Genomic DNA, 120364 nt, shown 5'->3' with positions numbered 1-120364 from the left:
CACACAGATCTAGATAGTGGTTAAACTTTGTGGGGCCAGGAGTGACAATTTGCAGGTATTATTTTATAATGGTACCCCAGCTCAAAACTCTGATTACATTTCGCCAGCCACTCGAGACACTCAGACACTGGGCAGTAGATTGCTAAAACATGGTTGTCCCTACCACTACCACTCAGAGACAAGCGTGTTGCAGGTATTTCTGAAGCAGTATTGTTTGTACTGAAGGGATGAGAATACATTGCTTTGGAGCTTTCTGCTGCTTTACAATATGGTGCCAGGAAGCGTGAAGTAGTGATCTTGGGATAATTTTTAAGTATTCTGCTGACAGCATCTCTAGCACGATCGCCATGTTATTGATATCATGTCATTAATGTTCTCCAGGAAACCAGAAGACTTGTTTGAAGTGCAGTCAACAGGTAAGCATCTTATCCCACCTCCCTCCTTGCTGCTTATTATTCCAAGCAATACCAGAAAGTCCAAAGACAGCCCTGGTTTTAATAAGGTAAATCTTTGCAAAGAGTTAGTGCCTTAATGTAACTGGCTATAAAGTGTATTGTTATACCTGATAAAACAGTCTCAGAAAGACTGGGTTGGAGTCCTGGCTGAGGTCAGCAGCAGTGATGTGAGCCAGACAATGCACCAGCAGCAGAATGAAGCTGCCCACACAACCCAAATACTCTCTTAAAATGAATAATTTGTTCTCGGACATCTGAGAAGGAAAAAAGATATCCAGAGCAGAGACAATGAGACAGCATTAGAAATGTGAGGTGATGTTTACAGTGGCTGGGCTGCTACTTTTATGGACATTGGACAGACTATTTAAAGTCCATTGGGGATAAACATATACACAACTGCCAGAAAATGCAACTATTAAAGGTTTTATACAGGACAGGCTGGGGCGTACCATTACATTTTTCTCTCATGAGAAAACAAACTTTCAGATTAATTTAGAGGATGTGAAGATTTCTAGGGTATTTCCTCTCCCCCAACTATACAATGATACAAAAACCTCATCTTTTCCCTCAGAATCCTTATGTCGAAATAAGTAATAGTTACAGGTCAGATTCTGCCACCCTTACTCATAGCACTCTTACTCTACTGAGTTCAATTAGGGATATTCACAGAGTAAGGTGCTACTCAGTGTGTGAGTAAGGGTGGCAGAATTTGGATTGAAAAGATTTCTCTGGTAAACTGAAGCTGATTGTTGCTAGATATACAGAAATTTTACCAGCCATCTCAAGCTATGAGTATGACCCATCTATGGCACACGGCCCTATGACCGCTATTTTAGAGAGCTCAATTAGATTTACATCCAACACTAACTGTGACATATTAATATCACTGGCAGATGAGAGGTGGTTCTTTCACAGTGATGTTTTTTGTTTCTTTGTTAAGCAATCTTTTCCTAGAAGGAATCAAGTGTGCTGTGATTTGATAAATATGAAATGTATTTGCATTTCACTCCTTAAGCCAAGAACTTAATAGATCTGAAAATATTGAGGATGCTGGCAAGGTTCTAAGATGACATACCTGATAAAAGAAAGAGTTTTGGAAGGCATTGCCTGTAGTGTTACTGAGAGGTATGCTGGAGGCAACACACAGGTTAATTTCTGGAGCCTAAAGGGAAAAATAATTGTTTCTGTAAAAATTTGTATGTACTTCATCTCTGCAAAGTCAGATGGGATTAGTGGGATATAAATTAATTTAAATGTCAACTTTGATTTTCAGTGGAAACAGAGCCAACAAATACCACATGAAAATGGAGTGTATAAAGTTCTCAGCATATCACTGGAGTTTATCTTGCCAATTTTCTAATTAAATAAATCAAAGTGTATTCAAGCCTAGTGGCTCCGGTGGTTAGTACTCCATTATTATTATTTATTTACTGTATTACAGTAGCTTCTAGAAGCATCAACCAAGATCAGGGCCCCACTGTGCTAGTGCTAGTGTTGTACAAACACAGATTTTAAGGTATGTCTACACTACAAATACTACAGCGGCACAGCTGCAGCTATACTTCTGTTGTGCTGTCATGTAGACACTTAGTATAGTGATGGAAGGGATTTTTCTGTCAGTATAGTAAATCCACTCCCTCAAGAGACAGTAGCTGTACATACAGTAGGGTTGATCTAACTTTGCTGCACAGTGAAATTTTTCACAGTCCTGAGCTAATTCAACCTAAGTTTTAGGTGTAGACCAGGCCTAAGAGATTCCCTGTACCAAAAAGTTTAAATACCAAATAGACAAAGGAAGTATTATGACCATTTTACAGTGGAACGGAGGCGCAAAGAGGTCAAATGACTTGACCAAGCTCCCACAAAGAGTCTGTGTCAAATCCAGGAATTGAACATAGATCTCCTGAGACCCAGTCCAGTACCATAGCTATAAGACCATCCTTCCATGATATTGTAGCTGAAGTATGGCTTTGACCCCTTTGAATCTCTTACTCACAGAGCATTCTCTATCCACCCTTCACCTATAATAGATGGATTTCCTGCAGACTGTTGTTCAGTTGCTAGGTTTTATTGGTGCTTTTCTACAAATGCATGCTTCCTTCTGAGAGTGGAAATACTTTCTTGTAATATCAGTATGTGAAACTTACATTGATATGAGGTCTGAGAAACTGGAGAATGGAGATGCCATATTGATATATTACAAACTCTCTCGCAGAAAGTGTTGGGGGATGAACTGGTATTAGTTCCCCTTTATGAGTCATCAGAGCATCCAATATATCCTGAAAAGAACTTCCTGTGTCTGCAGAGAACAACAGTATTTCAACAGATTCATTTGTTTTCATTTTACTTTTGTATTTTGCACCAATGTACATTTTTTTATCATGAAATATTAAAGGACAAGAAGAATGGATAGGTGGAGTTTACTGGGCAAGACTGATTTCATTGCAAACACTTTTAAGTGACAGATTTTATGACTACTTATACATTTAGTAATAAATATGACAAAGACAACAACAAAACACCCTCTCAAACAAGACAACTCCACCGCATACTCTTCTCTCCCAGGGAGAGGATGAAAGAAAATAGTATGTGACCGATGTTAGTCATGTCCTTCAATGCATTACTGGAAGGCACTCAGATACTATGGTGGTGGGCATGGCATAAGAACTTGTACAGAATAGATTGGAATACACATTTGTCTATTATCTATTTATTATTGTCATCTTCTTTAATTCTGGGGCTGTTATATTTGCACACTCAGACTCTGCATTATACATTGTGATTGTTTAAACCTAATCAGTGGAATCCTTCTGTACCTGTTAGAGAGAAATGAAGTAAATTGAATTGAAAAAATGAGAGTCATTGTTAAAAGGTATATAATAAGAGCACTTTATGCATGTAACCTGTGTCACAAAGAGAAGATGGCTAGATCTGCAGCAAAGCCCTCAGCTTTAGTTAAAACATGAATAGACTTTACCCCTGTATTAAAATAAAACCCGAGTCTTGTTAAGTACATAATTGGTCGGTGAATAATCTACTAAACTCCTCTGAATGTTTATAACATCACTATTTAAAAGGAAATAAAGCCACTCTGATGTATCATGCCTTTTCATGCAAGGATCTCAAAGTGCAAAACAACTTTACAACTAACTAAATTTCATCCCATTCAGTAAAACTGGTGTTATTATACAACCAAGGCATAGAGAGGGTAAATTACTTGCCCCAGGTCAGTTATTGGCAGGTAAGTAATTGGCAGAGGCAGGAATTGAACCCCCCTATATTTACCATTAATCCATACTTCTACCACAGAAAGATCATAAGGACATCTGCGCTGCGGAAGATGAATTAATCCCAGTACATATGAGTAGTGGCCAACTCTAAGCCTAGACAGAACGAGATCTCCCAATGTTTACTAAGGCTACGGCTACACTGACGGCTGCAAAGTCACTGCCGTCAGATTGATTTCTCTGGATCAACTGAGCGGTCAGTGAAGACCCGCTCAGTTGATCCAGAAATCGATGTACTAAGACCACCTTCACAAGTGACGTAGCGCTGCGTCGACGGGAACGCGGTTCCTGTCGGCGCAGTGCAGTGAAGACGGTGCACAGAAGAGGAGCAGAGGAGTCAACGGGAGTTACGTAAGTTTTTTGTGTAGCTTGCGTAACTCCCGTCGACTGCTGCCAAATCTCGGAGGTAAGTGTAGACAGGGTCTAAGAGTGCAAAAAATATACATTAAAAACAGAAGGGAAGGGAAGCTTACCTTTTTCCTGCGGATGGCTTTCCAGAAGCCCAGCTGCCATTGCGTGAGCTTGGAGCTGGTCATTCACATCTTTCAGAAGAGTGAAAAGTGGAGAAGATTTGATACATTTGGCTTTATCATCATCTACACAAAAGAATATAAAAATGTCAGAAACAACTGTCTCTTACAGTGTGTGCATGAGGCAAATAGGAAACTCATAGCTTGGAATAAAACAATTTACTGGTGCAATGAAGGTGATATTTTGAGCAACCCTTTAAATGGTTTGCCCAAATCTAAATGCTGATTACTAGAGATTTTAACAACACTTGAGAAGAGTTCTCTTCTCTGCAGTGTTTGTTATGAATAAAATGGGTAAAATAAACACTTCTTATTTCCACAACTCTTGCTTGGACTGCTTTGAAAATCCTGGCAATTCTAAGCAGCTTTTTATTAAAGGCATTCTGTTTGTCAATAATACATTTTGGCTGATGAAAAAATAAAATACAATACATTTTATTTAAATTTTTAAAAATATATTAAAAGTGATTTTCTAAGGAGAACCAAATTCTGTTTCGTATCATAGTTATTGGGAGTTTTGATGGATTAAGGAATGCAAAATTTAGCTTCAGTTGTTCAAAACAGAACATCTAACATGGCATGTTGTCTACACCATTGCTACTGTGTGCAGGTAGGGAAGCATCATGCAAAGGTCATATAATGCTAGTTTGATAGAAAACAATGCAGCATGGATGAAATCATATTGAAGGAAGTGAGTCTCTCAGGGGGTCATATTATTCAGAGCCACTGACTTCATTGTAATCTACTGTATAAAGGGCTTACCACACAGAAGAGGTGATCTGAACTGGGGATTCAGGAGAATAATTCTTGATGTCAACAACTGTTCAGTTTGCTTCAGTATCTTGACATCTATTAGGCCAACATACATGAGTTAGTGAAATTCTCAGCAAAGAATTGTTGAGATGCTGCTCATACTTGCTTCACATAATTCTTTCTTCTCTTATTCCATAATATAACTATTATTTTTCTACAGTATTTATAATCTAGGGTCACTTTATTAGTAACTAGTTTTAAGATAACCAAAGTTTGATTTGTAGACTGGGTTCTCTCACTTGGGAAGACTGAAAATACAGGAGTGGGTCAGGGTCTATCAGGAGACCTGGGTGGCAATATCCTTTTGTGAAGCTTTGATGGTTGGTAGATCCTGGTCCATGCCTGGAAAGTGCATGAGGTTCCTGACAGAGCTGACACGAGTGCACTGAGGCCAGTTTGACAGAACGGTGCACTCCAAATTCTGATTTGTTAGCTGAATCTGCATATGCTGCTGCACTCAGGGACCTTTGTGCCCTGCAATTGTTTCCTATTTACTTATAGCCCAGACAGTAAGTGACATACAGAAAAAGAGTTTATATCTTCTGGAACATTTCTTTATACTTACGGGTTTATGGTAACTCCTGCCCCATGGAATTGATGAATGAATAAACACGATTGGATTCTTTTTTAAAGAAGGAAAAAAGAGAAGACAGGAAAGACCTAAAGCATTGCCTACTGGCCCCTGGAACCATATTCAATTGATCTTGTGTGATTCATTGCCCTGATCCTAGTGAATGAACACTGCTCATTGCTCCAAGGAAGGTAAACCTTATACCCCTCAAGTCCCTACTGACATCTCCTGTGGCAGGTGAGAAGGAAACCTTTCTAACCATAAATCTGATGATTTACTTCAACTCTGTGGAGGTGAGTGAAACTCATCCTGGTTAAATATTTAATTTATTCGTATACTGGCTACTGCTGGCATCCAACCAACTGTCCATTCCCACACCTAAATCTCAGTAATACAGATTCTGTCGGTATCTCAAAGGGCAGAAAATTGATCACCCCCTGAGCAGAAAATTGATCACCCCTTGAGCAGAAAACCCCATACGTATCTTTCAATCCAAACTCTTGTTTAGTTTTTAATTTCCAGGAATGCCAGATAGAGATGTACAAAGATTACATATTTCAAGATTTCCCAGGATTAAAACATCCTAATTAGGGAGAATAGGCCTGAACCTCAAAGGTATTTAGGCTCATAACTCCCATTGATTTCAAAAATCTTGTATAGTCCAAGTAACCAAACCCACTTTCAGGCCTGAGTAAAGATGCAAGAAATCAAGTTTTCTGTCACTATCCTCCTAATCTTGTTCTCTTGCAAAAAACATGGAAGAGGAAACTACCATCCCCCTGGAAGTTAACACAATCTGCTGACCATTATGATGAAGTCTCAGATTAATTCATAGGATATGATATGATGAATATAAATTATTATTCTCAGAAATCTGCAGTTTCACCTTCCTTTATCAGTAGAGACTGACAAATCTAAGATAAGATGTAGAGCTTATTTTTCCTTTGCATTTTAACTGACAGAGTTTTGATTCTGACTACCTGGCCTATAACAAGAAAATTGTTCTAATGAAAACTGACATTTTGCTTCTGGCAATTTCCAGAGAGGTGGGAAAAAAGAGTGTACACACAATGCATGTCAATTTCTGAATAGTCTGTAAAATTCAGATAATCTTTTATTAAACTTTTACAAATGATTTTTATGGTTGCAAAGTCAGGCTCTGATCCTGGAAACAGTTTACACATATGCTTAATTTTACACATGTGAGTAGTACCCTTGACTCATGGGACTCGTCATGTGTGAAGTAAGCAGATGCTTAACTTCCTGCTGCAGGAATGGAGCTTCAGTTTGTAGCACGTCAGAATTTATTCACTCTGGCAACAGTTTTTGAGTTGGAATAAAATGAAATAATTGACCATACCTTTATCTGATTGCAGAATCAGTGTCTCAGGAGACATACCACTCCTTTTGTTTTCCTCCAGTAGATGAACCAGAGACTTCAGCAGTGGAATCAGTTTTCGATGGACGATTCCCCACGTGTCGTGGTGGACATCAGCAATACCATAAAATCTGGTCCCTTGGTAGTTTTCAAAGCATTGTGATGTCCCAGAGAAAAGAGCCTGAAATAGCACAGATCAGACACAGACAAATACTTGTTTTTCATATGTGAATCATTAATATCACTGGAAATGCAGCCTGTCCCTATTAATATTTCCATGAAAATCTTGTGCTTGCAAATCAGTTTATAACTGGGCTGTGAGTTGCGCACTGTGCAACAAGTTTGCCTAATCACAAATACTTTAAAAGCTTTTGGGGTTCCTAATGAGTGTGTGGTGGGGTGATAATGGGTTCACAGCTCCCATCTATTTGAACTATCCACATCGAAGCTGGGGTAAAGTGTTTTAAGACAAAAAAAATAAATTTTATTTCATGTATTTAATGTCCCCAGTTTATGTGGGATGCATTTGCACATACACTCTCCCACTCCAACACTGCGGTATAATAACCTTATTTCATTTAGAGTAATATGCTGAAGGTGAGCCATAGATACAGATGACATGTCTCAGCTTCTTTTCACTCCCCATGAGTCTAAGGGGAAGGGGAACTTCAGGACCAGAGAGCATAAGGAATTTTGAAGAAAGGGAAAGAGAAGAAGGGAGGTGTCCAGGCATAACTACCTCCCTGATAACTCCAGTGATCACACGTTTTACCGAAGTAGCCTAAAATAGATGGACTATGAAAACTGGCCACTCAAAAGGACAGAAAGCCTGATCCAAAACCCCTTGAAATCAATGCAAAGATTCCTACTTTGCATTTCCCAAATAGGGTTTGAATCAGGTTCTAAATTTCTCTTGAGGCAGCTCTTGAGATATAGACACGGTGGGTGGGATTTTCAAAAGCACCTTTGTGATTTAGGATCACAAGTTTCATTAAAAGTCAATGGGATTTGTGTTCCTAAGTCATACAGGGTATGTCTAGACCGCAACAAAACACCTGCAGCTGGCCCATGTCAGCTGACTCAGTCTTGCCGGGCTTAGGCTGCTGGGCTATAAAATTGCAATGTAAACATCTGGGCTCTGTATGGACTCTTCCAACTTGTGGGTTTCTAGCAGGTACTGTCATGCTTTATGAAGTACTGTTAGAAGGAGGATGTTCACCTTTTAAAAAAGTCCGTACCTTTGCCTGCAGAGCCTGGATGTCCAACAAGTCCCTGAGATATTCCAGTCTGCTGTATGCAGACTCCACATCGGCCTGTTCTTTCATTATCTGTTCCTGAAATTCAGCAACAAGATGTAGTATGACCTAGAAAAAATGGTATGAAATATTAGCAAATGAGCAAGCAAGCTGCCTAAACCCAGGATTCCATTTTTCTTATGATAAAAATAGAACATTAATAGAGCATATAAAGCTTGTGGGACTGAATTGAGAATAGTGCATTCAATTCTGGTCATCTCATCACCAAAGCAATCAACAAACAACTACAAAGAGTTCAGGGATAAAATGGTTAAGGGGCTTAAATAAATAAATATGGCACCTTGGCCAAGCAGTGACAGGGGAACATGATAAAAGCCTGCAAGAATCTGAAAGGTGTAAACATCAAGGAGGTTTGCTTTGGACAGAGTAAGAAGGGATAACAGGATAAAATTAAAAGGAAAAGCTTCCAGACAATGAAATCTGATAGGTGCTGGATTAAGGCCTGATGAACACACCCATACAAGTCAATACGAAGAGTAGTCACTGGACTGGGCTATGGATATCGGTTGGAGCTTCATCTCTAGAAATGTGTAACATTTGATTAGGAAAGCCTTTGAAAATCATTCCCCAGTGGATGGCCCTTCATGATCTGACTGGTCTTTTCCAGCTCTAATGTCTATGATGCCATGTAGTAGATTTCATGGTTTTTTGAATCACTAACATGAAGGGGTTCTGTACCAGTCAGAAACACAGGAGAAAACATCATATTTGACAATTCCTCTTTCTAACTCCTAATTTCAGTCTGGCCAGTTTGACTCTTAATCCTATCCAGTACTGTTTCACAATCAAACTGGATTTTCTGTCTCAAAGATAGCAGCATCATGCTATATTTTTCTGTACAAGTCTAGAATTGATTATCTGAGTGGCAACTATTTAGGGTGACTGACTTTTGTTGAGTATCATTCTCCTCACTTTCTTTCTCAGCCTAGTCCGTGGATAAGGGAGGAAAAGGCCCTGTATAAAATGGATGGTGTTTGGGGAGTTAAAACTGACTTAATAATAGTTTCATTTTAAAATGTACTTCAAAGGGAGACTATAATTTTCTGCAGAATTAGGTTAGTGATATTTAACTCAACCTAACAATGACCTCACCTTTCTCGGCTTAAATCTGGTTGCTGTCTCTGTGTTAAAGTTCTTGCTCCTTTGCCATTCTCTCTCTTTCATCTGCCTTTGTAATTGGCATTCCTCCAGCTGCATCCTTTTAATAAACTGCATCAGTTTTTCCAGTGCCTTCCTGCTCACCAGTATAACTCGTGCTTCTTGCTCTTTTTCATTTCTCTCAACTGTAGGTACAGAATGTAAGCAATTACTCTCAGCTTGGAAACGGAGTCTGAATGAGTGGTTATATGGGGGAAGCTACAGAATTTCTGAGCTAGATGAAGGGCGTGGATTAAATGCCCTAACAGGAATTTTCCAGTTCTAATTCGGATGATTCTGTGAAATGCTGCACAATAATTATTTGTCTGTCAAGTCTGTTCACCTGCTTTAATCTTTTAGGACAGCCCACGAGAACTTGCTATAGATTTATTCAGAGTGAGTTCTACCAGTCACAGTGCAGTATACAGAAAACCAATCTCAGCGAGCACGTTGCATGACAAGTCTGACATACGGAACCATTGCAGAACGTGTGTGGGATTTCCTGGGGCAACTGGCAGGACTCTGAGATGCCAGCAGGACTGAAGAGACGCTGTGAGTGAGATTTCGGAGAGGAGTGAAAACCACCCCCGTGCGGACAGTCCGCACAAGGTCGAGGCGTAACGTGGGGGAGCGGTCCCGCTACTGGGGGGAACTCTCCTGGATTCTGCACTACCCCGGTGGGATCAGATGGCGGAAGGATCCGAGTCCCTGCGCCAACTCCCTGTACCCAGATGCCTGCCTGACCTCTCCCAGTGCTGGGCCTTCGCCGCCCAGAGCCCCCCTCGCCCTCCCCTGCCGCAGCTGGGGTCACGGCCGACGCCCGCGGCCCAGCTCTGGCCCTGCAGCTCCCCGCTCTGGCACAGCCCTGGTTCCCCAGCTCCCTCTGAGCTCCTACAGCTCTCCTCAGCCCTCAGCCTCTCCCCTTAGCTCTGCCTCAGGTAGCTCCAGCTCACACGGAGGACGGGCCCTCAGGCTCCTGACTCCCTCATTGGCCTTCCTGCCCTGTCAATCGGGCTGACCTGGAGCTCTGGCCTCTCCCCATTGGCCCTGGGGACTGTCACTCTGAGGATCTTGACTTCCCATTGGCCCTCCCCCTTTCTGTGTGTGTTGGGAGGGGGCCAACCAAGAAACCCCACTAAAGTTCACAGTAAGGGGTCAAGAGTCCCCTGACACATGCATCATTTCAGACCCATTTCAGCCCTATTTTGAGTGGGTATGTGGGACTTAAGTATTGCACAGGCCTTGCTCTGGCTCTGGCTCTCGGCACAGGGGTGATTTTCACACAATACGTACAAAAGGGCCTCGCTTTCTTCCTTTTAAAGTCTGCTTCCTACCTCTAGACAACAAAGGTAGTTCAGAGCCCAACAGGCTGCTCAGATCCCTAGCAGTTCTTCTCTGAGCTTCCTGAAGGGAGGATTCCTCAAGGATGTGACAGATTTCCTCAATGTCTTTTAATTTATCCTTGTACTTTATCTATAAGAAGCAGGACAGAAAATATGAAACAACATTACAGCCTCACCAATTGTTCCCATTATCACTGATATCTCCTGTGATAGGGAAACCTAAAAAACACACATATCCTAAAAAGTTCTTATAGATCAACAGATAATAGGTACAACTGTGATGGCCATAAATACATAATTAGAAAGAATAAGGCTTTAATCTATGCTTTCTTTTCCTCCTAAACTCCTTTAGCTAACAGAGGATACACACTGTGTCCTAACATCTGTCATTCTTCCTGTCTGTTCTTCCTTTCCCCATTCCTTTTTTCTTTCTTCGATTGCATATAGGTTGATTGAGCCAAAGCTCACTGAAATTACTGGGAATCTTTCCATTGATTTCAGTGAGCCTTAAAACAGGTCCATTCTGAGTTTTTACTGGAGATTACTTTGCTACTGTGAGGCAACAGCTACTAAAACAATAGCGACTCCAGGAGCGGGCTTGTCTACATTGGGGATTTTTGCACAGCCATAAAACACTAATGTAGCTGCACCAGTGCAAATACCAAGTGTAGATAGTGTGTTGGTGTAAAAAAGTGACTTGGATTGGCAATTTGCACTAGCGCAGCATCAGGGTAGGCACATTGTTGGAAAAATTCAAATGTTGATGAGCCCACACAAAAAACACGTGTTGAGTGAAAAAGAGAAGCAACTATATTTCGAGGCATCAGCTTGAAAATTTGGCACATATTGGATTCCCGTAAGTACTTGAGAAAAAATATCCACTGAAGAATTAGTTGAAGCCAGTTACAAAGAGGACCCATTGCACCTTCTGTGTCTTTCCTTCCTTTACAGCATCAAGGACATCCAGAAATACGAAGTTGAACTCTTTAAGAAGCTCTTCTTCACTTTCTCTTTGGCGGCACCAGTACATTTGTCTTGAATTTATCTCATTTTCCAGAATTCTCAGCTGAAAAACAACACCAAAAGTAGAAGCTCAGGTTTTCAGGGTTCTGAAGGAAGATCAGAAACCTGTGCATCTTGTGTGATTCTCTGTGCCAGCGAGGAAATCCTTGTTCCATGATTTCTACAAATTTTCCAGCCTGACAGTATAGGCATCTGACCATTTTTAAGTATCAAGTGTTATAAAATATTTAAATTAACTTTTACTGAACTATGGGAAAATATAAACTGGGAAACAGACTTTATAGTTTCCTGCTCCAGAACTCAATACTGCCTGCCACAGAATTGATCCTTAAGATGCCACAGAAGTCTGTCTATCCTGATAACACCTATTCAAAAATGAAAATATTAAAACTAGGAGACCTCTAATGCTCTCTTTAGAGAACTATCCATCCCACCGCCCAATGTCACTCAATGCCCCCAAATCACATAAAACCATCCCAAACCACTCTCAGAAACGGTTGGTAACCAAATTCCTTATAAGCAGGCAACCAACTTGTTAAAAAAAAAAAACCCTAAATTTCAGTAATGTCTGGATTTTCTGCTATATTAATTCCAATTTGAACAACAGCCTGTTCTGGGAGCTCACTCTTGTACATACAGTACAGTACAATAAATAAATGTGTATATACTCTGGTAGTGACAAACACACATCCACTAACAGAAAAAAAATTGTGGTCTGTTTAGTTAGGACGCTGAAGCAAGTAAAATTGTCTCCCCATAATCAGAAAGCATAAGCGGGGAATTTTTAAAATTGTCAAATGTGAAAATAATTCTGATTTGTTGGGGCTCTAATTACCAGATCTGGGTCTGCTGCTCCTCTTGGTAAAGCTCCTAGGGACTGAACAATAGGAATTACAATGTTTGTCCAAGGATCGGTTTGAGCACCTATAACTGGGCCAGTCTCACCTGTGACAGGATCTATGGTTCTGGCACCAACTGTGATAGGGACAAGACCTGCAGATAAACAAAATAAATAAATATTTTTTTTTTTAGAATTCAAAAGGATGAGGATAGTGAGCCATTTAGTTTTTGTGCATCTAGTTCAGTGATTGACATTTATTAAAACATAAAAGGAAGTGACTGTGATTTTAAAGAGCCTGTTGATAAAAACAAACCTTCTCTGAGCTAGCCCTGCGGCACTGAGCTGCCATGTATATGGCTGAGTTCAGGTCCTAAGCAAACGTCTTTGGTTCCTGAACTGCCATGGACTGGAAGCACTGTGGAGGCAGTGCCCCCAGCTTTTGGGGCTGTATCTCTAGTTATCCCCTCTGGCCAATCCAAGGAGTTAGAGGCTAAAATGGGGCCCTTTAGATCACCGACTGAGACTAAAGAAGTATTAAAAATGCTCCCCATGTACAGGGATGTGCAAACAGAGTATGTTTCCAGAGGTGAAATGCCACTGCAGTACCCAATGTCATTCCTAACTCTCTTTCACCATTAAGCTGGAGCTGACAGTTGCATACAGATACACACCACGCCAATCAGCATTTCACATTCAAGTTTGTATGAACTCATTAACTTTTTCTTTGTCAATGCATATTACTGATTCTGAAACACAGACATTGCTGCCAGTCCTGCCACTGCCTCCCTATGGCTTTATGTTATGTTGTGTGGTCCGGTTTCTTGCTCCACCTTTTCCATCTGCATCTTCCATGGTTCCTGCTAGTGGGGTTGCGTGCCCAGTGTTCCAATCACATTCTACTCCCAGGATGGGCACCATCAAATCAGACCCACCAGGATCTGGGATTTTCATTCCAAACACTGCAGGAATCCACATCTCTGTACCAGGATATTTGATAATCCCTAATTAATTTTAAAAAGAAGAGAGGAAGATATCAATACATGCTGCTAAGATGAATTGGAATTGTTTCTTGATAGACATAGCCAATTAACTTTTAGAGGCTGATGAATGCACAATGAATCTGGTCAGTTTGTCTACAGTATCCAAATGAGACCTGGCTGAGCTCATACTGTACAGATTCACTAAAGACAGCAGGTGTTTGGCACATGTTTCTCATCCCACTGTAGTACTAATATGTCACAGAATGCTCATGCTATTTCAGGCCAGATTCTCTGTTGGTGTGATTAGATATAGCTCCATTGACTTCAAAGGAATTTCATCCATTTACATCAGAGAGAATCTGCCTCTAAATCATTAAAACAGGCTGAGATATTCTAAGCGATTGTTTTTCAGTAGGTTTTGTGCAAAATACGTACCCAATTTGCCACCATTACTTTTTAGGCTTGAAGCTATTTCGTGTTGTTTCTCCAAACTTCGCATCCAATGCATTGCATGGTGGAGCCTAATTGACAATGACTTTTTCAGGTCTTCTACTGCAGCCTTCAGGACTTCCTGCTTCTCTGCTGCTATGGACATATCTTTACAAATTGAGTCTTTATACTGCCTCAGGGCTTTAACCACATGGCTCTGGGCTACAAGAGTGTTAGCTTCTAACAGCGCCTGGTAACCTCCTGCATGGGGCAGCACCTTTTCTTGCTTAAGGCAAGCTCCATGTATCCGAGCAGTCTTCCTACTCAGAGGTTCAGAGAAGGAATCTCCAAGAAGTGATAGGCTTCCCAAGGGTCCCATCAGCCCCCCAACTGGGACCACATCTCCTGCAGTCAAGGAACAGTGAAAAGAAATCAGAAACTTACCCAGACTTTATGGACCTGATCCTGTTCCATTAAAATCAATTGCAAAAAATTTATCTACTGCAGTGGGAAGAGGATCAGGTCCTCAGTGAGCATGTAAAATAAACTGAAATGCTGACTGTAAATGTCCATTGTTTACAATGGTTTGTAACTTTAAAATACTTTAAATGTGTCTGTTACTTTGACTCTAGAAAATTGTGTTGCATTTGCAAAATTAGAATATTAACAATAAAGTTGAATAATAATACCTAGCTCTAATATAGTGCTTTTCCTCTGTAGATCTTGAAGTTCTTCACACAGGAGGTAAGTATCATTATTAGAGCTGGGCAGGAAACGGTTTTCCTCTCCTATGAATATTTTTGAGAGTTAAAATTTTTACTGTCCTGAATCAGAAAAAGTCAAAATCTCAAAAATATTTGTGAATTGAAAAAAACAACAACTTTTTTGGTTCAGGTCAATCAAAATGTTTTGGTGATTTTGAAATGTTTCTTTTTGATTTTTATCTTTTCTTTAAAAAAAAAAACCAACAACATTTTTCAGTTTAGCTAGGTTATATTTCAAAACAAAAAGTTGTTTGGAACCAGAAAAGTGGAGTTTCTCATTTAAAAATGTCAAAATGAAACATTTCAACAATTTTGAACCTTTTTTCAATATTTTTTCTAGTCTGTTTCACAAACAGTTTTGGTTTCAATGCACAGGCATTTTTTTTTGATGAAAAACAATTTTCAAAAAATTCCTAACCAGCTCCAATTATTATACCCACTTTATAGCTGGGGAAACTGAGGCACAGATGTGCCGTGACTTTTCAAAGGTCACCCAGCAGGCCAGTGGCAGTGCTGCAAATTTATTGCACTTTCCAGGACCTCTCTCATTCAGCAAAATGTCTGACAGTATAGTAATATGATATGAGCCAACAAGGCCTGTGCTTTGCATAGGCTGATTCCTTGGAAACAGAATAAGGAAAACATGTAATTGTGGCTTTGCTATTTCATATATTTCTGGCATTTCTATGCATCTTGTTCAGTGATAACTGCTGTAGAGTGATATTCCCAGCAGAGCCTATGGAATATGTAATGTTCTAAGTAACCATTAAAGTGCATTAGTGTTGAACTTTTAAGAACTGACTTTCTAAGTGAACAGTCAATCAAGAGAATAACCTCCCGCTCACTAAAAAGCTTTGTAGATGGGCTCTACTCATGGACCAGAACAGGCACTCTTAACTCCACTGTTATTAAACACAGCAGATATTAAACACAAACTCCCGTCTAGAGAGTGATTGGAGCTCTCTGGTCCTGCTGAAATTGCAAAGATTTTCACACATCTCTCTGAATCACAGAAACTCTTCCTGCTTCTTGGGTAAGGAAATGCAGACAGATTCTGACTATATATTTTTGCTTTCTTATCTAAAGGGCCAGATCCTCAGCAGGTGGGAATCAGCATAGCTTTATTGAAGCCAGTGAAGCTAAACCGATTTACACCAACTGAGAATCTGGCTCTAAATTATGTATACTGTACCTCTCTCCTTACTAAACACAGAAACAATTTCACTTTGGCGGCCTCATACCTTCAGTATGGGTACCACTTGTTTGCTCTGTTTTTTGAGTATGATATGTTTTCTAAAATTAGCTCTGAAGAACATAAGTGTGTGAAAAATGCTTTCTATAAATCTAGAGCTTTTCACCCCAAAGACCCTAAAGAATCGATTTAATGTTGCTTTTATTATATTAATAGTTCAATTGCTCTATCTCCAAGAGTCAGATCAACTTTAATTCTACAACAAAAACTAGTAATGAGTACAGCATCTCTTAGTCATCAGTCACAGCTTCTCTTTCTTTTTTTAGTCATTTTTACAAAAAGGGGGGCAGTTTATTGATTTTTTAGGACAATAATTTCTAAAATAATACTCTGGGAAAGTCTTCACTTTCTGACTGTGATACTTTGAATCCAACCTATGCAGCTATTCAGCTGCTTATGGTAGTGTCTAACTCATCAGGAGAAGCCAAATGTGGGGAGGTGAGGTTAAAGATTTGAATCTAATGCTGCTGCCATTTCTAGGATGAGTGAAGCTACGATAGGTTGCATCTGCACAATGTCACTTTGTGCTATGCATACATATACAGCAGAACTGTCAGTGATTCCCAGCTGACGTTGGGGCGTTTTACATAATTTTTGGGGTCTTAGCTGAGCCCCCATGGTTTCTCTGTCCTCTTTTAAGTGTTTGACTATTCATCTGTAGTTCCAGTGGGAATTACAAGTTCTATAGACCTATTAGATGGGACATCTTCCTCCTCAATAAAGGTTTTGCAAACATCCACCCAGTGACTAGCTATACGGGGAGGAGGAGGAGAAGGGAAGGAAGAAACAATCGCACTCTGGATTTCCATCCCAAGAAACATGAAGAGCATTTACCTGTGTTATTGTCCAAACTGACTCCAAGTATTGGGACAATCTTTCCTCCCTCTGGCTCAATCATAGGCCCTCCAATTTCAAGAGGTGTCACTGTTCCTGTAAGGGGATTCATGTATGTCCCACCCAAGGACAGTTTTTGCCCTGTTTGGGGTTGGATTGTAACTCCGAGTACTGGCACTTCTATTTCTGTAGCTGGATCTAGCATGAGTCCTCCCAGTTTAAACACTCTGTCAGGTTGGAAGCGAGGCAGGTTAGTCTTCACTGGTAAGCCAGTCCTCGGACAGATAGGGTACGGAACATAGGGGAATATGGGTACTTCAGACTTACAAAGCTCACCTAAATATTGAAACAGAAGAGATTTCACACTGTTATAAACTGTTACACTCTTCAGTGGTTAAAGGAACTAATCCCCACACCAATTCCAAGTCTCTCCATTAGAGCTGGGAAAGGGCATATTGGGGATTTCTAAGGATGACCATTTTACAAACTTTCTTCATCTGAAGAATTAATGAAGAGAGTGAATTCCCTTTTTGTGGTTGATATACTTTTCCAACTTTATTTCTGCTTTTGCCACTTACTTAACATAAAAAGTTCTTTAGCATATAATATTTCGTACAATTTAATGAACAGAAAGGAGAGAAAAACACAAACAGAAACAGGAAATATTTAAACATTTTGCTCTATATAAACCTGGCATACTCAGTAAATCCTGTCCATGGCAAGGCCCATTTCAAGGTGAACAAAATCTCCTTCCAGTGTCCATTACCTGAAGCAGAGTCAACAGCAGGGACCAGTTTAGAGCTGACTGGATCATATCCAACATTACCAGCCACAGGAAGCACCTTTCCAGTGTCAGGGTGCAGGAACTGATCACTAGACACAGGCAGGGGGCAGTGATTGGCCAACAGCATGACACAATCTGGGTTGGGAGTTAAGAGTCCAGTTATAGGATCCATGTAGACAGCATCAAGTGCCCTCACACAGCCATCTGAACCTGAGAGCAACAAGTGACAGAGGTGAAAAACAAATGAAAAACACCATCAGATCCTCCAACTAACCCTTAATTCTTTTCTCCCATCAATACCTATGCATGATTCCCATGAGGCAAAAGGGACTTATGCAACCATATTGCAGCTAACAAGCTCAGATTTCTGCACATAGATTGAAGTTGCCCTAATCTGCAGCATATATGCAAATGACCAGGATAGGTTTTAATATTATTTCTGAATATTTAAATAATAGCAAAAAATGCCTACACTAGATCTCTAGGCATCATAATATTTAATTAATTTTACTCCAGTAAAAACCCACACCCAACAACATTAAAAAAACCCAAACATTCAAACAGAAGCAAATTAGCGCAGCTACGAAATAGTTCCTTTCCACCTCCACTGATATAGAATCAGTGACACAGAATGTACCGTTATACACACATTTCTAGCAGTGTTTATCAAAAGCCTGAGGAAGAACAATGAAAATCTGGCAATTATCAGAAGAAATGTTTTTTTTCTGAAGAAATTCTATAGCTGGCCATGCTTGCACTTCACTTCGAAAAAGCACAGGCTCCCACCACTTGAGCTACAGGAGCAACTGCGTTAGCCAGCAACAGTGGTAGGCTGTTGTCCTATAATATGGACCAGCCACAAGAAGAGGGCACTGAACCAGTGGATTACATCCACCCAACTGCACATTTAAAGTGACAGTAGCCTTCTTTGAATATATACTAACTAGTTTCCAGAGTTTGTAGTTACCCAGTAGCTCCTCCTTGGTGAAGAGTCTGGTTTTATTTTTGTTAATGAGGTGAGCTCCTGTTCCTTCTCCCAGCACACCACATGCCTTGAGTCTGTGGCTCTCCTTTATTACTGCACTTGACATTCTGTTGCTTGCGGCGTCTATCTGGGTTAACAACCTGAAACTCACAAGATAAAGATGACATCAATACTTCCAGACACATGCTGATGCTGGTCACAAACCAACTCACTGACTTAGCACTATACAACTGCTTTGTCTGGCTGGAGAAAAATTAATTTAATGCAGAGTTCTAAAGCAAATTACTTACCGTTGGGAGTCTGGTGTAGACCACATGGTACTGTCCTCTACATAAGCCATCTTCTCTGTCAGCACCTCCACCAATCTCATCCCCTCTCTCAGGGCAGAATTGAACAGGACATAATGCTCTTCTTGGCATTTCAGATCATGGCGTAATAAGTGAAGTTGTTTATTCACAATCTCTTCATATTCAGCAGCCAGCTGCTTTCTGTTCAGCATTTCCTCTTCTGCCTAATTGTAACGTAAATGCAGACACCTCTGTTTCTCAAGACATGAACTGAGACTGCAGCTGCTCTGTACTTTACTAAAAAGGTAACAACTGGAGGGAAAAAAGTCAATTTTAGGTATCTGCCCCCCACTTGAGCATTCATAGGCCAAGAGCTCAAGTAAGTTGGGTAATAATTATCCAGAAGGTAAGTGTCCTTCGTGTACCCTCACCTAAATGGTCTAATAATTCAAAATATTGGTCCAAACCTACCATCTAGAACTTTTAACATGCACCTTAAGGGATCAAGTTAATTTTGCTTCTGTAGCTTTGAACTATGTTTGTACATATATGCATCTGTGTGTGTGAGAGAATGAGAAAGTGTGAGTGTTTCTATTTATAAACTGCAAAATCATTCCATTTCCCTTACAGATTTCCTTCACAATATCTGTGAAGAAGATGGAAGAAGAAGCTGCAACAAAACATACATCTATATACACACACACGGATGACATTTCCAAAACTGAAACCTTGATCACTGCAAGGGAGAAGATACGGTCTTCCACGAGTGGGGATAAAGTAGCATCAGGCATTGAGTAAAAAAAAGCACACACCAAAAAAGTGAGTAACCTTCAGAAATGTGTCTCTGTATTAACATTAAATTGTGCCAACAATTTTAAGTGTTTAAATGGTCAAGCAGATCAGTCCCAGACATCGTAGAGATATTATTTGCATGGTAGCCTATGAAAATATGATGTCATTACACAACAACAGAAATGAAAGAATCCACATGACCATACCTAATATTATGAAAACATATGTAGCCAATTTGAGATTTTCAGTGTCGGTCTCTATGTATAAACAATTCTAAGAAAAACTGAGCTTTACCTGATGTTTTGCTCTCACATAGTTCCCCATCATTATGCTGTCATAAGACTCTGCCTTCTCTGGGATACACAGCCTCATTATCCAAAGCTCTCTGAGTGCAGATGTTTCTTTCATAAGTTTGTGATACAAGATTTTCAGCTGAGAAGGAAACAAAATGAAAAATAAACAAATGAGGGTTGTAGCTGTTGTTCTGGGCCCTTCTTAATGTTCAAAGGCCACTGAATCCCTAGCACAAACACAAATACTTCTTTGAATGATTGCACTCCATATAGGCATCTTATTTTTCTTTTAAAATATCAGCGCTAGAGGACTTCACTTTGATTGGAAACCCTTGCTGCCTATTCAAAACCCTCTCCATAACAATTGTACAGTAAGGCAATCATTCCGCTACTTGGTTTGGGGAGACTGTAAGCTATTTGGAGCAAAGACTGTCTTTTTGTTCGGTGTGTGTGGGAGAATGGGGTCGTGATGCATGAGTGGGACTCCCAGGTGCTACTGCAGGATAAATAAATAATAGTCAGGACCTCACCATTCTTTGGATAAAATTCCTGAAAGTAACCTTCATGAAATGGTTGTCCTTAGACAGACATTGCAGTATTAGACATGCTGACTGGTTCACACTATGCCATTCCTGGCAAGACCGTCTTCAAGAAATGGTGTCAGAGCAAAGGTCTTCTTGGGGTCTCTCTTCTCAGGCATTTATATAATTTGGGACACAATTTTTCAGTGTCTATCCTCTTTATTTGCCTTTCTTCTCACTAGATCTTTTCACTATGTATCATATGATTTGGTAAATATTTTAGTATTCCCCACTCTTTAGTGCACCTAATGCGGCCTTTAAATCAAAATGAACCCTATGCATTAAGATGTATCTACAGGTAGGGTAGCATGCAAACATTTGTCTTATACCATTCTTTCACACTACACAGTACACACAACAGACTGTAATGCTAGCTCCCCCTGCTGTTCTTAATCCATAAAGTTGCATGCTGTCGTACACTAATCAGGGCCTGAATCATCATCACATTCCCCCAGAATTACGTCTGTGTAACTCCACTGATTTCAACTGTGTTTCATTGGTATAAAACTGGAGTAACATAATGATGAATCAAGACCTACACCTGTCTGTCCACATCCATGTATCATTTTAATTCTCCTAAATTTTATCTATAGCTCTTAAGCGTTTTTCCAAAGAAAGATAAGAGTCGTTATCCCCATTTTTCAGATGGAAACTGAGGCCCTGGTGGTCTCAGGGCTCCGGGGTCCTCCCCTGCCTGTGGCTGGAGGCTGCGGGGTCCGCCAGCTGAGGCTGGAGGGTGTGGGGTCCCCACTGCCTGTGGCAGGTCTGAGTTGTGGAGTCCCCCCCCAGTGGCTGGGAGTTGTGGGGACTGACCGCCCATGGCAGCTGAGGACTCTGGGGTCCCCCCATTGCCCATGGTGGCTGATGGCTGTGGGGTACCCCCACCACGGTTGGGGGTTTCAGAGCCACCCACGATGGCTGGGAGCTGCAGGGTCCCTGCCACCGCTGGGTCTCTGTTACCCACAGCAGCTGGGCAATTCCAGGGTCCTCCTGCTGCCTGTGATGGCTGACAGCTGCAGGGACCTTGGCCACCCCTGCCACCCCCAGTGGCTGGGAGCTGCAGGAACCAACCACCCATGTTGGCTGGGGACTCGCAGCCTTATTTATGCTTCATAAATACAGCTTGTGTGAATGATGTGCATACATATAGCGGCTTCATGGTATAGAAGATAGAACTTGGAATGAAGTACTTTCCTTGCAGTCAAACCCTAATATAGCAGTACTGCTACAGGTAATACTGCATATGGTTGCCAGGATCATCTGTACATACATGTGAGTATGATAAAAAACAAATAAACCTGTTACCTCTTCTTTAAATTGACTCAGTTTGGCTGTGACTGACAGAGACTGCGTGAGCAGAATTTCATAGAAGACATTGGTATTGAATGAGTCCAGGTCCACCTGTTCTTCAGACTCCCAGATTTCACCTGTTTCCAGGAAGAAAGCTGAAATGAATGTCTTTATTATTACTCTTAAAAGAGGATCTGAAATAGAAAATTAAATGATCACAAAATCTCTCAAGTTATCTTTAGTAATTCAGAGGAGGGGAGGAGGCAAATCAGAATATATTAGCCAATGCACATAATTAGAAACAGGATTCTGTCACAAAGGCTTCAAATACATTAGCTTCAGCTCTTTGCCTGAATAACTGTTTATTATGTCCTTGGTGTTTTTTTGTTTTTTATTTAAATTATCTGACCTTCTGTCTCATCAGCGTTGCCAGAGTTTTTATCCAAGCTGCCTTTGGTCTTCAGCCTGGGATGACATTTTTTAACTGAAATTACTACGGATCCTTTGGAGGAATATTTGTCAAGATTGTATTTCAGCTGCAGCCTTCGAAACTGGGGGCAAGTAGTTGCTTTTTTGGACCAACGCAGGTCTTGACAAAGAAGCTACAAAACACAGCAAAACCGAATGAACAAGTTGCTCTGACTATTACATATTCTATTTTTACATGGCTTCCCACTCAAACAAGAGGATGCATTATCACATGTAGAACCAGATCCTTAGCTGGTGTAAATCAGCCTAGGCCCACTGAAGTCAAAGGAGTTATGCTGGCTTACACCAGCTGAATATCTGCCCCCCAAATTCTAATGTAAAGCATTTGAATGATCTCTTCTAAACAAACAAATGACTAGTCTTAATAGATACCACATAAATCAAGGGGCAGGAATTGCAGTCATCAACAGATTGAGCCTGCTGACATCTGAGTTAATAAATCATCTCCACTTGTCCAGTCTCATCAATTATGTATTTATTTATATACTGGTAGCAGCAACAAGCCCCAACCAGGATCAGGACCCTAATGTGTTAAGCACTGTCAGTATATGGAATATCCCTGCACTGAAGAGTTTACAATCTAAAAGACTATATCACCATTGTTGTTTTTTATTGTAACAATGGTCCTGATCCTGTATTTGTTACTGTCACTGGGAGTTTTGTCCTAAGGAACACAGAATTGGGCTCTGTGTGAACAGGCACTTGAAAGGCTTATTGATAAATAAAATAAATGAATGATAAATGAATGATAAACTGGGGTAAAGGGAGCAACTTATAAAAAAAATTCTCCCTGCGCCCTCCCCACAGTGGATGGATCACATGATTGTTCCCAATTTAACACAATCCTTGTAACAGAGAATGAGCATTAGGGTAGAGACTGAATCACATGTATCTTCTGGGACCATGAGTATGATTTATAACCCAAGGAACTCTCAATATCACCCACTTTTTCTCTCTCTCTCTGCTATATTGATAGCACCAGTAATTATAGTATCTAGGTCTTAGTCTAATGAACTAGGAAGCATGGGTGAAATTCACCCTTCTATTCAGATCTTAAATGCTACTTCAGCCCTCGCATTAGGGTTTAAGTGGTGAATGGGTCTGTGCTGGACCTGTGCGCAAGGATGAATTTCAACTTGGATCTACAACATTCAGTTTAACCCTAATTCCAAGATCTGGAAGTGATGCATAAGAAAAGCACTAAAGTGAGTTGTGGCTTTGTTGCACAAAAGTGTAATATCCAGCGGAAAGAGGTATTGTATAATTTTTACTTACAGTCAGCAACAGGCAGGTAATAAGGCAAATGAGAAGTCCTATTATTAATCCAACAATAGCTGGCCAGTCAGGTTTCAGAAGAAGGTTTGGGATTCTTGCAATGCCCACTTGTATGACATGTCTGGGAGTTGTTGGGAAGTACGGCCCTTCTTCATAACACTGTCCACCATGCGGCATGACTCTAATATTCTTCATGGAATGAGCATACATATGGAAAGAGCAGGTCAGACACATACAACTTTGGGTCTATCCATCTGAACACCAATAGGAGGTTTGTATTTTAAACAGAGGGCCAGATCTTCACTGACCCCCTACTTCTTTACACTCAAATATACTACATGAACACACACACACTCACAAACCTCTGTACTCAGACACGTCCACATATCTACACGCACCCCAACACGCATTGTACCAACTCAACAAAATGTATGTAAAACACAAAGAGATTCATTATAATTTTGAAGTTTCCTTTGATGGCAAACCATTGTGTGGAACTTGAGGCACTCTACTGAAAATAGCATCATACGAGCAAAAATAGAATTTCCTGAAGCAAACCATTTTTTTGTGCTGGTTACTACTTAGTCCTACGACATAGGTGCCAGGATGCTGGAATTGGTAAAGGAAGAGGAGGAAGTTGGTGGAGGCCAGTCTGATTTCCTCTGCCAGGATGCGGAATCCTCCCCAGTCAAATTCATTATTTGTGTTGTACAAGTTGTTTCTAGGACCAGAAACAAAAGTTGGCTCTTGACATCATCTGTTTGTAAAACACCCTGCAAATAATGTGTATAATTACTGCAGAACTTGCTCATTCACAATAATGACGGTGAGACCCCCTTGCAAATGGCTCGATCCCATGAACAGGTAAGTGTGGAGAATGAGGGAATTATATATAGTGCTTTTTAATAAATATCATGTGCCCCTAGGTTATCTGCCTTAATACCAGGCATTTAATCAAAGGAGGAAAGGGAGAAACCAACAGGAAATGAAACAATGACAAAGATAAGGCTCATTGGGCCATCAGTGGAAAGAAACTACCTGTCTGGCTCCATGCAGACTAGAATGGTTTACTCTTCACAAGGCCAAAGCCTGAGATGGAAGGGGATCCTAAGTCTCAAAGGGAGGGGATTTGGGGGTGAGCTAGTAGAGGCTTGTCCAGATAGTGTCAGTGAAAAGCTGGCCCGAGTTCAGTCTGCTTCTCCCTGCCAGAGATGGAGTTAGCAGGGTTGAGTGCTACTTCCAAAAACTGTCAAAGAAAGTTTAGGGTTTAAGTCAGACCCAGGCATATCAGCCTTCTATTGTTTTACCCTTTGCTCTATATGCTTTGTACCTTCAGGGAATGGGTCAATAATGCTTTGTTTTGAAGACACTGTCTTTGTCACTGTGAATTTATACTGTCACAGGCTCCCAAAGGGAAGCTTGTATAGGTGCTTAACCTGGATTTGTCCTATACCATTAACATGATTGAGAACCAGGGGTGGGTGGTGAGAGGAACTAAAAAAGGGTCTATAGTGCAGTCCACCTTGTATCATCCATGTGTAACAGGGCAGCCTGCCCATTTAAGAGTCAGGAGGCTTTGGGCCAGTCAGCACTGGTCAATTAGCCCTGTCCTGCCCTGTGCTGGCTGGAGTGGAGAGCACAAAGCAGGCATAGACCTGGGGAAGATTCCAGGTAGGAAGGCCTGAGAGTGACTGCTCAGGAAAGAGCAGGGAGCAACCAAAAGGAGCCCAGGAGCAGTTGAGGGAAGAGAAAGAAGGAAGCCTGGGAAGGGTGAAAGCTGAACCTGGTGGACAGAAGAGTGCTTGAATCAGAGAGAAGATGGACCCTTCTGGAAAGAGGAGCTGGGGCCCATTGGAGAGTGGGGCAAAGACTTTGTGTTTTGTTTTTTTTTGGACTTGCATATCCTGGAAGGGGTGGAGAGTTCTGTTTATGGCTTAGCCAGAGGGTCAAGTCAGTGCAGCAAGATTATTGTGGTAAAACTGAGGCAACTGGCTGCCATTTCAAATCTTGCTGTGAGGAGGCAGTCTGAAATGGTGAGTCTGGTAACACTGTAGACAGGATGACATTCATCCATGTGCAGAGGGCCAGCACAAAGCCAAAGCAGGGCTTAAATGAGACTGAGGTGGTGCATTGAACTTGTGTTGGCCCGCTGCACAGCAGTGATGTGAACAAAACACAACAATAAAAAAGCAAAGACTGCATCACAAAATGCACTTTGCTCACTTATTATGATAATTGTACTTTAGTTTTAATTACCTGTGAAGGTATTTCCTGAAGTACCAGTATATATACTGCAGCAAGTTTTGTAAAAATAAAGCAAATTTAATAATATATGATTCCACTCCAACTCACCTAGTTTTCTATTCTTAAATCTGCATTGAGAAATATGGAAAAACCAACCATGTTTTCTATGGATTAGATAAATGTGGATTAGCAAAACTTCCATTGGGTTTAGAATTGGTACTTACACATCATACACTGGATAATGTTCTTTGGAAACAATGAACATGATGATAATGTTAACATCGATGCATGTGGTGGGATTCAAGATGCCCGAAAATGTGATTTGCAGTGTAGCATTTGAAGGCCTCTGGCTTTGAGCCCAATAAAATTGAGGATCTTCCTTGCCAGACTTTCCTGTGAAAACACATATCTCAGTGGGCTAGGATCTTACTTTTCATGGCTTTCTGTATATAAAATAGCCCCAGGATATGATATGTCCTGCCTATTTTACAATAAAACTTTTATAGAGTCAAACCTGGTTTCCAGAATAAACCAAGTTTATAATCAGGGGAGCAGATAAATGTTGCTTCCCACTCTGTCTCTTGCCTGACTTTGTGAAACTGTGCACAGTCCTTTCATCCTTTTTAAAATTATTCTTCTAAAGGTGTGGCATTAGTTGCATGATTTCTAGATCCTATATCATTTCACTATGTAATGAAACTACACTCCTGCATTTTACTCCAATTGAGTCATCCACAGATTTGAGGATGTGTAAGCATGTGTAAAACTGACTGTGGGCATCCCTTTTGCAGGGATATAAGGCCCATGCAACTGCAAATGGAGTTTTGCGTAGTCAGAAAATAAGGCTTGATATGTTGGTGCCTAAATAAGGATTCAAAAGCCTAACTTTAGGCATCCAAGTTTGAAAATGTTGACCGTAATATTTTGAAAATAATAATAGTTCCAACTCATATAAAGAATCATTCTGCCAACAAAATCATTATTGGATTTATGAGCCAGAGATGCCTTTGTCAATTTTGCAAGGGGCTTGTGGAACCAATAAAGATGTTACTTGAAATAGTAACAGTTAAGATGAGAGAAAAGGAAGGCACAGATCAGAATTACTTCAGGGAACAAAGATCTGAGTATTCTGCATGGAGTGATGGTTGACCCTGGAGAGAACTGCTTGGCAATACCCCAGTGGACAGAGGGCATGATTCACAGCCCACTGAAGTCAATTAAAATCTTCTGGTTGACTTCAATAAGCTTTGAATCAGGCCTAGAATGAGGGAATATCTCAGGAGATGTGATGATGAACATAGCTATTAACTGTTCCCTTCAGACACAGTTCAGAATAGCAGGGAATTAATATTGGTAACCAAAGGGAAATCTTACAGAAACTACTTTTTCCAGCCTCACCTGGAGCTGCTGCTGCTGCTGCTGGTGGTACACTTTTGTAAGAAGATGAAATTTCGTTTTGCACAATGAGGTTGTGCAGCAGTTCAGGGTCAGGATTGTACACACCCAAAAACCCTTTTTCTGAAATGATATAAAAAAAAGCATCAGTCACCTCCACTTTTATCCTACCAGAATCCCAATTCCCCCCCCCCCCCCCCCCGGAGAGGATGAGTTTATATCATCTCAAAAATCAAGCTTACAACAATTGAAGTAGACCTGTATCCAGAGCACTGGGCCCTTTTAGGTGCTGTAATTTCATTCAGGGCCCGAGCTCTAAAACGCATGTGCCACATTCATGTGCTTCAGGTTCTCCTTGGCACTACAGGGCCAGATCTTCAGGTGGTAATTATTGCAACTCAGCTGAAGTCAATGGAGCCATGCTGATTTACACCAGTTGAGGATCTGGCCCAGATGGTCAAATGCACCAACCTGTGCAAATGGGCATAATTCTATTAATGCCAATGGAGCTTCATTTGGTTACACAAGTAATGCCTTTGGCACACAGGTTTTATTTCAGAGTAATAGAAAAATGTACACGTATATGTACATTTAAATCTACTTGCTAAATGCACATTAAAACATGAGGCATAAGCATCCCCCAAGCAGAATCGATAGAGACGAAGGATCTGTGAAAGGGATCCTCTGAAATGTAAACCTAGTGTTCTTCATACTTTGTGTATCACACTCTAGGAAAGCAGAAGGTTTAAACAAGGTCTGTTCTTACATGGAATTTAAGAAGTGCATAGGTCTGGGTTGGGACCTCTGCATAGGGGTGGATTTCATCTAGAGTGCTGACACTTCGAATTAAACTTTTGTTTCTGAGATTGCCATTCTATCTTTAAGAGATATTTTGATGAGTATCTTGTTGTTTGCCATGTCCACTTGGTGTGGTGTTCTGTCCCACTTTGAAAGTGATTAGAGGCCCTGAGGATATGTCTACACTGCACCCTAAGGCCTGTGAGACCTGGGCTTGTGGACTTGGTGTTTCCAACCCCAAGATTGAGCATCCACACTGCACTGTAAACCCGGGTTTACAGTTGCTGGACCTGGGTCTCACAGCCACACTAATGTGTCCATACTGCACTATGCTGACCACCTGACTCGGCTCAGTGGCTTGACCTTCATCCACACTGAAAAATGACAGGGGTTGGATCTGAACTCAGTGGGACTTAGGCTCTGACCCACCCCCTTAGCAGAGTTCTAGGACCTGGGTGTTGAGTGCTTGTTGACCAGATTTGTGTATGGATGGAAAAGGGGCTTGGGCTTAGGCTCAAACCTGAGTCAGAGCCTGGAATTAAAGTGAAGTGTGAACATAACCATGGAGAATGACCAGCCTGCTACAGCCTGGGCTTACAGAGAGTGGTCTTTTAGCTCAGGCAGCACATGCTCATACATCGAGGTCCCAGGTTGAATCCCTATTGCCGACAACCCACCCTGGGGGTGTCAACATTATATTTATAGAGGCCATTCATTACCCATAGAATATTGTCAATTCTGTCATCCCCTTCCTTACCGCTTGTTTTCACCAAGTATACAGGATAGGAAGACTTGCTGTGCTCCATAGGGCAGGGGTTCTTAGCAGGGGAATGCTGCACTTGTAGAACTGCCTTTAATTCTTCCAAGAAAATGGCAATCTGAAAATAAAAGTTGCAGTTAACTTATATAGTATTTTAGCCATAGGCCGTTCCTCATAATACAATAAATAATTACAAACTGCAAATGGACACAAATCCAAATAACAGATACAAATTTTAAGAAACAAAATTAACCCTTCCCTAAAACCAGTTACACCTTTAAAATCACCACCCCTAAAATGATATATGAAAATAAGATTTAGAAAAATTAGGACTACCTTATTTCATTTAAGTCAAAGTAAGCCTCCCTCTCACATTTATGGCCTTCCAGGAAAATAGGGTGACAGCCCATATAACTGAAATATTTTCACTACGTAGCAAGTATTCTAATTTGTAAGGTGATGTGGTAAATGGCACCAGGGCAGGAAGGGAGATAACCATTTTTTTTTTACCAGGTGGCAGTACAGGTTACAAGTGTGTAAGTCTTCAACCTGACCAGACCCATATGGACAAAGACAGTTATGTCTCTCAGTACCAGCTTTCCTCCTTGCCAAATAGGCCATCTGCATAGATTGGAAATGGAGACCTACAGGCCCTCCCTATCATACTGTTCAAAATATCCAAGCATTGAAAAGTTTATAAGTTTGACTGACATGAATTTCACACAAGCTACAGCTGCAATATAGGCCAGATGCAAACATACATCAGACACCTAAAGTATAATTTACCTTTGTTTTGTTCCTACACTTTAAGACTTCACTCCTTAAAAAAGAAGGAGGCTCTTCAATTATAAGGCTGACTGGATATTAAATAAATAATATAAATAGATGCACTGGAAAAGTTACAAGAGCATCACATTTACCTGGCTCCTATTTCTGTAAGTGATAGAAAGTTGAGCATTTTTCCCATTACAGACAAATTGCAGAATGTCTTTCTGTTGTCTTCTACACTGAGAGTTACACACCCTGTCCAGACTGTCTGCTTGACAAATGCAGAGGCCAAGAACCTTGTCATAGCCTTGATAGTCTTCAGGGAGGGCACAAACCTGCAGAGAAATAAACAAAGAAGAAACTCTGCCATGAAAGACTGAAAACTATCTGAATCATGGGACTCTAAACAGGACCTCCTGGGAGAAACAGAAAAACGCAGAAGCAAATTGGGCAGTTGTTTTGCCATTATGAGGGAATCTGAACTTCTTATTTCAGGTTGGACAGGAGCAACATGCAGTGATTTTGAGCATGCTGTGAAAACTCCAGTGACACTTTGGTCATGCACACTCTGTACCCAGTGCAGGAACAATCAGAGGGCTATGGCCTACAGCTATAAACCAAGTTGTGTATGGTTGCAGGATTTAGCTAATATAAAAAGCACAGTACCTTCTTTGTACAGTAATGCATCCATTCTTTCTTATTCAAGCACTGTCCATCCTGGTTTCGGGAAGTTGTATCTCTACAAATGTCATACACTTGTCTTGCACAGTGTCTCATCCCATCCACTAAGGTCTTATAACCTGGAGCACATGGACAGTGAGCATCACTGAGCTGTAAGAAGCAAGATATTTATTCAGAATCCGCCATGGTCTTCCTGGAAAAACTGCTTCCATGAACTACTTACATCAGGATCTCACTTTATTGGACAGATGTAAACTGAATCTTCAGCTTTCAAATACATACTCTTTACCTTCTATCAGAGAAGGCAGAGCGATGCAGCCAAGAGAAACTCAGAAAAAATTCAGAGATCCAGAATGTGAAGTAGGGAGACAAGAGGACTGCATATCAGCAGTCAGATGTAGGGTTGACGGGTAGGTACAGCCAGCAAAGAAGGGGAATTACTGTGTTCAGTAGTACATACTAGGTATATTGGCAGGGGAATGTGAGAACCCAAGGCTGAAATAATAGGTGGTGATATGGACAGGATTGAATTGCATTGGTAGGTGTGTGTGAGCACTCAGGACTTAAACAACAGAGGTCCTGAAGTGCTTTGGCAGAGCTTTGTCTAGAAGTTTATACAGTGTCTGACCAATGCTTGGATCTTGCCCATACTGCCAGTTTCTCACTTTCATTGAGCTCTAAAATTCTACAGCTCAAAGCAACAAAAGAAAAACAAAAGAAAACCCCTTCATATTGCTTTTAAATTAAGTATTTCTTCAAGTGTTAGAGTGATTAAGCACAATATGGTCAAAATTCTCAATGTGATTTGATTAAAACAGGTTATTTGGAAATAATATTGAACCCAAACTGTTTTGAAGTATAAGCTTTTTGTGGACAGGGTTAGACTTTTGATTATTTGAGTTTACAGTGCAATAGCACATGGGAGCTTCAGTCTCTGACTGGGTCCTGCAAGTCATGCAGCAATTTGAATAAGTAGTAATGATGAATAATAATTTCATTATCAAAGAAAATGGTAGAATCTTTTATTAGAAATCCGACTACATTTCAATGCTTTCACTTTCAAACGTTCTTTCACAATCAGGAGGAGCTGGCCCTATACCTGAAATACACGGCCGTCCGCAAGGCAGAGACATGTTTCTTGACCTTCCTTAGGCTGCACAGCTTCTGAGCCACATGGGAGACACGCCACTTGGCCAGGTTTGGGATTAAAGAAATTCACTGGGCAGTTCAGGCAAGTGTGTGAAGTTAGAGCTCCTTCTGCAGAACGGAAGGTGCCAGCTGGGCAAGGGACTGGTAGAATGCTTCCTCCAGGACAGAAAAAACCTTTGGAAAAAAGCAAAGAATAAATCTTCATAATACAGGTACATTAATTGCAGTGTAGTTACAGTATAAATGTATTGTAATTACACTCTAGTTCTGATATCCCAATTCTTCAACTAAAAATGCTTGCCCATTGCATTTTAGGGTGTTAACAACTTTATGTTGCAAGGCAGTATGAAAACCTTCTCACAGGCAAATGCTATTATTACAGAAAAGTCAGGATGCTACACATTTATTATTTACACCTAATTATCCCTCAGATCACAGCTCACACCACTACTCCTTGAAACTATTTCTTACCCAAAAATTCCCATAGCATTCAAAAAATAAAAACCCCTTCATCCAGTGCTCCCAATGCACAAGTTATATGTAAAAGAGCATTTTGAAGAAGCCAAGAAAATCTAAAAGTATTTATTTTCTTTCAGGACTAGAAAAAACTTACACAACGGGACAAATCCTCAGCTGGCATAAATTGTCATATCTCCATTAAAGTCATTGGCTACATAAATTTACAACTACCATGTGGTCCTATTAAAGGCCAGAGAACAATGTATGCTCTTGTAATATCTTAAAAGTTGCACTCTCACCAATATATGGATAAGTCGAAGATCTGTGATTCTCCCACACAACAGGAAGATCCTTGATCCCCCTCAGTCTTGTAGGCCTCTTTCTCTATGCAAAAAACAAGCAAACAGCCACACCTGTCTGGCCCTTAATTTCTGATTCTAAAGTCTTGTGTATCCACAATACCCTGGATAGGCCACAAGGAATGGCTTTCTAATGAGATCAGAAACACAGAATATGACATAGAAAGCTTTATTTATTCTTGCAGTAGTCATGTTAAATCTTCCAGCCAATCATGGATTCTGTCTGTTATCTATTCATAGTGATAAAGATGCTATGTCAGAAGAATTTCACTCTTTTGAAGGATATTTTTTTTTTTAATTCAGGAAACAGGATTGTGAGAGCATTTAAGTAATTTCTAGCAAATGGATATTAGGCTATTTCAAAATACCTGCTGGACAGACTGACTGATTCCGTTCTCTTCTTGTACAGTGGATTCCACTTTCACAATTCTCCTTGTTTTGAAGTTGCAAATCCCCAGCACAGCAAGACAAGCTCAGGAATATGGATACAATAAAGATGAGACAGACCATCTTTCTGTGGCACAGAGCAGAGAAATGATCAGTTCTTCAAACCTTGGTTACTAACATGCATACACCTGGAAAGCTTTCGCTTCAGCCACTGAATATTTCATAGGGAGTGAAATTTAAGACACATGAACGTATTACAGTAGAACATAAGAGTTACAAACACCAGAGTAACAAACTGACCAGTCAACCACACACCTCATTTGGAACTGGAAGTACACAATCAGGCAGCAGCAAAGATGGAGGTTGTTCATAACTCTGAGGTTCTAATGTAATATAAAACATCCATGGAAGATACCTGATCTTACTGTGTTTCCCTAAGGGTCATATAACAGAAGCGGGATCCATATAACAGATAGCAAGTGAAATATGAATACTGGGCTGGGGACACATGCTTAGCTGATTTTAATGGCCATTCCTCAGCATTCTGGTCCAAGGATCTCATTCCTAGCCACTGAACTTTATGGCCGGAACCTGAACTTTCTGGGGATGATTGTATTGTCCCTCTTAGCCTTAATCTATGAATCTCCACTCTAAATAAGTCTGAACTCAAAACAAGCTATCAGAAATATAAGCATGAGATGAACTTTATATGTTTTGGTCTTGGGACAGGCTATATAGTTTATAGTAACAATTCATGATTACCTTACTTCCTTTTTTCTTCCCCTTCTACCTTGGCTAGGTGAGTCACCCAGAGTCATTGGCACAATAGAGGAGCCCTATCTCCCATGGGCGTGGACACTAATTTAACTTTGACCCCTTTTGGGGGGCACCCCAGATGGAGCTCACTCTTCCCTCTCCCCGCTCCAGCTCTGGTAGAAGTTCACTTTTCCCTCCCCTCTTCCCCCCAGCTCCAGCAGGAATTTGCTCTCCCCTACTCCTGCCACATTGTGGCCCTGGGGCTGGAGGAGTTCTGTGCCCCTAGTTGATTACTCAAGGGGCCCGTGCCCCTGCTTGTCCGCCCTTGTGCATGCCCCTGCGAGTGTCTCCCAATGCTTTGCTTATTTGCATCCTTTTACACGTTTTAAACAGTGCATGGAAAATTTTACAGGTCTAATTGTCCAGCAAAAACTGGATTTTCATCTACTAGTAGATATCCACAACAGGGGGCAGCATTGCTTCTTGTGTAGATTGGGAAAAGATCATCTGCACCACAATGAACTAAAGATTGAAGTGGCTGCACGTTTACTATAATTAGTGATAATTTAATTGCTTTAAACATTGCCAAAACAAAAAATAATGTGGATGATTCATCCTTATGTTTTATTTCTGTTGTTTATTGCAACAAGCAGAACTAGATTGGGGTTCTTTTCGCCTTGGTCATGATAAGTCCAAGGCTAAATTGGGTAAAGTCCCATATATATATATATATATATATATGAGGACTTGAGGTACAAAGAGATCAAAGTCCCAGTCAGCAAATATGGGTGTGCATGTAACTTTATGCACACAAATAGTCCTATTGACTTGGAAGGGGCGACTCAAGTGTATAAAGTTATGCACATGTTTGTAGGATTGTGGACAAATAACTAGCCAAGAAGTCTGTGATAGAGATAACTGAACTCAGACTTTCTGTCTCCTAACTGGATGCCTTAAATGCAAGACCATCCTTCCTTATTAGAGCTCCTTCAAATAATAGAATAGTGGAAGCTGGTTGTAGCATTGGAATACTTTTCCATGATTAAGTCTTATCAACAGTTGATGCTAGTTACCACTCTCTGTTACTAACAAACATACAATATCTCTTTTCTCCAGAATTGTCACAAGAGGCTGCAGTGCATGCCAATCAGTCATTTTTCTGGCTGTGTTTGGAGTCTGGAATCCCTTGCTTCTGCTGCGAATGCTGGAAAGAAAATACTTTAATGAGATGAGGGAAAGCACAGTTTTTTCTCTGAGATTGTTTCACATGACAGATCCTAATGGAGACTGATGCTGTTCTAGGGAGCACTTCCTCTGCTTGTTTTTATTCAGTTGTTTTATGTCCAAGTTCTCTTGAAAATACTATGGGGGAGGAAGAAGAGGAACAAAAACTAAATAGGAATTTTTGCAGCAGGAATGAATGCTTTGGCCTTAGACCAGCACCTGTCCGTTATCCTTCCTTCCTTATTGTTTCCAGTGTCCTGGACATCAAACCTGACATATTAATCTTGATTGCAAAACAAATAAACAAACCACACACATATCAAATCAGCAAACCCTCAAGAAACATATTTGCAGCGTTGAAAATCCCAAATGTTCAAAAATCAGGAGTCATGCTCTCCAGAATCATGAGATTGGCTTAAAAATCACATTTTTATTTGTTTGGTTTGTTTTTGTTTGTAAATTGAGGTTCTTTTTATTTGCCATCTGGTTTTTGAGCCTTTAGAGTACCCTGGGGTCACATTTTCAAACTTTTCTCTGAAACCATGAGTGCTAGAAACTCACTTTTTAAAATGCAAGCTGAAAGACTCACATAATCACATGATTCAAGGAGCTGGAGATTGAAGTAAAACATCAGACAGTGTGAGACTTGTGATAAAATTGTAAGAACAAGCAACACTACAGTTGCTCAGTTCACATAAGCATCTGCGAGCTCAGACTCTGATCCAAAACTCTTGGGACTCCTTTCCCCTCTGTGATCTCCCAATAGGCCCCTGGCTCCTTCCCTGCCTTCCCCCCCAGGCCTTCTGATTCCTACCCAAAGACTAGCTAGAGATACCCCAATACTCAGGGAGAGAGAGAGAACAGGCTAATGGATCTTTGAGATTGTAGCGGTAGCTTACTTGCCTTGTGTTGGGAGCAGACACTGCCTTAGTTTCTCCTTGCTCTTTGGGTAAAGTCCTGCAGCTAAATCACAGATTCTACCCCTTCTGGGGGAACCAACATTAAAAAAAAAAATCAGCAGTCCAAAATTTTCACCCCTTCTCTCGAAAGCTTATGCCTGAAAATATTAAAATTGTTAGTCTTTAAAGTGCCACATAACTCTCATTGTTTTTACTGTATACAGACTAACATGGCTACCCCTCTGGATATATTCTTATTGTATTTCTGGGAATTAGTGTTGAAGAATAATTTGTAATTCTAATTACATTATCCTCTGCATAACAAACTGCATGAGATGTCAGCATGTTTGTAATGGGTTATGGTTAATAGGGCAGTTCAAGCAGGTTGGTCTAGTTTCCTGTGTAAAATGTTAATTAGGGTTGCTAAATAAAGAAGAGAAAGTGTTGATAAAGCCACAGGTAAGGTAAAACCCTCTCCCAGACACTCATATCAGCCATATCTCTGAGTCACTTCTTTTGACATATGTTATCTCTTTTACTTGTAAATGTCATTTTCCAGATAATGTTTACAATAGCCTCTGGCTCTTGAAATACACTTGAAAACTGTTATCTTCAGTCTTCCTTTCTCCAAACTATACAAACACAATATTTTCAGTCTTGGGGGGGGGGTCTGTATGTTTCTTTTCCCCTCTTTATTCTTTCCCTAGCTGAGGGGTTACTGCTAGATGCTGCTCTGTTTGCATTACACAAGTTCACTGAGGGTGTATTTAAGAGAGGCTTAAATATTTCATAAACTTACCAGTTTAAGGGCTTGATTGTGACAACATACACAGCACTGAGCCAAGGATGATGTATAAATTTCACCACCCCAAGAGTAGCACTGGAAGGCATAATGACTCTGAGAATCACAATTTTCCCCCTCCATTTCTTCTACCCTCAGGAGGGAAGTTATTTGTCAATGGCCTATGGCAGCAGTAAATTACCATTCCCTCCCCTTTTCTGGCTCAGCTGTGCTGGCCATGGCATTGGGGGAGGTGGAGTCTACATTCCATGGACTCACTGCCCACCTACTTTGAAACAAGAGTAGGCAGGTGCATGGTCCCCTTTACTCCTGTGTGTTGGACCCAATATCTGGTTAGCTCATGTAGTGGTATAAAGGGAGTTCTTACTGGGGTATGCAGTCATACTCAAAATTTGGCCCTTATAAACTCCAATACAGTTTATGAGGAGTTCATTTATGGACACAAGATTGTTATTGCAATACATTGCTTTGCCATTGAATTTTATGCTACACTGCATCTGATAGTATCTGCAAACAAGGGAGAAATTCTTCTCAGCATAACAGCTCATACACATGGGAAGTGAAAGTCCAGTATCAGACGTATTCCATAGTTTATGTAAATATACTTGAGATGGACTTTAACTGTGTGTTTGTTTTCATACAGGAGACAATGTGTCTGGCTGAGAATTCTAAGAACTGCAGGGTTCCAGCGAAGCTGATTATCTGATGTTGGATCAGTGGAGGCAACGTCTTTATGGGTGAGTAATGATTCCAGTGAAATGGAAAGGTCACATTACCTGTGACTCAAACACGTACACCTGCAGGCATTAGAAAATGATTCCTCAGCTGTTGCCAAAGTACTTGCAAAATCCTTAGCGTGCATAGGTCTAATTACTACTGTTCATCTCAGGATCTGAGTTTTCTTGTGTCTTCCTAGCATGTGAGCAAAACAACTCATAGCCAGGTATTTCTTGCTTGAGTAAAATAGGACTTCATCAGAAACTGGTAACGGTATACAAATACTTTTATGCCCTCACTTCTAGTAAAGCATTACATAAAGGCCTTAGAGATCTGTAATGTCTTGAAATAAACAGGCTATGTTAAGGGAACTGTGGCAGATTTAACTCTGTTTCCATGTAATTGTGTATTAATGAAGTGTAAAAGCTATGGTTTAGTCTCAATATTTGTGATGCTCCAGAAATTTTCCAGCTTCATGTGGCTTGTTAAGGCCAGGTTGTAAACTGCTTGCTCCCACTGGTGTCCAGTTACTTGTGTGAGCAGCTGTTCACCAGTGTGTGTAAAGGCTCACACTCAGGCCATTAGTGAGCAGTAGTGGGACCTGGCTGGTTTCATAAAATACACATTCATAATGAATGGCACCTAAAATTAAAAACCTGCCACTAACTTTATATTAATTGATGATGCATACTTTCCTGCACTTAGTTCTCGGTCACTAGTGAATGTTTGGGTGTGGTCATACAGTAACCAGGAGACAATGGCATCTTGGTTCCCATTCTTTGGTTCTCATCACATGAAATGTGGAGGTTATTTTAGATTCCTCATTGCACTCCAGCTTTCAAACTTTAATAAATTACGGAGGCTTGCGGGATCATCGCAGTTGCATGTGAATGGCGAATGAAGGCATAAAGAGAGGCTGGAGGCAACCCGTCCGAACAGACTCTTCAATGTGACAGCGCAGCAAGGCGTAGAGCGATGCCAAAGGGCTTTCTTAGTGGAGAAATTGGACATTTTCACAGACGCTCCTCCCCTGAGACATGATATCTCGGACATCACACCCCAAAGGTCTGACTCAGAAGATGAGCCTCCGAGAACGGCCAGTGAAACAAAGGAGAGAGAAGAGGGAAATGTCTACCCTGAAAATGAGAATGAGGAGAAATTGGATGATTTGGAAACCAGGGAAGAAGAAATAATCTCTATAGTTCAGGCATCACGGAGAGTTTAGAAGGTGAAAACACCCTCACTTTTCTTCAGCAACTGCTCCTAGATCTCTTTCAGGTAGACACCCTGCTGACCGCTGCCCCCTTCCAAACGAAGTGCACAGCAAGTGGGTGAAAAAAGACAGGAAAGTGCTCAGCCCAAGGCTGTGGTACGTAAACTGCTGAAATGCACTGATAAGCTGCTAGTAATGGAAGCAAGTCGTGCACATTTGTGTGTTGAACCCCATTGCCCAGTCACAAAGACCAGGACCTCAGACCTGAATTGATGTGTTTAGAACTGAATCTTGCAGGCCTTTGTGTGCCATGGAAGGAAGCCGTGTGGTGTCTCTTTCCTCAGGAGTGCATGGAGGAGAGCTTGTGGGAGATTTAGGAGCAAGGGGGGGGAATGGCCAGTGGATCTATGAACTGTGTGGAAGCACTGAATCATGACACTGTGTGTGAGTTTATGGTAGGGTACATCATAGCTACTCCTACAAGCTAAGGGACTTGATCTCTGGACTGGGTGGAAGAGTCTTTCCTCCCCACATTTGCCTAGGTCCCCCATTCAAAGGTCTGAGCTTTGCTCAGGAAATTAGAATTTCAGTCCAAATGCCTCCTGCTAGCCAGTGGCTTTCTCCGTGCGTTTCATCCGGCCCCTTCCACTCAGCCACAGAAGCACACTTGGATTAAATTGAATCATTTGGGTTCCCAGTTTTCCTGAATCACAAAGCATATGAGAAAGCCAATGAACTAACGCAAATTATTCTATAAGTCAAAGGGGATCACGTTCACTTTGTCTTTTGTTTACACTGCCAGTTTTTTTTGTCCTGGTCCTAACCTCTGAATGCAAATATGTCCAGTATGTAACTGCGCTGTTCTGTAGGTAGATAAAGCCTCTGCACAGGCTACATCAGTCACCCTACCCTTCTTCAAGCCATAGCATGTCTGCAACAGTTTCATAATGAACTTCTTTTTCCCTGATGGAAAAAATTCCACAAAAGGCATGTAAAGTATCAAATCTGATCCAGGTGCTTGTTTTGTCTCTTTCTGTATTACAGTTTGACTTTTGCATTCAAATGAAAGGCCCCTCATGTTCTGTTTCTCTTAAAGTAATACTGGGAGCTGGTCGGACTTTTATGGTGCTTTTATATCTTCAAAGGGCTTTAGAAACACAACTAACTGATCATCCCAACAGCCATGAGAGATAAGTCAGTAAGTGATATTATCCCTATTTTACAGATGTGGAAATGAGGTAGAGAAGCAAAGCCTCAGAGGATGGCAGTATCAGAGCCAGGGTTAGAACACAAGAAGTCCTGGCTCCCAGTTTTTTTGCAGCTAATGTGGAATAAGGATTTTATAGACAAATTTGAGTAGTTCCATAAAGGTAGGCAATGCTACAATGGAATATGTTATATATACACATCTGCTATTTGAGATCATTAGATATTTATTGCCCACTATTCATGCCATTTGAATGAACCCTAGTTAGAACCCCACTGCAAGTGGAAGGAATTTATAATACTCTTCCTGCCAAGGATTTTTATTCTTGGAAGGTAATGCATTTCAAAAAGAGAATGTCCTCAAATCCAGAAGAGGCAAGTAAGAGAGTAGGTGTCAAAATGCCTCACTAATGTTAGCATTTAGCTAGTATCCCTAAAGATAACCCATTCAGGAGACATTTCTGCCTACTTTTCATGTGCACTGGGGGTCGGGAGTTCCTTATGCAGCAAGATCACATAATTCATTGTATGGTATCATCCCAAAGCTGGAAAGGAAATTTAATTACACCCAGAGGAGGGAGCATGGACGTCCCCTGGTAACATTCCATAGCTACAGGAATTGGAAGAGTCCTGCCGAACCTATCCTTAATGAACAAGCTGGTCAATGCTCCTGTTGGAGCCTTAACTAGTGCACTTCCTGGCTTCATGTATTTTTAACTGTGCAACTTTAATGTTGCCTTAAAATGGCGTTTCTTTGCATTTAATATTTTGTTTGCTTTTGCCTTTTAAGACCTGAACCTATATTGCAAACTCATCTTATCTGTTCATTACAAAGTCATGGGAGAGGCTATTTAGTTAAGTTTGGAGAGACTGTAGCACCTTTTGATGTGATCTTGTTACCTTTCCTAGGCTGGGCTGGGCTGAGACAGTTCTTGGAGAGGAGATCTGCAGGGAACATCCATGGGCAACCAGTAGTAATGTTGGTGATTGAGTAAGCAGCAGCCTTCCCTTTGAGTGAGTAGTGAATCTATATCAAGCATGGTGAAAGGGAGTTGTATTGCCGGAGAGTGTCTTCTTTCCAAAGAGATGTAAAAGAGAAATCTTGAGTCTGACCAACTGTGGTAATTAAAGATGCTATACTCAACTTCTGTATGAATCAGGGAGTTGACGTAAGTGTCCTGGCCAAATTGCAATATTAGTAATTACATACTGCCCCCCCAATCCCCCAGTTGGGCATGGTATTCTTCACTTCCAATCACACTATTGTGTTCTCTTGGTGCTAAAGAGCTACCATGTTCTACACAGATAGAGTTGCATTTCAGTGGTAGAGAAAGCGAGCCTTTTATATCTCAGATCTTACCAAACAGGGTTGGTATGACGCTTTATAAATGTTTGCAAACTGAAGAGATAATTAGATAAAAGTAACAGAAGTGCATTATATTTTTATGAAAGACAATTCCCATTCTAAGCCTTCTTCTTTCCCAGAAATACTCCTTTTGGCTTGAAATATTTTATGTGATTGGTAGTTACAACAGCATCTTCCTGTATGAACTCTTGCATTAATGAAGTCTCTGTGTCCCTGAATCACAGATTAGTGTCATATCTGAAGCTAGAAAATTTTAGACATGATTATAAAATGCATTTAAGAGGGTGAGACAAAGAAGAGAAAAACAAATCTTTTTCAAAAGAACATCTTTCCTATTTCCATGTTCCAGTTCTTTAGGAGGTTGTCATGTCAGTGTGGGTCTGAGTAAAAGGAGCACATTAAGATCAGTTTTATAGCTTGAGTTCAGCATAATGTATTTTTTCAATATAAATAAATTATAAGAACTACACTATTTGCAGAGTTTATATAGGAATGTTTATAGGTTCCAAACAGATTCCTTGCTAGAGTTACTGTGTCTAAAAAACCAAGGATCTCCATTTAGACCAAAATCTGGTCTAAGAATCTCTCTCTCCACTTTTGGTAAAGTGGTGTTACCCCCTTTTTAATAATGCCTAATTTAAGCAGATTGTTAGTGCATAAAATGCTCTTATTTTTCAGTTCCAAAACATCTTTTACTTTATAATGCAATACAACACAAACACCAATAGGTGTTAGTAAATACAGGAGTGTGAAATTATCAACATTTATTGACAATGAGGAATAGTGGAATATAATTCCGAGCACATTAGACAAAGTTCTCACTGAGTCTTGAGGCAATTAAATTACAGCCTGTAAATTATAAATTTTACATTGTTAATTCAGTTTTGAACACGATATTTAATAAACGATACAGAATAAAAGTTCAAGGTTCAAGTTCTGCCCTCACATACACTGATCCCATATAAATAAGGACAGTACTGTGTTCTTAGTGTACATCTTTATTCCCGTATTCTTTACACTTCCATCTATGAAGTCTTCTGTACAACTGCTTTGACTTCAGTGCAAAGGATCACTAATACAAGTTAAAATCTCTTTCTGTTATAATACTGCCTCATTTGTACTTTTTTATTTGTATTCCAGGATTTAAGGCCCATTGAAGTGAGTGGAAGTCTTTCCATTGACTTCAATGGATGCTGGATCTGATCCTTAATTATTATTTTCTCAGTTTAATAAAATGATACAGAATTCCCAAGTTCCATCATGCATGGGGTATCACTATTCTGTATAAGAAAATCAAGATGATTTATTGTATACAGTGTCTTTCAAACATTCACCATGATATTTTTTTTTAAAAAACTAACTAAAATTCCAAAATATTGCAAATCCCTAGAAAAGCCTAGTTCAGCTGGTAGGTTCAGGTTCTCTGTCCCTAGGTCTATGAAATGACTCCTGGCCTCCCTCATCCAGGCTAGAGTTAAGGTGCAAATAATAGTAAAGAAGGATGGAATAAAATAGAAGAGAACCCAAATTAAGGGAAATAGTTCTATTTTGGGTAAAACTTTGATAGAAAGACCTCATTCTATATCAGACACTGAGGAGATATATGGAATCAGGGAGTGAATATTCAACATACAATATAATGTAGAATAATTTATTTTAAATATACTCAGAGTTCTGCTGTACAGTTTATAATTCTTACTCAGACTCTGTTCCTCACTCTGGGGGGAAAGTAAAACCTGAGCATAAATAATCCTGCTATAAGAACGTTGTTTAGCTGATTAAAAGTAAGACGTTTAGGGCCTGAAGTCATTGAAAGATTATTATTTTCATGGGTCTGATCCAACATCCAATGAACAGTAGCTCTCAGAGCTTAATACTCACAAATATTTAATGAGAGGAATGAGACCTTTATTAAAAACAAAATGCAAAGATGTAATTGATATGGGGGGAAAATAGATCATATTCATGAGTACTTACTACCTGTATCCTTGATCCTACAATGGTTACACAAGAATAAAAAGTCTCCCATTTATTTCAGTGATATACATTCAGTGATATACAGAGTTATATTTTGCTTCATATGTAGCAAACAAGGAAGTTTCATAGAAACCAGCTGATTCACAATCAGAGTTTACAATCAAGTGAGACTAAATCTGAAGACTGGAATTGTCTCGTTCGGGAAGTAATTACTAAATCTCCAAAATTTTCTAACAGATTCCCAATTATTCTGTGATAACAGACAGTTTTGATTCTTTTTAAAAATTGAAAAGTTTCTTGGTATAAAGAGGACATTGAATATTATGAGTAAATATATAAAGTTATGTGGAAGAAATTTGCTTCTGTTGATCATACAGAATAGATTAATGGTTTTAAAATTTCAGTTTTATTGTTTCAGACTAGTTACATATACAGTCTTTTACTATTATAAACTCTGATTGTCTCTATAAAAATCTTGGCCTTAGCTGAAAACACACGCTCAGTTGTAGGAATTTTTTTCAGTGAGTGCCTTAAAAACCTGTGATAACCCCATCCTTGGGAGTTCCCATTGACTTTAAATGCCATTGCAGGTGCCTAGAGCCTCCAAAAATTAAACTCCTACTATAGGTAGTAATCTTGTACTGGCACTTAGGGGGTTGGACTCCAGAGACCTATGGTCAACATTTTCATAATTAGGCACCTATATTGTTATGGCCAGATTTTCAGAGTTCTGAGCTCTCCCAACTTGAACTGGTTTCACAGAAAGCTGTGAATGCTCAGCACTGTTGAAAACTAGGCTATATATTCAAGGCACTTGACATGAGATGGCCTAAATTTGAAAACTTCATTTGCGCTTTTCCCTCCCTAATTTCTGTTAGTCTAACTCTGGGCTCCGAGGAGGTGTTTTCGGCAGCAGCTCAAGCTTTTAACAAATTCAAAGACTTTTACTGTCTGTTCTCTGGCTCTTCTTCAGCAACAGCTGTGGACTACGAGATGAGGGCAATGAGTCGATTGGCACTTCCCCTAGAACGCAAACAAACAAAGCATTTTGTTCAATCATAGCTGTCTTGTTTTATCTCCACTGTTGTATTTATGTTTGCGCTATTTTTCTACTTGTTCTGGGGTGAGTAAGGAGTTCTGCAGAGCACTGAAATCACCTTTGCCCGCAGAACTCTGGGCCTCATCCAAAGTCTTTTGAAATCAGGAGGCATCTTTATCTTTCTCCTTGACTACATTGACTCTGGATCAAGCCATATGATATTATCCCACAGGAAAGCAGCTTCTACACTATAGCTATTCAATTAGGAAGCCTTTAACTATGCAGCGCGGTCATGCTTCATCACAATTTACCTTTAAGAACATGGCCAAAGACATTTAAAGATGAAGAGGAAAGAAGCTCCGAAATTTCTTGTAAATATGGAAGGGTCACTCCACTCGCTACATTCAGCAAGCCACAGTCCTGTACAAATAAAGCATCCAAAAGTCAAGCATTTTCACTCTTCACCATGAACTAATTTCCTCTCTTCTCGCCAACATAACAGAATACTCTCCTGAAGAAAGTTCTGCCTCTTGGGGCCATGAGGTTGGAGGAAACACATCAACTCATTGTTTCCTTGGATTTTGTGAGTGACAGTCTGACATGATTTTCGCTCCAAAGAAAAAAGGAATCTAAAAATGAAGGGAGGTGGGAACAACAACCCCCCCACCCGCCTCGAACAACAGAACCCTAATAAACTAGTCGTTGCTCCTGATGCTGATACTCACCGGTAGCCAAGGGCTTGCTCCCATTTGTAACAAACAATTAATTCCCTCAAGAATTTGATCTTTGCGCAGGTGCAGAAACTTTCGCGTGTCCCTGGGGAGGATGCTTTTTTGAGACTCCCTCACTAATGCAGTGTGAGCCAGAGCTGCACAGTGTAATGGTGTTAAACCTGAATAGGAAGAACCACAGTGACACCGGTCACTTGCTGGGAACTAAATCCCAACGCTTGGGTCTTTTGGCTTTAACAAAAACGTCAACAATTTGATAATGTTCAACTCGAGCTTTCTTCATAGGCTTAGCTATTTTCCCTCAAGACTGCTCAGCCCTCACCCTAGAACTACCTGTAGAGAACCACTTCTATCTTTCTTATATCCCAGTGGCATAGCAAAGCACTAGCCACAGTGAGTCAGAAGAATTCAGCCGTTTCCCAGCAGGATCAACACAAGGGCGTGTTGCTGGCAAATATTGCCAACTTGTTAGACTTTCCTGCTTAATTTCTGGAGTTTAAAATTACTTAGCCTAAAGCCAGAATTTGGAGCCTTTTAGAGGAGTCTACAGTAAGATTCACTGTAGTTAAATTGCACCTCTTACCATAATGGTCAGTTAGATCCACTTCCACGTGCATGCCACCTTCTTTACGTTTTTTCAGAACCTGAAATGAAGATCATGCAGAGATTGTAAATATTGATTGTGGCCTCTGGGCGCTACCATGGTACAATAAAACAATAACAGTAATGACCCCAGTTCATCTCTGGTGGCATGATTTTTCATATAGAGAGAGACTTCTCTCATTTTGTGTGGCAGAATATGTATGTGTTTCCTGTAGCATGCAGGCAGAAAAATCCAGTGCATATGATAGTGTAATTACACTGTATTGCTAATTAAAGCTCTACTTACTTCCAAAACTCTCAAGTACCCATTCTCTGCACATAGGTGGAGTGGTGTTTTCCCTAAACCGTCCTGTTCATTGACATTGGCTCCCAGAGAAATCAAGTCATTGACCATCAGGTGCTGGTTCTTTTCAGCAGCAAGATGTAATGCTGTCTAATAACGAGAGAGAGAGAGAGAGAATTTACAGTGGAAAACATGGAAAGACTTTAAGCAGCATGGGTTAGCAGCTAGGGAGAGCATTGGGAATCAGGATTTCTAGTGTCTATTCCTGGCTCTGGGGGGAATGTGTGGTCTATTGGTGGAGGGGAGGGGTGTCAGGACTCCTGGGTTCTCTTCCTAGCTCTGTCACTGACTTGCTGTGTGACCTTGTGCAAATGACTTTACCTCCCTGCACCTCAGTTTCTCCATCTGTAAAATGACAGTAGTAATACCTGGCTGACCGGGGTGTTAGGTGTTTAAAATCAATGTTTGGAAAGTGCTTAGAGATGCTTTAATGTGCTAGAGAAGTGCCCAGTTTTCTTTTCCAGTTAGTTTCTTACCCGTTTTGCTGCATCCTTCTCATCAATTTTGTTTAGAGATGCAAATCTCCATGCAAGTGCATAAGCCAGTGCTCTCCTTCCTTGTGTGACAGCCTTGTGCAGAAGCCTGGAATAAGACAAGATTTTTAATGCATTAGAAGGTTCAGTAAATGTGGGTGAGGTTTCTGAAATAACCAGAGGGGTGGTATCTTAAAGCAAAAGGAACAATTTTTTTCAGTATGTTAAACTAAAACATCCAAAACATTTGGGACAGTTCAGTATTTTAGTCATTTATTCTCTATTAACTGGCGGGGTGGGAATGGGTGCACACACTTTGTAGGTCTGTAGGCTGAGATCACCGCATGCACCAGGAGCTAGCTTCCTCTCTCTATTTCACTCCACAAGCTCTCTCTGCACCTCTCTCCCATCCCTCTGTATTCCAGAGACTCCCTGCAAATCCCTCCGCCCCCCTATCCCCCCCAGGGATTGTGTGTGCACCCCATTTCCCCATCCTCCCATATCAAGGTTCTCTGGTATGGGGCAAGTGGAGAAATGTAGAAACCCTCCCGTTCAAAACAGAAAAATAACTCATAACTCCAGCTGGAAAACAATGTTTCTCTCTCTGGGTGAAATTCATTTGCCCCTCTGCAGCAGCAAGCTGGGAATCACACCCCTAGCTGGCAGTGTAGACATAACCTTTTGTGTGGAACAAATAGATCTTAGTGCATGCATATGCTTATTTGCATACCCCACCTGGCATTTGCACATTTTGTGGACACAGTTAAAGATTACCAGTGAGAATTTGGCCTTTCAGATTTCACATGAACAGGAATTTCTGAAGATTTTAATTTCTTGGTTACAGGACATTTTGTGCATGTGTTGGAGGGGAGGGATGTAAAAAAAGCAGTGCAGAAAATGTTAGAGATTTAACAGCAAGTGGTTTATCGTAATTAATGGTAATGCAACGATTGTAACAAAGGTAAACGGCAATTTCTATCATTTTACTGCTGTATAGAGGATCACTATTCTGCCCAGCACTTGGTCCACATCTTACATTTTGTTTCATGTAATGTTGTGATCCTGTAAAATTGGATTGTGTTTGGATTCCTTTGATTGTGTTTTAAAGACAATCAAGAAGTCTCATCCTTGCTGAGATGAGGCCAGTTTTAAGGAAAGTTTCACATCTGTTTTACGCCAGCTTCCTTAAACTGGCTGAGTTGTGAAGGAAATTAAGTGGGCCAGGTGGGGCGGGCGGGGGAGTAGTTTGTTTGTTTGTTTGTTTGTTTTGGGTAAAGAATTATTTGCCCTTTAAACACACTTAATTCCAGTGAAATAGGATTAGTAACCTTGTTGCCTTCTGCTCAGTTCCAGTGAAGCCGCCACTCCTAATTCTTTAGAAGTCTGCTGCCTGCACACTAGCAATGCACATATGTTTTGGTGCAATCTCACCCATTTTTATTGCCAGCCAATAAAAAAAAAAAAATTCATGGAGTATTTGCAGCCTGGCAAACAATGTTAAAGAGGTTTATTATTGCAAATCAATTTCAATTACTAAAGTAACTTTAGTAGCAATAAGTGTTTCAGAGCAGGTACCTTTGATTACATTTTCTTTTAGCTGCTCACAATTCAGTCCTTATTGACTGATTGTGAAGCTGTCCTGATGCCAGCTGTCAGTGGCCAGATAATGGGCTAGCTACACCAGTGCAAACCTCTACCGTGGACACACACAGTTGCTATCAGCACTGGTAAAGCTTGGCCCTACTTAAAACCAGGTCAAACTGCACTGATCCAAATTACAGTTTGCATTTCCTTCACTCAGGCTATGTCTACACTACAAACACTACTGTGGCACCGCTGCAGCTACCCTGCTGTAGTGTAGACACTTGCTCCAGCGACGGAAGATGGTTTTCCATTGCTGGGGTACGTTCCCCTTCTTGAGAGGCAGTGGTGGTGTCTATGCCGAGGCCGAGTTTGCCTCATCCATCGCTCTCAGGGGATTGAATTTTTCACATCCTGAGTGACATAGCTAGGTCAACCTAAGTTTTAGGTGTAGACCAAACCTAAAGGTTTCCACAGTGCCAGTGGCTGAAATTGGATTGACTCTCCATTGTCAACAAAGCTTCAGAAAAGAGAAAGTGATATATTTCCAGTAGACGCTCACAAACCTGTTGCCATTTTCATCAGGTGCGAGCAATTTGTCCACTGGGATATTTCTCAGGAGACTCTCCTCCCAGCGTAGTTGGAAATGGAAGAAAGAGAGGGCAGAAAAGTCCTGCTGTTCGAAAGAAACAGGAGTTGACTTCAAATGTCCCACGTAATCCAGGGAGGTTGTACCAACTTCCAAGAACTCCTCAGGATGGTGTCGTGATGGATCATAGCAGAAAGGTCTGTCCTGTGCAGAAGGCCCTTGGAAATGCTTCTGGGGATTGGGAAAAGCACCCTGTGTCTGCCAGCTGCTCTCTTCCTTGCTTTTACTCAGAAGTTCTATTTCCAGGGAGCCTGGGTGTTGCATTTTTATATAATCAGATAAATAAGAATTCTCTGCCTGTCCACACAGTAGTGGCTTGCAATCAGGAAATGGTCGACATGGCTGTAATTTGTTCAGGTCCTGGTTCCTTTCCAGCAGGCTGCCCCCGGGTTGTTTGCTGCCTTTAACTTCCCCACAAGAGGCTTGAATATCAGGGGAGCAGCTGTGCCAAAAGCAAGTTGGCACAGGGCTTGGAGACTCTAGCTTAGAGTAGCTCTTGTTCAAGTCTTCCTCCAATACCTCAACCAGGATATCAAGGTCCTCCAAGCCTCTAAGCGATTGCTCAGAATTTTGCTTGTTCTAAAACAGCAAGAAGAAAAACAAAATTCAGTCATAAGGTGTCCTTTTCTGCCTCAGAAATGTAACGTCTGATTTGTCTGGACAGCCTGGAAACATGAAGCAAAAGGTGTTATGCGTACCTGTCTGAGCTGTTTCTCTGTATAAGGGTGTGCTCTTCTTTTTGCTTTTGGAAATAAAAAAACAACAACATTTGAATGATAGAATAAAATGCAAATAATATTCACTCAAATATTTCTCCCCAGAGGATACATGAGTGAAAAGGAGGACATGGTGAAAATGCCCAATGCCTTATTTGTATCAGCGTGTCTCTCGCTTTTGCAGCCCTGGTTGAGCTGCAGTGTTGCTGGTGCAACCATGGAGAGTTTAAGAAACAAAGCTAATTCTGACAAAGACTTTGGAGTACATGAAGGTGTACATATTAATGTGTATTTGTGTTTGCAAAGGTGTACTATGAGGGTGGACCAGTGTGCACTTTAAGGAACAGTGAGAAAGCTGTTGCTGGATGAATGGAGGGAGCAGAAGGAGAGAAAAGCTCCATCAGACTGGCTGGATCTAAGTCTATAGAAAGTTTTTGTTTTTAAAAAGGGTACGACTTTGAAATATATAGGGCCATAACCACAACAGCATCATCTCAGCATCGCTCTGTCAAAAATCAATAGTTATGACAGTTTATACCAGCTGAGAATCTGGCCCTATATCCTTAAAACAATAGGCAGCCAGTGGAGATGTCTGAGAATGGGAGTCATCTGACCCAATTCTTTGTGTACATTTGCTTGTGAGAAGGCATCCTTCTAGTGGAAGAGGAGTTTGCATCCCCCCCCCCAAGGGGGGGTTCTTTACCTGCTATTCCAGAAGACCCTTTATTTGTAGTCGCTCTTATTGTTCGTGCTTCCTAAGGAAATAAGCAAACAAACAAAAATCGATATGCTTTGAGATGGTAACATTTACTAGAAAAGTTGAACTAGCGCACAGTATGTGACATGAGCAAAATAATTCTGATACAAACAGCTTTGTTTGATGATCAAAAGATTTGCAGAGCATGGAAAGAGTGATCTCTTTTGGACGGGAAAGGCTCTTGCTGCCATGCTCTTGGAAAAAATTTTCAGCATACTCCCTCCGTCGCATTTGAATTTGGGATATTCAGCACCAGGTTATAGACTTCTACCACTTGGTACCCTCTGCAGAGTAGCCACAGAAAGGGAATATGTCACATACTTTGCCAGCATGTTACACTTTCATATGTGGTGACTTCTCCAAACTCAAGGAGATTCTTACCTTTATGTCATTGGGGTCCATCCCTTTGGAAAGCCGGACTTTTCTCAACAGCTCCCGCACTGGCATTTTCACCCTTACACCAACATACTGCTTCTGAGGGAGGTTGGTGCTAAGCATAGAGTCTGTGGGGAAAAAAAAGCAAAATAAGGTACTTGAAAAAGAAATTGCCACAAGATAAACACTACAAGCCATTGTGTGATGGAGAGGGTAGGAGATAGTTTTGCCCTGAGAGGATGTGCGTGGTTTCAGGTGGTTTGTTAATTGGGGAAAATTCCCACTTTGAGCTATATATTTTCTGGCTCTGAATTTTCAATAATTTATCAGCCCAGGAATTACTCCTATTTATTATTGATAAATATACTTGAACAGCTCATGGGGCTTCTCACCAGGTAAGAAATAATAAATAAAATAAAAATCTGACTGAAGAGCTAACAACCTAGGGACATGAATGGAGAGAATACACTTGTAAGCAGGGTCTGAATGAGCTCTCCTCTGCCTTCCGTGGGTGGATGCACTGGGGCGAGCGATATCCGGAGTAGACCATATTTACATAGACACGTCTACTTTGCCTGAATAATCAGCAGACAGACCTGCTTTGCCAAAGAGATAAATTTTGGCTGTTTTGGATAGATGTTCACTTTACCCCTGCATCCAGACTCATGAAATCTTGTTATCCATACTGTCTGACTAACGGGCAGCAGAACTGCTTTAATATGCCCTAATTGAAGGATCACCCTAACTTGAACCTCATGTACTGAGTGGTGGGGGGGTGATGTCAATCCCAAGTGAAAGTCAGAGAAGGGTGGGGAGGACCTGTTTAAAAAGTCTTAGATACCATTTCTTCCCCTCTAGCATTTAAAGACAGAGCTAACCAGACACAACTGAGAGTCCTTGTTCCTGCTCAGTGATCAGTAAAGCTGAAGTCACTGATGAGCATCTCGGGGGGGGGGGAGGCGGAGGCTGTTGAACCTTAGACCTGGTGAGGGGACAGTGCTGCAGTGAAAAACCATGCAGAGGATGCTACAGCAGCAGCGAGTTTCCCCACTTCTAAGTGAAATCACTACGTCTTTTATCATGACAAAAATGTACTGATATGAAAGATCCATTGTCCTGGATTGTGAGCCAATGAACGGAGAACACCATGCACTGTCACAAAGAAGGCCTATGTTCAGGAAGACCCTCATGTGTCAAGACTCACTGCATGAGCTGCTGAAAGCTGGGAGTTTGATAGAGGTGATGCTTATTGGGGCAGTGGTAAACTAGGGCAGCTCCAAGAACACCTCATTGTGATGTATGTGAAGCTAGAGCAAAAGAGGGGAAACTATTATGATTAAACACCAAGAACACGGTGGCCTAGAATGACAAGGATATATGTGACACAGATGATCAGATCCTGTGGTGATAGGAGCCATATAGAGATCAATAAAACCTGAGAGTTGCACAGCTAAGTTTACTCCATGGAGTAGATTTTCAGCTGCATCCAATAATCACTGCTCTGCCCTGGCTGGCTATGGCCTCCAGCTGAGAATAGCCAGAGACTAGAGTTCAGTAAGCTCTGACCATGTCCCTTTCTGCCCTTGACATGCTACCATATCTGAGGATACAAGGGATGGGGAGCGGCCTAGGAATTGGCTGCACGAGCTATGGACTCAGGTCACAGGGCCCTGTTTCTACTCCTTGTGCAGGAGGTTGAAATATTTTCAGCAGGAGAATAATAGAAACCCAGGTAACAAAAATTGCACTTAGGATAGGAGCTTTGAGATGAATTGTCGTTCTTGCTAAAACTTGTGAATCCTTTGGAACTTCTCAATGCTTAGCTGATGACAGAATACCCATGAATAATATGACTTCACAAGTCAGTTGTTTAATATTCAAAGAGCTCTAGAAGTAGGACTAATACCTGCTTCTGACACGTTTTAAGGCTTAATTAATTACTTTTGCAAAGCACTTTCATAGCCTGGTACTATAGAAGTGCAAAGTTTGGTGTTAATTTTATTGTTCTTTTTCGAGCTATTAAATAATAAAAATGCTGAAAGATGCATCAAGTTAGCTGTCCAGATGCAGCCTTGAAACTGAAGCATTCGGTAAAGGCAATAATTTATTATACATATTTGTATACAATTCTGTAATTATTCACCAAGTCATTTATTACTATAATATACAATACCAAGCATAATTAAGAAAATAAATTAGCAGTAAAATGTTACAGGTAAACAAATCATGGAATATTACTACAACAATCTGTAAAACACTGAAGAACTTCTGCCTTTAGGAATAAACCATATCAAAATAAAAAATAAACTCTCCATTTGGTGTTCTTACTGCACATGTCTAAAATACACTATCCTTACAATAATTTACTGTATTGCTATGCAAAGAAATGCAATATTGTTGCACAAAATAGTTGAATGTATGTGAACAAACTTTTAATCTTACCGGTGAAAGCAGACATCTCCTGGGTTTTTATTGGGGAAATATGACAAGTCTTGGGACTCACAACATTAAATTCTGTTAATCCAGAAGCTGGTAAAGACGGGCTCTGTTGAAAGAAGCTTTTGGGGCTGGCAGTTTCCCCAGGCAAAGGAGATCCTTGGCCCACGCCATAACCACTGATTTCACTTTCGCTGATGTTTTGATTGGTGAGTAATTCAGGACGTGTTCTGATTTTTTGCAGCATTTCCACCATACATGTGAAAAAATGCTTACTTGATTTTAAGGAAATTTGTAAATCCGAGTTTTACATTGAGAACTTGATAGTAACAGTCATTGTCCAATGCAATTAGCCACTACTAGCTGAATACAACTTCCCTATTATCTTTAAAAGGAAGATATAGAATAAAATCAGTCTTCAAATCCCAGCAGTCACTGGAAACTACTTTTGAGTAGTTCAGGGCTCATTACCTCCCTATCTCTTTTATAGTCAGGCATGGCTTGAAAGACGTCACAACATGAAAATATACCACACCCTCTTTCTAACAAGCTGTAGCAGCAGCTGATAAAGAAGTGTTTTTTCCTAAGAAGTGCTCAGTGGGATTGAGCAGGAAGAGGTGAAAATACAAAACTGAAAAATACATTTTTCCAAACATAAAAAAGAAAAATTAAACAATGATTGATTTTAAAAGAATACGGGAGGAGAAAATGATCTCCAAGGAATTCAGGCAGTTTGCCCAAAGGATTAAACTGTGCAAAGAAGAACAAATATTTTATCTGAGGTTACATAAAAAGCAGTCTTGCATGTGAGACATTCAACCCTGCAAAAGAGAGCAAACATTGACACATTCTTGTTCCCCTAAACCTCTAGGCTTGGAAAAAACCACCAAGAAACCCTACCCACTCAGAATTTTGATCCCATTAAAAGAGAAGTGCCAGAGATTCTATGAATTCCACTAGGGACTTTGCTATTGCTATTGATTTTACATTGAAGGAGGTCAGATACTGTGATGATGGGTGGTGGTGTGAAATCCTGAAATAGTGAGAGATTCTTTTTAAAATAACTTTCTTTTTCATAAGCGGGGACATGCTGTCATTGTCCATCTATGAAAATAAAAAGAGGAGAGGCTGAGGGAACTGGGCTTGTTCAGTCTGCAGAAGAGGCGAGTGAGGGGGATTTGATAGTGGCCATCAACTACCTGAAGGGTGGAGGAGGGGGCTCCAGGGAGGATGGAGCTAGGCTGTTCTCAGTGGTGGCAGATGACAAAACAAAGAGCAATGGTCTCAAGTTGCAGTTGGGGAGATATTGAGGTTGAAGATTGATATTAGGAAAAGCTTTTTCACTAGGAGGGTGGTGAAGCACTGGAATGGGTTACCTAGGGAGGTGGTGGAATCGCCATCCTTAGAGGTTTTTAAGGCCTGGCTTGACAAAGCCCTGCTGAGATGATTTAGTTAGGGTTGGTCCTGCTTTAAGCAGGGAGTTAGATTAGATGACCTCCTGAGGTCCCTTCCATCCCTAATCTTCTATGATTCTATACCCGTGGCTAATAACATTCCTCAAGTTTTTGACAGAACAGTCCAGTGCAGGAACTAAAATCCCCCTTTGTTTCTCCAGGGAAGATATTTGAAGATGTGGATCTATCTCCAGTGCTGCAAGTGCAGGCCAAGGGGTGAAATGTAGAACAAGCCCATGAAGCCACAGTAGCGGTTAGACATTCTAACAAGAGCTTCCAGAGATAAAGATGAGGAAAGACTAAACTGAATATGTGATGCTAAACTGTTTACTTGTGCTTTAGCCGATCAGAAATCAGTCCCTACAACTCAAATTATGTGGGAAGGGATGGGGGACAACAAGTAAAGAGGTAAAGTGGATGAGGTAATTTATTTTATTGGACCAGCTTCTTTTGGGGAAAGAGACAAGCTTTTGAGCTACACCAGAGCTTTCCTTCTGGTCTGGGAAAGATACATGGAGTATGACAGCGAAATACAAGATGGGACAGATTGTTTAGCATAAGCGGTTAGCACATATTGTAAGGGACCATTCAAGGTGAAGTGGCCCATTAATGCCTCTGCAGTCATAAGACAAAAAAGGGGGTGGGGGGTTAGTGGGTTACAGATTGTTGTAATGAGCCATAAATCCAGTGTCTCTATTAAGACCATGATTTTTTAGTGTCTAGCAAAGTTACAAATTTAAGCACCCAGGATCATCTTTTGAAAGTGTTGTGCAGGTTTCCTTTGAGGAGGTGGACTACAAGGTCAAATAGAGAATGACCATTTTGTGAAAAGTGTTCACCCACAGGTGACAGGGTGTTTTTGTATCTTATCATTTTTCTGTGTGAGTTCATTCAAGAGAGTAGTAATTGTCTGGTTTCATCCACGTGGTTGTTTATTGGGGGTATTTACTGCATTGGATGAGGTATACCACCTGTTGTGATAGGCTTGTGTCGGATCCATTGATCTTGAACGGTGTGTTGTGGAAGATATTGATCATTGTAGCAGTGAAGAGATGTCTACGGGTTTTACATCTGCTGTTCTGGCAGGGTCTGGTGCCGCTTTGAGTTGGCAGGTCTGTGGGGAGCTTGCTTCCGATGATGAGGTTGGGAGGTTGTTTGAAGGCCAGAAGAGGGGGTTTGGAAACTATTTCTTTCAGGATGGGGTTCCCATTGAGTATAGGTTGTAATTGTTTAATGACACCCCATGTACCAAGCAAATACAGATAGGATTTAGTCCTTAGCTTAGCTCAGAGAACCTGAGGGATGGGGAAGCAGAAATGGCATTATAATCTCCTAAACCAGCTAGGTCCTAGGCCAGTTTGGTCCTAGTATAAATTTAGAGTAGCCACAAAGCTCCTCTAGTCTACACCACTAAGACTGGATTCCCATGAGCTGTTCTGCTGGGTGAGGATTCCTGAAATGCCTTGCCCTTCTATCTCATGCTGGGGTAATCCTCACCTCCCTGGAGCAACATAAACATGATTTATTGCAAACCAGGACTGAGCACTTTGGCCAGATTCCCAAATGATGTAAATCTGAGTAGCTGCATTTACAGCAGCTGAGCATCTCACCTTTGGTGTTTATAACAATAATGCCTAGTTCTTATGTACTGCCTTTCATCCATTAAACTCCAAGCTCTTTACAAAAGAGGCATGTATTATTTATTATCCTTATTTTACAGACGAGAAAACTGAGGGACAGAGAGGTAAAGTATTTTGCTCAAAGCCACGCAACAGACCAGTGTCTACATTACTTGTCTGTTTGCCATGAAACCTCAATTTTATATAAAAGTATGGCTTCACCTGTGTGTAGCTTGAGAAAAATTAACAAACTGATTGCTGACTCTCAGACTTCACAGATCCCAGTATATTTACAAAAAGATTTCAGTGAGTGAGGGAGGATCCAAATCATAGTTGATAAATAGAATTATGTTGCAGATAGATTACAAATAGGTAAAACCTGAACAGAAAGAGACATGGTCTAGTGGACTGAGCACATAATTAAATACCAGGAACTCCTGTATTTAATTCCCATTCTGATGCTGACTCCTCCATGGTCTAGGGGAAGTCAGTTTACTTTTCACTATATCAATTTCTTTGCAACAGGGATAATAATAATTCCAACCTCACAGTGATACTAAGACTTAATTCGATAATATTTATAAAGAACTTAGAAGGCAAAGAGAGTCAGTGTTTATAAAGAGAAGCTACAGTGATGGCTTGAGTCTGAGCAGTTCTGAGCACCCATAGCTCCCATTGTCGTCAATGGAAGTTGAGGACACTGAGCACCTTTTAAATATGAAGCCAGACTTCACCAAAAGCTCTCTCCTTACTCTCTCATCAGCCATATCTCCCATACAGGAGAGGTTAGAGGACCAGCTGCATAATTTGGGACGCTCTGTAGCCACGCTGAATAGAAATCATGATGTTTGGAACTGCCTGTATTAAGCAGGGATCTAAGGTCTGATACAGGGGGATGGTTGACATAAGCAATGAGTTCACTGCAAACTGGGATGTGAATCTACCCTGCAGTAGCTGTGGACTAACTGTCCATACCCGCAAAGGTATTTTTAAGCATTTAACTCCCATTGATCTGGCCCTTCGGCACCGGATTGACAGGCCAGAGATAGACATCTCCTTCTGCTTGGGATTCTTGGCCACACTCTCTGGAGTCAGGCGCCTAAGCCAGTCAGCTGCTTAGGTAACCTATGTGGTTTCTTGAGGAAAAACCAGACTGACCCACCCCACCCTATAATAGCCGATAGCCCAGTGGCTAGGGCACTCGCCTGGAATGTGGGAGAGACCGATTCAAATCCCTGTTCAGCCTGATTTGGAGCAGGGACTTGAACACAGGCTCTTATGCATCCTCCACGAGTGTTCCCAGCCCTTTGGGTATCTGGGGTGGGGCTCTCTGAGTCTCTGCGGTTGGAACTGTTCCACTTTGTATTAAATAATTAACTATTCATTGAGCCAGAGAGAGATAGATTGTGTGTGTGTACTTCTATAACCTGGTGAGCAGTGCACCAGTGCGGGAGACTGTCCAGTTCAAGTATTTATAAAAAGAGGAACTGCTCCAACTGGAGAGAGAGAGATTGTGACCCAGAATACCCAAGAAGTTAGGACACTCACTTGGCATGTGGGGATGTGGCTTCAAGTACTTCAAGCTCTAAATCAGGCTGAGGAAGGATTTGAATTTGGGTTTCCTGTGTCCCAGCTGAGGGCCTAATGAATGGCCAATTATGTATCCTGGAGATACATGTCTGCCTGAATCTGAAAAAATTCCAGACCTGCTTCCTCCAGGCTGTCTTTGCTGTGAACCTGATCCTGTAAGCGTGCTCTGAGGGCTCCACATAGTTTATTAGTGAAAGGGCAGCATCAGGACTCAAGTGGTTTTGCATATGCCTGTTTGTAGAAACTTAGGTGCCATGGGGTCTTGAAGCACCTACAGGGTTAGGTAGTAGCTGAGTGGTGGGTTTTGAGAACGTCAGCGGCACCTAAGTGTTGGACTCAAGCACCTAAAGATGCAGCTACACCACCAAAGTAACTTTGTGCATTTAGGGCCTTACGGCTTCCACCTCTGCTCACCTCAGCAGGTACATGATATTTCATGCAAACAGACTAATGCTGTAATCTCAAATATCTCCAATAAATTTGGTCCCACAGAGAAGTATCGTTAGAGTTGTTTAATGCAGGACGTGAGATGTACATTCTCAGTTGAACTCAATACCACATCAGTAGCAGCTTTCATTTAAATTTACCGGGAATGTTATAATGCATAACCTGTTGTGACAGCAAGTTCCAGCATGCAAAATGAACAAACGGGTTGTGTACGGAGCTTTCTAGGAGCTGCACAAGTCACTTCTGTTGGCACCATTTGGTTTCCACAGACAGGCTCAGACTCATTTAGCCAAACACTTACCCAAGGGAACCTCAGGGGTAGGAAAGAACATTCCCTGCTCAAAGGCATAGGATATTTCAATATTGTCCCACAACTTAGAATGGTTTTCTGCCTGTCTAACCTGCTGTGTGCCGTTTGCTCAAGGAAAGGAAAAGGGAGAAAGGGAGAAATTTCAAGCATTCAGGAGGTCTGGGTTAAGGATAAAAATTGTGCATTAAGGAGGTTAGCTTGAGAAGACCATGGGCAATGAGGTGGGGAGAAGGAGAAAGTGATATCAGAGATGTAGGCAAGATCAGAATTGTCCAGGGGTTTAGGAAGGACATTACGAAGGCAGGTGATTGAAGAGAAGAGCAAACAGGAATTCAGATGTCTCCAATGCTATATATTTTCTTCTGTAGATTGGAAGAAGTATAATGAAAATCAGGCAAGTAAATATTGATTGATTGATTGATTATAGCAACTGAAGGCCTCAGCCAGGTAGGTGGCATATGAACAGATGCCAAGAGACAGCCCCTGTTCCGAAGAGCTTACGTTTTAACTAGGCAAGACAGAAAAAGCAACTAAGAAAAACTAAACCAAACAAGCAGGCATATCGAGTTAGATTTCCTGTTCCTAAAATTACATATTTGTCTTACACGTATGCTTTCAGGGACAATACCTTGTCCATGACAGCCAAAATCTTTTTACACATATCATGTAAACTTTTACAAACGATTAAAATATGAGGAAGAAATTGCTGCAAAAGGACTTCCAGGAAAAGGTGAGTCATTTGGTTATGCTCCAGGATCTCCTGCCTTTCATATGCCATTGACTGGATGCTATTCACACTGCATATTTCACAGAAGGTTGCACCCTTTTTGTGTAGAAGAAATTTCCCAGAGTTTATCAGAAACAAGTTTGAACCATCTTGGCAAAATACAGTAAAGCTATGCCAATTTATACCAGCTCAGGGTCTGGCCTTTCAACAAAGGGTCATTTTTGAACCTACTGCTGATGGAGGCTCTCTTGATGAGAAGAGACAGTCAGTCAGCTACACCTGGGCAACTGCAGCTACTTCGTTATTTGGGATTACATTGTCTGCAGTGGGATTGAATGTGTGTAACGGAGGGCAGCATGTGGCCTTCGCAGCCTGCAGCTGGAGTTTCTGAACTGGTTTAGTTTCTTTGCTTCAATGCTGGTTTAAGGTTCAGAGGAAGAATTTTGGGTCAAGGAATTTTCAAGTGACTAATAACGTTGAGTGCCTCCATTTTTGGTGCCCAACTGGTAATACTTTATAAAGGGACCTGATTTTCAGAAAGTGTACAGCACCCACCCTCTGAAAATTATGGTCCTTTATAAGGAGTCCCAAATTGAGCACTTGAAAATTGAGGCATTCAGAACCACTAGTCACTTATGAAAATCTTGGATTTTTTAGCGTGTTGAGTTTTTTAAAATTATTATTAAATATTTGTTCACTTTAAAAAACAATGAAATAAGGAATCACAGAAAATATCCTGCTGATTAAACCAATATTACAGCCAGGTAGATACCAGTTTCCATTCTCTGACTTCAGACTCGGCCCATCCTTGTTTGTGTTACAGATTCTGTTCTATATAGACTCTTATACTGCCCTCCTCAGCATAGTATCTGAGTGCATTAAACAACATAACAAACATCTCTCTCTCATCCTCTCCCCAGGAGGCATGCAGTGTAGTGTTTTGTTTTGGTAGGGTTTTATTTTTAAATGTACACAGATGATGACACGTTCAGCAAAGGCTGTCATGAACAGGAGTCCCGGAGTGGATAATTGTAATTAAAATCTTTCCTCTGAAATACATTTCATCATTGTTTGCACTAAGAACTTCTGTCCATCTGAACTTTTTGGTTATGCTGATGAAGGGTGCAGTTGCCTTATATTGTTTAATGCAAGATAAATTTTCTGTAGCTTCCTGTGCTCCTTGTTGGTATAAGTTTCCCATGTGCACACGCTCACCTTTATGGCATTCACTGGACTTCTCAAGGGATATTTCCCCCCATAATTTTTGTTGCTTTGCCAATAATTAATGCAGCTGAATTTGAAATGCCTTATTGTGAAGATTTCTTAATAAGTTTCTTCTTCATAGACTGTGGGTGAAATTTGTCTCCCTGCAGAGAGCCAGCCGAAGACCTGTCCTTCACTTAAGCTCTCAGGACTTAATTAAGGGACAGAGGTGCATCTGCACAGAGGTGCATTTCATGCTGCATGACTAAATTTTTAAGCAAATGCGTGTTTGTGAATTAACAGGTAACCCACTGAACAGTGATCATATCTGATGTTCCAGATTGATACATGTCATTTGTGGATGCAATAGCATGATATGGATGCAACCATGGATGGATGCAATAATGTGTTTGGCACTAGATAGTTGTCACAGCCATGTTGATGTCACATCTGGGGAAATATGCTGAGTACACTAGAAAGGTACCGCAGAATACCTCCCACTAGTGAGCAGAGTCATAATGAAAGCTTGCGGATCCCATTTCGCACACGTTGCATATCAGTAGAAGTCTAAAATGCTTTTATTATAGCTATACATATTCCACCAGACCCGAGATTTGGCATAAATGCTGGGTTGTAACTCACAGGGATATCTGATTTGCCGCACTACGACAGACCATTGGGTGATCCTATTTGAGCCCTTTTTTAATATGTAACACTGCAAATATTGTTGTTATAAAATGATTCTGGCCCTTTTAAAACTCCATCTTCAGTATCTGACTCTGCTTTCCTGAGGCTTTGAATTCTATAGGCTCATTATAGGGTAAGTAAAGAAGTATTTTCACCTGTTATAGACTTGCCTGCTGTTAATTTAATCTAGTAATCTCTCCTGCACCTGTCTTGCCTTTGGGTGACAAAATACTTTAGAAAGAAGCTAAAGTCAGTTTTCACTATATTGTATCTTCCTCGGTTTTAAATGTCCCATTTGAGCCCTATTTAACATGTCCCCTTTGCAGGTTTAATTATCCTAGTTTCAAGGTCTCTCCTGTGTCTTTAATCATCATTGCTGTCCTCCTCTGGGAAGGAAGAATAGTTTTGTGGATAGGCACAGAAATGAGAGTTAGGAGACCTCAGTTTGTGTTTTCACTTCTGGCACAGGCTTTCTGAAAAATCTGCAAGATAGGTAGGTAGGTATTATCGTCCCTACCTCATAAGGCTAAATGCATTAGTGCTTGTGAAATGCTTTGAGATCCGTAGCTAGAAGTTGCTGTAGAAGTACAAAATATTATCCAATTTACAGTTCAGGAGAGGTGAACGAAACTGGACTTAGTAAATCTAATGATGGTGTGACTGTCTTTCTTAGTATTTTCCATGTGATCGCTATTGTTATACCCCCATGCATACTCTTTTTGTTTCCTTAACTGCTACTAAATCGTATTTTCTGACAATCCATGGTGATGCCGAAATATTTTCCCTCTGTTCAGAGCCCCTGAGCATGTACAGTATGTAATCTTTAGACTCTTAGACTAGTTGCAATACCTTACATTTAACCATGATGAATTTCATCTGTAATCATCCTGCCCATGCCAGAGTTATTAACAATCCTCCACGGTTATTAACTGAAACAACTTAGTTCATCAGCAAACTTCACCAACTCTCTGTTTGTTTGTTCTTTCAGATCATAATATTTAAAGCAGGTTCCCATCCAGACCCATGTGGAATTCTACCGTTCACTTTTATCATCCTGCTAGAATGCACAGCCCCAGTTGATAGTCAACAGGTCTCTGTTCTCTTCCGGTGTGTGCGCTGAGATCTTGAGGGATTATGTGTTGTCAGTGTGATCAAGAAGCCCTTTTACAATGCCTTCAGTGGCGTTCTCTGTAGGCGTGTTTTGTTTCCTGATTCAGCTGTGTGAAGTAGCAATCTTCACTCAAATAAATTTCTTTTTATGTTCATTGTTTGGCATTTCTGGCAAACGCAACTAAGAAGGGGTCCTTTGGGCCACTGTAGATGTTGCAGACTGTTAGAACTCCACAGCTGAATTTTGCCATATCCACTAAAGTAAGCACTTTTAGAGGAATCCTATGTTTTAGTGCTTATATGTGTCTTCTGTGAAGCAACAGTGACCCCCTGTGGGTAGGTCAGATTCTTCTCTGCATCTCACAGATGAGCTACCCATTCACTGTGTATTTGTTCCGATCCAGTGAGCTGACAGAATCCAGTATGGTAAAAATCAGTTAAGCCCAAAGAGTTTACTAGAGAGATCTGGACCTGTGTTGCATACGTTAAAAGGTCATTTAGAGCATGTCCATAAAAGGAGGGTAACTCAGGTTAAAATAGCGGAGAAGACGTGGCAACTTGGCTTTTAACTTAGCTTAGCAGCTTGAGTTCAAGCGGATGCTCACCTTCCTAAAGGCTTTAATTGGAGCTGCTAATCAGAGTTAAAAGCTGAGTTGCTGTCATCTTCACTACTTTTTCTAACCCGAGTTAGCTAACCCAAGTTAAGAACACATCTTTTTTTGCAGTGAAGACATTCAACATTGTATTATGGATTTGCAAAAGTGATTTACCACTGGTGATGCCTGTTGGTGACATCCTAGCACACCTAAATGTGAAAGTATAAACTCAGGAGCCTGGGCATCTGCCTAGATGGGCATGGGAAAATCTTAGCACCTGGAAACCGACTGATCACTCGATGAGACCTACTATGGGCATGAATTATAATTGCTCTTCCAGGCCAAAAGTCAGAATTGTGTGGCTCAGGACTTCATGCAAACAAACCTTGTAAGGTACAGCTATGCTTCTAGCTATTTAATCTAAATATTTTTCTTCTCTGATTTATGTTAAAGAAAATATTCTGGAGAGGAGAGAGACTGGATCTGTGCTCTAAGACCAGGGTGCTGTGGCAGAGTCTGTTTTCTGAATCTCCCAGAGAAACGGTGCTGCAGCATACTAGTTTGACAAAGCAGAGCTGGCTTTCGTGGGAAGCTAAAAGTGGATTTGTAGGGTCAAATGCGCCATGTTCTGGTGTTACTTGTATTTGACAGGTTTTGTTCAGGTTTTGGGACTCCTAGTACACCAAAATCACCGTCTTACATACCGTAAATATTATCCAGGGAGCCACCTGCTATAGTAGAATCAAGATTCTGGATGCTTGTGATTAAAGCACCAAACTCTCAGCATATGGGCTCAATTCCTGGCTCTGCCATAGGACTTTGCTGTGTATGTGTGAATGATCCAGTCAGGGGTAGATGGGATGTTTTGCTGAAGAGAATTGACAGGAAGCCAGCACAGGTGTCTTGCAAATTGGCAGGGCAAAAATAGGCATGTGATTCTTAGAGAGGCTGATTAGCATAGCAATTACTGTAAGCACATAAGTCAAACATATAGCTTAGGCTGACTGATTTTTTGAAAGCAATAGGCTGCTCACTGTGGTACAGCACTTGTATACTGTGGTGCTGGCTGCTTTAGAAATGCTCACAGATGGGCAAACAGACAGATTTGGTAGATGACAATTGGTTGGTTTTTTTTTGGTTTTTTTCTTGCTTTCCAAAACAATGAAGTGAATTTAGTGTGGGTAAGAGATGCTATGTTGACCGCTCTGCTGATGGAAGCGCTCTAGCCACAAAATAGGGACAGCATGGGCAACAGCACCACAAGCTGAGAGACACCCTATCCATTTGGTCCTTGATCGCTCTGTTGAGACTGCCTATACCAGTATCATTTGTGAGGGGCGGCGTTGTGTTGCAGACCCTTGGCAAAGAACTAGACAGAGACCAACTAACTCTAGACAGGCCTCTGCACTGCTGTCAGGTGGTATAACCCCTTCTGGTCACCGACATGAGCAAGGCTGAAACTGGAAATCTGGAGGCAAAAACGCTTTTCTGAAATCCCATTGCCAGTCCCCTGAACCATCCACTTTGCTTTGGGAGGCCATCCATATACACAACGCCTGTATCTGTGGATCACCTGTTGCATTGGGTGTTGCCTTCCTTAGCTTGTGTATGCAGAACCATAACTAGGCTGGCCCTCATGATTTACAAAATATCTCCCTGATGAAACATTGTTAAATTAACACAACATGTATTTGGGAAGGCCAGGAATTAGGGCACCATCCGGGAGGTGGAAGACGCTGGGTCCAGTCCCGCTGCTCCAATCAGTTTTTCATTATGTATTCACAGTGGAACAGCTTCAACAGGAGACATGGAGGGAGCTGCCCTTCAGAATATTCCATAGCTCAGTGAGAAGTGAGAGAGCCCTGTTCAAATCCTTTCTCCCCTTCTGATAGAGAGGAGGGAATTGAACCTGGGTCTCCCAAATCTCTTGCTGTAACCACGGCGCTAAAAGCGATAAGGTGGGCACCACTACCTCCTCTGGGGCCTAATGCAATTCTCGGTCTCTGAGCACGCTGACCGGATTGGACCCCATACGTGATTTAGGCGGCCAAATGTCTCTATTCCCCTGATTTGTAAATCAATCTGGGGGTTGGGCAGAGGGAGACGGGTGTCTGGATGCCTAGAGAAAGAAACATGGGCCCCTAGGCAAGTTTTACCCTGACAGCTTTAGCACTGAGTGAATTTAGTCATCTCCAGGGTCTGGCAGCAGTTTTGTGGAGTCAGACCTGGAACCTGGCTGCCTGAATGCAAGACTTAAGTGCCTCAGTACCTTTATGGAGCCCACCCTATGTCTTTCAAATGAAAGCCGGGGAACCAAGTTGCTTCATGCAACACTGTGTACTGAGGGCTGGAAACTAATGGAACAAATGGATGAAGTTAATAGAGGAGAAGAAAAATTAATACCCAGAGAAACATTTTCTTTAATCTGTAATTGCCATGTTCCCTTCAGACCTGCTTTGCGGGGAGCTGTAACTGCTACGTAAAAGTTTGCTTATGCACAAGGGAGTACAGGAAAAAACCCACTCATTTTTTGTGCTGCATGGTTTAAAGCTAATTTGAATATAATATTTGCAAACTGACAGTGTTCAGACGTCCACAGATTGCTCATCACTCAGATGAATCACCTGTCAGGTGCTGATTCAGGTGCCTTCACAAAAGTGAGAAATGAAGCATTGCCAGAATAAGCTGATACATGAAATAGTTTTGGTGTCCTCCATCTGACCTACTGGGATGCACAGAAAGGAACTCAAAGAGACTATGTTCTCCTGGAAGCAGGATGCCATGGAGGGTGAATACAAACTTAGTGTCCCTTATTGTCAGGAGAGGAAGTTAAAAGAACATTTGTTGGTGGGAAAATTTACTGGGTGGCAACAAGTGGATGAATGTAGCTAAGGGGTAACTAATTCAAGATCAAATGAGTTACATTCAAGGCAGGATGGGACAACTAGGGGCCCACTGCAACTCCCAGTTCAATTTCACTGGCTTTAATGGGAATTAGATTAATTCTCATGGCAGGGCCAATAAGCCCCAGCCAAGAATAAAGCCGGATTGTTCTATGCATTGTACACGTAATAAAAGACACATATAGTTGTAATCTAAAGAAACGAGACAAAGGGTGGAGATGCAGAGAGATCCACGGTCACAGAGCAGGGCCAGGGCAGAGCCAGGAACAGATCCCTGGTGTCCCAGTTCCCAGTCCAGTGTCCTGTCCACTGAACTATGCTGCTGTAAAATACCAGTATGGAGTTACTCTTGGGCCAGGGAAGGGCCAACATTGATAACCCGCTATGTTCTCCCCCAACAACTCATTGATGATGTATAAAGATTTCATTTGTTTTAGTTTTTCCTCTGTGACTTTTTAAAACAAAACATGGAAATCCAAAGTGAGAAATATGAAACAAAATATTGACTCCGGGGCCCATACCCTATCTAGCAACCCATAACGATTTGCCACTAGATGGTGCTGTCAATTCAATCAAAGGAAGCTTATAAGAAATAAAATGAATATATGTACTTTGGACACAGTGAAATAGGAACACTAGCTCAGCAGCGAGTATTAAGATTCAGATGAGAAAAGAACTTTTTCTTTCCCTGTGGAAAAATAAAGATAACAGGGTGGCCCAAACAGGGGGTGTATAAGCTCTTTGCGGGGCAGGGAACATCTTTTTGTATATGCACAGCGGGGCCCTGATTGATCCGTGGTTGGAGCCCCTAGTGCTACTACAACCCAAATTAATAAAAATTGAATGGCTGGCAGTCAATCAAATTATTTGATTTCTCCAGCCCCTCTCATAATATTCCTTTCCCATTTTGTAACCTCCTCTTCCAGGGCTGACAGATGGAACAATTCTGCTATGCTCACATTGAATGGTAGTTACTCCACAGATGATTTCAATAAGAAGCATGGTGGAGAAAGAGACTACTACAGAGTAAAGGTGGCAGAATTGGGCCCAAATAATGGAGTGGAACCACATGTAATCTTAACTTTATTCTGGCATTTTCTTTTATTTGCATAATCATTTCCTTACCTCACATTTCATCTTGCCCTGGAAGGCTGCAAAATTCCTGGTAATCTGTTTCTTCCATATCGCTAGAGGCTTTATCTCAAATGAGAGCCTGTGATCTAGTACACAATCGGGCCATAATGTAACTCTCTGTTGTATTTCATCTCCCTTATCCTTTTTGGTCTCCTCTTTCTAGTCCCAATTCACCAATATCTCCATCTTTCAGACTGGATTGAATCTCTGCTACCAAAGGAAAGAATCACCAGAAACTTGTTTCCAATACCCATAGAGACTGTTCATGGCTTCAAAATTTTATCTGCACACAGCATAGCAGAGAATTCAGACAAAGCCCACCTTAGAAGACATTACTCCCAAAATGTATATAAAATTCCAGTAAATGGAATAAAAACATGAAGATGAACCAAATAATAAAAACACTCCTATTAACTGAAACTGAGCTACATAACTTTTAGCTATTTGCTTATTTAAAGTTAATAATTAAAGCAATTGATATGTGAGGATAGGAAAATAAAGCTCCTAAATCCATCTCTCTTCTACGGAACAAATATAATGAAAGTCACAGGGAACAATGGCCTGCAATCTGAGGTTAGTTTTCATAGGCTTTTTCCCACACAGGGAGCTTATATTTTATTCTTGATGAAGTCAGGAGGGAAGACTCCCACTGAAGCTGGTGGGCACTGGGTCAGGCCTATGAAAGCAGAGCGAAGGGGCAAAACAAACTCATTTTGACTAGATGGTGACTTTTAGGCACAGCCCATTGTAAGGAGCAGTGATTTTGCACCCTATCCCCAGAAGCAGCACCAGAAAGCAAAGCAGTCTCAGAGATGCTGCTCTGAGATAAAATTCCTCAAGGTCTCCTCTGTTGCACTGACATTAGGGAAAGTAATTTTCTGTAGTCCTTGAAAATGGTTTTATGACTCTCTCTCTCCTGCATATGCAGTCAGCCATGGTTCCATCTGCCCTATACCCAATTGCATTCAGGACATAGCCCTTGCATTCTTCTGAGAGCCAGGGTCTCCATGGCCATGCTGAGAGCTGTGAGAATGGGGGTGGAAGAGAGGACTTCTCATTCGCTCTCACTTATGACTGTGCAGGGCCACAGCACAATCTTGCCGTTAGGGAGTTAGGTAAATCTGACACTGGGTCTGTAATGCTGATTGTAGACTTGCCCAGTGCCCTAAAATGTCTAATTTCTGCTGGCTGTCTCTGGTAATTTATCACATTCTAAGAGATGCACAAAAAGCTTACAGTGAGCATGCACTAAAACCTGTTGCCAGCACCGGAAAAGATCTGAGGCTGCCATTATTGTAATTATTTATATTGCAGTAGTCCCCCAACTGAGATTAGAAGCATTTACCTTATCTTTGACTACTAGAGGTAAATATGCCCAATGGTCTGCGATGGGATGTTTGATGGGGTGAGTTCTGAGTTACTAGAGAGAATTCTTTCCTGGGTGTCTGACTGGTGAGTCTTGCCCACATGCTCAGGGTTTAGCTGATCGCCATATTTGGGGTCGGGAAGGAATTTTCCCCCAGGGCAGATTGGCAAAGGCTCTGGGGTTTGTTTGTTTGTTTTGCCTTCCTCTGCAGCATGGGGCACGGGGCACGGGACACTTGCTGGTGGATTCTCTGTACCTTAAAGTCTTTAAACCATGATTTGAGGACTTCAGTAACAGGTTAGAGGTCTATTACAGGTGTGTGTGGGTGAGGTTCTGTGGCCTGCATTGTGCAGGTCAGACTAGATCATCATAATGGTTCCTTCTGACCTTAAGACATTGGCTTCTCATAGACTCATAGACTTTATCTGCTGAATCAGCCTGCCTGTAGTAGTCAGGTAATAATAATAATAATACCTAGGTCTGAAATAGTGCTTATAATTAGTAGATTTCAAAGCTCTTTACAAAGGAGGTCAGTGTCATTATTCCCATTTTACAGATGTACAGTACTGTTCACCCAAAATTTAAAATTTAAATTTAAAAACAGAAATTCCATATAATTCTGGTTGAAATCTAGAAATGATGCTCTGTTATGGATGCTATGATTTCCCACCAGCACAAAATGGCCCTATTATCCTGGAAGATGAGACTCTTTACATACAAGATTAAAACTGCATCATGAGGTTTGATACATACTTAGCCAATTTTTCCCACTTTAGTAATATAGTGAATATCTATATTACTCTGAAAACATAAGATTTCACACAGGTTACTAAGCCACTTCATTTGTACAAGGTTGTGGGATTTTTAAAAAAAAAATAAGTGTGACATCTGGTATTTATATAAAAATAAGGAAGTAAACCTTATTAATCAACAAGGCTGAGAAACTTATTTAGTTCCATTGTAGTAGATTAAACTAATCCCTGAGAGTTTTGTGTATGCAAAGCTCAGTTATAATGGGGATATTAACAACAAAGCTCTTACCTACTTTTAAGACCAGGGACCAAATTTATTTTGTATAAAATACCGTTACAACAATGGAGGGATGTGTAAGGAGACTTTGTGGGGGCAGGAGAGGGGTGAATTACACAAGACTTCTGTACAGCATTTAAACACGTGCTTAACTTTAAGCGTGTGAATACTACCGTTAACTTCAGTGGGACTGCTCACCTGCTTAGAATTGAGTATGTACTTAAATGTTTTGCTGGACTGGGGGTTAGTGGAGAAACACCAGGCCTGAGTGCAATTACGATTTATTAATTCGTTACAGTGTTTTGAAAATATCAAATGCCAAGCATTATACTTATTAGTCAGTTATAATTGTAATTGCTTTAGAATGCTTTAGAATGAGAGTCTCTTTTTGGTAGGGAAAGAGAAGGGCTGAATTTATCAGCAAGCAGTAACCACAAACTAAAGAAGATACAACCATCATTTTAGCCTGACCGCCTTTGCTCTATGTCTGTAAAGCATTTGGTAGGAATAGTAAAATTTAGCATTTTTAGAGTATTTGGCACATCCAGAGTATTGTACAGACATCAGCTAATTAATCCTCAGAACCCCCTAAGGTGATGGTGGGCAAATATTGTCTGCATTTTGAAGATGGGGAAATACAGGCAGAAAGGTGAGGTGGCTTGCCCAAGGTCAAGCATGGAGTAAATCACAGAGCCACAATTAGAAATCAGGATCCTGATTCCTGACTCTGTATTCATTCCTCCAGCTGACACGGTTTTCACACTTACTTGAGTTCCCAATTTACACCAGCTTTTTTTGCCACACTTTCTTACATATGATAAACTTTTTTATGAAAAAGGTCCTACAGCCAGCAAGTAGAATACAAGATAGAATCCTAGAATCATAAGCCTGAAAGGGACCTTGAGAGGTCATCTATTCCAGTACCCTGCACTTATGGCAGCACTAAGTATTATTTAGATCATCCCAATAATCTATAGATTATAGATCTATAATGTAGTACACATTCTACTCCAGAGAGAGTCCACAAGTGCAGTTGCACCCATGCAAGATGTGCCAACTAGAAATATAATTTAGAGGACAAATTTGGAAGCTAGTTCTCTTAAGTAGGCATGCTTTACAAAGATGTATTTATTGGCAATATTAAGAGCTGTTTACTTTGATTGTTTTTCTCTACATATCGTATAATTTGCTTGATCCACAGATAAGTCGTTCTGTCACTTTTTGAGGATTAGTTTCTAAAACCAAACCAGTTTAACTTGGTGATTGTTTAGATTGGTTTCTTGCCACGTTTTTTTCCTGAACAATCTGTTCCCATGAAAATGCCAACATCTCCCCATTACTATAAATTAATGTTGCATTAACATAAATCGTTCCATGTCTTTCAGAGCATAGCCTAGATTGTTCTATGTGAATTATAAACTTTCATACAATCCTTTATAAACTTCACAGCCAAATAAATTCTAGTTCCACTTCCTTGTGCTGCAGTTATTGTAATTTAAACCCTACTTTTAAAATATTTCTTTCAGTCTTCAGTGGCATGTCTCCCATCTCCATCAACAAGTGCTTTAATCCTCCTAAGCATTTCAGGTACTTATAGAAATGTACACACAGAGCAACTCAAAGGAAGGACATCTAAAGCCTAGGGTCATATTGGTGCTCCATTGGAAACCAGGGATAGGAATACCCCTAAGAAAAAAGTTACAACAGTTCTCACCAAAAACGTTAAACATATTTCCTCTAAAGACAGGGCTTCTTGTTAAAGATATTCAGACACATCTTCAGCTGGTGTAAATCAACATAGCTCTGTTGGCTTCCATATAGCTACACTTGCCAGGCTGATGTGAAGTATGCACGTGGTGTCTGCCTACAATAGACCGTACAGCATACTCCAAAAATCCACAACTGAGCATCGAGGACCAGAGTTTAAAGATGCTGCAGTTTAGCAAGGTGTTTAACTTCACCAAAAGTGAGTTTGTATAGGGAAATGAGAGAATACAGAAACACAGGTGTTACTTGGAATTAACTCCTCTTTAACCAGGGTCAAGGGGCTAATTGACGTCTGAGTTGAGCAAGGAGTTCACAAAAATGATTAAATATTTACCAAGTAAAAGAAATGCAGGTCTGCAGAATAAATATGCAGTTCACTCTGTTATCATTCCAATAATTCCATAACAGTAACTTAAAGCAGAAAGGGTACCAAAAATCTGGTACACACCTGTGCAAAGCAGAGAGAGATTTACCATCTGTAATGTTCCAGAGAAGTATGACCCCCTTGAAGTATCACAATTATTTCTCAGTCCTTCAGGTCCTTTTTTTCCAATGCACTGTTTAAATCTTCTGTTGTACGAAGAGTTGGGCATGCAGTGGTTTTCCCTTCCAGTTAAGATTTTTGAGATTTCAATATTTTTTCCTATTCTGCATTGGGATGAAACCAAGATCTTTTGAAACTGTTCACAAAAAACTTGGGAGGGCAGGAGGAGAGGATAGACAGAGAGTGCCCTGAGTTATAGTAGACCCAGGTTCAAGTTCTTTCTCTGCCTGATTAATCTCTTTCTTTTTCTGGTTTTGACCAGAAATTCCCTCCCTGGACCTGAGAAACCTTCCTGACAAAAATTTTGTCTGAACTGATATGTTTCCACAAAAAGGTTCGGTTTTTGACAAATTGGCATTTTCCCAGGAAAAACAGATTTGTTGGAAAAATTCCTGACCTACTCTAGTTGTATTCACCAGTAAAATTCACAGAAAAATAAAAAAATAAAACCTTTCAGCAATAAATAAAATCTAAGGCGACATCCTCGGTTGATGTAAATCAGCCTAGCTCTGCTGATTTCAATAGAATAATGCTGATTCCCGCCAGCTGAAAATCTGGCCCTTTGACTGAAATAGGACAACTTAGTCTCTCAACAGTCTTAACTTCAGCTTTGGCCTGAATTAAGAAACATAATCGCACACGTAATTTGGGCTCTGTGCTCTAGATTTCACACTCCTTCCCCAAGGGTGTAATTTCCAGCATCAACTTTATGCACCAGTTAAGCCCATAGTCTCAGAGGACCTAAGTTTAGTGCTGGTGCTCTGCAGAGGCGGTAAGTCTCACCTTATGGGCTGATTGGTGCTTTCCTCCATGAGGATTTCAATTGCATCTGCTTCTAAAAGAGGCACAGAATCTGCCCTTCAGTTGATAAAGATGTAGGCCTAGCCTACACATAATTTTGTACCAGTATATTTATAGGTTAGGGTTGTGGTTTTGTTTTTGTTTTTGTTTTGTTTTTTTCCAGCTGATACAGTTACACCAGTACAACCTCTAGTGGGGCCACAGCTATTTAGGTATAAAGGTGACTTATACTGGTATAACTTCTCTTCCTGTACAGGAGGAAACTATAAGCACATTTATCCTGGCATAACTTCATCCTGTCTATATTGGTATAATTAAAGCAGTACAATTTTTGTGCCTAGACAAGGCTGAAGTGAGTTTATCATCTAGATTTATGTTATATCTACACGACAGACTTCTCCCAGCATAGCTATGTCACTCCGGAGTGTGAGGAGCTATGATTCCTGACTGACATACCTGTGCTGGCAGAAGTGTCTAGTCTAGACACAGTTATACTGGCTAAAATGCGCTTGTACTGGTATAGTTTTTTCTTTCATGGGGCAGATTTACTGTACTGGTACAACAAATAACTTTGCCAGGACAAGCCGCATACATATTAGGCGCTCTTTGTTGGTAGTATTCCTAGACTGGTAAAGTGCTCCTAGTGTAGACGTAGGCCCAGGGTATTTGTCAGCAAGACTCAGTAATCTAATCAATGCTTTTAGATACAAGGTGGTACCTGTTTTACCATGTTGAATGTTTGGGGAATATTTGATTGCACACGACTCTCATTCTCTTTGTAGTATCATTGCAAAACCCGAACAATTAACCTGTAAAATGGGAAGAAATTCTTTACACAGTCTTTTAAAGCAAATATTTAAATAATCTTTGTAGTACATCAGAAAAGGAGGGTTTGATGCATCTTTTAGCTCCTTTTATTTGCTGTGCTTTACCAGTTTTTCATCTTTTAAAGAATTCTGTTGGAAGCTCAGACAATATCACACAAACAAACTGCAGGTGCATTAGTAACCCAGTAAACCACAACAACCAGAGACCTGTCTTGGAGATAATATACATGGAATAAACACATCAGGCGACACTGAAGCCCTTTAATCTCGAATAAAGGACAACTATTTATTTAGCATTGTTAGCTGGACATTATACTGATCAAAAGCAAAGGGAAAACTTTTATGTTTGGCAGATTAAACTTTAAACTCAGATGAAAAATCTTCTTGAATTCACAGTGGCTTTTGTTGTCCCCTAGTATTATGCATAATTATATGCAAATAAGAATAATGATTCCTTCCATACTGAAATTTCACCAAATAACAGTTATCACTTAAGCCCAGAATCTTTATTTATTATGCCTCATGTTTTAGCAGCTTGGCCATCTTTGTCAAAGTAATGCATGCACAAAGAGGAAGTGGAATCGCAAGGCTACTGTCTGGGTGCTGGCAGACCCACCTGTCACTCCAGGAGAAGGAAAGCCTATTGTCATGGAAGGGGAGTCACCACTGTATGGTTCTGTTAATCTTACAAGTTCTTTTTCCTCATGCGTGAAAAGCAAATGGTGCGGTGCTGTTTTTTCTGTTGCAATTCTCTGGGGGGAGCTGAGGCAAGAAACAAAGGAGTTTGCTTTCTGCCTTAATCGCTCTGACTAGAGTCAATTCTTGAGACAGAGTTGATCCCTGGGAATAACGGGCATTGGTGTTTGGTCTGAGATCCCTTGAAGAGAAGGCTGCCTGCATGCTCTTTCTGACCGCTTCTGTTTTATGTGTAAATAAAACAAGTTATACTAATGGGAAACCCTGATTCCATGTTAAAAAAAAAAAGATTTCTACTCCAACCGGAAGGCAACTTGCAAGGCCCTGGAATTCTGCTACCACGCAGCAGACAGGCTACACTGGCGTTGGGAGTCTGACAAGGGTACCAAAAGAAAGAGGCAACATTACTCAGAGAGGAAGGATGGTCTTATGGGTAAAGCACAGAGCTGAGATTCAAGAGATTGGAGTTTAATTCCCAGGTCAGCTGTTGACTTCCTGTGTGACCTTGGCCAAGCCATTTAAGGATTAATCATAAGCTTGACTGTATGTCTGCGCAAGATAGAGCGGGCTCATAAGGGATCCTTTTATTCCCCTGTATGAGATGCCCACATTTCCTGACTTTAAGAGGGGGCTGGGAGCAAACAGCTAACAGGTTGCTGCACCCCTCCTGTGGAAGCGAGTGAGCCATGGGCAGAGCCTTATCCTAGCAGTTCACTTGGAGAGGGAAGGAAACTGTGCTAGGAACAGGGCTGGTCCAATTTACTTCCTAAAGGGGAGCAAGGAGAGACTGCATTATGACACTTAATCACAGTTGGATCCCCACCGCGCTCCTGGGGCAGTGCAGTTGCATACTGCTCCTTACTCTGGCTGGATTGCAAAGCGCCATTCCAGCTCTTAATCTGTGCGTGCCTCACTTCTCTACCTGTAAAATGGGGAGAATAACACTGCTTTACTCACCCCAGGCTGTAAGCTCTTTGGGATGGGAACTCTCTCTTACAATGTGTATGTACAGTGCCTAGCACAGTGGGATCCTGATCTAATGTGCCACTTTTAGCCATTACTGTAATGTAAATAACAACACATTTGTGAGTACATGCATACAGTGCTTGTGAAAGGAGCAGGCTGGCAATCCTGAGAAGCTGTTTATTCCCAGCACAACGCAGACTCCTGCCATGTAAACTTCTCTAAAACAGCCTCACTAATGCAACTCAAGAGCTGAGAACAACCAACATCACTGAACTTAGGACAGCAATAGCCATCAGATAGTAAAACATTTCTTTCACGGCCATGCTGGCCTCAACAGGTGACATAGGTGTGAAAGGATATGGGTCCCTGAACATCTGGAACTGGCTTGGAGGGACCATTTCTAGCAGCGAGTGGGGACTGCACTCTATAATGCCCATTCAGTCTTTGTGAAAGCTGGAAGCAAGGGCCCAGCGAGTGCCGGTTTGGATGGTGGCTTTTGTGATGTGGACATTTTTCCACTGGCGCCTGGACTGAGAACATCCCTCGAGCAAAGGATCAGTGTAGCAAGACGTCTCCCGCTAAGAAGGAAGCTGCATCCAGCACTTCATAACACATGCGGTGGCTTTCTGCATGCATTGCTTTTCCGCCTGGGACAAATTGCTTTTGTTCCTGCAAGCTGAATGGCAGCTGATACAATCGCTAATACCGGGAGCGATAACTCTGCAGAGCTGTAACCTGCATCTGCTGGCTTGTTTGTTCTTCCCATGGAGAGAAGGGCTTGACGCTGTGAGATGGACTGTGTCGTATTGTGTTGCTCAATAAGAGAACTGCTCTGTCTCTCAGTTTACAAAGTGAAAACAAAAGCATGTATGATACCATCACATGGCTTCCTTCCAAAACCTGTAGTTCCTTAAAATTTCAGAACCGCATAGCCACTTCCTTTAGAAACTGCCATAAGCATATACTCTGCATGTTCCCGAGAACACTATAGTCCCCACACCAACATGTGCTTTGGGGTGAATGCTGACCAGAGAGTTCCCTTCACTTAGATCATCCCATCCTGCAGGCAAAACCACAGGAGGAGAAGGCTGGCGTAAGAAAGGAAGGGATTATAGCTAAGCCGGTCTTAACCTTTTCTGTTTAGAGCTTGATTCTTCTAAGTGCTCCAAAATCTGTATGGTGAATCAGAAATGTCTTCTGTCTCCATTTTTGTTCACTACAGGGTTTTTTGTGCCTCCCTCGGAAACGTGGTATTGGCCACTGATAGAGACAGAACTCTGGACTAGAAGGAGCATCCATCTGAGCTGGTTTGGCATTTCCTATGCCCTGTTTTGAAGACATATGTGGGGCCTAGTATATCTTGTCCACATCCTATGCACAGGGCTGTGTTTCACCCAGGATGAGGAGACATTTATCAGACATGAACGTACCAATGTGCCTGAAGGAAAGGGCGGTAGCACAGGCTAACTACATCAACCACGTTGTCTATGTACACAGGTTGCATGCTTGCTGCCAGTTCCCTTGTGATGTCCACAGTGTTGCATATATTAAAGGGACTGACATCTGTTTCCACCCAGTGCCCCATGAGTCACTACAGGCCTTATTGCCTTCCTCCTCTTCCACCCTAGCTCATTCACCAACCGTGTTTTTCTGCTCTCTTCCAGTCTGCTCCTCTTCTCAGTTTGTCTCTCTCTCTCCAGCCACAGCTGTATTGTTATCTGATTGGCGAAGAATCAGCCTTGTGGCTCCTGACAGTTACAAAGGGTGGATTAGCAGTGAAACAATATTATTTTGAAAAAATATCCCTTCTTTAGTCCACAGCTATGTGTGATGTGAATTATTATTAAATAATATGCATATGGGGTCCATGCCTGGCTACAAAGTACTTCATGCTAATGGAGAAGAAGGTATAAGCCTCTCTCAAGTAATTAAAGGTGGGATCTTAACTTCCACTAGGACTTTTGTTCCTAAATCACTCAGCACTTTGGAAAATCCTGCACTAGTTTTTTTTGTGGATCTGATTCTCAGATACACTAAGACTTCTTTATAGAGCTCTGACATAATGAGAGGGGTCTTAAAGTGGGCAGAACCAGCCCCTGGAGACCACCTCCTGCATAGGGGGCCTCTCCAGCCTTTGTATAGAACTGGTGTAAGGGGTCTGTGTTAGCCCTGCTCCTAGTCCTTGGCATAATGGGTGTGAGACTAGAATGCACTGCACTGCAGCTATTCTGTGCTCCTCATTGGGGACATAAGGAAGCAGAACACAAATTAGAGCAGCCCTGGGGTTGCAGTTGTTTACAGCAGGGTGTGGGAATATAGAATGGGGAAAATACAAAGGTGACTTAAAGCGGCCTGCGCATGCACACTCTCTCTCTCTCTCTCTCTCTCTCTCTCTCTCTCTCGCTCTTTGCCCAAAAGCAGGAACACAATAACTGAGAATTGGCCCTGTGTAATTTGAAATGAGCTTCTGGGAAGAAAGAGCAGGAATGATGGAAGGGGTGACTTCTCCAGAGCACAGACCTGCCATTCCCATTGTTATTATTTATTACTTTGTATACTGAATCCCTTGGTTCAGATTTGCTGCTGGGCATCTTCACAAAGCAAGAAAAACCAATCAAAACAGTGAGAATGGCAAAGTTAAGGAAGGAAGCTTCTGACATCCCAGTTTCCTTCCCTTTTCTTTCTTCCTATTTGCTTTCTGGATTTTGACCCTTTAGCAAGCACTCCCTTCATGCTTTCAAGCTTTTCTCTGCATCCACAAGAGCTAGCTAGAAACTTCATTAAAAAAAAATAAGTAGCTGAGAGTCTCACATAATCACATGACTCCAGGAGCTGGGGCTTTCAGAAAAATGTCAAATACCACAAGTCTTAGGATAAAATTATGAGCATGGACTACACTGATTACATGGCTTTTCAAACACTGTGGTTATGCTGAAGGGCAGGAACGATTCCAAAGGGCTGGCTGTAGTGGAATCAGACACACTGATGCTCAAGATGTGTGTTGACCTAGTTCAGGGGTGAATTTCACATAGAGAAGAAAGTGTCAAACATCTGACGTTGAGAGTCTGGCATTGAAATAGCCTGCAAATTTTCACCTGCTTCGCTCCTTGAGGAGGTGGTTTGCTCCTGAAATATTTAACTGTCTGTGTTTTTACTGAGGGACAAGGAGATCCTAGCTGCGGCAGTGGAGGATGTTACAATTTATAAATTGAGTTATTAGCGAATTCAACCAGCTGGGAATATGTTACTGCCTCTGCAAAACATGCCCTGCCCTACCTTATAGCCATTCTAATACGAATCTTTCAGCCTGATGAATGCCACGGCTGGCTGACCGAGACGGGGAAGGGACATAGCATAAAAGGGAATAAACAAAAATATCTCCCTTATTAATAGGTGATGCTCTGTATCTGGAAGAACGCAACAGATGGCGCTCTATAGCTGCTTTTCCCCAGTCATCTGCAGGAAGAACACAGAAGGACCCAGGTGTCTGGTGCTATCCCCAGCTTGCTGTTTTTCTTAAATCTTTTTACGTTTCTGAAATATTCTTATTTACATCCCCCGTAACTGAGAGGACTGTCCTAAGCAATCAAAACACAGTCACTTCTGATCTTCACAGGTGGTAGAGTGCAAAATATGCTTCCAGTGGCCAAGAGTTAATGGTAATTTGAGATACAACCTAGTCTGCTAGTCGGATCATACAATGGAAATGAAATGCATGCCAATAAAGACCCTTTGCATAACTAAACTTGTATGATAGTTTAGCCTGCATGTAGCTACATTCCTTGTCTGACCATAGTCAAGACACTTAAACACCAATTCTTAAGCATGTGCTTAGCTTCATGCAAACATAGGTAGAGTTCTATTGACATCAATAAGTCTACTGGCATGCTTAAAATTAAGCATATACTTAAGTGCTTTATTGGATTAACATTTAGCCCCTTGCAGGAATGACCTCTGAACTAGAGCTGGGTGAAATTTTTTCAACCACAATTCTTTTCAGTGAAATATGCAGCTTTGGTGACACCAAAACATTTTGTGAATTTGTGTCAATTTTGCTAAATTGTTTTGGCTGGGGGAAAAAATCAAACTTTAAAAATTCAAAAAATGCAAAATGGTTTTGTTATGACATTTTTTAAATGAAACATTTTGATTTTTTATTTGAAATAACTTTTCAGTTAGAAATTTCCTTTAATCTTATCTTTACAAAATTAAACAAAAAGAGTGCTTGAAATCAAAACTAAATGTTTCATATGAAACAAAGTAGGCTTCAGTCTTGCTTACGATTACAGCTGTTTGAAAAATTTTCAGTGGAACAGTTTTTTTTTTTCATCTAAATCTAAATGTTTCACAGGATGGGTCTATTCTGACAAAGTTTTCGATGGGACATTGTCAATGTTTCCTTTCGATAATGTTGAAACATCATTTCATTTAGACTTTTAGACCATTTTATATAATCTTAATATATTACAGAAGTTGAAACAAAATGAATCAAAACGATAGTCATCACTGATAAGGAGGGAAAGCTTCTGGCACTGCTGTCGTCCAAAAATACCAGGTTGCCTTCCTGTTTCTGATATGTGGGTTCCCTCTCTGTGTGTGCATCTCTATTCTTCTCTCAAACTTTCTTTCTGTGGGGGGTAATGCATTACTGCACCCTTCTGTGTCATAGATTTTGCTGGAACCTTTGTTTCTACCCTGTCCTTACCCTATATAAAGTACCACGGCTGGGTTAGAGCCACCAACTTTGGATCTAGATCTGACTTTTTTCATGGTTCAGAGATGATGCAAGCTATTTGGAACCATAAGAGAGGTAGGCCTGAGCCATCCTGTTCAGCTCTAAATCCAAACTGTCCCAGACTTTGTATGGTTCAGATCTGCAGTTCCAGGCTGGCCCTATCTCTAATAGTGACCAGCTGGTAATGCTGTCACATTTTAAATGTTTTCTGTTTCAGTCTGTCCCTGTAACTGAATTGGGAGGTGGGGGGAGAAGCTGCCTGTCCCCCTAATGAAAATGCAAACGAGTGTGTGTCATCTTCCCTGTAGTGCAGGCTCAGTCTGAATATCTCCCCTTATCTGCAGTGCAGACAGCTGAAACTATTTGTCTCTCTGTGAAACATTACACTGAGCCATGAAGGCCTGGTAAAGGGTGGTTTTGTTTCATTTGTGTTCCTCAACTGATATCAAGTTAGAAAGCATTAGGAAAATGCTATGAGAGCCTGAGATAACTACAGTTTAACTCTGATATTATATGCTGGGCCTTGGCATAACCTTGTGGCATTAGATGGTGATATTAAATCAAATACTATGCTGGTGTAAATGGGCAGAGTTCCATCAATCTCAGTGGGGTTTTCCCCATTTCCACCAGCACAGAATTCAGCCTGTTGTGTACGTGCAAAATCTAGCATTGGCCACAGAATTCCAAAGAACCAGACAACATCTTGCCTCTTCACTTACAGGGTGGGCGTGTGTGGTGTGGCAACCGGAGCATAGACTTTTAAGGAGGATTCCAGCCCTCTGTCTCTGTGTATTGTTGCAGTTCTGAGAACCAAATTTAGGCCAAAAAGCAAGAAGACAAGCACAGAAAATATAGGATTTACCAGCTGAATGCTTTCTATTTAGCATCAGTGACGCTGTATTCAGAGCTGTGATCTATGGATGATCACACTGGGTTATTCACCGAACAATGTGTGCCTCCATTTGGTGTTTTTACATTTCTGTGCAGCACACTTGAATTCTAAGAGAACTTAGGCTCTGAGTCCTCAAAACTTGCAACTGGTAAAGCAAAAATGATTATGCCATTGTTTAATGTGTAATCCAGACTGTGCTGGGTGCTGCCCGATATGGAAATTCTGCCCTTCTGTAAACATAAGCGCCACTTAAAATTCTTTCTTTGGAAATCACCTGGCTTGGTCTAATCTTAAAAAACACAACGGACTCTTTAATATTCGGCTTTAGATCTTTCAAGTAATTATGATTTCAGTTGCAAACAAAGCCTGATACAAAAGTAGAGAACACACGCCACGGCTAGGATATGACTCAAAGAGGAATTAATGAGACACAAACTGTGTGCCAGCTGACAGCCTGGTGTGGTGGCAATGAAACTTCACCCTGGGCTAGATTGGTGGATTTTCATGAAAAATACCTGTTTATTGTCCAATATTGGAAAAGCAAAACCAACAACACTATGTGGTGACACAGCAATTCCATGGGGAGGTGGCGGGGGCTGGAGGAAGTGAAAGTGCTCCCGAGTCAAATATGGCTCAGTCAGTCTTTCATTTGATGTGGCTTGACATTACCAACACCTTATTTCACACATGACATCAAACTCCTATTAGATGGCAACAACAAGGCTCACTTAATGAGTGAGGGTTTATATCCGATTTCAGTGGTGCACAGGGGTGAATTGCACCCCTTCTGGACTTAGGAGAGTAAACCTGTATCTTCAGAACCCCCCACTCTCCCCCGCAGAGTAGGTATAGTATATGATTTGCTACAGCTGTCATCTGATTCGCCAAAGGTCTGAACTAACAATCCAGATTATATTCTCAGTGAGATGGATGTAGTTTGGGTACCCACATCCCCAGTTAACTTTACTGGGCATTGGGTGCAAAAGCCTATGGAATTACAAAGGAACTTTTAGAAATCTGTAGCCTCATATAATTAATGCCCATACTTTTTTCAAGTTTTCCTCTCTGTATTGGTAGAAAATGTCCTGCTGGGAAGCGGTCCTATTTTAGTCCTCTGGAGACTGACATGCTGAAACCTAATGTCTTTTCCATCTCTAGTTTCCGAGATTCTGTTAAATCTGATCAACCAATAATACTGGCAGCCGCAAATGAGTGCTGGAGCCTTGGTGTCACTGCAGAATCAATGCCTCCACTAACACTATAGTTCCTCTGAGCTGAGGCTTTCCACTGTCCAGAGCAGACAAACCTTATTACCAAAAGCCACTGTATGTAACACAGTGTACGATTCATTTGCACATGGTGCAAAACCAAGTAGTGGCTGGGAAAGAGAGAAGGAAATTTAACAAAGTGGCGAAAGAACATGGTCAAATGTCTACTTTAGAATGGTGTGTCTCTGTTTTCTCATGAAGACGTAGGCTGAGATTTTCAAAGCTGCGTAGGGGATTTGAACGTACAATCCTGATTAATTGTAATGGAATTCGGGGGTGTCCAAATCCCTTAGCTTTGGAAATCTCAGCCGTAATTCTGTGCTGGTTACTAGAATACCTGCTGTCATATGGTGGCTGCCCCACTAAATTCAGTAGCTCCAGCTCCCCTGTGCCAGAAGAGTTGCTCCCATGAGGCCAATTAAGAAAGTGGGGCAGCACCTGAGAGCTATAAAGGGTTAGAGGGAGAGCCAGTCAGAGAGCTGGTGAATCAGAGCCAGACAAGAAAGGATAGGTGAGAGCTGCCTGGCAGTGAGGAAGAGGGCGGTGAGAGTTGCCAAAGACAGTATGTGTGGGGCCTAGTAGAAGGCTGAAGGCAGGAGAACGGCAAGAGGGATTTGCTGGCTGACATCCTCAAGGCAGAGAGCCGGGGCCAGAGGGCTGTGGGCAGGAGGAGGAGAAGCCTGCAGATTCCAAAGCAGAGCCCAGGGGCTGGAGCGGGAGGAAGGCAAGGAAGCAGTAGAGGATCTTCACTGCTGACATCTCCAGGACTGGAGAGCTGGACTCATAGAAATCACAGTAGGCCAGGGAGAGTGAGGGATGCTTGTCAGGCAAGGAGGCTTCCCAGCAGAAAGGCTGTGAGGATTCTCACTGGGAAAAGCAGGGTTGCATTCCACATGGAAACATTGGTTCAAGGACAGGGCAGGACTAACAGAATCCAGGAGCAGTCGAAGGCTCCGGTGTGTGATATACGGGGCATTGTGGGATGAGATGTTGGGTGATCTTAATGACTGCACTGGGGCGAGAAATGGATTATATGTAGTAGTAAACCATGTTGATGGACTAGAGCATAAACTTGCATGGAGTTACTGGGGACACTGGATGGGGAAACTGAGTCAGATGTGTCTGTTGCAGCATGGCTTGCTACTGGAGGATGTCAAATATAAATGTAATGAAGTTTTCACCAAATGAAATTAATAGGCAGCAGGTTTAAAATGAACGAAAGGAAGTATTTCTTCACACAATTCACAGTCAACCTGTGGAACTCCTTGCCAGAGGATGTTGTGAAGGTCAAGACTATAACAGGGTTAAAAAAAAACTAGATAAATTCATGGAGGATAGGTCCATCAGTGGCTATTAGCAAGGATAGGAAGGGATTGCAGTTTGTCAGAGGCTGGGAATGGTTGACGGGATGGATCACTTGATGATTACCTGATCTATTCATTCCCTCTGAAGCACCTGGCATTGGCCACTGTCGGAAGAGAGGATACTGGGCTAGATGGACCCAGTATGGTGGTTCTTATGTTCTTATGTCAGAAACACAATGGAGCAGAGCTAAGGTTGAGCTTTCAACCTTAACTCTCCATTTTCTAATTTCTTAATGCTTTCTCACCCTGCCATTTCCAGCAAAGCTATGGGTTGGGTTTGGGGTTGGGTTTTTTTTTTTTTGGGGGGGGGGGGGGGGGAGGAATGGGGATTTTGTTTTTTTTTTTATTTTTCCATGGAATATCTTTGCTTGTAATGTCATGCTTATTGCCAGATAATCCAATGCCTTTGGCTGGAAATCAACATTAAAATGATAATGCATGTTCACCACTTGGCTCACTTCTATGTAGTCAGGTCTTTTGGATACTTTTTCTATGTTACGCTTATTATTTTGGGAGTCGAGCCAATGGGGGTTTTAATGAATTCAAATGTATGTGTATACCATTGCCGTTTTCTTCTGTAAGGTTGCCTTTCTTCATTTCTTTATTGTAGTCCATGCAGCAGTGACAGCCCTGCTAGTACATTACATAGCAAAGCACATTACAGTCCTACGCATTACATAGTTTGGGGCGTTAAATTTGGGAAACATGGGGCACTGCATCCTTCTCCTTCCTAGTTTTCCATAAAAGCCCCTTCAGTTTAGTGAAATGTGTTCATTCTGCCTTTTTTGGCTGGAAGAAAAGAGGTTGTTTGGACACCAACATGAACATCTCTCCATTGGCTAATCAGAAAGGATTTTTGCAGCAATCTTTTACTAACTTGATAAAGAGCAGCTGGAATAATGAAGCACAGGAAAAGTGCATTCAGACCAGTCTTGCGGTGTATGAAATACCTGGTCACTTGCTACCAGTGCAGGTGTCAGAGTTCCTGTATCACACCTGAGCCTGCTTCATCTTTCTTCTTCTACGTATGTTTTCTCCAAAGCAACAGGGGGCTTAGTGATTTTGGAGTGCCTACCTTAAGATACCTTGAAGAAGCCTGATTTTTTCAGGAAGCGCTGCACACCCTTTCTCATGACATAATGTCGCTTTGAGGTATCTTGAGCTGGGCACTGAAAATCATTACTCATCACTTTTGTAAAATATTGGCCTGTGCCTTGAAGCCTTCTGTAATGAACTCACACAGAAATTTACCTTGTATATTCCTCTTTATCATTAACATTTCTCCTCAACAATGGAAAAAAATGAAGTATAGAAAGAAGTATACTCATTGTACCATAGCACCTGCATTCTCCATATCTCATCCAGGGACTTTTACCATAAAAGAAGATGTGAATTTTAGGTGATATCTATAGATAGTGGCAATCATTTATATTTTCGTAGCAGCAGATATACCTGTTACCCCTACATCCTGGGGGGTAAATCCAGATTGTTTCATGACTAAGGACTGAATAGGGGCTTCAGGAATTTGTCTAGTGACCTAAATATTGAACGTCAGTATATGAATAATAGTACTTTAGTAGCTACTCTACAATAACGACTACTAAATGAAATTGTTATGATATGGGGTAAAGACCCCAGGGTACTAAGTGCTGTAGAAATATGTGGTAAATGACAGTCCCTGCCTAATTTTTTAGGAGACCTAAAATTAAATTATTTTTGAGAGCCAAACTAGATGTTGCAACATGAGGACTGTTGGTCCATGCAGCTTTGCATGGCACACTTTAAATATTGTCCTGTCCCTAGTTAAAATGACAAAATGGAATAATGCAAGGAAACACATTAATCTAGAAAGGCAAAGTAAAAAAGTAATTGACAGGTAAATGTACAGGAAAGTAATAAGAATGTCAAATATAAAGGTAATGAAGTTACATAATTGGCATTAGCACCAGAATCCTCAGGCATAATAATATAAAGGTAGTTATGCACCTGCAGTTCTTACAATGAAAATGTCACGCAACAAGGACTCCACTCAGGAAAAGAAAAGATCAGACAGTTTCTCATAACTGATTCCCACAAAAGGAAAGCCCCTAAGTTTCCAGAAAACTGACAATATTTATCAAATAAATTCTGTGGAATTGGAGTAAAAAAAATCTCTTAACTCACTACATTGTGGTGTGAGAGTATCTGAAAGTGTACAATGTACAAGGAAGTATAAATAGTTAGACATCAACATTAATTTTCAACTGAGAACATCCATGTTGATCAAAAGCAAAAGCCCCTGGAAAATAAATGCTGCTGATTGGTGTTTAGAAAGTTCACTTACTATCTTAACGCTGACATGACTGTCATATAAGGTAGCCCCAAAGCAGTTCTATATGTTAAATGTCAGAGATCCTATTATTTAAACTTTTCATTCAGAATTTTTTGAAAAATATCAAACCCAGGTCTCCCAAATGCTCTGTCATATCTAGCCGGAATGAAGATAAATGCAGACACACCTGAATATAACCCCTAATATGAATTGTGAATGAATCTTCAGCTATTAACTACAACTCCTAAATATTGTACCTGATTCTGTGAATTAAGCATGCAAGTCGCCTCCGTGCAAAGGGGCTTAACATATGCCTTGGGAAGGCCCTCTGCACAGGGGCAAATTTCACCCCAAACTGTATAACATAACTTTAAATAAATCCCCTCTCTACAGCAGGAAAGGAATATAATAAGTTTAAGGAATCCTGCTTTAGAAACTAGGACTATCCATTTCAATTAAGATTATTAAAAGTAAAATAGTTTTGAAATATAGTAGCAGCACATGCTATACATACCATGTGACTCCAATGCTGATATAAACCATCATCTTTATATACAAATGTTTCCTTTAAGCCCTGTCTATCTAGTATATACATAGTTCATACTGGTGGGTTTTTTACACACATTATATATACTTTTAATTTCAATATTTATCAGGGTTAAATAGGAGTTTTACAGTTAGATATATTTCTAAAAATGCAGATCATCAAATATTTTCTCAAATCATCCTTATAGCAGAGTATCATAAATATAATGGGCCTGGAGAAGCACTGGTTTAACTGAGAGCAGGATGTAATCAGCTTGAAGATGTTTCAGGCAGAATGGACAACTTTTTTAAAAATCAATATTTATACCTATATGTTCTTACAGAGCGTCCTTGTAAAACTGATGACTCTAAATCCTTAACGGATGTACAGTCTCTTTTACAGGATTTTGGAAAACAAAAAAGAGTATCTCTAAGTTAATTTTTTGAAGTTGTTCCATGGTTTCCGTGCCTAATTCAGAGAAATAGTACTCATTGTTTTCCACTGCAGAAATGCTGGCAATAGCAGGGAGAATAACGAGAATGCCTGAGGGGTTATGAACTACAAATCTGCGTTTTCTATATCAAAGCCTGATTCTTAACAATCGTGAACTGCGTTTCCACTGCATTCTCAGATCATTTACTTGTAAAAAAAGCCTTTCCCTGCACAAAGTTGACGTTCTAGCAGCAAGCCGTGGTTTGGTGCTTTAGTGCGCCATTTGCTTATGCCATCCGGGTGTTGTAAGACACTGAGGCCAAAGGCTTATGGACTGTCTGTAGCCACTTGGGAAGTGCACTGATCGCCAAGCAACACACCTCTTGGAGTGGCTTATTGCTACTGGGGTGAAATTCACCCCTTCTGCAGAAGGCCAGCATAAGACGACATTTAAGTCCTGCTCAATATTGTTTATATCTGACCAGTTAGTCTTCTCAGCACTAAGAGTAGTGGTTAAAGCAGACTGAAACAGGAGATTTTACTCCACACATCGATTGAGGAAGAGGGGGTGTGGGGCTGTGAAGAAGTTCAGCTTGCCCAAGACCTCTGTTCCTTACTTTATTCTGAGACTGGTCTATGGTCCTTCACTTTATATCCTCTTTCTTTATCCTCTTTCCCCTTTCGATCTGTTATGTAACATATTCCGAGAATAGTTTTGCTTCCAACTCTGTTTTTAGCCAAAGGGTTTGATTCTCTTGGATGTACATTTATAGCTCTCACTGAAATCTGTAGGGGCCATGCTAAATGCAGTTGAAAGAAGAATTTGGCCCTTAATGATTCTGTTCCATTCTAAGCTTCCTGAATAAGAAGTTGCTAAAAGAAAGGGGAAGCTATCATTTTTATATTGGATCTTGGTCATAGATTTCCATTTGCTGGTACAGAGTTGCCCCTCTAATACAACATTCTGTATCCACAGTCCATCAGCATGAGCTATCTTGGTATCATTGCACCTTCCCCATACAGGAGTTGTCTGTGTAGTATTGCAATAGCTGTCTTAGTGCTGTTATAATAGTACAGTTTATCATAGTGCTGAAATCCCTGCACCTAAAACTTGCTGTTGATCTGCTCAATGATTGTCTTCAGGGATACTTCCCATTGGTAGGAACTTATGACAGCTGCAGCTAATTAAAGTGTAACTGTTCAGTAGAGATCAGTCAATCACCAATGATTTGGACAGCAATGTACTCAGGCTCTCATTCTTCATTTAATTTCAGGGAAAACAGTTTGCAGCTCAGGAAATATGAGGCTATACTATCTCCTTCAAGGCAAAATTGTACAGAGAGGAAAACCTGTGGTTTCTGTGCAGTAGATAAAGGGTGAATCCTCTCCCTGCTTATGTTGGATGGATGGTTGCACACAACCGGAGGTCAGAGATCAGTGGGAATAGTGGGACTGAGCTGTGCAGATCTCAGACAAATGCACCATCTGCTTGCTCCTCCATGAGCTTCAGCCCCCTCCCAGTGGCAGCACGGCCAGCACAATGACACACTGCCAGGAGTGCCCTGGCTGTGCCTAAACACAACCGCTCACTGCCTGAGATCTCACAAGTTACTGGGTTCCATGAGGGACCGTGTCTCTTGGCCGCACAGCCAATCATGCCCCATATAGGATGGGGAACCCAATACGTACCATGATGCTATGGAGTGACTTGCTGTCGGCTGGTCTGTGTGGTGAGGACTGTATCACATAAAAGAGAATCTTGGAAGAGAAACGTGAAAGATTTGTGTGAAACCCGGGAAGGGGCATACAGGGGGCACTGGGAGTGCAGATTGGCACGAAGAAATCAGGGGGCAGCCAGGAATGAGGGATTAAACCAGGATTAGAGAACTGGCAATGTCTGTGACAGGCCTAGAAGCCAGGTGGTGTATCACTGACTTTCTGGTATCTTGCTTATATTTCTTTAGAAGGGGCACTATATATGTTTTAAATGATATATAAGGAAGGTCACACTGGATGGTGCTACTGACTAACCTGACTGAAGATACATAGCCATAGGGAAATGCCGCCTCAGCTAGAACATGGATGAGTGCTTGTGGGACCTGTCCTAAGCCTCTCAGTGAACTGAGAACACCTGCCCTTCCCTGTGAGTCATTTTCAGTGGCTGACAGCGTACTCAGCTCTAGCAGGCAGGTGTGGCTTTGGTCTTCAGTTCTGAATGCTGCCACTTGAATGCTCAACATTTATTTTTAAATCAACAGTTTAGGAGAGGGATAGGAGCAGGAAAAAGATAAGCTGAAGAGTAAAGAAGAATCCAGGTGTGGTTAGGGGCAGGAAACAAACAAAAAATCTCTCCAAAGATAAGCAGCTGGACCCTTCAGTTGGCAAGAGCAGAGTCCACTCTGCATTACACTTTTATGCTAACCTTAAATAGTACATTCAGCTGAAGAGCAATACAATAGACTGATAGAAATGGGAGCTCAAAGCAGCTTCCTGGACCTTTCTAATATGCCTTAAACCCATGTCAATTGTTTTTCACCAGATCCCTCAACACATCCTCTTAACATTCTGAACATAAGTGGAGTAAAAAGTGAACCTAGAGCTTGACCCTAGAAGGGACTGAGCAATCGGAGTTGACAGCCCGCCACACTTTTCAAGATCAGGTCTTTAAGCAGAGCTACTTCATGTAATGTGTGCTCAAGATCTGGAATGTCTATTATTAGTGAAAGTAATCGGGCAGAGCATACACATGAGTTTATTAAATGTGCTGGGCTGGGAGGCCTTTTCCTGTTTCTAAAGTTTCATATGCCCATGGGAACAGCTCTGGTGGTATAATAGAGAGAGAGAGTGATTGATTGCATGTGGGCAAGACAAGCAAGGCTAATTTTTTGGGGGGGAACTCCCCAGCTAAATAGCCCTGAGCCAGTCAATGGCCTCTGAATCAGCAGTGTTCATCTTGAAAAGACCTTCAGGGAGCCCAACACAGAAAAAGCAACCAACCAGCATGTCTGCAGCACTCTCCACAATACCACAGATAGACAATGGCCTGTCCTGGATGCCCCAGGGATGGCTGGTCTTGGCACAGTGAACGACATGGCTCAGAACCTGTTAAACTGGCTCCAAAGGCTATGGGAGAGCCCAAAGCCAGGTAGCCATTCATCTGGCAGGGTGTCAATGTGAAAGTTCCTGGCAGTGGCAGCAGCTCTCTCCCGTTGTGTCTGCCACGATGAGCTGATGGTGTCATTAGCTGGATGGAACGTGTGCTGCACTGTCCAGAGAGGATTTCTACCATGCAGGCAGCGGTGGGGTGCATCCCATGTATCCCTGAACAATGGTAAGCATGTTATTTGCTGTACCTTGTTGATCAGTTTAAAGGCTGCCTTTCAGACACTGGATGTTAGGTGGAGAAATATTGGCTGGGGCTGGTAACCAGACGAGTTCTGTTGGCTTCCATGTGCCTGCAATAATTCTCATGGTCTGATTAACCTGTGTATCTACTAGTCTAGTGTGAGCAGAGTTTAATTGAACTGGGGCACAGTATTCGCCAACTGAATAGCAGAGAGCATTAGCTCCCACAGGTAAACCTATCAGTTTGTTCAGTAGACAGCGTCTTCTCTTGATCTTTTGAGCTACTGTAGTTAGATGGTGTGTGTAGGTGAGCGTGTAATCTAAGGTGACCCCTAGAAACACTAGTTTTGGATTGTGTGCCAACCGCTTGACCATTCAATAAAATGTTAAGCTGAAGTTGGCTCTGAGTATGGTATTCAGAGATGGAAAAGATTTTTTTAGGTTACATAGTTTATTGCCCCCATGGGCCATTTTTCTGGTGGAGACTTTCAAAAACTGAACTCTGGGAGTGAGGCATTCGCGCCTGTGAAAAAGTCCCCCGCTGTGCTTTGCCCAGTCTACTTTTAATAATATTACTATCCCGAGCACGTTCATGGAGACGTGGAAGGAGACCAGCAGATGGCAAATTCATCTGGGAAAATAGAAATACATTTAAAAAAAAAACAACATTTGTAACATTAACTGTAGACTTTTGTGCTTAAATATGGCCTTTCCTTCTGCCTGAGGGTGCTCTTGAACACTTTTGGTGCCAGTGCTTCACTGATCCTTGCCAAATGAATGCTCTGCATAATTGTCATTAAGGGCCTAATACTACTCCCATTGAAGTCAATGGAAAAACCTTCACTGATATCAATGGTGCATGATCAGACTCTAAATCAATTCTAGGGCCTCAATTGTGCAAGGAATTTAAGCACCTGCTTAACTTTAAGCATGTGAGTACTGTCATTGAAATCAATGGGGTTATTTGTATGTTTAAAACCAGGCATGTGCTAAACTGAGGCCTCAAGATTCCCCCCCCCCCCCCCCTTTTTGTTTTGATAACTTCACTGGGCTTTGGATCAGGCCTGAATTTCCAAAAGGCAACTAAAATTGTAACATTTTTCCTAAATGCAACCACTGTTTAAATAGACCATTTTTATGGCCCTTTCTGCTTCATTTCTTGCAAAGTGCAGGTCCTGTATTGTACTCGTGCCAACAACTGCAGAAAAAATGGCACTCTGAAGCTTTTCTGCTGGCTGTATTAATTTTTTTTTATGCCAACCCTTTTCTGAATGGGTTAAAATAATGCTTTGTATCGTATTCATTTTAAAAAAAGATGGACTACACACAGAGAATTTCAATTACAGGGTAAAAAACACTGCCAGAAAAAAGTTTTACGTTTTACAGAGATGACTCTAACTGTAATTATTTATCCTAGGTAGGAAGAAAAACATACTTAGAGATGTGTCAGTTTCAGAATACTATCTGTCTTTTTTGCTACCAATGTTTTGACCTCAGGGATGTCTGCAGTTCTGTACCCGACTCACCCACAGGCCTAGTGTATTAAATTCAGGTTTTTAATTTAAACTCCCTGTTAGTGGGGACATAAAATATTAATGGGAACATAGGAATTGCTATATTGGATGATTCAGGATCAGATCCAAGGTCCATCTGAAGGTGGCCAGCACCAGTTGCTTCAGAGGTGGTGCAAGAGATCCTTCAGAAGGCATAACCTGCACCCAATGGAGACTTAGTTTTTAGGTGCAGAGCTCCCAAACGCAATCCCTCTGGATGACCCAGTGAGGGGTGGTGTTACACAAAGATGAGAAAAGAGTAGCTGCAACCCCTCCTCAAGGTTTCATTCCGTTTAAATAAGGCACAGAGTGGCTGCTTCTATTGTCGCAGGAACAGAGATACTTGTTTAAGTGGTGGTGAGAGCAGAAGTTGATAACTCTGCATCTCCTCCTAACAGCTGGAAACAGCAGCGGCAGCACCATTCCGTCCCCAGTGCAATGTTCTCTGTGGTGCATGCATTTCTCTACAGTGCATTCAGTAATGCTTCTCCTTCAACAAGATATCAGTTCAGTTCTCTGCTAGCACTAGATGCTATTTCCTCTTCCTCCTAAGAATCTGCTGAATATTCAAAGGTACTCTGAGAAAGCTTTCACTACATACAGTTTGAGGCATTTCTGCTTACTTTAAAGGGGTGAACCACCAACCAAGTTCTGTGTGTGGGGGTCAGCATGGGAGCCCTGAGCTACCAGAGAGAGGGAATCCTCCTTTTTAATCTGGATTCCAAATATCTTGTGTCAGGCTCCTCTGACGGGTGGGGGCCAGATGAAGAAACCACAGTCGTCTTGTTGTAATTCAGGTTCTTTAGGCCAAGAGAGAACCATGTTCTCTCAAGTTTCAATCAATGGCTTAAAAAGAGAGGACAACCAACACAGTTCCCTGCCTTCCTCACTTGTCCTCCTAAAGGGGACAAACACTGCTCTCAGTTACACCCTTGCAACCCCTCTTAAATCAAGAACATTAAGGGGGGTAGGGTTCATGCTAATCCTCTACAACATTCAGAAGGGAGTATAATGGTGTATAGTGGGAACCAAGGTGTATAGTGGGAACCATGGAAAAGTTAATACAGCCTGAAGCAGGGTTAAGTTTCTGGTGGAGTCTCCATGACATGTCACGCCCCACCCCACCCCACCCCACCCCACCCCACCCAACCCCTGACCCTCATTCTTGCCCAGCTGCAGATCTCTGATTCCACAGGGTTTCTGTCCTCAGGATGCGTTGGGAGCAGCTGAGTCCCTCTTTACATGCAATCAGGGACGGAGTTCTTAGCATGCATGGCTCTCAAAAGAAATGCCAAGTTCTTGTGAGTCTGTCAGTAATTCCCTAGGGGCAGCAGCTTGTGTTCTGAGACATTCCTTATAGTAGCCATGACAAGATGCATATTCATTCTGAGTAAGTAAGAAAGAGTCATCTAAGGAACATGGGTGGTATCTAGAAGAACAAACCACAGCATTTACTGTTAGTAGAACATAGGTACACACTCACATTTTTTTGGTTTGGAGAAGTGCGAGGTACTGTGTTTCCTATTTAAACCTGGATCTAACATAATTCAACATTGGCAACTCGGATAGACATGTAAATGAATGTGAAAAGGTACTGTATACACACACACAGTGGCAGCTCAGGTATGTTTCTTGGATGAACGTAATTTTTGTATACATGGATAATTCTGCATTAATGTGGGTTGTTTTCACTGTACCAATTGCACATTGGTGTAAGTGTTGTTAATGAAAACACCACTCTGGGACTTCCTGAGCCTGCATTCAGCCCAGTCAGGTACTTTTGACAAAGTGCTTTTCACTCAAAATTCATGTGAACAGTAGGATGAATTTTGGATGAAAACCACTTTGTTTTCATGTAACATATAGTCCTCTTAATTTCACATCTTAATTGTTCTTATCCTATGCTACCAAACATATGAAACATATGACAACAACATCTTAAGAGTTGCTTTTCTTTGGTAGTTGCTCCGAAGGGAGGCCAATTTCTCTGTACCTTGGATTTTCTGCAGGTACCATGGCAAAAGCAAGCTCATTTGAAAGACTCTAGTGGTAACCTTGTATAAGCATTTCTAATTTTAATGCATCTTGCATTATAACAATTTCTGCTAGAAAGTCCCACAGCTTTTCCTACTCCCTCCCATAGCCCTCTTCCAGGGCTAATCAAATAATTCATTGTGGTGAATATTAATTACAAATTTGGCCCTGTTTTCTGTTCATGAATCATTTGCGATCGGATCCTGATATCTGCCAATTTGTGGGTGGGTTCGTTTTGTAATTTCTCACTGGACAGCTTGGACTAACAATTTTCATTCTGTCAGTTGTTCACGAATTGTGCAAATCAACAAGGTTGTGTGACTGGTTCCCTAAGTTAAATGGTGTTGCTTCAGCTCCCTGATACCAATGACTGAAACTTTTAGGCAGCGAATAATGAATACTCTTCTTCATGTACGAATACCGAGGGATTCCTTTGAAGAGAACTACTGCCTAACAAGAACCCGTTCAAGCTAATGTTTGTGAGCAGCACGTATCAACAGGGCATGAACATGGCTGAATAAAACAGCAGCGGGGATTTGACTGAACACACGCAAACGCTGTTCTGCAACATTTGACCGAATGGACTCCCGTGTTTCATGTTATCTAGTACAAGTGGGCTAATGGAGTTCTGATCGGTCTTCTTGCCCTGCGGGGCTTATTAGTAAAGGCAAGGTTCCTTGTGTGAGCATAAACTCACCAATGAGTAATCTCAGCCTAACTTTGTACGGAAATGTGCCCCCTTCTCTCAATATAAAATCGGACTGCAGTACAAAGAATTCCAGAATGGCAAGCTCTCCACGTGTGCTGGTATGCAGCAACATTGGAGCTGATACTCTCTAAACTTCTGGGCTCAGGTCCTCAGGTGGTGTAGATTGACTGACGTCAATACAATCATGCTGATTTACACCCTCTGAGGACCTGGACTTGGAGCTGAACAGACGAAGAGTTTGCATGCATCATTTGTTAGTCACGAAAGCTGGAATATGAGTCTGGAGAACAAAACGGATTGTTTTAGAGAGTACAATGGGATGAATGAGACTTTGTACAATATTATAGGTCTTTATTTCGTCTGGAGTTTTTCATACAAGCTGTGTACTAAAATGTTTTCATGGATGTAAAAATGCAAGACGGGGGACAGAATATGATATAAATCATAGGCAGGAAAAGGACGGATGACTTTGTGGTTACAGCACTGGACTGGGACTCCAGAGATCTGCCACCAGTTTCTACCTCTGCTACAGTTGTCTTGCATGACCTTGAGTAAGTCACCTAATTTCCCTGTGCCTCAGTTTCCCATCTTAAAATGGGGATAATGATATCTCCTTTGTCTGTCTTGCCTATATAGAACATGAGCTCTTTGGGGCAGGGACTGTCTCTTACAGTGAGTTCACGCAGTGCCAAGTGCAGCCGGCCTTGATCATAGGTGGGGCCTCTAGATAATATTATAAGAAGGAAAAAAGAGCAGGAAGGCTGGCTTTTTTCTTTTTTTTTTTCCTTTTATTTTTTTCTTCGCTAAATCCTGCAGTCCTCACCTAGTCCTTGTGCAGGTAAATCTTCCAAGGAAAACAGTGACTGAATATAGTGACTGCAGAATTTGGCCTTCTCTTTCTTTCTGCTGGCTGCAGGTCAGATGGAGTGTGATCCTTCCCTGCCATTTCTAGGTCCCTTTTCTGGCAAATGTACAATGACCATTGCTTTTTTCACCCTCCAGCAGTTCTCATCGTGGGCATGAAGTTCAGCACGCAGTAAATTCTGGCATCAACCAGACAGTCACCATGAGATTTATTACAAATCTCATGACAAGTCTCTGTTTCCCTGAACAGCAAATCCATTTCAGTTGGGTGTGATGATCTGACTCGTGCCTTGACTCATGTACCGTATTAACTTTTCCAGTCCCAGGCTTCTGCTGAAGCAGGATGATTTCGTTTTAGATTTTTGTTTTAAGTAATATTTTGCTTTAAATGCTTGTACATATGTTTGGGGACTTGCCAGCATTATCTGTTAAACTGTCACTTAACAGAGCATGAAAAGTCGCTTAGCGTTTTAAACTGCCTGACAGCCCTGTGTTTGAGATCACTCTGAACAATGGTTTGATCGTGTTCTTGCGAGAATTAGGCCTTTGCTTTGTTTTCAGGACAAGAGAATTTTTGGAAGGTCCATAGCTCCTGTTTGGAAATGCCCTTTGTCTGCACTGTGCGTTACTGTGAACGAAATAACACGACTGGAGGGGCTGCTATGTTGTGCCCTTCCTGCTGAGATTCTGGCTACTGGGTTGTCTCTACCTTGTAATGCAGGAATCATAGTCAGAGCCTGCCTTGGATTTTGCAGGGCCCTGTGTTAAATGAAACTTGTACAGGGCTATCCAGCTCACCTGTTTATACTGTTCCTCCGCCTTTGCATACCACAATAGCTCTTGGCTACCTGTGAACCAGATTCTCCTTCACTTGTGTGTGAGGCTCCATTGACTCTGGTGACTTTGTATACACCTGCAGAAGGTGATGGAGAGGAAGGTTTACCTTGTGTCTCTGGTCTGGGATTCCAGAAACCTTGGGTCACTTAATCTCTCTGTGATTTGATTCAGCTTCTATAAAATGAGGGCAGTAATTTGGTCCTGTCTATTTAGAGTGCAAGCTCTCTGAAGCCTGGGCTGTCTCTTACTGTATTTTGTACAATGTCTTGAGGTGCTGCTGTAACAGAAATAATAGACACATAAAGAATGGCATATGTCATCTGAAATGCTTATTATTGTTCAATAGATTTCTGCATTAATTTTTTTAAAACTAAGCTCAATTTGTTATTTCTACAATCTTCCCTTCTGACTGATTAAAAGAAGTATGTGATATGACCTTTTCTAAGTGTAGTAGTCCTTAAAATACTCACCCAATCTAAGAAGTAGGTATCCCTTTATTAAATTAGTTATCATATCCTTGGAGGCAGCTGTTTGTGTTTTTTAGCCCCCCCCCCAGGCTTTCTGAAATATTAAACTACTATATTTTCATTCATACTTTTTGCATAGTACTTCAGGGTTAGGGTGCTAACCCTGACATGTGATTTAAAAAATCTGGACATCTGTCAACAACCCTGGCAATTTTCTTTCAAAAATGAACTCAGCTGTCTTCCAGGGAATACGACAATAATTAAAGCATGCTTTTGCCTTTTACTTATTTTATCTGGTCATCTAACTAGTCCTTATCCAAGCCCCACTCTACCAAACACTGGATAAAGTATTCAACGTATGAAAAAAAGCTTTTATTATTAAGAGCAGAAAATTGACAGAACCTTTATTTTGCTTTGTAATGTATTTTTCCATCAAACTAAAAAAAATTCTCTATTAAAATGTGTGAAATTGTGTTTTGAGGAGTGTCTTTTTGGTAATACAGCAAAGGCTTATCTTATAACTATGCATAAAACATGGAAATGGATCACTGACTATCAAACACAAAAATAGTTTGGGCTGTTTTTATCTGTGGATAACGTGCCCTTTGCAACTTCCTCATTTTAGATATTTACTACAACAAGGTTTTAACTGTACAGTTGCAGATATTTCAAGTATTGATATAAAGATGTTTTTAAAATGTTTAACTTTGGGCAATTTAGTTCAATAAGATTTTAAAATTAGATTATCTCTGTCTGTATCTATGTCTGAACTTGGTCTGTGTACATAGTGTATATAATTTGCATATATGTACTATCCAACACACTTGTACAAGTTGCACAGGCACATAAATGTGTGTGCAAATCTCTGAATCATGCATGCACAAGAGATGTTGCATGAATGTAAATTGGGTGTGCACAGATGTGCATGGACACATATAAACCTTGATTTACTCCTTGAAAGGGACCTGCATATGAACTTTATTTACCATGACATTTAAAGTAGCAATACAATATCAAAATGCAATTTCCTGTAGAAGGACTAGTCAATAATATGTTTCTTAACATACTGTGAATTTTTTTACTGTTGTTTGGACCAGTTCCTTACTCATGCAAAACTGCAGCTGACTTCTCCTCACAACTTCTTGAGACCATATTAAGCCATCAGGTTTTAAACAGAGCTCCTGTTGGATTGTGAGGGAACAATCTGGCCAACGTTTTGAAAGGGCCTCACATGTTAAGAAAGTGGTTACTATTGTTATCAACATATATTTTTGATGCACATTACAGATTCAAGTGCTGTTAGAATGATGTACAAAATTCCATTAGTTGAAGGGGAAAATTGCATGCTTTTTTGGTACCAGAGACATAACACATTGTGGGAATTTTTCTTACTATGGGTCTAAGCAAAACCACATTGAAATGTATAGAAAGACTCTCACTGACTTCATGAGCTTTGGACCAGGCCCTATCTTACATGTCTGTCTATTCAGTGTTAGCTAACTGAGTGCCTCCTGTTACTAAGCATTAACAGTAAAGAGGATATTACACTGCATGATTGCTAGTGAACATTAATATAGCTATGCAAAATGCATCTAAATAATGCCACCAGGACTGTCGGAGACAGCACATTTTGGTGGATCCTATTTCTGCATTAAGCAGATATTCTTTATTTTCTTTAATACTGAGAGTTCTTATAGAAAATGTTTGAAAGAGAGAGACCTATATTAACTTACAGTCTGCATGTGATTTAAATCCTCTTTTCATGTTAAATTTAAGTCCAATTATACACTGTAAAACAGCACAAAATAGGGGCCTGATTCGGTGAGGTGCCTCACTTCTTTAAATCCCACTGAACGCATTTATCACATTCCAAGATTGGGTCCCCGATGAGATTTTAGGACCCTAACTCACTTAAGGTAATCAGTAATTCATTTCTGTGGCCATCTCTATTTTAATGGGAAATGATGTATTTCAACAAAAACAAAACAGAAAAAACAGGGTTTCTTTTTTAAATGAAGGATGTCGTCGTTTAATGAGGCTTGAAGTGTTTACAGGTGTTTCCTCATGAATTCAGATTTAGTGACCCCAGGGAGTTGAGATTCTCGGAAGGCAAGAGAAAACACTGAGCTCAAGCTTGTATTTCAAAACTGTTGAACACTGAGGGGCCAGATCCTCCTCTGGTGTAAACCAGTGCAGCTCTGTTGAAGTCATTGGAGCCATACCGATTTAGATCAGCTGAGATCTGCCCCTACATATGCTCATCTAAACATACCAGAAGATCAAAATCTTATTAAAAGATTCTTGTGCATTTCTGCTTTAGAATCTTATGGGCCAGTCTTGCAGACTTCACTCAGGCAAAACTCCTATTGACTACAGGTTTCAGACCTAAGTGTTTGTTTAAAAAATGTTTAGGTGATGTAACGTGTCTTTTATGCATAATATCTTCCAGTGCACTCTAGTCTTGGAGGAACTGCATAATGTGGTGAAGAACAACACATAGCAAAGGAAAATATAAAGTATTTGTGGTTGGAGGATGTGATGACATCACATTGCTCAGCGGGAACTTAGGGCTTTTAAAAAGCTGAAGGAAACATCCTGACAGCCAGTTATCACATCACTTGTAAAGGAGTAAAACACAGTTAGCGATTAAAAAGCCAAACCACCTTCTTCAAAGAGAAAAGACTCCGTTCTGCCACAGAATATGCACTGGCAAAAATGTAAGTGAGTTCTGATTGCCTTTGTTTTTCATAACTACAGTAGATAAATGAAAATCACCTGAATAATATCTCTAATTCAGTATTAGAATAGCATGTACCCACGTACTGAGAGGGGCTTGGTTTAGGAGAGAGAATTATTAAAATGTGTGATGCTAATTTTCCAGCGTGGACATTAACAGAAGACAGCATCACTGCTTTGTTGGCATTAAGCACTTTAATCAAATGGCAGACTGATTCATAAACACAGTAACAGGATGCAAGGTGTTATGTCAAAGGTTACGGAGGTTACTTGCCAAAGAGTTTTCATTTTTAAAAGGGAAGGCTGCTATAAGTCTTATTTTTGTATCTGACTTTCCGTGCACACGACTTTTACTAAAAATGATATTGGTCCGTCAAAGGAGTATGTCAACTTCCTTTACATCTCAACTAGTGAGTCATACATCTACGGTCATATCCTCAGCAAATGTAAAGCAGCTTAACTCCATTGAATAGCGAGCTATTGGCATTCCAATGGAGCGGTGCTGATTTACACCAGCTGAGGATCTGGCCCTTAGTGACTAACTTTTTATTAAAGATAAACACAATGGTTGACTGTATGAATTAACTTCTTACATAAGTATTCAGAGAGAGCGAGAGAGAGAGTGACAGACACAAAAGATAAGGGAATAGAGCAGAGCTGAGGCACTATGGGCTGTACGTTACATAAGTATACATAGTGTTACATCAAAGGGGTTTTTTAATCATTTTGTTCAATTTGGCCCATCTTTTTTCAAATAGTTTAGTTCTCTCTCAAAGACACACAGCAATTTGTACTGTTTCCTTTAATTATTTTGTTGTCTTCAGGTATATTTCTATAGATGATGTTTGTTTGTGCAACCATAGTAACATCCTTACCTTTCACTATAGCACAATATACCTGAATGGAAAGAGTTAATTTCTTAAATATTTTCCAGTGAGTTGACTAACATGGAACATAGATGAACCTTCTTTTCCATTATGTTAGAGATCAAAGACTATACAAAGATCATTTTATCTGTACCTGTTATTCTGAGATAATCAACAGTTAAGCATGTTTTCTTTGTAAGAGATTTAAATATTTTTTCCTTTGTTTGTTTGTTTTGTTTGAGAATCCCATAGTCATTTTTTCCTTTAGGTAAAAATGTGGATTTTTAAAATTATATTATGGACTGAAAAATGTATTGCAAAATGACAGTAGACTATGGTAGCACTATAGCGACATTTTTCTTCTCATTATCTTTCTCTCTTTTCAGAATCAATAGTGCATATTATATAGAATCAGCATTCTAAAAAATATTACAAGATCAGCGTCAAATGTAATCTAGTAGCTAAGAAATCTGTGAATATTAGATTTCAGCTGCAAAGACAGACACACGTGATCAAAGTTTGGTGTTTTTGGTAGAGTTAGAATGATAGTCATACTGAATATTGCTAGCATGTGTTCTTTCCTTAACGCATACACAACTTCTTTAACGATTAATAGGGATTTCAGGAGTATGTTGCAAGTGAGTAGACTGCAGCCCTAGGGTTGGTTGACTTGTCCCCACAATGTGAATATGTGGATCCCATTTGACAGCTTATAGACATTGCAACTCTTGTGCAACACCTTCCCTTCATTTCACCCGCAGAGCACCCCTTCAATGCAAGAATCTGTTATGGCAGTTCTTATTGGACATTTCAAAACACATCACGAGATATAGCAACTGCCTTGACTGGTTTTCTCAGTGGGGAGGATTTTCACACCAGGCAAAGAATGGGCAGGGGAGATACTGTACTTCTGTTTGATATCTGTTCAAGAACATTTTTGGACAGGGTTGAGGGTATGCCTCCTAGAACAATGAAGGGGCAACAAGGAGGTTTTTGTAGGTTGGCTGACTGATTGAGTTCATGTTTGAAATTATTATTTTTGGTACTGAGGTTTAATTGTATGATTAATTACATGTTAGCGTGCTAGAACTTAGGTGTCATTTTTTTATTTAAATCTAAATAAATACTTTCTAGATATTAAACCATTGTAACACGATTAAAACTGCCTTTTTCCCAAGTCATTGTGACAAATAGTAAATTGCTTTAGCTTCCTGTGTTGAGAGAAGGATGATCTACTGATTATGGCACTAGATTGGCACTCGGAGATCTGGATATATGTCACCTCAGGAAGGGAAGCAGAGATAAAATTTCTAGACACCATAAATAACTGCTTATTGGAGCAGCTAAGTCCTGGAATCCACAAGGGGACAAGCAATTCTTGATTTAGTGCTAAGTGGAGCACAGAATCCGGTCCAAGAGGTGAATATAGTGACCATAATAGTGACCATAATGTAATCAAATTTAACATCTTTGTAGGGAGAAAAATACCAAAGAAACCCACCACAGAAGCATTTAATTTAAAAAAGGGGAGCTATACAAAAATAAGGAAGCTGATTAAATGGAAACTAAAAGTCACAAGGGTTAAATGCCTGTAAACTGCTTTGAGACTTGCCTGTAAACTGCTTTGAGACCGCTTGGAGACTGAAAACACCATAATAGAAGCTCAAGCTAAATGTATACCCAATGAAAAAAAACCCCAAAACAGTAAGAGGACCAAAAAAATGCCACTATGGCTAAACAGCAGCGTAAAGGAGGCGGTTAGATGCAAGAAAGCATCCTTTAGCAATTGTAAGTCAGATTCTACTGAGAAAAATAGAAAGGACCATAAACTCCAGCAAATCAAGTGTAAAAGTATAATAAGGCAGGCAATGAAAGAATGTGAAGAGCAATTATCTAAAGACACAAAAGCTAACAACAATATTTTAAAGTACATCAGAAGCAGGAACCCTGCCAAATAATCAGTAGGGCCCCTGGATGATCGAGGTGCTAAAGGAGCACTCAAGAAAGACCAGCCCATTGCAGAGAATTCTTTGCATTGGACTTCACTTCACAGGCTATGAAGGAGATTCCCACACCTGAGCCATTTTTTTTAGGTGACAAATCTGAGGAACTGTCCCAGATTGAGGTGTCAGTAGAGGAGATTTTGGAACAAATTGATAAATTAAACAGTAATATGTCACCAGGAGCAGACAGTTTTCACCCAAAAGTTCTGAAGGAACTCAAAGATGAAATTGCAGAACTGCTAGCTGTGATATGTAACCTATTGCTTAAATCATCCTCGAACCAGACGAATGGCAGATAGCTAATGTAACACTGATTTTTTAAAAAAGGCTCCAGAGGCAGTTCTGGCAATTATAGACTGGTACGCCTAAATTCAGTACCAGATGCCCTGGTTGAAACTATAGTAAAGAACATAAAGAGTAAGTATAGTATAGTATAGTATAGTTAAGAACAAAAAACATGATAATTAAGTCCAAAGCTGTCTGCAAAGAGTTACAAAGGGATCTCACTAAACTGGGTAGCCTTTTTTGAATTAAAATTGTCCAGGTTGGTCGCCTGAGTAGAGAGTACCATCAAGTTGGATTTGCAAGTAAGGTGAAAGGCATTGTGCTGAAATGTCAATTAGTATGTTTAGGTGAGAGACAAAAATGTTTGCTCATCCTATATACCATGGTGGAAGAAAACGTGAGCAGAATTCTGGACAGCTACCCCAGGATTTTACAGAGAAGGTGAGAAGACCCACTTTGGACTGAAAGATCTTCAAGATACCAGGAAATGCAACTAGAATAGTGTTAGCCCCATCCTGATCAGAAGAGACTGCAAGAATGACACAAGTCATCAGCTCTGAATATACATAGTCTGATTGGAGGGAATGTGCTCATTATTACTATTTATTATCACAGTAGCACTATGACATAGAGAGAGGCCTCAACCCAGTCAGGATACCTTTGTGCTAGGCACTGAACAAATGTACAGAAAATGATTAACCTTGCCCCCAAACAGTTGACGGTCTCAGTCCTGTTTCTGCAAAGACTTATGCGTGTTCTGTACTTTATGCACTGGGAGTAGTTCCCATGAAGTCACTGCACACTGCATGGGGGGAAAAATATTTTCAGGATTGAGATCTCAATGCTTCAATGCCGCAAAGACTATTTAAGAAGTGTATTTTAATTTGAAAGTCATAACCTCACCCATGCCCCCATCCATGGCAGAAGATAAATGACTGCTAGGGGCTTCCCACATCTTTGATGGGTTTTATTTAATGGAATCTGTCCCTCACTGTAACTATTACTTGTTTATTAATGGCAAACGTAGGTTTCTAAAAACGCAGCACCAAATACCATTTTGTCCCATGCATTTGAAATGATGATGTATTATTTTTTAGAGGGGTAGTCGTGTTAGTAAATTATTTTTATGATCCAATGAACATGCTTTTCATGCAATGGACGTCTGTGTGAATAGCTTATAGAGCTGGTAGAAAATTTTCAAACATTTTAAATGTTGATGACATTTTTTGACCATCTCAAATAGCTTATTTGATTTATGGGTGAGATTTTCAAAGATGCTTGAGAAAATTAGGCACTCCAGTCCCGCTGAAATTAAATCGCATTTAGGCACCCAAGTTAAAATTTTCAAAAGCACCTATGTGACTACATTCTATTGACTGTTTAGGCTCCTAAATCACTTAGGTATTGTTGATTTCCCCCCCTCCCACTTTGTGCCCCTGACAGCCTTGCCTCCACCAAAATGGCGTTTGAATCATGCTGCACACCACAACAGATGTGAGGTTTTTAGCACCCTTTCTGAAAGTATCAGATAATGATACCGAAAGCTGAAACTGCAATGTGTTGCATCTTGTGAGTCTTAGTTTTGGTAACACCACTCTGGGAAAGGTGGATAGCACAAGAATCTAGCACATCAGTGCTTCACAAACCAGGTGTCAGGTTCTATGAATGACCACATCAGACATTAAAATGGAAAGCCCTGTTTTACTAAAATAGAAATAATATTATGGGCTGTTGCCAGGGATTAGGCCGGGAGGGCGAGACCTGTGGGCAAATCTCTTCCCCTCAGTGCGTCTCAGTTTCCACTTCTGTGATATGGGCTCCAGTGTTCTGAAAAATTGGATTTTTTTTTTTTTTTTAAACCGATTCCCATTGACTTCAATGTGCGTGGCTTAGACCTTTAATATCCTCAAGCATGATATTGCTGTCCTCTGCAGCCATTAAAACAGCAGACCTCTTCAACAAGCTCTACACGTTGCTTCCGACGTCTCCTCAAAGTTTTCTGTAGCCTCAGACTCTATCCGTGTAAAAGAAAAATTGATTACTTTTGTTACTCTGCATCATCTTCCTTATATCCAAGTTAAATGTAATCACCATGCAGGATTCTTGCAAATTAGGATATTCATTTTCACTAGAATGGAACACACAGGAACAGATAGGAAACAGTGGTATGTGCACCTTCTAGAATACAAGACCCATCTAGAATAGACCAAATTTTATTCTTATCAATCTTCAGAGTGCCTGTCATTACTTGATTAAAACAAGAAAACCAAGATATTGAAGATCACACCAATCTGGGGCAGGATGCAAACACTTTGGAGGACAAGCTAAAAATTCAAAATGACCTTGAAAAATTGGAGAATTGACCTGAATTCAACAAGAAGAAATTCAATAAAGGCAAACATAAAGTACTTCACTTAGGAAGGAAAAATCAAATGCACAACTACAAAATGGGGAATGACTAGCTAGGTGGTAGTACTGCTGAACAAGATCTGGGGATGTGATTGGACCACAAATGGAATATGAGTCATCAATGTGCTGCAGCTGCAGAAAAGGCTAATGTGATTCTGGGCGGATGTCGTATGTAAGGCGCAGGAGTTAATTGTCCCACTCTGCTCAGCACTGGTGAGGCCCCGGCTTGAGTAATGTGTCCAATTCTGAGCACCACAATTTACGGAAGATGTGTTCAAATTAGAAAGAATCCAGAGGAGAGCAACAAAAATGACAAGAGGTTTAGAAAACCAGATCTATGAGGTTGGGCGAGATAGTCTTGAGAAAAGAAGACTGAGGCAGACCTAATAACTGCCTTTCAATATATTAAGGGCTGTTATAAAGAGGAGGGTGATCAATTGTTCTCCATCTCCACTGAAGGTAGGACAAGAAGTAATGGGCTTAATCTGCAGCAAGGGAGATTTAGGTTAGATATTAGGAAAAACTTTCTAACTCCAAGGGTAGCTAGGATCTGGAATAGACTTCCCAGGGAGGTCATGGAGTTCCCATCATTGGAAGCTTTTGAAAACAAGTTGGACAAATACTGGTCAGGGATGGTCTAGGTTTACTTGGTCCTGCCACAACACAGGAAAACTGGACTTGATGACTTGTTGAGGTCCCTTCCAGCCCTATGTTTCTATGATTGGCCATGTTTCTGATATCACTTACACTGGCTTTATACTAATGTAATTCCATCGACTTCGCTAGTTGGTTTGATTTACACCAGTTTACAAGAGATTAGAATCAGAGCCAACTAAGCACTGTCAGTAAATACACTGTTGCTTTTAAGTTAGTTCAGATGTTTGGCGTATTTATTTAACATGCTAAATTATTCTCAGAAGTCTCCAAAGTTCATTTCCTTATGCTGTGCAATGAACCAGCACTCTGGTTCCTTCGCTCTTGCTCAAAGTTTTTGATTGTAGAGCAAACACTCTGCCCAGATGTTTGCTTAAAGCTTTGCATTTAACTACATTTTTTTTAAATACCTGCCCCTAACATGGCAAACAATACATGGTATAATCCACTCCTATCCAGCTCTAATTGTCAGCATTACTTACAAAAATCATTGTGAATGCTTCATGGGAAAGCTAGAATGTGTCAGATGCACAGAAAGTGCTGCTTGTTCACTCCTGCAGACAGGCTGTAACATGCAGATAGTCACATTATCCCAGCGTTCCAGGAGAAGCAGACATGTTGAATTCAGACAGAAAGCCCGTAGACCGGACCATAAACCAACTGATAATCAAACTCAGCACAGATGAGTTACCTTCTGAGTGACTTCATGATATATCAGATGACATCACACAGTGCTGTCAGTCAGTACCATGCAGTGCGGTGTTCCTGCCTGATACCATCTGTTATCTCTAGCACATCAACAAAGGAGCCTGATGTTGTTTGCTGAGGTCAGTCAGAAAAATCTCACTTTGCCCCAGCACAGCATGAGGGTTTACATCTTCCTCTGAAGAATCTGGCTTGGAGCTGTGTAAGGAACTAGACACTGGCTAGATACCTTAGTCCTGCTATCGCAGTCGCAGAGGACTAAATCCTAATCCTCTCTGATTTTGGGGAGCAAAGGATGAAGGGTGCTTATTAGTTCCCTACTCCTGAATATTCCTGGCAGATCGTGAGGCAGACAGAGCGGTGCTGCACTCCTGAAGCCCCTCAGAGTGGAGTGGGGTTTAAATCACTAATCTCCTCCGGAGTGGCCCTGCAGGAGGCCAGGTCTTCCTCTTGCCACTTGTAGAGCTGGCTGCATTTTTGGGGCCCAGTAACACTGCAGACTAGCTGACCAGGGAGACAGAAGAATGAGGGTGGGGCCACAGAACTTTTACCCCTCCCAAAAGGGCACTAAGCGTAGAAACTGGGCTAATTGGCTAGGGGTTCAGCAGTGGGATGATATTTTCCAGTCATCGCCAGAGAATCCTTGTCCTGATGCATACCATAACATGCCCAGGCTGACAGCTACATTGCAGAGAGGACCGGATGGAATTTAATGTCACTTTAGCTGATGTACCATTTATTATGATTATTTTATGTGCATTCCAGTAGCCCCTTCCTAACAATAGCTAGGCTGTTGGTGTGCACAGACCACAGCCTAACATGTGGACCAGTATTGTCTCGTCATTTCCTTGTTCTCCCCTGTCTGTAACTATCTCTTGTCTCTTTTCTTATGTTTTGATTGTCAGCTCTTTGTGGCAGGGACCATTTTTTGTTTTATGAATGTGCAAGGTCTTGCTCCATGACTGGGTCTCCTAGTAGCTAGAGCAATACAAATAATAATGATTATAATCAATACTAACCTTGAGGCCCCAAATTGTATTAAGAGCTGTGCATGTACTTAGTGAAATATATCTCCTGCCCAGAAGAACTTATGGCTAATTAGACAAGAAAAACAAAGGGTGGGAGAAAAGGAGTGGTGTTATCCCTATTTTACAGCTGTGGAACTGATGCATTAAGGGTTAGATTTTCACATGCGCCGAAGGATGCAGGTAGGCAGCTACTGAAACCATTGGCAGCTAATGAAACCTAACCTGCTTTGATGACTTTGAAAATCCTGCTAGATACCTATCTGCATCTTTAGACATGTAAATATCTTTGGAAATCTGGGCTTCACTGACTTGCTCAGTGTCACAGAGGCAGTCTGGGGCACAGCTGGGAATTGAATCTAGATCTCGAGACTCCAACTCTGGTGCCTTAACCACAAGAGCCTTATTGATTAGTAATTGTGGACGGTTAGGAAGACTTTATTTAAATACAGGGGGAGCTGATTAAACAAAGCCATGTAAAAAGGATTGCCTGCCTAGCTATTTAACTTTTAGGAGGTATATTTTTATCAGTGTAAAACGCTTTTCCCTGAGCTCCATTGGAACAGGATAGCCCTTTGTTAAAGGTGATACATTGCAAAACAAAATATCAATTACTCAGGAAAATACTATTTCAGCTCGGACAGAAATACTGCATGATAGTTAAAAGTATACTAAGCCCAAAGCAGCAACAAATACAAAAATAGCATTATTAGTTTTAATAGTTAATAGTAATTTTAAAAAATATCTAAAAAGATTCAATATCCAAAACCAATAGAAAGTGTGGACATGAACAAGTGTGATACAATATTTATCCCATTAGCTAAATACTGATAAAAAGGCATCATTATATTATTGTAAGCAGATTTTGATTACAGCCAGAGCATCAAAGTTGTGTATCCAGGGCTAAGCGTGATTTCTTTTAAAAAATTAAAGTTCACGGTGTATAATAAAGGTGTCAGCAGCCTGCCTTGTGCAATTCAGTTTTCAAAATTCAAGCCAAAAACTCAGACTGGTTTGTTAACTGAAAGCCTGGAATTTTTGGTTATTCAGTTATTGTTTGCTCTTCTGTATTACTGCAAATAAGAAAAGATTTCCATTGTTTTTCTCTGTAGTTTTTGATTATATTGGAGAGGCAAGAGGAGGGAAGAAAAATATTTATACTAGTTGCTCTGATAAATTGATAAGTTTGTCATATGCCAGAGTGCGAATAAAGAAACACTAAATCTCCTGAAACTGTGAGAAGTGTGTCATTTGCTGTTGCAATCAGTCAGGCGTGCAGTGTATTTCAAAGTGGAAATTGGCTTGATGGGAAATTGTACTGATTCTAAGTAGTCTGAAAGGACACAGGTTTAAATTAATCTGTAGTTTGTGTATGTGTGTGCAGGGCAGTAATATTAGTGAGAAGTTCAGTGATCTGAAACCTTTCATGCTTTTTGAGCATTGCAATTTTCAGGCAGCTGTTTGTAATTAATTGCCTTCCCCGCCTGGCACTGATTGGAAGCAGAATGCTGGAAAATGAGTTTTGTTTTAATGCTTCAGAAAAACATCATTTAAAAAATCATGTTCTTGGTGCTGGTTTCAAAGAACCAATATTCATGTCAGCATTTGTATGTAGATTGTTAAGAAGCAGAACTGTCTGCACAGAAAAACTCACTGGTACTATGCTTTGGACAAATTAGGGTGTGTCTTCACTGAAGAGTTAATTCGGCTCTTATTCAAAGGAATGTTTTGTGACCTCTTATTCAGCAGTTTGATAATGTAGTGCAAAGACCTATGGAAATACCTGAGATAAATATTCCAAAGCATTGGGAGCCAAAGGAATTGAAGGCCAGAATGTTACAATATCACGGTTTGAGCTATTAATCTGCTCAGTGTTTCTCCTTTCTTTGCCAAGCTGTCTTGCACAGTATGTTCTCAGAGCTCTTGTAACCCCATGATCTAGGACTTGATCTTCATCCCGAGGAAGTCATTGGCAAGACTCTTGTTGACTTCAGCGCCAAGACTCACACTAAAGCCTGATTGGGCCCTACTTGGAAGGCAGATCTGATTCTCCCCCAAGCATAAGTCCAAAAAAGGAGAGGAGATAAAGGTATTACCTTTAACTGTGAGCCCATAATAGTCTGCAATAAAGGCCTGATCCAAAGTCCTTTGATGTCAATGTGAGTCTTTGCACTGACTTCAAAGTGCTCGATCGTTATTCTTTTGCAAACCACTATAGGAAGATTCTTCAGAGATCTGTGGTAAAACAGTATTACCATTGTTTTCTCTTGTCAGACTGTCCAAAGATCCCGCGCGGTTAGTGGGTTTGGTTTTGGTAAATGTTCTCATTAGCTGAGCCTGAAGTAACAGTCAATCATTTTGAGTGACAGCCCAGAACCCTGGGATTTGTCTGTGTGTGTTGGGTGTTTGTCAGCATTAGTGCCAAATGTTCAACAAAATTATGCGTAATACCTTTGATGAAAGAGCCCTGATATACAAACACATAGCAGTTTCTTATGCTGGTGTCAGAATAGGCTATGGAGTATTGCAATGAATTGAAGTATATTTACATTCAGAAATCTTGCAAATCTGTTCAGCCGTGATTCAAAGTCCACTGAAGTCAGTGCAACGGTTCCCATTGACTTTGCTGGGCTCTGGATTAACCCCAGTCGGTTTGCACTGCTCTGGCCACGCAAAGCAGCTGTGAACCTGGTTTCATTGCCTGTAGAAGCAGGATTTATGGCTGTTTTGATTGTAGGAGTGGTGGAAAGCAGTTGGAACACCTAATGAATCTGGCTTATTGTTTGCACTCATCTTTTTGCCACTTCAGCGAAGTGTTTTTATTTGTTTTAACAGAATTTGTTCATGTGTGTCTTTGTTCCTTTACAGCACATGTCATGAGCAAGCAACTAAAATGCTTCTTTGTCTGAACACTGCACAATGGGGAACTTTTGTTTTAAGAGAAACCTGGCACCAAGAGGTGAAGAATGAGGTACCTAGGTTTGTGTGAATCAGGATCTTACTGGAGTTTGAGGAATGTCATTATTCCTCATGTCACTTTACATTTGTAATGATCAGATATTTTTGCTCTACAATGAACTGTGCACGAAAGCCGAAAGTCGTTTTGCTGCAGGTACTTCTATAAAGCTCAGACATGGCATACACATGAGTAGTGGAAAAGCAGCTGCACTAACATTATTTTTGTTTCAGCTCTGGGGGAACTGAAATATGTTCTGCAGACTTTGCTATATTTTTTCAGGTTTTTGGTTACTCTATTGACACAGGAAACTGTGAATAGATATATTTATCAGCTTTTACAGTAAATGTCATCTTCCTCCCTTCCCACCCCAAACCCCTCTCCCCCCAAAACTTGGGGTTAGATAGTGCCACCCTTACTCAAGTTGAGTATTAATCTACTTACAAGTAGACCCACTGAAATCAATGTTCTTACTGAAGGAATAAGGATTTTCAAGAGGTGAAATCCTGGCTTCATGAAATCCATGACAGAGCTCCCACTGACTTCAGTAAAGCCAGGATTTCAATGAGTATGACCGGTGATAGCAGATTCTGGCCTGTAATTAAAATTCATTGAAGTGTAAAATAAGTCATTTCTTAATATAAATAAACTATAAATAAACTGAGGTTAGTCCTGCTTTGAGCAGGGGGTTGGACTAGATGACCTCCTGAGGTCCCTTCCAACCCTCATCTTCTATGATTCTATATAAAACAGAAAGTGCTATTTTAATGCTCTTTATTTCAGATATATTGTTTAGTATTCAGGTGGTTCTTCAGGTTATAGCTACTGACTCCTCAGTTGTCAGGGGCAAGGACTGTCGTCTTTTGTTAATTATTTGTACAGTCCCAGAGTCAGGTCCTGATCTTTAGCTGGGAATCCTAGGCACTTTCATTAGTAATAAAAATAAGAAAGCAGAATTAACAGGAAATTACAGTTATTGCCTGAGTCTCTTCTCAGTTATGCCCGCCTAAATCAAGGCGTGATTCCAGTTACACCGGTAGCAAATTGATGTAAATGAGATCAGAATCTGGTCCTTAGTCTCCAGTGAAGAATGAGGAGAACATTTTAAGCACACATTTATAGTGGTGTCTGGTACCACCACTATTTGTAAGGGCCTTTCAGCATTCCATGATTAAGTGGTTTATAACTAAGCAGTTAACAGTCACATTGAAATGCAACAGCTGGATTAGATTTCCTTTAAAAAAAAAAAGACATTAATAACTGATAGGAGGGCGGCAAAAGAAAAGACATGAATAAGGCTTGAATATGTTTCTGTTACAGGCTTGGATGTTTAAAAAAATATTGCTTGGCATTAACTTGCAATGCCTTTATTTAGGGAACTTTACAAAAGCTAAATAATTGGAACAGTTGCTATATTTTGAAATTTAAAAGCCCCTGCCCTGCATCCATAACATGTCAATTCATCACCTTGTTGTCAAGATTTGTTACAGTATCTGTGATGGTGGATCCATTCAAGTTAGTGGAGTTACAGCAATTTATACCAGCTGGAATCTGGGCCTCTCTGATTCTCCTTAGGGCTAGTAGGAGAAATACATTTAAATGTATTATAGGTACCAGATTCTTAGCGGGTGTGAATTGGTATAATTCCTTTTAATTCAGTGGAGCTTCAGAATCTGAGCTGAGAATCTGACCCACATAATGGAACTCATTCACAACATGTTCTCAAAGGAAGCAAAGGGATAAGAGAAATACAGATTAAAATGTGTTATTTATTTTGGAAAGGCACAAATATAATTGTGTTTTAATGGGATTTATAATGTGATAATACATTTTAAGGGATGTCAGATCTCAGAGCAAATCAGTGGTGTTTTCCCCATCTGTTGTTTTTTTCTTGCAAGAACCAATAACTAGACACTCTTGATACAACTACCCAATGACAGCAATTTTCAAGAAAGTAAATCATGCACAGATTCACCGTACACATAATGGTGGGGTCCATGAATGAAGTTTTCTGCATGAGCTTAAGTCCCCTTTTAAGCCTTATTTTCAGGGTTTAAGTAGTGCAGAGATCTCTTGCTGGCCCACTAGGTGGGGTGAACTTCATTTACAATGACTATTTCAACATCACCTTGATGTATATCTCAGCATCACTGTAATGATCTCAAGGGGGGTGGGGAGGAGAAATATTAAAAACATTTAAACCATCTGTAACTGCTGAACCTTTTTAATGTCTTAAAAACAAAAGAATGATGAATAGCCTATCTAGACATTGACTCTGCTGCTCTAGAGTATATCTGTATTTTAAAATTCTCTAGCACGCACACGCACACACACACACATATAATTTAAAATATCCAAATATTATAACAATATGTATATAGAAGAGATAAACAGAAGTATAATGAACATTTTGTTTTATCATATGAAGAATTTGTTGTATCTCTAAATAAACAATCTCTCAGTTTATATTTTAAATTCAATATTTGACATGGTTTCAAGTAATATTTAGTTATACTTAATAAATAGAAGAGCCAGCCAGGATCTTTAGAAATGGGAATTTATCTGCTGGTATATTTACAAATCAAAGTTCAGTAAAAGTATGGCAGCTGACGTGTTGATATCAATCGTTTAATAACTATCAGGGCTTCCTGAGCTTTGATACCCCACAGTCTCCTTCTGACACTAATTGCCCCTGGATACTTCACGTAAGATAAGGTTCAGTAATATCAGGCACTGAAGTATTGTACTTCCCTCTGACTCAAAATGTCACAAGACTTTGTGATAGACCTTTTAGCTGGCTGCCGGCTTTGTTTTTCAAAGTGGGTCTTAGCAATTTATTGGTTTGAGCCCTGGGATCTGTCACTATTATAACTGGCTGCAGGGGAAGAAAAATCAAAGGAGCATATTGAGAAGCGGGAATGTTCAAAAGAAAACGCTGTTAAAGTCAATGACTTGTGAAAGCAGTTCGCTGCCATGTCTCACACACCTGCTATTACTAACCAATATTTAAACCTCCTGGGGAGGCAATACACAAAGCTTCAGGTGGAACTGAATGTAGCCCCGATTCAGGGTAGCACTTAAACATATGCTTCAGATGAAGAATTTGCTTAAATATGTTTCTGAAGAGGGATGCTTTCCTGACTTGGGGCTTGTGCTTGCAGTTTACATGCAACAAACAATAGGACATAACATATTCTTAGTATATATTTTGCCTATATCTGTTTATAGCACTATCTAGGCTATATATATATAGAAATGTTATTATATATCTAGTATGTAGATATAGACTATGTAGATCGTTATATAGATATAAATTAGATCTATAATAGGATACTAGTAGCTAAAGCCATCTAATTTGTAATGTGATGGATGTAAAAAAGCTGAAAATGGCTGCAAACTTAAAAATTGGATGGTAACAGACGGCAAAACCCCAATGATGATTGAACCGGGTGATATTCTAAACAAAAAGAGCTCTCAGTCACACTTCTAGCTATTTCCATCATTTCACACTGAGTCAACAGACATCCTAGGGTTCAGAGTAATTCAGAGTTCAGGGGACTATTGTGAGGTGGTTGTGTTGTGCTGAGAAAATTGTGTGGATTTGTGCAGATGGTGAATGAGGGGTGTGTGCTGCAGTGAGGGGCCATGTGTGTTTGTCTGGTTGTGTTGATTTGTGTCTGTGGGAGGGGGTTGTGTGGGAAGATTTGTGTTGATTTGTGCGAATGGTAGTTGGGTTCACGGGCATGGCCGTTGGGCCATATAATCCACCATCTGTGCAGTCTCCTTTATACGATCAATGAAATTGTGCATGTAAATTAGCTGCAGAGTGAGGGTAGGGATTGGTTGTGTTAATTCTGTTATTACAGTGACCTTGGACTCTTGGTACAGCGTGCATACATGCCTTACTGTAGCTGTGCACTGCATAGGTGTAATTCGCAAAGTCAAAATGGGTGAGAACTTAAAAATTGGACAGCAACAGACTGTGATGAACTAACCTGGTGGTATTCTGAACCAAAAGAGCTCTCAGCTATGCATGTAGCTATTTCCATTGCTTCACACTGACTGGACAGACATTCTAGGCTTCAGAGTGACACAAAGAGTGACATTCCTGGAATCATACAGGTTACTCCTATTATATATTTTCATAGATTCTAAGGCCAGAAGAATATTTCAGACTTGGGGATTATGAGAAAAGTAGAAGATCATAGTTAAGGGCCCGTCCAAAGCTCAGTGAAGGCAGTGAAATTAATTGCAAGAGTTTTATAGATCATTTTATGAATCACATCTTTCCCATGTGTTACTTCCCATTCCATTCCTGTGCTTGTATTTTATCTACTTAGATCGCAAACTCTTCAGGGTGGAGGCCTGATTTTCAGACCTGTCTGTAAAACACTCAGAATACTGTCATTACTTTTTCATTGTGTGTATATATGTATATGTGTATACACACACACACACACACACACATATATATATATGAAAAAGATAGTGCCACAGTTCTGCTAATATCCATGCCCTTAACCAACCCAGCATAATTCTGCAATGATTATTGATATTTAAGGTAGTGCATATTGTACTATATAATGGTGATCACTTTTAATGAGTAACCATGTCCTCACAGGTTTTAAATATGACTGGACTGATATCGGTGTTTGTTTAATAGAATCTATTCACATTACGCTGAGCCTGATATAGCACACCAGAATGCTCAGATTACTAACAACCCTAGTCTTGGGGCGAGGGGATGGAGGGTTTTTGTTGTTGGTTTTTTTTTTTTGTTTTTTTTTTTTGGTGCTGGGGGTGGAGTTATACTTGGGCCTGTGCAAGTTTTCCATGCACACATTTTAACAAGAATTTTCTTAAAATGTAGAAATAATGGGCCGGATCCTGCAGCATCTCTGCAGCTAATTGTAGTCAAATGGGAGTTCTGCATGCAAGATGTAAGATTGCCCTGATGCTATGCAGATTACCTTGCTCAGGAGCGATCCCAGGGCCTCTGTTCCATGAGTTGCTGGAGAATGAGTGCATTGCCAGGGTGGTCTGTATGATATGTAAGGGGCACAAGTCTGGAGGCAGACTGCACCTTTTCAGTATCCCCAGGCAGTAAAGGAGCAGCATTAAGAGCTCTGGAGAACCTGTTCTAGGAAGCAAAGAGAGTCTATTGACATGGCAGTCTGCAAGGAAGTGTTTTTCCTAGATGGAGATTATAACTTACACTGGTATTTGATGTAGGAGTCAAGGAAAATAAGTGTCACCAAAATATATTTCTCAGCTTCTGCTTCAGAGCATCAGCAGCAGCCTCGACCCTACCAAGGCGTCCGTGTCAAAGAACCGGTGAAGGAGCTACTGAAGAGGAAACGTGGGAACATTCATAGCGCTAATGCAGCTGCAGCAACAGCGGTAAGGAAAAGCACAGAATGCTTGAAGAAAGCTCTTCTTTTCTAACGCACTAGGCATCCCGCCTCTGTCTCCGTCGTGCGCTCCCATTGTCTTTAATGGAAGTTGAGAGAACTCCATACCTTGCAGATTCAAGCCCTTAGAGGAGGCAGAGAAGTTAAGTGACTTGCTCAAGGCCACAATATGAGTTCAGTTACAGAACCAGGACTGAAACTCAGTAGAGTGATGCTCAGTCCAGTGCTTAGATCATGTATCTTTCTCTAGTTCCTTTATACAGACAGCAGGTTACACTAGCATAATGGGCTCATTCAACACCATGAAACTCAGTAATGTTGACATTATCAGAGGAGAGAGTTAGGTGTCCAACTCCCATTGGCTTTCAGTAGGATTTGGGCCTTTCTCTCCTTTAGGATCCTTTGAAAATCTCAGTTTAAAATACCAAAACCAGCAAAATAAGTCACAGGATTCAGGACAGTTGCCTTATGCAGATGTACTTTGTATCATCTGGGATACAGAAAACCTACTCAAACTTTGTGGAGCTATTTCTCCATGGAGTCTAATTTCCTATTCTGTAGTGTGCTGAAAACTCTCTGTTATACAGGTGACCTGTTGTATATATCATGCATCGTTTGTTCCAGACAAAACATGCTGAGTGACTTTAAAAGCTACTGAAGCTGTCCAAAATATCCCTCTGGTCCCTCATTTCCTAGACTTCAGCTAGGTCCATTTATTCTTGTATTTAAACTCCTGGGGGGGAAGCAGTTTTACTGTATCTTCACTAATGACGAAATTCACCCTGTACATTTCACAAGGCTCATGTACCATTTAAATTCCACTGAAGTGTCAGGGGAGCGTGGATCTTGTGCTGACCCACTGCAGAGGGGTGAATTTCGCCCTGAGACTGTTTTCAATATTTGCTCTCATATCTGGATAACAGGCACATGCTACCTTCAGCTAAGCAGAGTCTAAGAGGCAAATGGACGATGATAAATGTATTGTTACTTCAGCCCTGAGCTAGAGTTTCTCAAAATGGGTTGAGCTTAAATCTTTCAGGAATAACTGATATCTGAATGTTCTTCTTTGTTCTCTAGGTTGTTTTGCCCCATCAGCCACTTCCATCCTATTCACCAATTGGTAATGCTTCCAAACATTTATTTCTATTTGTTCATCAGCTCAGTTTCAGCCCATGCTTTGGCTGACATTTGATTATTATTTTTATTTTTTTTTTGGCTGACATTTGGCTCTTTTTATTTCTCAGGCCAGACTTGCATTGATATGGATGTCGCTGCCTCTTCACTGTCAGTTGCTGATGATGGGGCATTATGTTCTGGTTGGCTCTCTCAGCCTTCTCCTGCTACCCTACAGCCCTTAACCCAGTGGACAACTTACCCTGATTATATGTCACATGAAGCAGTCAGCTGTCCGTACACAGCAGACATGTATGTTCAGCCCATGTGCCCCAGTTATACACTTGTGGGACCTTCTTCAGTTCTGACTTACACATCCCAGCCACTGATCACCAATTTTGCGGTAAGCTAAAGAACTGAAGGCAGAACTGCTTTCCATTATGAACTATGAAGCCCCCTGTGTCTAAATCTGTCCTTATTCTTAGTATTGCTTGACATCCCTGCCTCACGTTATATTGTCAAGGACGATGTCTGCAGTAAAAGAGTTCTACAAGGAGTGCTGCCATAAGTGCATATGCAAGAACAGCCCTGGGAAGTGAGATTGAGTAGAGAAACACGCCTTAATCACTCTTTCTATAATGATCATGCAACTGTCTCTTCTTGGTGTGAGTCTCTCATGTGGTTTTCCACGTGAGCTACAAATTCCTGTTTGTAACTTAACTGTCTAATGTGATGGCCTGATTTACTCTCTGCCTGGGCCTGGAAATTAGGGGGATTGTTCTGAGAATCGCTGTGGTTTGAGAGGGATTAAAAGATTTGACTATATTGAAGTCGGAGTGAATCCAATTTTCTTAACAAAGCTTGCATTTTCCAAGTTCTCTCAAACCCTCCAGCACTCACCACCTAATTAACTCATGAACCATTCTGTATTGTTCTCACAAGACCCTCTCCAGCTATCATTGAAGTCAGTGGTAAGAGTTCCATTGACTTCAGTGAGAGCTGGATCAGGCAGATTTTATCTTAGGAGAGTATTGTTTGCAGCTCAGGAAAAATAATACAGAGCAATAAAGTCATGTTGCCATCAGCTCTAACTTAACAAGGAATCCTACAGCTTTGATTCATGGTGCTCATGAAGTTTCAATTAGAGTGGATCATAAATTGTAATCTTCTGTCTAGAGGCACAGAATATCAGATATCAAATATACAATAGGCACTGTTGTTTGGACAAACAGCTAGGACAGAACTGCACTTGAGAATCTGGACAGAGTTTTTCAGCTGAGGCTTCTGAGTTTATTTCAACACAGTTTTTTCAATAAGTGTGAGGGGGTTTTTAAAACAAGGCCTCCAGGGAACTTGTTTTCACTGGGAAATCTTATTGTGTTTAAACATGACTTTGAGTTAGCTGATATGATGCTGACCATGTGTGACTGGTCAATATAGACAAGGATGTGTTTAGAATCATGTCATCTTACCTGACACCTCCCGTTCATGTTGAAACATCATCAAAGGACCACAGTTGAAGATGACAGGTCCAAAATGCAATTTATAATAATCTTGAAAGAATGCCTTGGGTGCTTGCAAAAGTGAAGGCAGGAGGGAGAACAAAACAGGTGATGGGAATGTTATTTCACCACCGCAAAAACTTTGAGATTGCACAGTCTGGCTCGCTGGCAGCTGGGGTTTTAACCGAGTTGCATCCCTCTCTCTGGTGCGCTTGTGAAAATTTTCATACGGAACACGAAACTTTACGGAGCCAGGACAAGTTGTTTTAACAGTGACTGTGAGTATTCTTATTCTGATATCTTTGTTCTTAACAGCCAAGAAGCACCACTCCAGCTGTTATGCCGCAGCTGGAGGTGACAGACCAGCAAGCGCCTCTTACTTATTTTCCATGGGCTCAGCCCATTTCTGCATTACCAGCATCTACCCTGCAGTATCAGCCAGCTTCATCCTCGCTTCCTGGGCCACAGTTCGTCCCACTTCCGATTTCAATTCCAGAGCCAGCCCCACAGGAACTGGAGGATGCAAGAAGAGTGATCAGCACTCTGCCCATTGAAAAACTGCTTCTAGAAGATGAAGACAATGATACGTATGTTTTAAATCACACTCTCTCTGTTGAAGGGCTTTAAAGTCATATCTATTGGGCCTGATCCTACATTTCTTGTTCACCCAGAACTCCACGTGAAATCAATGAGAATTGTGAGTGTACAAGAAAAAAAAGGTTTGGGCTATTTATTTTCTTCTTAAGATTTTTGTTGTGAACCACCACTAATGTTCCCTGAATATGAGATCTGCACTCGGGGTGAAATTCATCTGTGTGCACAGGACCAGCACAAGCCTCATGTACTGCTAAAGTCGTTTTTAGTCCTTCCTAGTAGAAATTTTGTAATGCATTGTTCTTATGCTGGCCCTCTGCAAGGAGTGAATTTCCCCCTCAGATGTGGAACATGGATCAAACTGACATGGGTTTTTAATAACATATTTGGTCATTAATCCTATAAAGTCTGACTGTAGCATTTGGTAAGGATACACTTGTCTTAAGGGTGTCCTATAGAGTTTACTGTACAAGCCGTATTTTCTACAGCTTTGTGTAACTGTCACATAGATATATCTTTGCTTTGTTCAGCTCATAAAGGAAACTACCCCAACTCCTGTGCTTAATGAATCTTTTTGAAAAAGGCCAGTTGAAGTGTGGGGCCTGGCATGAGATGGTCCTTAGTTGAAAACACCATTGAAAAATTTCACTCTGATTATGAATATTTTTACTGCTGTGATAGCACCAATTGTTAGCCAGTCTGAAGACCAGTAACATAAACAGAACTGGCTAGATATGTGCTAATGTGAAAAGAGGGCACTGGCTACAAAGGCACCCAAAGTATTATACAATAGCTTCTTAATTTCATTTTACTGATCATTCTTGCAAAATGTACAGACTTGTCTTCATGCAAAGATCTAGTTCAGTCTGGAGGGGGGCGGTAATTGGACTGGTGCATTTTCAGCATTTAGGTATTTTCAGTATGTGAAATGTTCCCCTTTAAAATTGGCGGAGTCATATTTTACGGCTGCCTCATGATGTGGGTTGCACTAAGGGACAGAAACTGGTCCCAATAGGATTGCAAGATACAGTCCTCTGTCAGGAGATCATTAAGGAGACTGGGCCTTGCAAAATTAGGGTGGACGTCTGGCAATACTGGCAACACTGTGACATTTATTCTTTCCTTCTGGAGCCTTAGCAATAGTTCAGTTTACAATGAAGATAAATAATCCTAAAATTGGAAATGGGCCATGTTAAATTAGAACGTTAATATCCCTTCTTGGCACTGAAAGTTTCCCTGTATTCCAGTCTTTTAGAGTCACAGGCATACGCAGCATCATTATTGCATTTTGTTTTTATTCACTGGAAAACGAGTAGCATATACTGCCCCCTCTAAAGCCATTGTAAATATCAGTGCTGATGTTCCATGGCATGGTGCCACAGACAAAGGTGGAGGATGTGTCCATTTTTAACATTTGTTAACTGCTTTCTTAAAAAACAAGGGACTCCGAGATGATCAACACAATTTCTCTGGGTTTTTCTGCTTCACAAAGCCCAGGAGCCTCAGATGATTGTAGCATTTGGAAGTATTTTTGGAATTAATTTATTCAAAGAGTTGTTAATTTACACTGGTTAACTAATTGGTGCTCATTACTCCTCCTTCTACCCAGGCAATATTCCAAATGACTTCACAGTTTTTGCCTGAGTAAGGACTGCAAAATTGGGCCCAATCTCTATAAGACTTTCAAAACATGTTTCATAATTGACACATCTGAAGGTTTTAAACAACAGATCCTGAAAAATGATCATAAAGTTGTCTGAAAACTGCAATAACTTAGGCTTACTGATATTAGTGGCTTAAATGTGCAGAAAAACCCAGCAAAGAAATTAACTAGATGAGGCTCAATCTACGACTGTGTTACTCTGGTTTTACACTAGTAATGGAGTGACACCAGCATAACACTGGGATGGTGCAGCTGTGAATCAGGCCTGGGGTTTCCAAGATTTATTTGAAACTTTTTTTTCATTTCATTGTACGTAAAATCTCCCAGTTGTATACAAAGTGATGATGTGTTGTCTATGAATTTCTTTCTGGGTTGTTCTGTTAGATTAAAAAAAAATTCTCAATAAAGATCTACAGTAACTTTCATATGCCTAGAGTGTTTTATTTCATACCCAAAGAGGTATCCCATGGCATTTGACACAATATGTACATGCTGGCTTGGAAATCAATAATATTAGTTTGATAGCATGTTTATGGGACTATAACCAGATTAATTACATGGATTTGTGTGGATTTAATGTATGCTAAAAGAGACTCTTGTGAACCAAATATGGGCTCAAAACCTTCCTCACTCATGTAGTCCTTACTCATGCAACTGGTCCTGCAGTCACGTTGTTACTTATTTGTGTTATAGTAGGGCCTAGAGGCTCCAGTTGAGAGTGGGGACACATTGTGCTA

The 120364-nt window shown here is 40.8% G+C and overlaps 4 protein-coding genes and 1 long non-coding RNA gene across 7 annotated transcripts; 1 reads left to right on the top strand and 4 right to left on the bottom strand.

Moving 5' to 3' along the window:
- Positions 1 to 3181: 3181 nt before the first annotated feature.
- LOC137165596 (uncharacterized) lies at positions 3182 to 11220 on the bottom strand. Its single transcript, XM_067566907.1, has 8 exons — positions 11212 to 11220; positions 10822 to 10960; positions 9443 to 9633; positions 8273 to 8398; positions 7017 to 7215; positions 5035 to 5121; positions 4216 to 4338; positions 3182 to 3271 (listed from the first exon to the last, which is right to left on the bottom strand). The coding sequence occupies exons 1-8, from the start codon at positions 11218 to 11220 to the stop codon at positions 3252 to 3254; spliced, it is 894 nt and encodes a 297-aa protein (XP_067423008.1). The 3' UTR covers positions 3182 to 3251.
- A 2260-nt stretch (positions 11221 to 13480) lies between these two features.
- Positions 13481 to 30471, bottom strand: LOC137165587 (uncharacterized). Its single transcript, XM_067566897.1, has 15 exons — positions 30361 to 30471; positions 29847 to 30029; positions 28924 to 29044; positions 27372 to 27491; positions 26198 to 26366; positions 24321 to 24450; positions 22375 to 22567; positions 21981 to 22159; positions 20096 to 20233; positions 19013 to 19233; positions 18705 to 18862; positions 17720 to 17947; positions 16954 to 17289; positions 14110 to 14508; positions 13481 to 13695 (listed from the first exon to the last, which is right to left on the bottom strand). The coding sequence occupies exons 1-15, from the start codon at positions 30469 to 30471 to the stop codon at positions 13481 to 13483; spliced, it is 2901 nt and encodes a 966-aa protein (XP_067422998.1).
- Positions 30472 to 31392: 921 nt separating this feature from the next.
- On the bottom strand, positions 31393 to 35756 carry LOC137164386 (uncharacterized). The gene is made up of 4 exons (XR_010923015.1): positions 35613 to 35756; positions 34584 to 34689; positions 32711 to 32856; positions 31393 to 31698 (listed from the first exon to the last, which is right to left on the bottom strand). It is a non-coding gene; the product is annotated as an uncharacterized lncRNA (long non-coding RNA).
- Positions 35757 to 36412: 656 nt separating this feature from the next.
- Positions 36413 to 120041, top strand: POU2AF1 (POU class 2 homeobox associating factor 1). Of its 3 annotated transcripts, XM_067565234.1 has the most exons (6): positions 36413 to 36781; positions 37054 to 37147; positions 114617 to 114744; positions 115833 to 115875; positions 116000 to 116271; positions 117686 to 120041. In XM_067565234.1, exons 2-6 carry the CDS (start codon positions 37144 to 37146, stop codon positions 117995 to 117997), a joined length of 759 nt encoding a protein of 252 aa, XP_067421335.1. In that variant the 5' UTR covers positions 36413 to 36781; positions 37054 to 37143; the 3' UTR covers positions 117998 to 120041. The 3 variants fall into 3 exon arrangements, 2 of the variants coding, with proteins under 2 accessions (XP_067421335.1, XP_067421325.1); XM_067565224.1 differs by lacking the exons at positions 36413 to 36781; positions 37054 to 37147 and adding an exon at positions 98314 to 98422; XR_010923014.1 differs by lacking the exons at positions 36413 to 36781; positions 114617 to 114744; positions 115833 to 115875; positions 116000 to 116271; positions 117686 to 120041 and adding exons at positions 52683 to 52801; positions 54208 to 54419 and having other exon boundaries at positions 37051 to 37147.
- On the bottom strand, positions 41692 to 52839 carry LOC137164367 (uncharacterized). The gene is made up of 12 exons (XM_067565211.1): positions 52599 to 52839; positions 50163 to 50284; positions 49728 to 49779; positions 49007 to 49050; positions 48226 to 48887; positions 46082 to 46187; positions 45549 to 45695; positions 45243 to 45303; positions 44654 to 44820; positions 44434 to 44538; positions 44240 to 44345; positions 41692 to 43912 (listed from the first exon to the last, which is right to left on the bottom strand). The coding sequence occupies exons 1-12, from the start codon at positions 52837 to 52839 to the stop codon at positions 43824 to 43826; spliced, it is 1902 nt and encodes a 633-aa protein (XP_067421312.1). The 3' UTR covers positions 41692 to 43823.
- Positions 120042 to 120364: the final 323 nt, after the last annotated feature.

The sequence above is a fragment of the Emydura macquarii genome, unplaced genomic scaffold, assembly GCF_026122565.2.
Source record: "Emydura macquarii macquarii isolate MOO-44397 ecotype Brisbane River unplaced genomic scaffold, CSIRO-AGI_Emac_v2 contig_312, whole genome shotgun sequence".
In the NCBI taxonomy this organism is placed as follows: domain Eukaryota; kingdom Metazoa; phylum Chordata; order Testudines; family Chelidae; genus Emydura; species Emydura macquarii.
The sequence above is the reverse complement of the archived record's forward strand: the minus strand, read 5'-3'. Positions and strand labels throughout refer to the sequence as shown.

Excerpts from the sequence above, each read along its gene's own strand:
- LOC137165596 (XM_067566907.1), bottom strand. Across the intron at positions 9,634-10,821 it reads ACTACCTTTGTTGTCTAGAG|TTGAGAGAAATGAAAAAGAG; the intron begins GTAGGAAGCAGA and ends CTGTACCTACAG. Across the intron at positions 3,272-4,215 it reads AAGCCATCCGCAGGAAAAAG|GTACAGAAGGATTCCACTGA; the intron begins GTAAGCTTCCCT and ends TCTCTCTAACAG.
- LOC137165587 (XM_067566897.1), bottom strand. The coding sequence starts at position 30,471 with ATGAGACACTGTGCAAGACAAGTGTATGACATTTGTAGAGATACAACT. Across the intron at positions 27,492-28,923 it reads ATACTTGGTGAAAACAAGCG|AAAAAGGGTTTTTGGGTGTG; the intron begins GTAAGGAAGGGG and ends ATATCATTTCAG. Across the intron at positions 14,509-16,953 it reads CAGTTTGGACAATAACACAG|GAGATGTGGTCCCAGTTGGG; the intron begins GTAAATGCTCTT and ends CCTTGACTGCAG.
- LOC137164367 (XM_067565211.1), bottom strand. The coding sequence starts at position 52,839 with ATGCTGCAAAAAATCAGAACACGTCCTGAATTACTCACCAATCAAAAC. Across the intron at positions 49,051-49,727 it reads AGGGTCTTCTGGAATAGCAG|CAAAAAGAAGAGCACACCCT; the intron begins GTAAAGAACCCC and ends TATTTCCAAAAG. Across the intron at positions 44,539-44,653 it reads GAGCAAGCCCTTGGCTACCG|CGAAAATCATGTCAGACTGT; the intron begins GTGAGTATCAGC and ends TTTTCTTTGGAG.
- POU2AF1 (XM_067565224.1), top strand. Across the intron at positions 114,745-115,832 it reads ATGCAGCTGCAGCAACAGCG|GTTGTTTTGCCCCATCAGCC; the intron begins GTAAGGAAAAGC and ends TTTGTTCTCTAG. Across the intron at positions 115,876-115,999 it reads TCCATCCTATTCACCAATTG|GCCAGACTTGCATTGATATG; the intron begins GTAATGCTTCCA and ends TTTATTTCTCAG.